The sequence below is a fragment of the Peromyscus leucopus genome, chromosome 3 (assembly GCF_004664715.2).
Source record: "Peromyscus leucopus breed LL Stock chromosome 3, UCI_PerLeu_2.1, whole genome shotgun sequence".
NCBI lineage: Eukaryota > Metazoa > Chordata > Mammalia > Rodentia > Cricetidae > Peromyscus > Peromyscus leucopus.
In genome coordinates this window covers 105,153,488-105,294,238 of record NC_051065.1, presented here as the reverse complement: position 1 = coordinate 105,294,238, position 140,751 = coordinate 105,153,488, and the positions used below count along the sequence as shown (strand labels likewise).

Below are 140,751 nucleotides of genomic sequence, written 5' to 3'. Positions count from 1 at the left end.
ATGTGGTCCTCCCCTGTGCCATGAGATGATACCACCTCTCCCGTTGGGATAAGTGTATCCATACCTTCTGTTCTCAGCCTGAGGAGCATCCCTGGATTCCTTGCTCCTAGAACAAAAATGATCCAGTCAGGGGACAGACAGGCCCAAGGACCAGGTAACAAAGATCAGGAAAGGGGGCCTTTTGGCCACTGTAGGAGGAGGGGGATATTCAGAAAGTCACGGAACATGGTGTCAGGCCCAGAGACTGAGGAGTGTTCAGGGTAAAGGAAGCCTCTATGTGGACAGAAAGCAGGAGCTGAGGCAGGCAAGAGACAGTTCAGGCAGAAGAAGCAGAATGACACTCTAAGGCTGCCTTCCCCCAGAGGGCTGTTTTCCAAAGCTGCCTCCCAGCTCCAGGGATGGGGTCTGGTGATGGGGCTCAGTCACAGAGTGCTTCCATAGCACCTACAAAGGCTGGGGTTCAATCCTTAACACTCCTTAATCAAAGCGTGGTGCACACCTATAATCCTCGGGAGGTGGAGGCAGGAGGATCAAAATGTCAAGATCACCCTCAGCTTCATAGTAAATGTGAGGCAGCCTGAGATATATAAGCCCCTGATTTAAAAAATAAAATTAAAGCCGGGCATTGGTGGCACACGCCTTTAATCCTAAGCACTCAGGAGGCAGAAGTAGGTGGATCTCTGAGTTGGAGACTAGCCTGGTCTACATAGCTAGTTCCAGGACAGCCAAGGCTACACAAAGGAACCTTGTCACAAAAAAACAAACAAAAAACTTTTAAAGTTAAAATTGGAAAAGCCCCTGTGACTGAAGAAGGTTGGGTAGAGGGAAGGGTGCACATGGGTACCTATGACAAGGTCACTGTTGTGGTCCAGGTGAGAAATGGCCAGCACATGACCTCAGCTGGACTGCGGGGGGGGGGGGGGGGGGGCCGAGGGGGGCGGGGGGGGGCAGGTGACATTTAAGTACCTAACAGACCCTCCCAATAGTGTCATTAGGAGAAGGTAGTCTCTCAAGGATAGTGTGACATGATCCAGAGAGGATCAGTCTCCTGGGCCAAACCTCTGCGACCCTCCTGACCTACCCATCCCAACTCCTGGTCCTGCCAAGGCCTCTGCCACAGTGCTGGTGGTCAGCAGTGGGGTGATAGGCTCCAGGGCTCGGACCTCCTTGGCCTCTCTGGCTTCCTCTCCAGCCCATGCTTGTCTCTGCAGCACCTTGAGAAACCTTGTCTCCCAGCAAGGGGACCCCCCAGTGCCACTCTGACTTCAAAGTACTGCTCCTGTCTCACTCAGTGGTCTTTGGAGAGAGTACTGCTGAGACCTGGAAGATCTCCACGTGCCCAAAGCCTCAGCCACTTAAATCTCGTGGATGTCCCAAGCCCTTCCTCTGACCAAGGCCAGTGCAGCAGCTAAGAGGCAATGAGGCCCTTGGTCGGGGGGACCTCATGGAAAGGGGGAAAGACAACTAGTCACTGAGATGGCAATGACGGAGTCCACCATCAAGGTGAGTGAGAGATGATCTATTTGGGAGCTCTGTGACAAGGAAGGCCATGAGGAACCCAGGGTCATGCCCAAGTCTGCAGGAGATACTAATGTCAGAGGACCTAAGTTCAAAGGCAGCCTCACATTTAGCTTATGGCCTTGGACAAGCAACTGTCCCACCCTATGATTTGTTTGCTTTGTCTGTTGGTTTTAGTTTTGAGACAGGCTCTTTACCTAGGTAGCCCTGGTTGGCCTAGAAGTTGATACATAGACCAGGCTAGCCTCAAACTGGGATCTATGACCTCCCAAGGGCTGGGGTCAAAGGGGTGAACCACCCCTCCCATCTCCACCCCATTTTTCAGATAAGGAAACTCAGGTGATTTGTCCTAGTCACACCCAGGCTGAGCAGAGCTTGGACCCAAAGGGCCGGGGTTCAACTCGCATCAAAGTCCACCATAGCAGGAGGGAGCAGAGTCAAAGGTCCACCCCCACCCTTCCAAGCCCCTGTTCTGCCACTGCCTGCTATTGGCTATATCTCCCCAAAGGGTGTGGCCCCAGGGTAGCTAAGGTCAGAGAAGGGAACAGGGCAGACCCAGGGGGACAAATGCAGATTATCCTGCGGGGTTCACGCATGCCTGTCTACTTTGCTGCGTGAGTTTAGACAAGATTCCTAACTTCTCTATGCCTCCATTTCCTCGTCTATAACATGAGAATGGTGAAGGCCCCATCTCCAACAACTGTTTGGAATAAGAACGAGCCAATGTATGTGGCATGCTCTAGAAGGCGCATGGGCACTGCAGATGCCGTGGTGAGAAGTATTCGAGATTCTGAAAGGGACAGAAACTGTAGGAGACATGTGACAGACGCAGGCCCCGAAGGTCCACGCTACACTAGCCCCCTGCTGGCCCTTCAGCTGAGACACCGCTGACTCCACGCCCACTGAGCATGTAGAAGACGGAAGACAGCTACAGTTCTCCTTAACAGCCTCAAGAGTCTACCCTGGCCCAGAGCCAGACAGGACCACTCTCAGCCTCCGTTTTCCTGCCGTGCAGTCGAGAGCAAAGGACTGGCATGTGGTACTTGCCTGTGGGCTGCTCCAAGATGTCACTCTGTCCTCCCAGTACCCCAGAACTGTCTCCTCTGTCCTCAGCCCCAGGAAGTCTATGAGTGGTCTCCAAGGCAACAGGGCATCAGAACAGCAGAGAGCGTGTAGAGGATGCTGGCAGAGCCGGGGGTGGAGGAAGCCCACAGATCCATACCTACCCCATACGGCAAGCAAGGGCCTGCCTGCATCCACCGCCCCCGCCTGCAGCCAGGCAGTCACCGGGCACCCACCCTGACAGAATCCATCTTCTGGGAGCTTCACACCCTCCAGTCAGGTTGCTGGGAGTCAAACCGAGGCACAGAACAAAGCAGCCGCAACCAAGATTATTCAGCTAGTCCTTGCCTTTCATCGGGTGCTGGCCAGAACAGTCAATGGGGCGGCAGCAGACGGCTGGGTTGAGTTTACAGGGTTTTCAGAGCTGCAGATCCCGGGCGGGTAGCTAACCCCAGGCCCAGGGAAATCCTGGGAAGCAAGCCCCAGGTCCCCTCCCAAGACCATAGCAGATATTGCTAATAAGCGGAAGCATCTCAGGCCACAAGTCAATGGCACACAGGAGAAAGGGCTAGAGCCTGAAGGTGACAACTATAATAGCATGGACCTCAGGCTCTTACATGCCACAGGGACCAACTCCTTAACTGTCCACCCTAGACTGATTGTATCCCCTTCAAATTTCACACTGACCCCATATCCTCACCCCACACTATATTTGGAGATATAACCTACCAGGAATAAATTTCAGTTAAAAGAGGTCATGAACTTGAGTGGATCGGACAAAATTAGTGTCTTTATAGGGAGAATCTCCTCTCTTGAAGTGTGCCCGAAGAAGAGATCACAGAACACACAGCAAGAAGTTAGGACACCCTGGCTGCTGGCCTGATCTCAAACTCGTGACCCATAGAGCAGATACGATGAGTCCGTCTCAGGTATTAATTTGTGGCAGCTGGTGCCAGCTAGGACCCTCACATGACAACTCTGCTGAGTCTTCAGTTTACAGATGAGGACACCAGTCCAGGCAAGTGATGCCCATGAGTACAGCTATAAGGGCAGATTGCGGACAGCCGGGTCATCCCTCCACCACCCACACTGCACTTTGCCGGACTGGGCTCCCTGCACGGCAAAGTAGGTAAGCATGGTTGTTCACATCAGGCCTCTTCACATCAGACCTGTTTTTGTTGTTGCTTTGTTTTGTTTTTTGTTTTTCGGGTTTTTGTTTGTTTGTTTGTTTTTGTGGAGTCCAACAGCAATGTGCGGCGTGTTTCAGATACTGCTGCTTGCTTTAGATACTGCTGCAACTTAACAACATGACGCTAAAACTCAGTGTACTGGATAAGCCCCATTAGCTTTCTTTGCACATGGGTTCTTGACTGACCACCCTCAGGAGGGCTCTGCTGAGTCAGTCCCACTTGAGACCTGCACAGTTGCAGACAGGCATTGGGTGAGGCCACAGTCTACTGAAGCTGGACAAGGGCTGGACAGGCCACAAGTGCTCTTGTCCATAGCCCAGCTGGACTTCTCCAGTGGCTCGGAGATCCCAGCAGGGGTATCCTCACAGAAAGGCAGTGGCTGCCTGGATACGTGTCGCAGCACGTCCATTGCCAAAGCCCATGCTGAAGAAGACCCAGGTGTATCCAGATCCAAGGGAGGGGAGGGCACTGGCCAGTTTTCCTCATCACTGTGGTAAAACACCTGAGAGAAGCACCCTGGGAGGGTTCACAGGCTGAGGTGGTATAATTCTTCCTAGTGGGAAAGGCTTGTCAAAGTTCATGGTGGCCAGAGCATGTCACAGGTCAGATCACATCAGGAGATGGAAACTGGAGAGTGCTCAGTCAGGAACTGGGGCCAGGCCTCAAGATTCACCCTCTCCCACCAACCCATTTTTCCCAGAAAAGTCCCACCTTCCATAGGTTTTACAACCTGCAGAAACAGGGCCACTTGCTGGAGACTGAATTCTGAAACATGCTGGAGGGACATCTCTGACTCGAACATCTCAAGAAGTTAAACCATATCTCTCTGAAGCAAAAGTGTTTTAGTCACAGGCCAGAGGGCCCCATAGGAAGGGGTTAAGATTAAGGCGGTCTTGGGAAAGTACAGGCCACACACAGTGCTAAAACCAGATCTGACCTGCTAAGAGAAATGACAAAGAAATTTCACTGGGTCTTGTTTCTCTGCTTGCATCCCCATTAATCACCTGTCTGTTGTCATTAAGCTGTTGTGCCTGAGTTACCGGCAATAAAGGCCTGGTGTTTGATCACATCTCACAAGGTGGCTTACGTGGGCCTCAGCTCCTCCATAGGGGTGAATGAGGAGAGGGTGGACATGGATGATGGAGGGGGCAGAGCTAGGACCTCTCCACTGGCTGCCGGGGGACCTCAAGGAGCTTTGCAAAGACCCCGTGTCTGCCAGAACAACTATATCAGGTCTGAGCACTGAAATGTATATGGCGGGAAAGCTCAGTTGATGTCTCCAAGTCCCCAGAGACATCCAGGGCTAATGCTGGCATGCTGCTCTCTTACGGGCATCCGAACATCATCTCTACCACCTCAGGCTGTGTGCCCGATTTAACTGCACCTTCCTCACCCTAGGGAGATGCACCCTCTGCATCCCCAAAGACGCCACTGAGCCAAGGTGCTATAGTTTGACTCATAAGGTGTGCCCACCCCAGCTTCTGTGGGGAGTTAGTGGGACCTCTAGGAGATGGGTAGGGGGAATCAGGTCATTGGGAGTGTGTCCTTGAGGCCATACTGGCCATTTACTGTCTCTCCTAGCTTCTTGGCCACCAATAGATGACCAGCTCTGCTCCATCCCATGCTCCCACCATGATGTCAGTGACCTCAGACTGAAACCTCTGAAACTGTGAGCCAAATAAACCTTTTCCCCTTTTAAGTCGATTTTTTTTTTTTTTTTTTTTTTTTTTTTTTAGGTATTTTGTCATGGCAATAGAAAGCTGACTGACCCACAAGGGTATTTGCTAGTGAAACAAAGTTCACCGGAAGTTTGGACAGGTAACAAAGGTCATTCTATCACCTCCAACTGAACGTGACTCATTCCCACCACAAGGCATCTTGTGCCTCGTGCTCTTCTCTTCCTCTGGAGTCTACACCAAGGGAGATGTTCTTCTGCATTTCCCTCTACAAGTACATTCAATTCTCACACTGCTGGGGCTGAACAACGGCAAAGTCTTCCCCCACCATAGTCAAAGGGTCTTGCCTCCCACCTCAATGTTTTGTGGCAACATTATCACACAACTGTCTTTTCCAGACAAAAGAATCATTGTTTCTCATGGGAAGGTGTGCTCCATCAACAGAAGAGCTGTTAGGCTTACCCATGGCCCACCACAGAAGGCAAGTTGACAAGACATCACCTGCACTCAGTTCTAGACAATATCAAGCCAGCTCTTTTGCTGATCTCAAACAGCAAAGCATAGCAACAAGGTTGTTCAAATATTCTTAAAGGTATAAAATTGTGCACCAGAGAGTGGAGGCTCCCCAAGGTATGGTTCCCAGGGTGCTGGGAATGGAGCAAACAGTAAAGACACTGGCATGGGTTTCTTCTTCTTGGTAGTGTTTGCAATTCCACCAGAAATGGCAGAAAGGTCCAGACATGGTGATACAATACATTCCTATAGTTCCAGCACTCAGAAGCTAAGACAGGAGGATTGCCATGAGTTCTAGGCCATTCTGGGCTACATAGTGAGTTCCAGGCTAGCCTGAGCTACAGAGCTAGACCCTATCTCAAAAAAACAAGGCCTAACAAAATTTGTGTATGTGCCTAACAAAAGTGACAGCCCCCGGGGCTGGAGAGATGGCTCAGAGGTTAAGAGCAGTGACTGCTCTTCCAGAGGTCCTGAGTTCAATTCCCAGCAACCACATGGTGGCTCACAACCATCTAGAATGAGATCTGGTGCCCTCTTCTGGCCTGCAGGCAGAACACTGTATACATAATAAATAAATAAATTTTAAAAAAAAAAAGGATTTAAAAAAAAAAAGTGACAGCCCACAGTTCTCAGTCCATGAAAGCAAGTGCTTAGGGGTGAGGCAGATATTTTAGATTTTGAAAGGAAATAACACAATTAGCTTGAAGGAGTTTGCACTTCAGCTTTAAATGGCAATGTTCATTTAGACGGCATCGTATCTCTGCAAAGCTGGGGTGTTGGAGATTGCTGTGGTTATTGTGTGAAAATCAATACAAACAAGAAAGGAAAGCAGCCACGTTCAGCATGATCTGAGGCTTGACAGGCTGTGTGGTGTCTGTGGCGATTAAGTTGTTATGGCATAAATACTTATTTTAAAAATAGTAAAGCCACTGGAAATGGTCCTAAGAGAAAACATCAAATAAAGCAACATCTGTTCCTGAAAACTCAAATGTGTAAGAGTGTGATATATAGTGGTCCTTCCTACCTCTGTCCCAAGCATCAATGCAGTCTCCATCCCTGATGGCTGCATCCCAGGACACAGGGCCCCTGCCAGCCAAGCTCACAGAGTGAGCCTTCTTCCCAAGGGAGTAGACCTTCAGTAATTCCCATTTGGTCCCCAGATCCCTGTTGCTGGGCCCAAGCTCCAGATGAGGGCAACCAGGAAGTAGAAGTTACCCTCTACCAAGCAAGTCACAAAAACTAAAAAAAAAAAACAAATTGTAACAATAGGTCCCTTGGGATTATGGGGACCAGAGCCCAGAGTTTCCACAATATATTATCCAAAAGTTGAAGTTTGCAGTAAAAATTATAAGGTTTGTAAAGAAGCATAATCCATATGGCTTTTTAAATCAAGCAATCCAAACTATGAGAGCCAGCAAAAGCTGAAATTAACAGAAAATTACATTAAAGTAACCATCTCTATGCTCACAGAACTGAAGGAATGTGTACCTAAGGAATGTGATGAGAACAGTATAGCAAACAGAGAATATCAATAAAAAAATATAAGAAAATGTTTGGACTGGGTCTCAGGTCTGTCTCAAACTTGTGATCCTCCAGCCTCAGAGAACTGAGATCACAGATGTGTACCATGCCCATTGAGCAGTGGTTCCCTTCACATTCAAGCATTGTTTCCTGGAGAAGGGAAGAGAGGCTCATAAAACTGAGGAAATAGAACTTACAAGGCTCAGGAAGCTCCTAAAACTTACAGGATTCACAAGATTGACAGAGTTTAATTCCCACATAATGGAAAGAGGGAACTGACACCTGCAAGTTGTCTTCTGACCTCTACACATGTTGTTGTATGTGCACATATACACAATAAATAAATAAATGTAATAAAAAATTTTAAAGAGAAATGTATTTTATGTAACATACCTGTTGACAGCATAGAAAGTGTATGTAAACAGGCATTGAGCTGCATGGTCAATGGTGACATTATAGTAATCACAACAACTTTCCCTGGGTTTGTCACAGAAACACATATAATATGGGAAATAAAGTGTCTTAAGCAAAATAGAAATAGAGAGGGAACCATATGGGAGCAATACCCGCTACAACATTGTAGTTAAGCTAGTCCAGGTTTGAAGATGATCTGAACAGTAAGATATGTATGGCAAACTGAACCTGCTGGTGCAAGTCTTTAAACCTAGCTGTGTAAAAGGCTGAGGCAGGAGGATCACAAGTTCAAGACCACCTGGGATACAGAGTGAGTCCAAGGACAGCCTGAGAAAATTAGTAAAACCCTGTCTCAAAGCCGGGCGGTGGTGGTGCACACCTTTAATCCCAGCACTCGGGAGGCACAGCCAGGTGGATCTCTGTGAGTTCGAAGCCAGCCTGGTCTACAGAGCAAAATCCAGGACAGGCACCAAAACTACATAGAGAAACCCTGTCTTGAGGAAAAAAGAAACCCTGTTTCAAAGTCAAATGCAAAAACAGCTAGGAATGTGGCTCAGTGGTGGAACACTTGCTTAGCACATGCTTGGCCTTTGATTCAGTCCCTAGAAAAATATTTATATGGTAAAAACAAACAGTAACTGTAGCATGACTCTTAACAGGTCTGATTAATAAAATCAAACCTGAGGCCAGTTATTGGGATGACTGCTGGAAGATCAGAGAAGCAGAACAAGCCACAGCCACCTCACCTTGCCAATTTCTCAGCTGATTCTGTTTCCTCAGACTGGATGCCTCTCAGCTGAACTGTGCTGCTCAAAAATCTAAAAGCTTAACTAGGCTCTAGTTCTTGGTTTTCATGCCTTATATACCTTCTGCTTTCTGACATCACTTCCTGGAATTAAAGGCTCTTGTTACCATGCCTGGCTGTTTCCAGTGTGGCTTTGAACTCACAGAGATCCGAATGTATCTCTGTCTTTGAAATGCTAGTATTAAAGATGTGTGTGCCATCATTTTCTGGCCTCTGTATCTAGTGGCTGTTCTGTTTCCTGACCCCAGATAAGTTTGTTAGGGTGCACAATATTTTGGGGAACACAATATCACCACAAGTAACTACAAAAAAAAAAAAGAAAGACTTTCACATGACTAAAGATGAACACACAAACCAAGACATACAGGATGCAGCCAAAACAGTAGTGCACAGGAACTGAACATCTGCCGTGCCTGACTGAGGAAGGGAAGACCACAAATGAATGTTGTTTTTGGAGACAGGGTCTCACAATACAGCCCAGGTTCACCTGGTACTTACAGCAATCCTCCTGCCTCTAAGTGCTATAAGCATGTGTATGGTGGTATTTTATTTGTACTGAAATGTGATTTAATTGTATGTTAATAAATAAGGTTGCCCTGAGGTCAGAGCTATTAGAGCCATAGCAAGAGCGTGGTGGCGGCGGCCACGGCGCATGCCTTTAATCCCAGCACTTGGTAGAAGAGCTAGGTAGACTTCTGTGTGTTCAGGGATACAGCCAGCATTGGAGACATACGCCTTTAAGACCTGGAGGGTGGTACTTACAGGCAATGACGAGGCAGTCATGTGTTTGGGTTTACAACCAATGAGAAGGCAGAACAGAAAGACTACTTAAAGACAGACACACAGGAAGTAGCTCTCTTTCGGGGAAGCTAGGAGCACTGCAGGAGGTAAGATTTTAGCTCTGAGCTCTGACCTCTCGGCTTTCTCTTTTACATTGGTTCTGTGTTTCTTATTTAATAAGATGGTTGGTTACATCTACACATGTGTCACCACACCCAGCTCTCAAAGTAATAATCTAACTTTCCTCCTAAGATACTGGAAAGAGAAAAGCAAACTAAGCCTGAGGCCCTCATAAGGAAGAGAACAGTAAAGGCTAGAGTTTATGAAACAAAGAATGCAAAACCCATAGAGAAGCATGAGTGAAGCCCAAAGCTAGTTCTTAGAAAAGGGCAACAAAATTGACAAAATTACCTAAATTGTTTGAGAACAAAAGAGGGGACTTAAACTACTCAAATCAGAAATAAAAGAAGTGACATTATTAATACCCTGAGAAAAATAAAGATTATAAAGAAATACTATGCCCATACTATATGGCAAAAAAAATAGATGAATTATAAGAAATACATACATTTCACAGAATAAAACTACCAGAACTAATTTCCAAGTAAATAAACAAGCAGACTAGATTATTTAATCATCAAAGCAACCTACAAAGCAAAAGCTAGGTCCAAATTGTAGCAGGCTTTCTCAGACCGTCAGCCCCCAAATCATGACATGGAGACTTACTAGTTACGAATACTTGGCCTTATCTTATGCTTGTCCACTAGCTCTTATAATTTAATTCAACCTGTTTCTCTTCATCTAAATTTTGACTCAGGGCTTTTTACCTTTCTTTCATTCTGTATGTCCTACTTTCCTGCTTCCTCCATGTCTAGCTGGCTGGCCCCTGGCTGGCTGGGCCTGGCTTGCTGGCTGGCTCCCCTTTTCTCTCTCTCCACCAGGTCCGTCTATCCCTCTCCTGCTTAGCTATTGGCAGTTCAGCTTTTTATCAGACCAATCAGGTGCCTTAGGCAGGCAAGGTGAAACAGCAACATATCTTTACATAGTTAAACAAATGCAGCAAAAACAAATGTAACACATCTTTACATAGTTAAAACAACTATTCTTCAACACAAACAAATGCAACACATCTTTACATAGTTAAACAAATATTCTATTCCACAATACCAAATAGCTTTATAACTGCCAATAGTTAAAGAGGAAAAGACTTCAAGATGGCAGGAAAGGAGGGAGGACCTCCTACTGTTTATGGGGCCAGCATTACCTGAATGAGATGAAGATGACACAGGGAAGGAGAATTACAAGTCAGGTGTGGGGGCACACACTTCCAATCCCAGAACTCAGAAATTCGAAGTGTGAAGTTCAAGAGCCCAAGGCCAGCCTTGGCTACATGAGACTCTGTCTCAAACAAACAAAAATTTAAAAATTACAGACTTACATCTATAATGACTAAGGATTCAGAAATCCTCAAGAAGACACTAGCAAACCAGATCCAATATGCACAAAATAAATTATATACCATGGCAAAGGTAGATTTGTTCCAAGAATGCAAGGTTGGCTCAGTATCTGAAAATCAATTAAATTAACATAGCAGAGAAATAACAAGTAATTGACATAATATCACACCCACTGGTGTAAGGCTTAAGTGTTTTCCTGCTAAGACTACAGAGATAAGGAGGTTCATTCTCTTATCCAATATGATCCTAATGACTATTCCTGGGGCAATGTGACAGGAAAAGGGACTAGAGATACCCAGATGGGAAAGGAATAGATGGAGCTAATCATTATTGCAGAGAACATGTTCTTACCCTAGAAAATTCTAAGAACTCCACTAAAAATAAATAAACAACACAAAATTATGATAACCAATATATGAGCTAAGGAAGGTTGCAGGATGCAAGATCAATATACAAAACTTAATCATATCATTATATATTTTCAGTGAGCAATTCAAAAATTAAATTAAGAAAACAGTTCTGAAAGCCAGGAGTAATGGCACATGCCTGTTATCCCAGGATTCAAGAGGCCGAGACAGGAGGATTGTTACAAGTTTGAGGCCAGTCTGGGCTACAGTGCAAGCCCCTATCTCAAAAAGGAGCTTTTTTGAAGAAAAAGAAGACAAAGGAGATAATTGTGTTCATAACAGAATCAAAAGGAATAAAATTCTGAGATATAAACTTAGCAGAAGGCTTTAAAATTCTGAAAACTACAAAATATTACTTAAAGAAAATTGGAAAGATCTAAGTGAGAGATCACCCATGCTTGTGGATTGGGGCACATTGCTGTGAGGATGTGACTTCCCTCTAAGGGACCCACATACCCACATACTCTCCAGCAGAGTTCCAGCCAGATTTCTTGTAGGACTGATGAGCTGGTGCCGAAACTCACATGCGATTACAAGACTTGGGACAACCCAATAGGAAAGAAGGAAGTGGAAAGAGCCCAACCTTGGTCTCGGAGTTTATTAAGAAGCAGGAAAATAATGCAGATGAGAGCAGAAAATGACAAGACAGAAAAAAGCAGACAAGAGAGGCTGTTCGAGTAGCTAAGAGGATTTGTATATGGCCTTTGAAAAGTTTGAGAAAATGAAAAAAGAGAAGCAGAGGGGGGCGGACACAGAGGCTGGAAAGGTGGCTCAGTGATCAGAAATTACTAGTCGCTCTTGCAGAGACCTGAGTTTGGTACTCAGCACCCATATAAGGTGGCTTATAACCACCTGTAACTACAGTTATGGGGATCCAATGCCCTCTTCTGTTCTCCAAAGTCACCTTCACACACACATGCACACACACACACACACACACACACACACAATCAATCAATCAATCAATCAACCAATTAAAAATAAAAATAAAATTTTTTAAAGAGAAAGAGGGAAGACAAGTACAATGACACACGTCTGTACTTGAGAGGTGGAGACAAGAAGATCAGGAGATCAAGGGTAGCCTGGGCTACTCATGGCCTTGTGTTAGGACACCAAAGAGAACACCATTACAGATTCTGACTACAGTAAAAACCTGGGATACTGAATACATTTTTATGCCTACATATCTGAAAATTTCTATGAAATGAAAGGACAACTTACCATATCTGGCACAAGAAGAAATATAGACTATTAAAGGTTTCATAACTTTCAAAGAAACTATTACAGAAACTAAAATCATAATTTAACATCTTTTCACAAAGGAAACTTGAGATTCGGGTGGCTTCACCAGCAAATTAGAAATTTGACTTAGAGAAGAGAGAGGGGACGCTTCACAAATTGCTTTATGAGGCTAGACTATACTTGATACCAAAATCCAATAAAGACATTATGAGAAAGGAAATATCACTTGAAAAAAATAAATGGAAAAATCCTGAATTAAATATTACCCAATTGAATCCAATAAATTTAATCCAAATGAATATGATCTGATCATGTTGATTCAGACTTATTCCAAAAAATAAAGGATGTCTCCACATCTGGGAATCATTGCATCAAGAGAATGAGGTAGAAAACATAGTACCTCCCCAGATATGTCCAGTTTAATATTCCTTTAGGTCATATTTTTGGTGTAAATAGTGGAAGGTATATGTGTACATACTCATGGAGGGAAGGAATAGGTGAACATGTGTGTGGAGGCTGGAGGTGAACATGAGGGGTCTTTCTCAATCACTCTCCACCATTTTTTTAGGCAAGGACTCTCCATGTACTTCCAGTTCATGGATTACTCTATATTAGCTGGTTAGAAAGTCCCGTGGATCCCTCTGCCTGGCCACCTCCTCAGCACTGATATTATAGATGTGTCCCACCATACCTGGCTTTTACATGGATGCTAGGGATCTGAACTTAGGTCCTAGTGCATGCACTACAAGCATTTTACCAACTGTGACACATCCCCAGTTCTTCCTATATGTATTTGGCAATTTTTAGTGTTTTGCTTAAGCATTAGGCCCTATCCTCAACCTCTAGATGTAATGTATTCCAGGCTGACCTCAATTCACTATATAGCCGAGGATGACCTTGAACCTTCAATCTTCTTGCCTCCACCTCCCTGGTGCTGAAATTACAGATGTGGACATCACACCCAGTTTATGCAGTGCCAGAGCCTGAATCCAGGACTTCATCATGCAGGACAGGCACTCAGCAAATGAGTACAGCTCTAGACCATTTAGTGGTTTTTGCATCTTATTTTAAACTTTTCCCTAGCCTTGAGATTACATATTCCTTTACTTTAGGATATATTATTTTGTCTTTCCCATTTAGATCTTGATTCTACCTGGGAATGATTTTTTTGTGTATGGAATGAGGCTGGGTTTTTGTTTGAGAGGGTCTTACTATGCTAACCTGGACCAGAGGTCGTTCTTCAGTGACAAGGTCTAAGAGGGAGGATGAGGGATGAAGAAACAGAGAAGACGGGAAAGTTGGGACCAGGAGGTCTTGCACAAGCTGATGAACTATGCCAAGGAAGTTTATTAAGAAATACAGCAGCTTTCAATACAGTTTTTACGAGAGAAATGGGACAAAGTCAACAGAAAACTACAAAGGGATGAAGTCAGCAGGAAGCTAATCAAGCTCTGTTGTACATGGGGCACACAGGGTAGCTCACGTGTGTCAGTGACCAAGCACACAGTGGCCCGGGGACTGAGAACTCCAGTCTCTTTGGTGGGGAAAGTCAAGTTCCTGGAACCAAGGCCTTAACTCCTTTGAGGATCTGGTTCCAGTCCCAGATGCCACCTGCCAAGTCTGGCCCTGAGTAAGGACACAGATTGGGTCCCTTTTGTCCTTTCATCAAGGCCTCTGAGAAGGCCTTGGTCAGCTTGGCTGTGGACACAGTGTAGCCCTGGCTGGCCTGGAACTAGCTCTGTAGACCAGGCTGGCCTTGAACTTCCATAGACCCACTTGCCTCTGCCTTCTCCGAGTGCTAGGCTCAAAGGTGTGTGCTGCCACACCTGGCTCTATTTTAGAATGTTTTTATTCCTAGGTCTCTGACATTTATTTAAACCAGTGTAAAACAGAATCTTTCAAACATTTTGCCTTGTGTTTGTCTTGTTGTTCAGATGTTCACAGGCATTTTGTCCCCTGACCTGGGACTCACATGAACCATCTAACTCACAGGTTCCCTGACTTGATCAGACATTATAACGCATCCCACAGATAAGCCCAGTTTTAGTGGTTTTCCATTCTTTACATCTTTCATTTCTTTTTCTTGCCATAACATTCAGGCCAGAACCTCTCATTAAAGGCCAGGTAGAGATGGCAACCATGAGTAAGCCTGAGATTGGTGAGCAGGCTCACTAGCCAGCCAGCCTAGCCAAACTGGTGATGTCCAGGTCACTACACCACACACAGAGACATATGCAAATAAATAATTTTTAAAATATAGATGGAGCTCACACTCCCTGTAAACTATCCATTATGTAGAATATGCATTGGAGTTTTCAAATAAATTCCTTTTAAGAAAAGTTAAACTAAATTGAAAATGAGAAAGTTTATATATCAAAAGGCAGCATGGGTAGAACATAGCATGGGAAAAAGACACCAGAGGTTGGGGATTTTGCTCAGTGGTAGAGTGCTTGCCTAGCTAGCGCAAGGCCCTGGGTTCTGTCCTCAGCTTCCAGAAAAAAAAAAAAAGACACCAGCAACATATATAACAGATGCCATTGTTAATAGCATAGGATTGTATATGAGATGCCAACATTAACAATTACACAGTAATAATTAATATATGGCAGATAAAAGGCTTGTGTCTAGAGAATGCACAGAACTCCACTAGAACAAAACACAGAAATAGCAAAACTTGAGCAGGAACTCCACCGAAGATGTTACCCAAATGGCTAACAAGCGTAGAAGCTGGGAACACCCTTCAGTAACCATGGGTATTCTAGGACAAGCCACAGTGAAGTATCTTCACACAGCCATGAGAAGGGATAAAATCAAAATATGGGACAGTAGTAGGTGTCAACAATGATGTGGAGAAACCGGAATGATAGTGTGGGAGATCCGTGTGTCCTCACCTAAGAAAGTAAGCCATGTATTAGCAATTCCATTCCTGTTCTGTTCCTCATATGCACGAAAGCTCAGAGCACCATGGGCCCTGCATCCAGGATAGACATGAGAATGGCCCTAGGAGCCACTCAACACAGCAGGCTGTGGGCCCTCCAACAGGGAAGTAGAAATACAAGATCTGAGTAAGTCCTTCAGCAAAGAACCCAAGCAAACTGCAGCAACACACAGCAGCAGGCATTGTCTCACTAATGGAATGCTACTCGTGATGCCAAGCATCAAGGAGACAGACTGAATGCCTGTCTGTTTTTGGTGTTTTTTCTCCCTTTTGTTTGTTTGGTTTTAGACAAGATCTTATGTAGTCCAGGCTGGCCTTGAACTTGCTATGTCTCCAAGGATGACCTTGAACTCTAATCCCTCCTGCCTCCAACTCTCAAAGTGCTGGGATTACAGGTCTGTAGCACAACGTCCACATATGTATATTTTAAGGCAAAATTAGACAGTGATGTCTATCACTTAGCACAATGACAAACAGAGGGAACATCTGACCACCAGAATAAATGCCAGGAGATAAGGGTTAGATCTCAAAGGGGACTGCTGGGGTTCTGTCAGGGCTCAGGCTCAAGCTGTGCTTCAGTGTGTGTGTGTGTGTGTGTGTGTGTGTGTCCGCGCGCGCACGCGCGCAGTTACCCTAGAAACATATACCCTTGTTTCTTTGGATTCTGTTCTTGTTTGTGGAAGTGTCTGCTAAAGGCCATGTGCCAAGTTTGGTCACCAGCCTGTGGCATTATTGAGAACGTTGTTGCCTTTAAGAGATGTCACTGGAAGCATGCCCCTGAAAGGGATGTTGGGACACTGGCCCTCTTTCTCTCTTACTTTCCTCTTTTTTAATTTGTAGGAGAGTTTTTGCCTGCCTGTGTCTGGGCACCACATGCAAGTATGGTACCTGAGGAGTTCAGAAGAGGGCATTGGACCCCTGGAACTAGATGGTTACTGATAGTTGTGAGCCGCCCTGTGGGTGCTGGGAACTGAACCCAGGTCCTTTGCAAGAGCAACAAGTGCTCTTAACCTCTGAGCGTCCCTCCAGCCCCCTTCCTCTTTCTCTGGCCTTCCCAGGAGCTATCACGTGAGCACCTCCCTCCACCACAAGCTCCCACCACGATGCTCTGCCCCATCAGATCCAAAGCAACAAGATCAACCAGCTCTGCACTGGGTCCCCAAATCTGTGAGCCAAAACAAGATTTTCCTTCTTTGAAATTGTTTTTTTTTTAATTAGTTTTTCTTCTGTGTGTTCGTGCACGTACTACAGCACATATGGACAGCTCCATCCTTTCCCGCCACCATGCAGGTTCCAGGAGTCAAATTCGGGCACCAGGCTTGGCAGCAAGTGCCGTTATCCACTAAGCCATCTTACCAGCCCCACCTTTCATGTCTTACAGCTGACTATCTCATGTATTTATCAAAGTGACTCAAAGCTACTTAGGCAGCTTCAGCATTTTCATAGTTACTTTAATTTTTTTCCCCCTTGAGACAAGGTCTTAGGTAGCCCAAGCTGGCCTCAAACTCACTGTGTGGCTGAGGATGACCTGGAGCTCCTGATTTTCCTCTACTCCACCTCCGGAGTTCTGGGATGACGATGTTCGACACCATGCCTGGCCGTCTCCGCCTGACTGTTAACCTTACGTTGCTACTCTTGGCAGCAGCCCTACACTTTTAAAAAGTGCCACTCAAACACCAAAGTGCAGGGACAGCAGGCAATTTGCCCTCTTTCAGTGAAACAAACCCAAGTTTGGGCACAAGACAAAGGGCCAAGGGCCAGGGCGGTGCAGCGAGGGAGCGGGCACTGGGCCTATCCGCCTATCTGGCCTCTGCGTCACACAGCGGCTCAGCACAGGGTGCAAATTGCAGTTTTGTAAATTGATTTCATTCCCAATGCACCAGGGAGCCTGTCACACAAAGAAACCCCAGAGCAAATTCATTTATTAATTGATTCAGCAAATATTTATCGAGTGCCTGTTTTATTCACAGAGCTGTGAACCCCTTTGGAACCTAAGAATTGATGTCACAGAGTGAGTGAATTCCCTCTCACTGGCCATGGAGGCCTGTGCTTCCAGATACTGACACTTTAAATGATTCTTGTTGTTTCATGCTTCCTGTTTCAAAGGTTGTACATGTTCACTATGGAGTATTTAGAGAGGAAAAAAAAAAAAAGCACAGAAAAATGAAATCAATGTATCTAGGAGCCACATTGTTTACAAGTGTATATTCATTTATGTGTGTACATACATGTGTATGTGTTTATGAGCATGTGGAGGCCAGAGGCTGATGGTGACTATCTTCCTCAATTGCTATCCACAGTATTTTTTTTAGTCTTACTCAGTCAATAAAGTGCTTGCTGAGATGATATATTTCAGTACAAGTGAAGTGACAGTGATAACTTGAGTTTGGTCCCCAGCATCCACTGTGTGTGTGTGTGTGTGTGTGTGTGTGTGTGTGTGTGTGTGTGTGTAAACCCGGGCACAGTGCCCAGAACACTGGGGTTGCAGACACAGGAGGAGCCCTGGGCCTTGCTGACCAACCAGTCTTTTAGAAGTATTGGTGGGCTCTGGGTTCAGCAGGCCTTGTCTCGAAAGCTGAGGTGGGAAATGATAGAAGACACCTGATAGCAACCCCTAGCCTCCACATGTGCACACAGACAGACAGACAGACAGACACACACACACACACACACACACACACACACACACACACACACACACACAAAATAGTTTTTAAACCAGCCATGAAAGGACAAGTGCCATGTGACTCCGCATGTATGTGGTCCCTAGAGACTTGGGTTCAAAGAACGTATTGTGGTAAGTACCAGGGCCTGGGAGAGGATGCAGAGTTAGTCCTTAAAGGGGACAGAGCTTCAGTTCGGGAAGATGAGATAGCTATAGGACACTGTGTGCTTCTTGCTGCTGAGCTGTCAGGTTCAAAAGGTTAGCCAGAGCCAGGGAATGGTGGTGCATGCCTTTAATCCCAGCTCTCGGGAAGAGATACACGCTGATCTCTCTGAGTTCAAGGCCAGTCTGGTCTGCAGGCCAACCCAGTCTACAGGCCAGCCTGGTCTACAGATCACCATCTAGGGCAGCCAGGGATACACAGAGAAACCCTGTCTGGAAAAAAATCATATGCCCCCCCCCAACAAAAAAAAGTTAAACAGAAATTGTAATGGGAATGTCAACACAGTTCAAAATTTTTCATTTATTAATTTATTTTACAAACACCTCATGTTGAAATCAGTTTTTTCTTGCAAATAGTGTTGTTTTCAGATCAGGACTTTGTGTGGCCTTGAAAATTGTTTCAATCCTTAACAGCCCATTCTCTGGACTCAGCTGCACTGTTGGCAGCTGATTCTGTCAGCCTTGCCTTGCCCCTCCCCCACAAATGAAGTGGGCAGACAGCAAAGGTTGAAGAGACCATGTCTGCATGATGACGGTTAAGGACCACAGGAGGGTGAAGGCCCAACAGAGAAACAGAAGATATAGCCCTCGGTGGGATATACCACCAGCTGTGTTACAGCTCTGAGTTTAGAAACAGAGGCAGCCAGCCTCAGAGGCTGGCCCACATGGGGAGGTCTCTGGGGAGCAGGAGGAACCGACCTCTGACAGGTGGTCCAGAGAGTCTGACTCCAAGGAGACTATGCATGGGATTTATATAGACCCAGCTGAGCCTTGAATGGCTGGGCGCATACAAATGAGAAAAAATAAGGACCAATCAAGGGAGAGTTTGCTAAAACTGAGGCAGGTTCTCAGTCCCAGGAGCTTTGTTTCCCCTCCCTTCCCCATCAGTTTTCTGCAGAAGAGAGAAAGGCTGGGGCGGGGGGGGGGGGGGGGGGGGCGTTGGAGAGTGTGGGGTTGGGACCAGGGGCTGAATCTAAGGTTGTTGCTGTTTCCAGATGCTGCTCTGATCACAGCTGCAATCCCTCCACAGCCATCAGTGCCTGGTCTGAGGACGGTGGTCTGGAGTGAGCTAACCGTTGTAGAAGTGAATCAACCCAGCCGCAGGCTCCCTGACAAAAGCGGTCCCCAACTCACACGGTTCTCACAGTTGATGGCATGTCAAAACCCAACCTGGATTCCAGCACCCCCTGTGGCCTGTACTGCCTCCATAGAAACTTCAAGCTCCCTCTGGGAATGGTGGATGGTGTTCTGAACCCTGTTATCACTCCTTTGGACACAGAGAATGCTGAAGACTGGAGGCATAGGGAGGGTCCCCTCTGAACTGTTGCACCCTGACCACCTGTCAGGACCTGTTACACTTACAGTACTGAAAATACCACTCAAGGGTCCTCTCCAGCATTCTAATGCTACATAGCCTTCCCTTGCATGAACACAAAGAAAGATGATTTAAGCCCCCCACCTCGTGGTTGTTTTAAACTTTTTGCTTTTATAATTGTCCCTACGGGGAACATACGCACAGCTAAATCTTTACTCTCTTAATTACTACCTTGGAATAAATTACAAGACCTGGAATTGATGGTTCAAAAGACACAAGCGTGTAAAGGCTTTTTGATACATATTGCCAAATTGACCTAGCAAAAATGTACTAAAGCCTGCCCTCAGACCTGCAGCAAGGGCCATGCCTGCTGCCCTGCATACCTCCCAGCACACACACACACACACACACACACACACACACACACACACACACACACACACCTTAGCTTGTGCTTTTCCTCATCTGCCAATCACACAGTTGTTGTTTTTAAGCACCTTATAGTTGTGCTAGGAATGTTCTGGGTTTATTAGCCACTCATGGTTTCAAGTCTTTTGTCAGAGTTCTTTGTCTGTCTCCCTGTGGAAGGGGCCTCCTCTCCTCTCCATAATGGCCTACGGAGCACTGAGAAGTACCTGCCTTCCTGAAGCGGGTCCCAGCTGCAATCCGTACCCTCTCTGGTTGCTATGCAGATGTGCCAGTGGAGGGGACCAGTCACCATGGCCACAGATGCCCGGGTCTCCACGAGGAGCTAGCAGGGAGAGGTTGCCATGGTAATGCTACCCAAGCGGGGCCTGGCTCCCCGCCCACCATGCAAGGCTTTGAGGGCTGTGGGGAGGAAGCAGGGGGTTCCGTAGCCATGTGCCCACAGTGCCCAGCCTGAGGAGCCGGCAGCTTAGACTAGTCCATCCCTGAACATGGAGATGCATGATAAGATGAAAGATGAAACTGCTCATCCCAAAACTTAAAAGTCATGTCCCTCGGCCAGACCGAAGAGTCCTTAAGGCGCTAAATGAACGCTTTGTGAATAAAATTGGGATTATCTTGTGACTGGCACAGTCACAGTACTGTGAAGTGTGTTTAAAGGCCTGGCTTGTTAGCGTGACATTCAAAATACACACCAGTTCTTTAAAGCTGGGCACATGCCTTTGAGTTGTGATCACCAGCCTTCTCAAAAACAATGAGCAGGAAGTCAGGCCTCTTGGAGACAACCTGCCCCTCATTTTACAGACGAGTTGTGTACCCCGAAACCCACATGATGAATTTTTGCCCCTCATAATTACAGGTGGGACAGCACTTAGAGATAGCCTTTAAGGAGACAATTAAGTGAAAATGTGGCTTTAGGGTGGTCCTAAGCCACTGGTTGTTGTCCTTATGAAGAGGAGGTGAGGACATAGACACACACAGACAGATGTCGAGAACCCACATGGGGAGATGGTGTCTACCAAACAAGAAAGTCAGCCTCAGAAGAAACCAACTGTGTGTGACTGCTCCCCCTCCATCCACTTCCCAAAGAACACTCAGAACTGTTCCCAGGATGTGGACCACAGCCCACTGCTTTGCTTATTTCTTTGGGGAAACTGAGGTAGCTCTGCTCCACCAACCATGGGGAAGCTGAAAGGAAGATGTCACCACCCTTCAAATGTCTCCTGCTCTGGCTATCTTTGGCAGGCCTGAGTTCTTTCTGCCTGAGGTTAGGGATATTTATATCATTTTTGACTCATTATATATTCATTCCATGATCTCACTCACATTCTCCGGATGCCTCCCTTGCTTGCACTAGGCACTGGGCAAGGTGCTGAGGTGACCGAGTGTGCAGAGCACACAAGTGCCCACCCTTACCACACGTTGCCTAGTGATAGTCTCTCACATGCTCCACGGACAGCATGGCGTTGGTAGGACAGATCCAAAAGGACAGGGCAGATGTGTGTCGACAGGAAAGACAAGAGGGGAACATTTGAAGCAGAAACCAGAAAGCAAGGAACAGCCAGGGGGAAGGCTGGGGGCAGAAGGAACCATGAGTGGCTATTCCTGGGGCTGGGATGAGTATAGGTGCCCATGAAACGCCATTCCAGCGTTCTGTGCGGAGGAGAAAGGGTCCAGCGGCAAGGAGGATGGTGCCGTGAATTTGTCACCGAATATGCTGTGCTGAGGGCCCCTTGCCAGCACCCTCCTCCTCTGGCGTGCAGCAAGCATTGGTAGAAAGCAAGTAAGTGTTAGAGAGAAAACTAAGTTGTAATTTCAGTTTTGAATCAGCATGATGTGTGACCCCAGAGGTGCTGTGTTGTAGGGGATACTGGGCAGCCCTGATTCCCACTCCTGGGCCAAGAGCCGCTGATCCTGCTGAAGCAGATGGGATTGTTAGTGACTGCCACTGAGTTTTTAGGAAGGGGCTTCAACCAATGACAGCCACCCTGCCACCTCATGTTCCTCTCAGGGAGGAAGGGGCATCAGAAGGAGCCTGGTCCATTCAACAACCGGCCGGGGTGGGGCTCACAGACCTGCAGGAACACCTAGGGAATTCCCTGGGCTTTTGCTACTCTCCTCCACAGCCCAAGTCCCCCCTCTAAATAGCCTCCTGCAGGCAGCTCCTCTCTCTAACCTCGTCCCCCCAGAAACTGGCTCCAGGCATACTTGCTCTAATCAGCTCCCACAGATACACAACAGGTATTCAGCGTTCAGCATCCTAAGGATGGAGAGACTGTGTTTGCAGACTGCTAGGCCAGGACATGGGTAAGTGCTAGATCCATGTCACTCTTCCCCTTGCCTGACCTTGGTCCGGATACATGTTACCACCTTCCACTGAGCCCCGGCCAGGGCCTCGAAGAGTAGGCTCAGCCAGCAGCTCTACTCTGGCTTCTCTGGTGGCTCCTGGTTCTACTTCACTGGCTGCCGCTTCTGCTCAGAATGCTGTCTCTCACTCCCATCACTGGCCTGTCTCCAGGAAGATATCCTAGAAGCCAACACCACTAGGTGCCCATGAAGTATTTAAAAAGCGCCTCCAGGGAAAGCAGTCGTGGGGGCCAGGGGAGAGAGAGAGAGAGAGAGAGAGAGAGAGAGAGAAGAGGAAGGCTGTGTAGGTGCCACCCTGTGTCCCTCATCACAGACCAAGGGCTGAGCCTTCCCATGCCCACCCCCATCCTGCATCATCCAACACCCAGGCTTCCCTCTCTAGGGCAATGTGGCTATCTACACTAGAGAGAAGCTTGCTGAAGAACTAGGAAAGGACACCCTGAGTTGATGGCAAGGTCTGTGGGGATCTGGGCCAGGTTAGAGACATTACCCTGTCAATCGGGACCAAATGAGCATCCTCCTCAAAGCCTCCTGCCCCAGGAAGGCTGCTTGAAGCACAGGGGTCCTCGGTACCACTCTTCCCATCCCCAGTGATCTGTGCACCTCAGAACCAGATGGGGGGTGCTAGGCTCAGCTTCCCCTAGGACCTCTGTGGTTTGGGGCTCATTTAGGGTATCAGGAACTTGTTCCTTTAGAGAAAGGTCCAGCAGGGACATTGGTATTGATTCCATTCCGACACAGCTGAAGTTCACATTCAAAAACAACCATGAGATCAATCCCTCTAGATGTGGCAAACTTTAGACAGACTCCTGAGAGTCCTGGCACAGGATCTGCACTCCCAGTCGGAGGCTGACTAGAACACAGACTTGAATCTGTCTCATTACATGCCACGGCAGTGGGAACGAAAGATCCAGATAGCGGTCATCTGCACACTGATGTCCCTCCTTTCACACCGGCCTGTGGTAACACTGAACTTGGTGCTGGCTCACATTTCTTTGTCCTGACAGACATCAGCATAGAGCTGACCAAAGGGATTGGGGGGAGGCGATCGTTGTCTGTGGGCTCACAAGGGCAGGCCCTCTCCAGGGTGAGACTGCTCACAGAGAGCAAGAATAGAAGCTGTGAGTCTAGAGGGCCTTAAAGTCAACCCTCAGCTGCCACCCTGCCAGCAGGGCAGGATGTTCCACAGGTGGGCTCCCCCAACAAACGCTTCAGCAAGGCTGTGGGCAGGAAGCAGCCAAGCCCTTTCTAGCCAGTAGAGATTTTGTTCCCCTCCATTCTTTCTAGAAAATTTTTTAGGACCACTCTTACATACAAGGCGTCGGGCACCCTCTGGAACCATGGGGCTGGCACTCAGCCCCTCTGTGCCTCCAGTGTCAAATGGAGCCAGCCGCTCATTCCTCCACACTGTGTGCTTGCTCCGGTGTGGAGCGAGCCAAAACACTCCAAGGACTCAGCACGGAGCTTGGTACGCGAGTGCTAAATGAGTCTGGCTATTCTTAGATCCCGGGACTGCTGTTCTGGTGGGTGAGACGGGGAACTAAGACGCCGGCTGGATCACCCCCAGAGAAGCAAGTGCCACCAACCAAACAAGATAGTCATGAGGAGCACGGGACAGGAGGGGTGCTCCTGTGTACCAGCCAGAACAGACCTTGAGTCCGGACTGTTGGCCTGGAACACCATGGAGCAGGCGAGCATCAGAGGGAGGGACTCCAGCCCTAGAAGGGAATGGGCCTTGGAGAACCATGTGGAGACACTTGAGCTGTCTCCTTCCCATTCCCGGGAGCACTGGCCCTCCTCTCCATGGTTCTGACTTCCAGGAAAGTCAATCATAATCCTGGAGGGGAAAATGAGACAAAAACCTGCACCCAGCCCAGCAGGTCTGCCCTCCCCTGAACGGCCTCCAAGGCAGGCCTAGATCTGAGGGTCTAAGGCCTTAGACTCTAAGGCCAACCAGATGGTACCTGTGGCTCACACCCATGCCGTCCTCTTGTGTTCACCCCAGCCAAATAAGGCTCACAGAGGCCCACGGAGGCTCCTCAGCCAGTGGGAGCCGCTTCTGTGGGACGAGTAAGCATGTCTGGGGACTTGGGACCTCAACAACTCCCTGTCCCCCTGGGAAGCTGAGATGAGGAAGGATATACATAGAAAACAGAACAGCAGACAGATGAGGGATGTGCTGGACCGACAGGGGCTCATAGTAGCAATTTCCACAATGCCCCTTCCCATCCTGTCCGTGTTCCCTCCCCCTCCAAGCTTTCCCCTCAAGAAAACTCCCTTTTTTTCCCCCTCTGAGAGGCTACCACTGACTGGAGTCCCTGGTTGCTAGGTGATGAGAACTCAGTCTGGCAGACAGAGTAGGGAGCAGGGCAGGGGCTAGTGGGCTTCAGTGTCCACCCCCCAGCCCTACAGACAGCTGGGCACAAGACCCATAGGCCCAGCGGCAGGCAGAAGCAGACAATGGTAGAGGAAGGCGCTGGGCCCCTACAGCACACTCACCCCATCAGAGAACACCCAAACAATCCCAGGCTTCTGCATATAAACAGCCCCCACCATCAGACAGGCACAGCAGGGAGACAGGAGGCTTGGAGTCACAAACACAGGCACAGGTGCACCCCAGATGCCTGCCACGCTGCAGAGAAGAGAGGGGCCTCTCCAAGCTACACCAGAGCTCAAAAGGACCCCCAGGGCAGAGACAATAGGACACCCAAGGAGAACCACATCCTCTCCCCAAGAATGCTGCCCACCCCACCCTTCTCTCTTCCCATGTCCTCTAGAAGAATAGAGGCCATCTTTAGTCCAGAGCCCAGCCAGGCTTTGTGTACCACCTTCCCTCCCTTGCTGAGGACACTAAAAATGCTCCCTGCTTCTAAGGTTCGTTGACACCTTGACACCTTCAGCAAATAAAGGCTGTGGGACCACACACACACACACACACACACACACACACACACACACACACACACACGCGCGCGCGCGCGCACACAGAGTACCTCTATGTAGTCCTGGCTGGCCTGGAACTCACTCTGTAGACCAGGCTGGCCTCAAACTCACAGAGATCTGCCTACCTATCTCCCAAGTGCTAGGATTAAAGATGTGAGTAACGACCATGTGAGCCTGGGACTTCTGAAGAGGGGACAGGCACACTGACCTGGGGGCAGTGTCCGGAAGAGGGACATTTGAGCAGGGAGGCTGCAATAGCGGTGGAGGTCATCCAAAACACAGATGAAGGCTGCCAAGCCCTTGGGTGCAGGGCTGAGGGAGCAGAGTGAGGCAGGTAGTCTTCTCATTGCTGAGAACAAACATCCGACAGGAAGCAGGCTAAGGAAGGGTTTGTTGTGGCTCAGCTGAGGCTACAGTCCATCCTGGCGGGAAGTCCTGGTACAGGAACACGAGGCAGCTGGTCCCATGGCATCCACCGTCAGGAAGCAGAGAGAGAGGAACGCTGATACTCAGCTCACTTTCTCCTTTCCTCAGCCCAGGACCCCAGCCCGTGGGAATGGTGCCGCCCACCATTCAGGGTGGGTTTTCCCTCCTCAGCTGAACTCAGGGAACACCTCACAGACTGCCCAGCAGTGTGTTCCCGCGGTGATTCTAAATCCAGTCACACTAAATGAAGATTAACCATCACAGGGAGCCACATTGGCTGCCACACAGGGACCCAACGGCCAGCAGGGGAAAGGAGGCTTGTAAGCAGGCAGTGAATTCTGGAGGAGGCAGTTCTAGAAGCGAAGCCTGGGTGCAGAAGGCCACAGCCTTGGGGATGCCTTGGGGACTGAAAAGGAATAGATGTGCAATTTGGCAGATACAGGACCAGGTGCTAGACTTGGTGGGATGTCTTCCATTCCCTGAATAAATCCAAACTCTCGGTCCCTTCCTTCAGTGAGCACACTCGTGTCTGTCAGCACAACAGTGCTAGGCAGCATGAAGCCAAAATCCACCCTCTGAGGCCACTGGTGACAGCTCCTGCCCTTTGACCTACACTCTGGTTGGTGTCGTATCAGAGCTGGAGAGGATGGGGGCCAGGGACCAGCTGGGACCTGACACAGCTGAGCAGTCGGGCCAGACTTCCTGGTAGCCAGCACCCAGGATGTGCGGGACACCTTCACCCGGTCAGAAGTGACACTGGGGAAAACACCCTAGCTCGGGAGTCTCAACGCTCCGTGCAGGCCCAGCCACAGCAATTACACTACAAGAAAGTGCTAGAACCATTACACCTACCACAGGGTAGGAGGACAAACTATCAGAACTCCTATTGAGTATTCCCCCCCCCCCAAAGAAAAACAAATGGGCACGTCAGAGCATACGGAAGTTCAACCCCCTCATCCGGCAGCAGCCCTATCCCTTCCCAGGGAAGTATGACAGAGCCAGCCTCTCCCGGGCTCATCCTCCTTCTCCACGTGGCCTGTTAAGTTGATTTATGGATTATCGTCTCTGTATTTAATTAAACTAACCCTAACAAAATGAGCAAGTGGCTTAAGAAGTGTCCCATTCAGAAAGCAGGACTGAAGATGGGGGGAAACAAAAGCTTAGGGAAGATGTGGTGTCGGGCTCCTTGTTCCCTGTGCTTCATGCACGTCGATGCTGATGGACCCGGGAAATGCCCTCCCCCCCCGGGGGGGGGGGGAGCTCCACTTTATATCCTATGTGTCACAAACAAAATATTGAGAGGAATGCATCCGGGAGGGTGCATGCACGCCTTCCCCAGGGCTGCCCACGCGGCAGGTCTCCGGGAGGTCAAATTATTATAGTGAGTTTGTATAACAGCAGAGATGAAAGCGCAGTAAAAATGTTAAGCATCTTGGGCTTTTAAGCTATTTTGAAAATAGTTGTAGGTTTATTGCTGAAGAATCACACACCACACACACACACACACACACACACACACACACACACACACACAAGTTGGGTTCCTGAAAACCCTCCCTTAGCTCCTCCTAGTGGTAACATGTCAAATAACTAAGGTGCGCTTGAGTAGATATGAAATGGATATTACTATACCATGGGGGAGTAGTTTGATGGTGTCATGGATGCCTAAGGGGACACAAGAGGAGTCTACTTCACCCCTGTGGTTTCTCAAAGCCCACAGCTCCAGTGCAGGAATTAAAAAAGCACCACCAAGACGCCAAACTCAAGGACTGCCCTAAAGAAACCCGCAGTCTTCTTTCAACGTCAAAGACGTGATAGGTAAGAAAAGACTGAAGAGCAGTGCCTGGCAGATCAGCAGAGACCTGGACATGACCACTCCTCCTGAGCTACCCCGCCTTGCTCCTTGTCCCACCCATGGACCCCAAAGGGGACCTCAAAGCCTCAGCTGACTGTGTCATGGCACATGCACTGTAGGACCCAGCTCATTCCCTGGAACACAAAAGAACAAGAGTGAAAAAAAAAGAGCATCTCAGCACCAGTGAACGGGGATTCTATGGCTTGGTTCTAGACTCCAGAACATTGTAGACCTTTGTTTATGTTGAGGTTGTATCTGCCAGGCCAATCAGCTGTCGATCCAGTTGGAGTTTGACTTGTGACTAAGTGAAAGGCAAGCTTGGGTCAAGAGACAAGGCAGAGGCCAGTGTGGATGGCCTTGACCACCAAGTCTGAAAGGTCTGGAGCGGTCAGAGTGAGGCTCTGAGGTGCCCTTACTGTTCATGGGTTGGGCAGGAAGCAAGCTAGGACAGCTAAAGGAATAGTAATGTCCTTCTGATGGGGGAGGGGGGAGCCAGATGAGCATTAGTGAGCAAGCCTGTGAGGAGAGGAGACAGTGAACTATGAGGGGAGGGAGCATCTCTCCCCTGGAGAGCAAAAGCTAGGCCTCAGAGCTGCGTTCCTGGGAGACAACATCTTTTGTGCAGCACAGACCCACCTCACACAGGGCATCACCCCAGCTAACACAGCAGGGGTGGAGAGCCAGGGACCCAGCTTGCCATTGTGTGCCCGTGCCTGAGTCATGAGCATGTTCTGAGCCGCCTGCTTCCTGTTTAATGAATGAAGGAGACAGACTGGGGGAGGTGGGGACATGGGCCGGGTGCAGCCCAAGCCTGAGTCCTTCTCCCGCCGCCATGCAGGCCTCCTGAGTCCCTGGAACAGATAGGTGAGCTGTACTCTGGTCCTGAGCTCCCGGTCAGCCAGCTCCCTGCTGGGTCGCCTCCAGGTTAATCATGTCAGTTGCCTAGGTCAGGTTGGGGTGGCGACCAGCAGGAGGCGGACTCTGCCACAGTTACTGCTGCTGTGTGAGGAGCCACTCCTGACTTCCCAGCATGAAACAGTTGCCATTTCCTCTGTGGTTAACTCTGAGGGACGGTACTTTAGACAGAGCCCAGCAGGGTAGCTCACCTCCACAGGTCTGAAGCCCGGGAAAGCCAAAGGCTGGCGGTGACTGGAGCCACTGAGGGTTAGAGTCACCTGGGCCTTCTTCATCATAAGCCCCACTGGGGGCTGGACTGGGATTCAGGCTGGGTGGCTGACTACATGTGACCTTCCTGCTTGGCAGGGACTTAGGGCCTGCCCTAGGTTCCCACAGGGCTGCTACAAAGAAGGAAGAATCTGACCCTTTCCTCCGAGCAGCATTCTGTCCAAGTCATGGAAATCAGGAAGGTTGGCTCAGACCCAAATCTGAGGGGGGCCCTTGACAGGGGGAAGCAGCCATTGTGATGGATCCTGTGACCTGGAGCATGTTCTGACTCACTTTAGGAAACGGCTCTTCCTTCAGGGTCAGGTTCACACTGTGACCTTCCTTCTGGCCTTGCATCTCCTCTGTAGCCACCACCACGGCAGTGTTGATGCATCCCACAGCTTGATATGCTGGCCTCAGTCTCCCCACCTGACACTTCACTTGGCACAGTAACCCCCAGAAGAGACCGGACTCCCGGCCTGCCACATGCTCCAGAGCAAGCCATCTTGTATGACATTCTGACCTCAGGGACTAATTATGTCATCCGTCAGGGAAGTGACCCCTGTCCCCCTCTGCCCCAGCCCTGCACCCCACTCCTCTACACACCCCCAGTCTTCACCAACTTCGACAGCAGTCCTGCCCTGGATTGACGCTCCACTCTGACATCCTCTGGGCCCCTCTTTTTCACTGAGCCCAGACCTGGGGACTTCAGCCATGCTTCAGTGACTCTCCTGAAGGTCTAGCTTCCCTGAAACTTCTCAGAGATGCAGCCAACACCTACCAGCTGCTCATCTTCCCCTCATGCCATAGGTCCCGGCAAGGATACAACCTTGTCCCTGTGGAGTTCGCGTCCCAGGAGACTCAGTGCGTAGACCACCAAACCAGCAGATGGTGGTCAGGTGTAAAGTGTCAGGAAAAGAAGTGGATGGGCCCTGTAGCAGGCCGGAAGAGGAGTGAGCAAGAGTCCATGGGGATGATGGATAGGGGGTACACCCTAATCAGCTGCCCTCTAGCCCCAGCCACCCAATCAGAGCTTGGGAGATAAATACCCCGAGAGCTGGCCCTGTGCAGGGAGGGGCACACCCCCATCTAGGCAGCTCTCTGCAGTTGGAATGCTGGTCCCACTTATCTGATCCTGGGCAGCTCAGCTTCTCCCGCAGGTGCTATGTAATTAAGACTTCTGTGGTGGTTAACTCTGGGTCAAGTTAGCCGGGTTAAACCAATACTCAAGCTGAGGTCAAAAGCCAGTCTAGATGTTTCTGCAAAGGTGTTATTCTAGACAACGTTCACATGGAAATCAATGGGCTTCGAGGAACTCAGATCACTGTCTGCAGCACAGTGGGTCTCCCTTGATCCATCAAGGCCAGGAGAGAGCAGAGGCTAGCCTCCCTGAAGGAAGGCAGGCTTTGGGATGCTCTCAGACTTGAACAGCAAGGCAGCTCTTTGCAGCTGGCCAGCCAGCTCTAAGATTGCCTGACCTCTGCATACCCGTGGGCCACTTCTGCAATCCCCCTCTCTCCCCTTCCTCTTCTCAGACAGGGCTCTGTTGATTCCCCTCTCAGGAGACCAGCTTCTCTCTCAGGAGCTGCCATTTACACAGACCTGAAGGACATGAAGGACACGGACACACAGGCACCTGAGACATGGGTTCGGTTAAGAACTTGAGGGCAACTGGCAGCTTATTGCCACCCAGCATGGCTGGGACCCAGCCAGGGACCCCAGCGGAGTGGAGAGCTGGGGATGGCTGCGGAACCAACCTTGTGGGCCCTTGTGAGAGAAGATACACTGCTGTTTATCCTGGGGAGTTAAGAGGGAGGCGGCCAGGCAGAGCATGGAGGGCGGAGGGCCACGAGGAGGGAGATGCTGTGGCCTGCGTGAAAGGTGACAACCATGTTAATAAGGCGATGACCGGGAGGCTGGAAGTATGGGTGATTTGACTCCGGATATATTTGGAGGCTGAATCTAAAGGCCAGAGTACTGACTGTGAGCTTTGAAGCAATGAGAGGGATCAGGTGGGGTAAGGACACGGTCAGAGTTTAAAGAGCTCCCGAGAATCCTATCACAGTGGATGGCATGATGGGAACAGTCGCCGCTGTCCCCCTAGGCAGGGTAAAATCTGGTAACACATGAGTAGAGCGACCGCCTTCATCCTCGCCACCCTGTGGCCTGTAGGTGCAGATACCTATGCTCTAGGCAAAGGCCAGAATAGCCCCTGGCCCACTGGACCCTGCAAAGAGTGCAAGGCCAGCCAAGCCAGCACCAGAGCAGAGCCTGAGGAACTCAGGCGAGCTAAAGAGAGAAGACACAAAATAATTAGTGAGCAGAGTGTGTAATTAAGTGCTAAATTGTATGTTTCAGACTGGCTGAGCTGCAGGAGTGGGGGTGGGGGAGGTGCATCCCCCTGGAGTGGCTGGGGAAGGGGGGACACTGGAGAGGGTGCTCCACAGAGAGACAGGGTTCCCAGGTGTGTGAGCAACGGTAAGGGGTGGGGTCAGGTTACAGTGGGGGAGGGGGTGCTAAGGAGAGGACCCCCCAGAGCACTGGAGGAGGAGCACAGTACATGAGCCAGGAGCCGTCGGCACTCTGTGCCACACCGGGCCTCGGGTGCTCTGTCTGTGAAATACGGTTGCTTGCTAGGGACATCAGTGATGCTCAGCTATGTTCAGGCCCAGGGTAGGGTCTGGAACTGGGAACTCCAGCCAGACAAGGGGGTGGGCAGGCAGGCAAGCAAGGGAGACCTGGATGGATGGGTAGACAACTGCATCTGGCCCCCTAGCCTGTCCCTGCCAGACCCCTGGTGCAAATTCTACCCACTTTTATTGTATACCTTATCCCACAGAAGTGTAGGGCTGCACAGTGGCCCTGGATTGGTCAAGACTCTGGGGCCTGCGTGACATGGTGACCTCACTGAGGCTCTGAGAAGTCAGGAGGGCTGAGAGGGGATCCTGTGGAAACTACAGGCCCCAGGAAAGCGAAACTGGGGACCTCAAAGCTCAATGAGACTCAAACAATTGGAGTTCACAGCTGGAGCAGGAGAGGGCCTGGTTGAAAGGCCAGGAGGATCAGGCTCTGACGGGACAGGCGGGCACCGAGGCCAGGGACTGGCAAATGAGTCAGTGAGCAGGAAACCCCCCGCTCTTCAGCTCTGTGTTTGCGATGTGGCTTAGCACACACTGCCTGTTAAACAAATGTTATGACAGGGCTACTTGAGCATCCAGAGACAGCAGTGACACTCGGCTGTCACCAAGGGTAGCCTGCAATGGGGCACTCTTCTCTAGCCAAAGCCTCCAAGGTTCTCACATGGGCAGGAGGAAGCTAGCATTGCAGGATGCTTTCATCCCTCCAGGCACGGCCCTATCCATCAGCCAGTCCTGGGACCTAAGACACAAAAAACAGCAGCCAGAGCTGTCTGGCTGCAAACAATACCCACGAGCGGTGGGCAGGCCGGAGAGGAGTGAGAACCCAGTTTACGCAGGACCCATGTAAAGCCAGAGCATAAAGCCTCAAAGTGAGGAGGTTAGGAGCCAGGCGGATCTCTATGAGTTCCAGACCAGCCTGGTCTACAGAGTGAGATCTAGGACAGGCACCAAAACAACACAGAGAAACCCTGTCTTGAGAAACAAAAAAACAAAAAACAAAACAAAACAAAAAAAAAGGCGTATTAGCAATCCACAACAGACCTGATGGAGACCTGAACAAAGTGAAGGAACCAAGTAGGGATGTGGAGGAAGAATATCTAAGCACTGAACAGCATGATCAAAAGTCCTGAGGCCAAACAATGCCTGGTGGTTTCTGAGGCTGTAAAAGAAACAGGAGTGACGGAAGGAGAATGATCATAGGGAGCCAGCTTCATGAGGGCAGGGAGGCACCTGGGTCTGTGCACAGGCCACAAGGCCACTGGAAGGGATGGAGAAGGAGGGGCAGGGTCTGCGTTCAGAATGAAGAGGACCTCTTTGGGTGCTGGAGGAAAGAGGGGTGACTAAGAGCAGAAACAGGGAGGGTAGATATTGGGAGGTGGTGGCTCTACATAGGAAGTTGCCACGGGATAGAGGTCAGTGTGTGTCTAGGGTAGCCATAAGAGGGCCTCTTGACAGAGGAAATGTGGGGTCTCAGGGGCAAGGAAATACACAGGCTTCCAAAGAATGCCAAGCTGCCTCATCCATCCATCCATCCATCCATCCATCCATTCATTCATTCATTCATTCATTCTTTCTTTCATCCATTCTCCACTCATTTCTCTTTTTGGAGGGGATGAGGAGGAAGTGATGACAGACATGAAGATCTGGTTACAGCATTGCTTGTCAGAGTGAGTTGTTTACCCTTTTATCAATAGGGATAATAAACAAACACACCTCCCAGAGTCATTCGGAATAAAAGCAGGCAGTTCTGAGACTGGAAGAGATTTCTACCCACCAGACCTTTGTTCTCTAGAACAAATACTGTCCAGTCCAGTGCAGGCCTCTGGAGATGCTGGGGACCAACAGCCCCAGTCCAGCCCAGGCTGGCCCTACAGCACCATGGCACAGGAAGACTCTGACCAGCCAGAGTGTCGTGGGAGAGCCAGAGAAGTATGCTGAGGATGGTGACAGGTGAACCCAGCTGACGATGCAGCTGGGTCAGAGATGCTTGTACAATGATCAGGGGAATGAGCAACAAGGAGGCTGTGGGTCCCAAGACACCTCTGACACCCACTGGGGGTGTGACCTTTCCCACTGGGCTAGGCTAGCACAGGAAAAGATCCTGTCACTCCCTCAAGATGACAGAGCTCCCCAAGGCTCCTCCTACCTGGCCCCCACCCAGTGCCTTCCTACTGAGCCTGTACCTGCCCTCTGTCCTCTCAACCCTCATCCCAGGGTTACTATGAGACCTTGGCAAGTCCCCTGCCTGCTCTGGGCCTCCACGGAAGGCCTAGATTCAGTCTGTTCTTTGCAGAGTCGGGGACACAGGGAACGATGAATGAGCCAGTAGCCCTCCGAGGACTGCATCCAAGGCAGTAGCCCAGCTGAGCTGCCGATTTCGCTGTCTTTAAACAAAGCTTCCAGATGGGGCACTGCTCTCTGTGGGTGCGCTAGCCGGCTGCTTCAGTGATCCACTAATTGGGTCTCCAGGGAAGGGGCTGAGGAAGAGCAGCCTCTCCTGCATCCATCGGTCCATCCATCCGTCCATCCATTCACCGAGAGCCTACCATGTGAACGAGGATACTAGGGGCTACTGTAGTTAATGGGAAGACAGCATTGAACAGATGGGCCAGCTGGCCCACCATGCCTACACAGGGAGCAGTCCCCGAAGCCCATAGGGCAGAAAATTAAACAGGATTGAGTGGCAGAGAAGGAGCATCTCCCAGGAGGAGAAACTTAAGCTGAGACCTGGCAGGTGAGATGGGACCAACCGACCACCATGGGGAAGGGACACCTTACAGGGGGGCTGTAAAGCAAGGCTGAGAACCAGTCTATTCTTAGAGGAGATGAACTGCTGCATTTGGGTTAATGGGCATGGCCAGGAGGAGGAAAAGGTAGGATACCAGCAGGTGCCTGTGAAGAGGAAGAAATGGCCCTGAGCCCCAGGCACCAGGCTCAGGAAAGGTGTGTCACAGCTAAATTGCTCCCCCTGCTGGACAGGGCTGGGATGACCATCAGTGTGTTCAGTTGCTGGCCTGGGAACCTAAGGGTTGGACTCAGCCCAGAGAACTGTTTCCTTCTACCTGAAAAACCTGAAAAAAAAAAAAAAAAAATCTGAATCCATTGCCAACTCTCATGAACTGGGAGACTGAAATGGGAAGTCCAACCAGGATGGAAAATTCGAGGCCAGCACGAGCTACAAAATGAGACTGTTGAAGATATTGAAGTCAAATGAGACGACACTTCATACAAAGGAGTCAGTTTCCAGGATCTCTTGCACTGTCTGGCTGAGGTGGTCGGGCATCACACCAGGCCTCATCCCTCTTCTTCATCCAGCCTCTGGGCCACCTCTTTGGGGCTCACCATGGCCAAAAGTCCCTCTCTCTGCTGAAAAGGCACTCAAGGAACTGAGCAGTCTCCCATTCCAAGACTGTCACCTCATCTCCCTGCCTACAGACCTCGGAACAAAGCCCTTTAGGTTACGATTAAATTTGGAAGCCTCCACAGCCAGAGTCCATGGGCTAGGCAAAGGTGAAACTAAGGCTTAGCAGGGCTCAGAACTGTCTGGCCAGGCACCCCGGATGACTAGCAAGACATAAAGAGAAGCATTCTTCATAAGCCTTGGCGCACTTCCATTTAGCTGTGTGATTCTGGGTGAGAAGCTGACCTCTCTGAGGCTCTAAGTCTTCATGCATAAAGACTCGCTCCCAGGGAAGGCCAGGCTCCCGGCAATGGCCCCAATGTCCACCTTCCTGGGTGATGCAGCAACCTGGGATCAGGAAAGGGCAATGGAGTGGTAGCATGGTCTATGTGAAGAGGACAGACAGGCTAAAGAACCATGCAGCAGTGGCTCACAGACCATCCGTCCAGCCCTCGGGGCACAGCAGGAGAGGAGGACCCAGGCTAGGGTGACGACAGGGAGGAGAGGAGCAACCCGGGAGGAAGGGGTACAGCAGTGCTATACAGTGCAGGCTAGACCACAGCTGGACTGAGAGAGTGGGGTGGGGACCCCGGAGGAGACATGATCTGGGGTCCCAGGGAGGTCAGAGGAGGAAGGACAGGGTGGAGTCAAGACTGGAATCTAGGCAGGAAGCTTGGGCAGGACCCAGCTGGGTTCCACAGTGTCTAGGTTACGCAGCTGAGTGTGGCCAGGTCTGAGGAGGTGGTCTGGAGGGTGGGGGTACAGCAAGGGCCTCCCTCTCCCTGCTTCTCTCTCTTCTCCCTGCCCTGCCCTATTCCCTTTCTGGCTTCCTTCGCCGGTCTCCTTGGAGTCTGGTGCCACAGCACCCCCTGCTGTCCCCGTACAGCATTGCGTCCAGCCTGTTCAAACCTGCCTGTATTCTATGACCGCATCGCTGTCTCTGGATCATGCTTCCTGAGGGACACAGCCCCGAGGAGGCCAGACTGGTGCTGTGGTGCTGCCCACCCAGCCAGAGACTGTGGACCACCTGGTTTTGAAGGACAAGACCTGGGGTCCCCACCTGTGCACCAGCCACTGTGGTTGGATAAGCAGGATGCAGGCTCCCCCAAGACGCCAACCATGCTAGATGCTCCGCTAAACCCTCCCTCTTCCTCGGCTTCCCTCCAGCACCTGGAGCAGAGTGACACCGAGAGTCTCTGTATGCAGAGATGGCTTCCGTTCGGTGTCAGAGCTGGAGGAGAGCAGCCATGGTAAAGCTGGGCTTGGGGGAGGACAGCCTAGGAACTGGCTTCACATTTAAAATGCACTTAAAGCAAGGAGAAACCAAGTCACATGTCAAATGGGAAATGCAGCCCTTCCCAAGTCTAATGAGAGAGAGGTCCGCAAAGAAAACAGCCCCCCCCCCGGGGGGGGGGTCCAAGACCCAGTGCAGAAGGACTTCAGCAAAGAAAAGCCCAAATGGCCCTGAGTTGGACAATCCCTGTCTCTGCAAATGAGTGAACCAAAGGATATGCACGCACCATTAGCACCATCAGAACTGGAGAGTGCCCTCAGGTGTGCCTAAAGCACCATGGAAACAGAGCCCTGCTCGGCTGCCAGGAACCACCAAGGATAGACCCAGCATACACCGGCTGACCAGTCCTGCAGACGCAGGCTATCTCCACAGTTGCACCGTGGGAGCTAGGGCACTGTCACCTTGGAAATGCTAACAACACCCCGCCCAGGAGCTGTTACATAAGCTCTGCTAGGTCACAGGGGGAGGGTCTCTGGCTGTTGAGGGCTGTGAGTGCCCAGGGCAGCACAGAGCCCCAGGCTCTGCTCTAGGAATCCTCTCTGATGGCTGCCCAACTTTGGCTGGAAAACCTCCCAGACCGGAGAACCATCCCCTCCCAGGGAGAGTAAGCTACTGCTGATGGCTGGATGGATTCCCTGTCCCACGCCATCCTCAGAGTCCACCTGCTCTACCCTCCAGCAAAAACCACAATGACCCATGGCCAGGGGTCCTGGGCTCTTCACTGCTGTCGTGGCTTCTCCTGAGTGACGCGGGCAGTCCTCTTTCCTCTCTAAATCAATGCAGGTAACCGGTCCTCCCTCCCTCACAGAGGACAGACTCCATGGTTTAGTCATAACGTTTTGGTTTTGCCTAAATTGGGCATTCTAGGCAGACCCCAAGGTCTTTACACTACTGTTCCTTCTCTCTCTGAAAAGCACCTATGTCCGCATCCTCTCTCCTTTATCACCTTGGAGAGGCCTCCGCTTCCTACTCTAGCTAACAATAGCCTCTTTCCATTCCCCTCCCATCTTCTCGTCCAGTCTGTTTCTTTGCCTATTATCTGTGATGTCTAATAGAACACAAACCCAGGGGACAGGGGCCCTGTGTATTCCGTACACCACCAGAGCCTCGTGCCTAGAACCGCATCTGACACGTAATAGTTATGCAGCAAACACATGCATGAGTGAACAACTACAGGTTGGGGGGGGGCAGGTCAGAAGGGGGCTGCTGCACGCAGGACCACAGTCAGGGTCCCGCTGTGAGCTCTGCTCTGAGCTGCATCCATTCAGATCCCACGCACTGATAGCCCCTGCCTTTGTGCCCCTTCTCCTCCCATCAGCCTCCTCAAACAGAGAGGAGGCCAAGAGGTCATGTGTCTCCTAGAGACACACTGGGGGTCTCAGTTCAATAGAAAGCTGTGCGACACCTAATCACTCTGATCCCGGTGCAGGATGGTCACAGGGGTGATCCTCAGTAGTCCTGCTAGCCTAACAGAAAACTAGCATTGCATCGAGACAGAACAAAAGAGGCAGAGCATGGAGGGGGCCCTGCTTGCAGACATCCGACTCCTTCCCACTATCTCAGCCCTTCTGAAGGCCTGGTTACCCACAGGACCTGGACACAAGAGGCCTCGAGAATACGAGCACAGACGCGGGTGCTGTGAGGTATTTGTGGGGGGCATGGGCACGGCTGCTCCTGTGGACGCCTCTGGCTGGTGCCTTCCTGAGCTCGCCTGTGCTGTCTTGTCCTTTGTTTTTAATGTAGACTCTGCAACCAGAGGACACACGCAAAACAAAACTTAGAATAATGGGTCAGCAGGGAAAAGAGTCCCTTCCCCCAGCCCGGATCCCACACTTGGCTCCCATCCCCAAGGATAAGCACACCCACCGGACCCTTGCAAGATGTATTTATGCATACAGAAAGGCACGGCCACACACCGGCAGACGTGGCTGTGCTCGCTAAGCTTGGTTCTGCCTGTTATATTTCTCCACTTGGTGCATCTGGAGACTCTTCTTCATCGGAGCTTATCGTGAACCCCTGTGGTGGTTCTCCTGAAAGCCTGTGTTTCACAGTGAATCCCCTCTTGTTGGACATTAAGAGTACTTCCAGTTTTATGCTTTTACAGATGATATCTTGATATGCCAATCTTTATACATTCCTCATTTTGCAAGCTGCTTTTCTTTTTTGCTCAATAATAAATGATGCTTATCTTCCCGGGTAAACAGCCCTGCCATTCCTTTGAGAGCTGAATAGCATGCCATTGTGCTTTCTAGCCAAAGCAGATGTAACCACTCCCTTACTGGAGTCTAGACTGTTGCCAGCGTTTTGTTATTACAAGCTGCTCTGCAGGGACATTCCTTCAAGCTAAGCCTTGGCACACGTCCTTAATTCTCTCCTCGGCCATGTGCCCAGAGATGGAATTTATAGGTCAAAGGGTGTATACTTTGTGTGTGTGTGTGTGTGTGTGTGTGTGTGTGTGTGCTATATTTTTAAATCCCTTAGAGAGAGAGAGAGTTCTTCATGGGCTAGGGGCTGCCTCTGTAGGTTCCTGTCGGTGTCCTCGAAGCTTGCTGGTGGTTTTGTATAATGGGCTGTGTATGCTTTCTCTCCCTGCCTCTACAACTGCTCAGCATATTCTGCTCCTTCCTTGTGGGTGGGAGCAGACAGGAGTCTCTCCAGTCTAGAAGCCTTTTCCCTGAGCAAAATGTGGGAGGAGCTGCAGATCTTACTGGAGTTCCCGGCTGACCTGGCCAGCTAGGGTGGAAATCCATCCCAAGCAGGGAAATCTATAGCCACAGATGCTCAGAGGCTGAGTTGGCCTGAGACCCATGACAAACAGCTCACCACTAGGAAGCATTACCCAGACTCATGCAGAGGAGTCTGATTCAAAAACCAGAGGGCGGAGTTCCAGGCCAGCCTGGTCTACAGAGGCAACCAGTGCTACACAGTGATACCCTGTTTCAAAACAACAACAAAAATAAACAAACAAACAAAAACAAAAACAAAAAAACTAGAGAACAACATTCAAAGGCACCCAAGTCAGTGAAGAGTGAGGCCATGTTCCAGATTAAAGAGAAGCTGAAGACGGGCCAACTCAGCACCAAAGGGCCCGACTTGACGCCTTAGTCATTAGAAACATCACTGGGGCCACCGGCCGGGCAGGGCCTGAGGGTTGACTTGGGTGTCTCCCACCAGTGTCACTGCCTGCCATGGGGGGTGGTATTGGAGCCCTTAGAGGGAAAGCCCCACCTCTCCCTGCGCTCTCTGGCCTTCTAGCCTGCCTGGGTGTTCTATGTTCAAACACAGCCTCCCTTTGGCCTAAGACAGGATAGGACCAGAGGGACTGGATCAACGACACTGTGGCAACCCCAGGCACCAGGTGGGCAGCTGAAATAGTTCTGAGAATCCTGGGACAGACAAAGGGACCCCACTGACCCTGGGGTGCTGGGCAGGTGTTGGGCACTTTTAAAATCACTATTATTGTTCATTATAAATTCTCTAGGTTCTTACTGTAAGCACATCCTTCTGATGTCCATGTTCCTGCAAATAAACAAAGGCATTGGGGGGGGGGATTTGACTCCCTAATTAGCAGCTATTAGATTCTCCCTGGCTTCTCTTAGCAAAAGGCAAAAGGCCTATCAGATTACCCTTATGCTCTGAGGAAACTACTCAACCATTGCAGCTGTTTGCTGCAGCTCTTGAAAGTATAGCTTCAACCAGAGCTGTTTCAGTATAAGACTTTTGTTATTACAAGTCTTGGTGAAGTCTAGGTGACTCTGAAACCATTTCTTCCTAGGGGCCAGAGGAGGAGGAATACTTTCTCTGGTGGCCTAGAAGAGGGACTGCTGTGATTGGTGTCAAGAGGGAAGGCTGTGAAGGGCCTAGACATAAACCTCCATAGTTGAGACTGGAGCTCAAACCTTCATTTACATGTGAGGTTTGCTGTGATTGGTGCAAACACAAACCATCATTTGCATGTGAGGCTTGCTGTGATTGGTGCAAACACAAACCATCATTTGCATTGAGGCTTGCTGTGATTGGTGCAAATACAAACCATCATTTGCATGTGAGGCTTGCTGTGATTGGTGCAAACACAAACCATCATTTGCATGTGAGGCTTGCTGTGATTGGTGCAAACACAAACTGTCATTTGCATGTGAGGTTTGTGTGATCCATGTATTCAGGACCCTCAATTCAGGTTTTAGAAACAGGTTGCTCAGTGCTAAGGGAACAAAAAGTGTGTCCCAATAAGGTGGTTCCAAGTGCCAACCTGTCCTGAGCTCCCCACTCAGGACTGTTGACAAAGCCGGGGCTTGCTTCTACCTGGCATGTTTTGAAACCCTTTTGTCAACAGCATCCCGAGAAGCTCGCAGGCAGAGGACACACCGCTGCTTCAGCCTAAGGCAGCTACCCTGCAGACTCTCACGCTGCTTGTCATGCTCTGGCCCCATGGGTCTAAATGGCGTCTATCCTTGGCAATCCTGAAAGGTTTTGTTCTCAAGACTCCTTTACATTCCTAGCCATTGAGGACCTCAAATATCTCAGTGTCCATTTTCACTGTCTACATTTATGACACTCATTGTTAAAACACACTTTTCCTTTTGTTTGAGAAAAGGTCTTCTGTAGCCCAGACTGGCCTCAAGCTGGCTGTGTAGCCGAGGATAACCTTGAACTCCTAATCTTCCTGCCTATAGCTCCCAAATGCTGAGATTATAGGCATGGGTCATCATACCTGGCTTAAAGACTTTTTAAAAATAATTTTTAGGCTGGGCAATGGTGGTGCATGCCTTTAATCCCAACACTTGGGAGGCAGAGGCAGGGGGAATCTCTGAGTTCAAGGCCAGCCTGGTCTACAGAGTGAGTTCTAGGACAGTTGGGACTACACAGAGGAAGCCCTGTCTCAAAAAAATCAAAATACTACTGCTAATAATAATAATAATAAAATAATAATTTAAAATACATTAATTAATTAACTTACTGTGAGGGTGAACATGTCATGGGGCATATGCGGAGATCAAAGCACAACTTGAAGGAGTTACTTCTCTCTTTCTACCATGTGGGTCCCAGTGATCCAAATTAGATTGTCTAGCTTGATGGCAAGCACCTTTATCTTCTGATCCATCTCAAATCTCCTAAAATCGACTTTTAAAAAGATTATTCTGGCGACAGTCTTACTTAGATAGTCCAGGCTGGTCTTGATTTGCAATCCTCCTGCCTCAACCTCTCAAGTGCTAGGGTTGCAGGGTGCCGCCCAGCCCAAGAGACTTTTAAGGAACACTCATATACTCCTGCTTGTCTCTTTTGCTGCCAGACCTATGATGTCAACACATAATGTGCCTAGAAAGTTCTCCTGGGTATCTGTGAGAGAATGAGAAGGCAGGGGTTGTTTTAACATTATTTAAAAAAAGTTTTGATCTCCAGAACGCCTTTGAAGGGTCTCAGGACTCCAGTTTGAGAATTCCTGGTCTGTGTCATGCCTCTGCTTCAAAATCTTCAGGGACTATTAAAACCACGGGGAAGGAAATGGCCGAATGGGTGCACTCAGATGTGTACACTGTGACCACAGTGACTTTCTTCCTTAGAACAATACCCAGAAGGGCTTTCAAGAAAGTCAGATGCAGAACTTGTGTCCCAGCGTCCTTCATTATCACAGTTACCAAACAACTCAAATTGACAGGAGAATTGACAAATAAATGATGCCATTTCTGTAACAGTGGCACACAGGCATCTTGAGTGTTAGCACCAGTCCCTAAATCAAAGTGAAATGAGCCAGCAAGTTGTGGGAGGTGATTCAGAACAAACCAGTTTGGTACACTTCAAAGCAGACACGACAGAGATGGCATGTTGTTTGCACACACACACACACACACACACACACACACACACACACCACATGAGAAGGCAAAGTTTCAGTTTCCTGCTGGGAGGTCAGACTGGGAAAGAAGGGACAGACACAGGGGCTTTTCAATGTACCCATGATGCTTCATTCCTAAAATAACTGCTTCAGGACCCAGTGACAATGGGAAAGTGTTGAACTCCAGGTAGGAATGGAGCGAGCCACACCAGCCACTGAGCCCATTTGTTACCATGTTCAGTCCCGACAGCCAGATGCCAGATGCCTGCCTAATAGCCATCTCTTTTCTTTCTTATTCACTTATGTAGAATAGCAGTCCCCCAAAGGAAGTCAGACATGCCCAGCTGCCATCATAGAGAAGTGACTCTTTCAGCCACTTTCAGCCACCAAGGCAAAAGTAAGGTATGAGTCACCCTTCTCGTGCACACAGGGTGATTGTGGTAGCATGTGGACACTCTGTAGGATTAGACCGTTGGAGCCACCATTCTGTGCAAGAAAAGTAGAGCTTGGGACAGCAGGGCAGAACGCAGAGGGGCTTAGGTCATGAATGACATCATGGGGCCCCTATGCCAGCCTGGACCTCAGGCTCTCTTCTTGACTGAAGTCAGTGTGGTCCAGCTGGTGTCTTCTCACAGCCATGCATCCCTCTAGCATCCCTCGCCCAGGCTGGACCATCACCTCCCAAGTATATGTTTGCTCACTGAAGATGCAAACGGCACATGCTCCACCTCACTTCTTCCCCCTTAGCATCTCCATGGAGGAAGCCTTCCCAGGCACAGCAGAGCTGACAGGAACTCAGCACACGAGCCAGTCAGCCTGCAAGCATCTGGCTCCACCTGTGTCCGGACGGGGCACAGCTAGGTTTTTTGGACATCTGCAGGCCTCTGGTTTACCTCAAGCCTGCTCAAATTGGGTTCTTGCTGCTCATACACATAGAAGTCCAGCTGATGGGAGAGCAGGAGCAGGGTGGCCTTTGTCTAGGGCAGTGGCTCTCAACCTTCCTTACGCTGCCACCCCTTAACACAATTCCTCACGTTGTGGTGACCCCAACCATAAAGTTATTCCATTGTTACTTCATAACTGTAATTTTGCTACTGTTATGAATCATATTATAAATATCTGATGTGCAGGATATCTGATATGCCACCCCACGAAAGGGTCGTTTCTACCCCCCAAATGGGTCGTGACCCACAGGTTGAGAACCACTCCTCTATAATGAACCTGTCATTGTGCAGTTTGGCCCCGAGAGCTGCCTCTCACTTCTCCCGTATGTTAAAAGAAATTCGGAAACACAAATTGGTGAGGGAAATTGCTTCATTCACAGTGTGGCCAAATGGTGAGGCCCTAAGTTCTTCCCATCCTGTAGCCTGTGGCTACATTAAAGTTGTTAGTCATGAGTCAAAGGCTGGAGCAGGTGTGAGCTCACCTGACAGACAGAGCAGCGGGTTCTCTCCTGGGGGCGGGGTCCTGGACTGACATCAGGTAGCCTCCCCGCTCTGTTATTTTATTCAAAGCTAGGCTGAGAAAATGGGGGTCTTGAAGATTCCTCATCTAGAAAGAGAAAAAACTTCAGGGTTTTGAAGGAGTCTCCCTACCAGTTCCAGGCCCGGCAGAGGACTTTGGCCAGAAGTCTCCTCTTTCATCCAAGTCCACTCAGTGTGAAAGGTGAGCCTGGAGAAGGGAGGGCCCAAGGGAGGCCCCCCGAGGGCAGCTGTGTCTGAATCTCTCCCTCCCCCAGTGGGGGGTGGGCTGCAGCCCAGAGTCACAGTCCCCATGCTTTGGAGCCTCTTACCCTCGTCTTTAAAAAAAAAAAAATCTTCCTCTTGGTGCCAAATAATGGCATTTCAGCATTTAGCCTTGAAAATTCTGAGCCTTTCTTCTTGTTCCTGAAGAACCCACACCAAGATAAGAAAGAAAAAAGTCCCCACTTCGCTACAGCTGCAAAAGCAGCCACACTCAGAGTCACTAAACGGGTCTGATCAAGCAGGGATATATATATATATATATATATATATATATATATATATATATATATATATATATATATATATATATCTTCCCCTTCAGTGTGGAGAACAATGTGAAGCCTGGAGCCTGTTCTCGTTTCTGCTGGAATAGCTACATCTTGCTGGAAGGGTGATTTGCACAGAACCTTTAAGATGCCTTCAGTCTCGTCCTCCGAAGCGTGTGATTGTTGAGACATCTCGTATGATCATTTCTTGCCCTGCTAATAACATCTAATTTGGCATCTGCTGTTTTCTGAAATCTCTTTGTCAAGTCTTAAGAGGATCACTGCCATTTGCACGGATGGAAATAATTAGCAAATGCTGAGATGTTGTTAGTTGCCTTATCCAAGCTAAGACTCCCAGGGTCTTGCCTCATTTAAATCAGCACTGACCTGGGTTTGCCCTCCTGCCCCGCCCCCACCCCACCCCATTTCCACCCCTTGCTCACCTTCAAAACTGCGTCAGTGTCCATGTCTTGTCAGGTGGAGCCGGCATCCCTCTGCTTCTCCCCCTCTTTCACCTCAGCTGGGCCCTCCAGGTTCAAGTGGTAAGAGCCCGACTCTAACTGGTTTCTGCTAAAAAGCAGCTGCATTGGACCTTGGGCCTAAACATCCCAGCTGCTCCCTACTCAGGCACAGGTGGATCCAGGTGTTCGGAGGCTGATTGGCCCCTGTGCCCCGCCTGTGCCCAGCCCTGGCTGGACTCTGCTGTGCCCCTGGATGGCTTCCTCTTGCAAGAAGCAAAATTATTCAGCAAACACTTTACATTCTGAAGAATTTCCAGAAGCACCGTGGCTGGAGACTTTGATTGGCTGGGCCTGAGGGATGTGTGCCCATCATCCCCTAGGCAGGGATGCAGCTGGTTAAGCTGGTGATGTCTCTACCCAGGTTCCCTGAGTTGATTGCATACACCTCCCTGAGCATGTAGTGACTTCACCTTGCTAGCTGGACGTCAGCAAGGCGAGGTGGAAGCCCTGAGCAGACTCTATCGAGAAAAGGCTTTCTTGGAGCTGGGAATGTAGTTCAGCAGAGAGTTTGCCCAGCAAGCACAAAGCTACCACCACCTCCCACGGGCAGAATTCCTCGGGGGAGTCGGGGCAAGGGTTCCGTTATGGTCAGTCTTCCATAACGGAAGTCAGCTCTGCAGTGCAGGAAAGGCTGGAGTACAGTTTCAGGAGTAAGGAACAAAGACACCGTTGGAGGCTGCTCGGATTATTAGCTGGGTGGCACCTTCCCTGAGCCTTTGCTGGAACCATGCATTGAACGTTTTCGATGAATGGTTAACAACATCAACAGGTCCCCACACCCCCTTTGGCTTCTGCCTTGAGCAGAGGAATGTCAGTCAGCTGCAACTCTTGGGCAGCCTGGGCTTTGAGTCCTCTGCAGAGGCCTGAAGGAGCCACCCTGTGACTGCAGCTACTGACCGTTAAGCACCAAGCCAATCCTTCAAACGGTCTGAACCAGCCTTCCTGGGCACCACCACCCTCGGGTAAACTGAGGAGAACTTGTAGCCATTTCCACCCAGATCAGAGGGGGAGCATTTCCTCTGGTGGCCAGCGTGAAGGACTCTACCCTGATTGGCGCGGGGAGCCCTGCAACCCCCACTTTTGGCTATGGGTTCTCTACCAGCCATGATTGCCCCTCACCTCACAGGAGCAAGTGCTGGCAGAAGCAGAGATACCAGATAGTTGGCAGAAGGCAGAGCACCAAGGCTGATGGAAACAGAGAAGAGAAACTGTTTCTGGTCACTGGAAGACTTCCACACTAGGGCATCCCCCTGCCTCAAGAGCCAAAGGCCTTTAGAATCAAGGCCATTACTAGGGTCTGTGAGTCTGGATGCCCTATGCTTGAGAGCTGTTACAGTAGCAGCTTGGAAGCTGAGGGTCCTGATCCCAGAGGCTCACACAGATGTCATTTGGTATCACCATGAGATGCTGCTTAGAGCTGAGTTCATGAATGCTGGACTTTCAGAACAGAGCAGTGAACCTCCAGCCTAAGTACCTGCAGCTACAGCCCTCTGCCCGCTGAGGCTGAAGCCATAGGTCTTTTCGTTCTTTGAATTTGTGGCCTCTGGGATCTGTGGGCCTATTCCTGAGCCTTCAGCACCAAGGCCCCAAGTCTGCCAAATACCAGAAGCTTCTTTCTTTGTACTCGTGACGTCCTTCTGAGACACTCCATGGCTGGACAGGCTGAGGGCTGTGTCCCTGAAGACTGGGTGGGCAGGTTGAGGTTGCTTGTCCTCTAAGTCACCAAGCAACCTTGTGCACACGGCACCTGTCAGCAGCTGCCTGTGGTGCCCAAGTCACCCCAATGCCACATGTGACATTTAAAGTTTTACACATGTACAAGAGCTGCAGGACTGGCCCTGGACAGGTGCAGAGAGCCTTGAGGATTGGGGTGGGGATAGAGTACCCCAGTCTGGGGTGTCACATTCTGTGAATTTGATTTTGAGGGGATGCAGAAAATCAGAATATGTGGAAAGGGACTGTTGAAATTCTGAAAGCTGATTATTTTTAAAGGCATTGTTCAGGCCTACAACATACCCTATTAATAAGGACCAGGACCAGCCTTTGAAACCAGAGAAGAAGGAATCACAGGAAATTTCCAGAAGGCCCCTTTGCAGTGGTGGCCCATGAGCTACCACCCTGACTATCTGGGAGTCCCGGGTCTGTGGGAGCTATAAAGTGTGAGCTTGCATCCCTGTAGTTGGAGACCCATCTCCTTGGGGTGGCTTTGTGTCTTCCAGCTCTATTCAAGTTGCCCTCTCTGGAAGACCCTCAGGTCCTAGCCAGAGGGAACTGATTCTGTGCTGAGAGGCCACCTAAGGAGATCTGACTGCAGGGGCTCTGCACACGCCTCACAGCAGGCTACAGTATGCAGCTGAGACCTCAGTGTCAAGTGATATGAGAAACCAAACACTAGGCATGCTCTAGCAGCCAGGCCAGGCCCTAGCCTCAGGACACAGCAGCTCCCCCATCACCTGGGACAAAGCTGCTTAGGAATGGACCACAGAGTTCCTGAACAGGGAAGCTACCCTCTGCAGCCACTCCCTTGCGGGGCCCCACCCCCTCCACCCATTCCACCCTACCCCTGGCTCAATCAGTCTGAGAGACGGAGAACAGGGTCCCTGTCAAAGCCACACTGGAGGAAGTAGCAGGTGGGGACTGAGAATCAACCACCTGCTGTCTGCTTAGGTGTGCATATTGGGCCAGGGATACAGTTCAGTTGTTATAGTGCCTGTCTAATGGCCATGAAGCCCTGGCTTCCATTCCAAGCACTGAATAAAATGGGCTTGGTGGTTCATACCTGTAATCCTAGCACTTGGAGAAGTAGAGGTAGGAGGATCAGAAGTTCAAGGTCATCCTCCACTGTATAATGAATCCTAAACCAGTCTGGGCTATAGGAGACCATGTCAATAAACAAGTGATTAAACAAACAAACAAACAAATAAATAAATGGCTGAAGAAATGGTTCAGTGGTTAAGCGCACGGGCTGCTCTTGCAGTGGACAGGGATTCAGCTCCCAGCACCCTCATGGTGACTCACAACAGTCTATAACTTCAGTTCCAGGGGACCCAACACCCTCTTCTGGCCTCCACAGGTACTGCACACTAGTGGCAAACACTCATACGCATATAATAAAAATAAATATATCTTTAAAAATAAGTAGCCGGGCGGTGGTGGCGCATGCCTTTAATTCCAGCACTCGGGAGGCAGAGCCAGGTGGATCTCTGTGAGTTCGAGGCCAGCCTGGTATACTGAGTGAGATCCAGGACAGGCTCCAAAACTACACAGAGAAACCCTGCCTCAGGATATATATACATATATATATGTGTGTGTGTGTGTGTGTGTGTGTGTGTATAAAATAAATAAGGCCAGTCATGATGGCACATGCCTTTAATCCTTCAGTTACTAGTGTTACAGCTCTTATGCTTACAGTGCTGGGACCCTCGGCACACAGTATCAACTAGTGTTCAGCTCCAGGCCTGTGGGATGGGGATCCCCAGTTCTTAAGAATTGTAGAGGGGCTGGAGAGATGGCTCAGAAGAGCACTGCCTGATCTTCCAGAGGCCCTGGTTCAGTTCCTGCAACCACCTGGTGGTGGCTCACAACCATCTGTAATGAGATCTGGTGCCCTCTTGCGGCGCACAGGCATGCACTCAGGCAGAACACTGTAAGCATAATACATACATACATACATACTTACTTACATAAATACATACATACATACATACATACATACATACATACATACATACATAAATCTTTTCTTAAAAAAAGACTGGGAACTCCTCCAATGACATGACTTGTAGTTTCTCACAGCCTCTATCTTCCTTCAGCCTCAGCTCTCCACCACCACCACCCCTCTGCCATCTTGTCTCCTCGGCTCTCCAGAAGTCCTCAGCTACCTTCAGAGCTGATACTGAAGCTCCTCTTGTAATGACACCAGGGGGCAGCATAGGGTGGTCACCACACTGAAAGAGTGGCAGCCTTCAAAGGTGTGTGTGTGTGTGTGTGTGTGTGTGTGTGTGTGTGTGTGTGGCAAGGGTGTCTGCACCAACCACAGCCCAGCCCTTCCCGTTCATAAAGGACTTTATTCACAACATACAAATCAGGGACCACTGTGTCCCCAGTCATCGCAGTCCCTCATGCAAATGAGGAGCATTTTTGCACCAATCACAGGCCTTCTGCTGCCTTCCCTCTGGTCTGGATGAAAATGGCTGCCAGAGTTCCCTGTGATGGTTAAACACTCTCACACAAAGGGCTTCAAACAGTGGCCAAAGCCTTCAGGAGCCTGAGTGCTTTGGCAGCGAGCAGCTGCAGTTGGCCTGGAGATTCCATCCACAGAGAGTTCAAAGCAGTAGGTGCTGGCATACGCCACAGTCAGGCTGCCTGTTTGGCTGACAGTCTTTGCCCAAGGCAGGCTCTTCAGAGAGACAAGGCGAGCACAGCGTGTGACTGGCGGCCTGGTGTGCTGGCTAAGATTAGGTTCAAATGTGAGGGAAGAGCCCAATGTGTTTAAACAAGATAGCCATTTATCTTGCTCCTTCCAAAAGCCATCGGAAAGCTGAATTCCAAGGCCACGGCAGACACGTGGCAGTGTCAGGGATATCAGCCCTCTATCTTGTTGCATGAGAGGCTTCCGGTCCCCAAGTTAACCTATGGTTCAAGATGGCTACTGTTACTACAGTCATTACAAGGACATCTCCATGAGCTGGAAAGAGTCCAGTCCCTCTCTTTCAGAATGTTGTTTGCCCATTCCATCCCACTGACCAAAACTGGGCTGCTGGGCCCCCACATCACTCAGGGGAGGCTAGAAAGCATAGGCTTCAACAGGCTTCAGTTAGGGGCAGTTGTGCATCCTCTACGCCCCCTCCCTACCAAAGAAAGAAAATCAAGGCTTCTATTACAGTAGGGAAGAAAAATAAGACCACATCTGGGAGGATAACATAGTCCCTGCAGAAGACTGATTAAAACTAATTTAACTGTGAATTCTAGCAACTGTTCTTGCGTAAATCCCCACAGGCCAATTTATAAGGATTTGGAGTTGTACTGTTCATTGTGGAAACATCAAGTCTATCCAGAGTGCTTGCTGGTCATGAGTGAGCACTCACCCGCGGGCTCCTAACTCCTTAGGAGGAGCCCTTCTCCCACCTGCCTGGAAAGACCACCAAGACCCACTGTGCCGGGGCATGGGCAGCTGCAAGCTTTTATGGTAAAAAAGGTGAAATGGTAGCAGCTTCCTGGTAAGCACTGTTGGCAGGCTAGCTCCACACCCGATTGGGGGTACCTGGCCCCTGCCCTGTGTGTGGAGATAAACTCAGGGTCAGAGGGGGAAGGTTACCTCCTGCCACACGGCAACCTGCAAGAAGTTTGTGCCTTGCTTTGTTTTGCTTTTCCATGTGTAAATAGTATCTGTACTTATTTATAAAACAAAAGAGCTGGAGAGATGGAGCACAGACTACTCTTACAGAGGGCTGATGTCTTAGTTCTTCTAGTGCTGTGATGGAACACCACGACCAGAAGGAAAGCGTTTGTTTTTCCTATACTTCCATATCCCAGTTCATTATCCAAGGAAGTCAAGGCAGGAACTTAAACAGAGCAGGAAGCTGGAGGCAGGAGCTGATGCAGAAGCCATGGAAGAGTGCTGCTTACTGGCTTGCTCCTCATGGCTTGCTCAGCCTGCTGTTTTATAGAACCCAGCACCATCAGCTCAGGAGCATTTTCACCCACAATGGGCTGGACCCCCTCACATCAACCACTAATTAAGAAAAATGCCCTACAGCGGTGGTTCTCAACCTGTGGGTCATGACCCCCAAAGGGGTCAAATGACCCTTTCCCAGGGGTTGCCTAAGATCACTGGAAAACACAGCTATTTACATTGCGATTCATAACAGTAGTAAAATTACAGTTATGAAGTAGCAACAAAAATGATTTTATGGTTGGGGTCAGAACAGCATGAGGAACTTTATTAAAGAGTCGAAGCGTTAGGAAGGTTGAGAACCACTGACCTACAGCCTGATATTAAGGAGACATTTTCTCAATTGAGGTTCCCTCCTCTCAGATGACTTTAGTTTACATCAAGTTAGCATAAAACCAGCTACCACAACCCGGTACGGTGGTGCGTGCCTTTTATCCCAGTACTTGGGAGGCAGAGGCAGGCAGATCTCTTTGAGTTTGAGGCCAGCTTGGTCTACAGAGCGAGTTCCAGGACAGCCAGGGCGACACAGAGAAACCCTGTCTTGAGAAACAAACAAACAAACAAACCAAAACCAGCCACCCCATCGGAGTTACCCATTTTGAGTTGTGCATAATGCCCTGTAACTCCAGCTCCAAAGAATCCAGGGTTTCCTCTGGTCTCTGTGAACACCCACACCCACACCCCAGACACCCACCCAGCATATACCCACACAGACATACACACAGTCACATAAATAAAAGAAATCTTGTTTTTTAAGTTGGCATGTGCCTCAGCTGTGTGGTGGTTCCCTCTGTACTCTAACAGCTTGCTCAGTGACAGCTGACAAGCAAAGTTTGCTACTGTGATATCACAGCCTACTCCTCCCCACCACACACACACACACACACACACACACACACACACACACACACACAGCAGAGATGTGAACCCACCCACCCAGCTCTGGATCTGACTACCCAATCCTCCTAAGTGGTTCCAAAAGCTATCATTTCAGCAAGAGCAAGCTATTAGTACCCTCAGACCAGGCTCCCATGTAAGCCACTGGGCTCCCATGTAAGCCACTGGGCTCCCATGTAAGCCACTGGGCTCCCATGTAAGCCACTGGGCTCCCATGTAAGCCCTAAGGCACACTTCCAAGTGTATCACTTGGAAGAAGCTCCCAGAGATGCTGGCAGCATTGTGGTCTGTCCCCTCACCACCAGGACTGAAGCTTACTGACCATACCTGGTCGTCTGCAGTGCTCAGGCCAACATTGTCCTTCTGGGCCTGGGTCCCAAGAAGTCTACATGAAAGCGTTATCACATGACAACACGATGTTGGGGGCTGTCCCCTTGGCACCCTCCTGGCCTGAGGGCAAGCCCCTGGGGCAGGTGGGGACCCAGCCGAGCTGAGGTCGCCTCTTGACTCTGACCATTTGGCTTGCCTATGAACTTGGCAGGCTCTTCCTGCTCAGGGACAGTTGGAGGTCACCAACCACATTGAGTCCTCTTTCCACACCATGCCTTGCAGAATATCCTATAGTTCCAGCACTTTCTTGAAATTTTGTTTTTATGTATATGGGTGTTTTTTTGTTTTTTTTTTAACAAGGATTTCTGTGCACCATATGTGTGCCTGGTGCCCGAAGATGTCAGAAGAGGACAGATCCCCAGGGACTGGAGTGATAGATGGTTTTGAGTCACCATAGAGGTACTGGGAATCAAATCCAAATCCTCTGCAGGAGCAAGCAGTGCTCTTAACTGCTGGGCCATCATTCTAGCCCAGCATTTCTTCCACCTGTCCTTGTCAGTTACATTAGACTCTCAGTCACTATCAATCAATGCCCTGTTCCGGAGACTTAGAATCAGTTTCTGTGGCAGGTGACTAGTGGCACACAGGGTCAGATGTGTCTCTCTGTCCCTACTTTACAGACGACATAACTGAGGAGGGGAGGCCCAAGATGACAGCTTGAGGAGCCCAGGGTGGTGGGGACCACAGGCTCCACCTACCGGGCTGAACATGGTAGGGAGACCTCAGCTCCCCAGAACTCTCTTCTTTCCAGAGTGGTCTCCTCCCCTCCAACACGCCACAGTGACCTGCCCCTTACCCTGCCCTGGCAGCCAGTTCTGGGGACATCCCCTGGTAGGGGCCTCCCTGCCACCTATAAAGTCCTGCTGCTAAAAGGCACCAGGCCACATCTACTACTCTTTTTGCTTTTATTAAAAAATAGATCAAGAAAATATACACACTGTAGCCTTATGGCTGAAGAGGCTGAGAGCTATGGGGAGGGGACAGGGGATAGGCAGGCAGGACCCCAGCAGGAATGTAGTGCTGGGAAGGCAGGGGTCCCAAGCTGGAGCACAGGTAACAAGGGGGAACTGGGGGTGGAGGACAGGAGGAAGCCTGTATCCCGGGGTGCAGGTACACCTGCCCAGGGCTACGATCCACATGAGTTCCTCGACTGCACTCTGCTCCACCTGGGAGCCCATCTGTCTTCAGGGCCTCCCTGATGCCTAGGTGCCCACTCAGGCATTGATGGCTTTCCAGCGCTCGCTGTCCGTGCTGTTTATGCTGCCCGTGTGGCAGGGCATGGAGGCGATGTCATCTAAGTAGGCCACTCCAGCAGAGTCGAACTGCGTGCTGGAGTAGCTGGCTGCCGAGACCCCCGCAGGCCCTGCAGACTCTACGCCCTCACGCCGGGCCACTGCGTAGGGGTGTGGCAGGTGCATGTCTGGCTCTTCAGTCTCATCCACTTGGCATTTGTAGGAGAAAAGGATCTTGGGCTCTGAGCTGGTGAGAAAATGCAGAGGGGCCACTGCAGTCAGGAGGAGCAGAGGCCAGACAGAGCCCTAGCTCGTCTGCAGGAACCTGCAGGAACCCTTGAGCCCACCAAGCTTTGAAGCTGGCCCCACCCACGCCTGAGAGATGGGGCAAGAGTTTCTACACCCCTCTACCCATGGGTGTGTCAGCCCCCATGGGTGACAATCAACTAGAACCTAGCCTTCACCAACCCTGGCCAAGTGTGACCCCCCCATGCCTGCAGCACATGACTACCGCTCCTGAACCTGGTCACCATCACTGGGATAGCTAGAAGAGGCTCCAAGAGCAGCAGGCAGCAGCCCAATCCAGCCTCAGCTCTTAGGCGCTGTAGGCCTCCCCAGAGATGGTCCATGTCCACCCCCACCCCCCAGCCTGACAGGAGAGCAAACCCCTGCCTGCACTCGGCCACATCAGGCCTGGGAGGGAGCCAGTCCCTGCCTTTGTATCCTAGCCTCTGATGTTCCCCACATGCACCTGGGCACACAGCACATCCTCCTTCCAACTGGGGCGCATGCTCCCTGAGTGCGCTCACACCTGCTTTACTCTCCTGGTGTCTTTGGGGGGTACAGCAGGATCTAGCTCACTGCAGGTGCTTGTTGACAAAACAGGTAACAGAACAGCACTGCTGAACTGCATCCCTACCTCTTGGGGGAGGGGGGGCTGCACCTGTCTGTGCTTGCTACACAGACACAGAGACAGCCATCTACACAGATGCTGAAGTGTGCCACCCAGTGCCCTCTGTGCACCCACCTCCCTGGCCACGCACACACACAGTAGCTGCAGGCTACAGCCACATGAGAGTGCAGAGGTCTGGCTGTTAACTCACCCAAAGAAGCCGCGGAGGAAGGCCACATAGATGAGCGGTGCAAAGAAGCTGAAGTACAGGAAGGTAGTGGCATCCACACAGCTGTGGTAGGGAGCAGGTCAGCATGGCCAGGGCCTGTGGTCCTGCCCTGACCATCACGATGCCGTGCCCAAGGGAGTGGGGACCCCTTCTGCCACAGTGGCAGCCACCCCACCCCACCCCTAGCCCACTCCCATGGTGGACACCCTCTTACCAGAGCCCCTCAATGATGTCAGCACACAGCAGAGCACTCCCCAACCCCTGCAGCAAGTTGAGTGTGGCCAGGATGCCTGCATACACGTAGAAACTCTTCCGTGCTGTGGGGCAAGGGCCATGAGCTTCTGAACCACCCTACCCGCAGGGCCCAGGTATAAACCTTGGGGTTCTTCCCCTCCCCAGGGATCCCCAACTGCAAGGCTGGGAGCAGGCCAGTGCCCTCCTGCCCCTGCTCCTGCAGGTACTCACAGGGCAGGGATACGCGCTCCTTCAGGGGGGTCTTGGGGAGAATTACCACCAGTGAGTAGACCTGCAGAGACAGGGGTGACAGGGAGGCCGGGCCAGGCCAGGCTCCTTCACCTGCCCCCAGGGAGCACGCCAGACCTCACCAGGAAGAAGAAGCAAGAGCTGACCAGCCAGAACTGGCGGCCACCGTGGCCATAGATGTTGAAATCCTCAGCCGAAAGATGGGAGTCAGGGTACAGGATCTCTAGAGTCCCCTGGAGAAGGCAAGGAGGTCAGGTCAGTTCTACCACTGAAGCCTCTCTTGGTTTTCCCTTGCAGAGCCCAGGGCACTCTGCATGCCAGGCCCTGCCCCAGCCTAAACCCCAGCCATGCCCACGCACCTAACTCCAGGGGCAGTTCAGACCCTGGATGAATCCCTTGTGGACAAAGCCCTTCAAGGTACAGTCTTATACAGCCTAAAAAAGGCCCATAGCATATACTCTCAGGGTGCCTGGCTAGGCACTAGCCCTCACACATTTATTTCTTAGCCTTTCCTAGGCTCACCTACAGTCTGTGTCCAGGGGAAGTTGGCCCTGCCTAGTCCATGTGACTCTTTGGGAACACTTACAGTTCGGAAACATGACCCTTGACACCACCACCACCACCACGTACCTGAGTGACTGAGTAGGCCAGGGACAGAACTGTGGTGATAGCCAGCACCCGCTTGATGCTGGACTTGCTCTCTAGGTGACCTGCAAGGCACAGGGGTGAGTCAGCCCCTCCTCCTAAGAGCCATCTCTGGACAACCGCAGGAAGGGTAGGGAGAGCCAGCCCAGGTTGGAGCACAGCCCTGCAGTATGCTTACCAAAGGCAAGGCCCAGGATGATCACACTCAGCTCAATGGCTAGCAGGAAGAAGCGGGTGATCTCCCATAGGATCTGGGCACAGAAAGGCACAGGGTCAGCTGGAGGTGAGCTCCACCCACCCAGACGTCCCCAAGTCTCTCCAACAGGATCAGGGTAGAGAGGACACATCACAACCTCCACCAGGCTGGCCTCCCCGCCCCCTGCACCTTGTCAGCAACTATCGCAGCATCAGAGGCACTGACAGTCATAGAAACCACAGCCCTGGCAATGCCTACCAGGGCCACCACAAACACCTGCAGAGCAAGAGAAGAGAGTGTGGTGTCAGAATCAACAATGCCTCCCTTCTGCAGGGTCTACTCAAGAAGGACAAGGGAAGGGACAGGGTGGGTCCGAGTGGGACACAAGAAGGCACGTTCCAGCACAGGACTCCACTGCTGCCCATCCAAAGCCCCATCAGCTCCCTGTGATTAGAGAACCAGGCAGTTGGGGCTCAGACCTAGCCCTGCTGCTTCCCTGCTCTATGACCTTAGGCAAGTGACAGCCATGTCTCCTTGCATGCCCACCACCCATCTTTAGTGGGAAACTCAGAGCCTGACCACAGAAGGGTCCAGAGAGCCACAATCGGGCTCCTGTCCATGTGGAGAAAGGAACCCCACACCCTGGAATGGGGGATATTACCCAGGGAGGTCACCCTTAGAGCCTCTGCCTCAGGTACGACCTCGCTCTATATCCCCAAAGCAGCACACAGAGGGCCCACCAAGGGCTGAGACTTCAGACCCTCTCCTTAGGAAAACCTGCTGCAAAGACACTACACAAGTAGAACGCTTGACTGGACAGGGCTGCTGTGGACCTTTTTCCTTACCCAGCGATCATTTATGCCTCTATCAGTTCCCCATTTTCCCAAAGGGATCACCTGCCTCCCTTAACTAGCACAATCTGCTGGCCTGTCTCAACTTTCCCTTTCCTTGCTAGCCTGTTATTGGCTCAGGCATGAATGTGGGCTCCTAGGTGGGCCAATTCAAGGACAGACTAGGTCTCCCCTAGCAGCCAGGGAAGAGGGACTCCCTAGTGCAGCTGGAAAAGCCAGGTGAGTTCCCAGCTGTCCTTGGCATCATCTCTGTGCAGGAGAGAGCAAGAAGCAGAGCCCCTGGATCCAGCCATACCTGAAGCCATTTTCATTATGGAAGCAATTCATTCATTTCCCCTTTGTGCTTAAATCGGAGATGGGCTTTCTGTCACGGAGCGGAGGGAACTCACCAAGATGTAGAAGGTGATAAAAATAGGGCTGGAAGTGACACGGATCTTGGCCCGAGCTAAGGGAAGCTTCCAGAGCAGGAAGATGAAGAAGAGCACATTAGGAATGAGCAGCAGGAGGTCCCAGTACCGGACCCTGGCAAGGGGCACAGAAGGTGGTTCACTGGCGAGGTAGGTACACAGATCCCCCAGCCCATAACATCCCCTGACAACCCACCCACAGCCAACCCTCCGTGGGGCCAGGAACCCCACCTGGAGGAGCCGATGTCCTCATACAGCAGCAGCAGGCATTGGTGGGGCTCGCTGATATTGGATGCTGCGGGCGGTGGCCACGCTGTGCTTCCGTTGGCCTCCTGCAGGCTGGCCATTCCACCGGCAGTGGCCCTGGAGACAAGTCCACGTAGTTAGGGCACAGGGCCCTCCTCCCTCTGTCTAAGGCTCCCAGGGAAAACCAAAGTGGCAGCGTGAAGTGCGGGCCACACGTGGGACTCTCCGGGTAGGAGACCGAAGGCTCAGGGGCCTCTCGCTCTGGACAGGACCTGGTCCCTCTCTTCAGGCTCTGCCCAGATTGTCCCTCCAGCCTGCATCCCGCCCCCGCTGCTTGGCCTCCTGGTGCTTTGGTGTCCTCTCTGGAATGGCACTGAGAACAGTATTCTCTTAGAGAGGCCATGGTGACACAGAATACCTCCAGCAGGACTATACTGGGAAGACTGAATGACTCCCAACTCCACCTTACAAAACCCGCCCACCATCTGATCTCTGAAGCCACACGGTCGCTAAGGTCCTCAGGAGAGGAGATGCAGGTGGAGAGGACACCACGAAACACAAGGAGGTCGCTAGGTACAGGGCCTGGAACAGTGGCCCAAAGAGGGCCAAGGGGGTCGTCTGAGAAGGCCAGGCTACCAGGAGAAGCCAGAGGCCAGAGTAGCCAAGAGGCCAGTGTTTTTGTGGCATTCGGCCTGGAGGACCAGAGAGCTGAGGCTCTGGGGTCCCTAGAATGCCCTGGAGGGAGGGGACTAATGGTGGCCAGAAAACCCTAAACAAGGAATCGTGGTGAGAGGATTGTCTGGGGATAGCAGTAGGGCCTCCTGCAGGACAAGCTGAGCCCCAGGTCTCATGGGTGGCAGTATTAGGGTCAGGGATCTGAAGGGAATCTCCTCTACCCAAAACAGCCAGCAGTCAGGCAGGGGATGTGCACAGGTGAAGCAATGTTAGCATTTGACCACAAGATGGCAGTAAAAAGAATGAGCCTGAACTGCTGGCCAAATGAATAGGCCTCCCAAATGGGATGTGGGGTGGATCCACACTCAATAGTGCCACCGTGACCAACACAGAAACATGACTGGGACTTTGCAGACCAGGGTGGCACACTAAGCCCCAGGCACTCCACCCAGGCGTGGGCGCACAAGCGTGTATACTATCAGAAAAGCTGCTGAAAGCTTTTCACAGGAAGAGGTTGAGGCCTGGTGACCTATCTGTGGCAGGAGCGGCCAGGAGCGGCCAGGAGCGGCCAGGAGCTCCTGTTCAGTGTCCCAGGTACTGCAAAAGGAGCCCTGTGGGTTCACTACAGAATCCCTGAGCAGCAGCAGAAAGAGGCAGGGCTTAGGGGACTCAGGGACAGTCTCAGTTTCAGGGCCATTCCATTCTAGTGCTTCCTCTGCTGAAAAGACAGGAACCCCGTGTGCTCAGGTCCCCCAATCAGGTCGGGCCCTGGCTCTGATTTGTTACACCTCCAGCTTGCTGATGGGGAGAGTAAGGAGGTATGTACCTGGTCCCCAGTAGACACACCCCCAAAAGAAGCTGGCTCCTTCCCAGTCCTGACCACGGCAAAGGTGAACGGAGCAGCGATCCGTCACTCATGTGCCCTTCTGCTTGCCCAGCAGATCTGACCAGGCATGTGTCTGGCATATGCAGCAACTCACTGGGTTGCTCAGATGTGACAAGGACAAGGTCTACCCTCCTGAGGTCATCCCCCCAGGGATGGGAGGAGAGCAGACACAAACCCTTGTACTTAAAAAGCAAACTTCCACCGGAGACAGCGAAGTGGGACAGGATGACAGAAACACAGCACGGACAGGGAAGTCCCCAGCATCCACACTTACCAGCAGAACCCTGGGTTTCAGTCTGCTTCCCCCAGCTTCCCTTGCAGGAAGGACTGGCCGCGTGGACACCAGCAGAGTGTGACTCGCCAGTTTCAGGTCGTGCCTTTCTTCCTTCCTGCTGGCTGGAATACGGATGTGATGGGAGAAACGAGAACAGCCACGTTAGACCATTAGGCAGAAGCATGCACTGTAGTCAAAAACCAGCAAGGAAGATAAACATCTTCCTCCACGCACGCCAAGGCTGCTCCCACAGACTGACTGACAAGACAGAACGGCCTCCTTTCTAGTTATCATGGCCTTGCCTCACAGCTAAGGCTGAATTCCACAGAACATAAGAAGGTTGATTTAGGTTGGTCTTCAGTCAATATTAGATATGCAGCTGAGTAGTTAGCCTTGGAAAACTCTGGATAAAGAGCATTCCTTGGAGAGAACAGCAAACACAAAAGCCCTGAGGTAGAATTGGACTTGGTCTTACGACCAAAAAGAATAGGCTGGGCATCTGGGGCAGCTGGAAAGATGAACACACTTGGCAGGCTGGATCAGATGGAGTAAGTAGGAGTAAGTAGCACACCTACATGCAATGTAATTTCACTCTCGGAGTACTGAAAAGGATCTTTCCAAAGAGGGGACAGGGTCCCGTTCCATGTGGGCAGGCCTACGGGAAGGTGAGACAGGAAGTGGGTACTGTAACAGTCTAGCATGGGAAAGGTCAGAGAACGGGATAGGGGTCAGTCAGCAAGAGGGCCCCACTTTCCCGAGGGAGCTCAGCACCCCTGCTCTGTCCAGGGGTTTAGAGGTGGTGAACTCCACACAGCACAAACGTCAGGAAATGTAAATGTATCCAAGCCTGGCCAACCAGAAAGTCCATGTGCCCTGGCCACTGAGAACCTACCCTGCTGAGATCAGCAGGCCAACTGTGACTCTGGGCCAGAGCTCTGGAGAGAAAGAGACAGCTAATAAAGACAGAGGACATAGAGAGAACCTGTGAATTCCTAGTAACCCCTGAATTCAGCGACACATGACGCCCATCCTTCCCAGCCATAAAACCCCCCAATCCCCTTCACCTCCGGGGTGTTTGAGTTTGGCCTCTCCGTTTCCCAAACATATCAGATGTTTCTTTATTTTGCATTGCCGGAGATAGGACCCATGGTAGACAAGCACTGGACCACTGACCGACATCCCTCATCCTCCTTTCGAGACAGGGTCTCCCTACACTGCCCAGCTTTGGACCTGTGATTCTCCTGCCTCAGCCTAATAGCTAGGGTGACACCAGGCATGTAGGGTATGGAATGGGCAAGTCTAGCGAGAACGGCATTCCTGGCCCTGCCTCCTGCCTGCTGTGTGACCTTGGGTGAGTCACTTCACTCCCGAGTTTCACAGCGACAATCACAACTACCTAGCAGGGTTGTTGTGACAGTCAAAACAAGACAAGCTATGGAAATGTCTACAGTAGCCACAGGCAATAAATGACTTTCCTACAGGCTGAAGGAATGAATGCCGGGTGAGGGTGGGGGGTCTGCCCATGGACCAGGTGCCCCCTTAGCAGGTCTATGACCATGCAGGGAAGGAGGACCAGTGGTGTCAGCTGCCACCTGTGTCACTCCATTGTAGGATTGGGAATCCAGCTCTGGGAGCCGCAGTGCTCAGAGGCCACAGCCACCTGCTGCCCATAGTCCCGCTATTCCCCCCCCACAGCCGGCTAGTTCTACACCTAGTAGTAGCTCAAGGGATGCATCTCGACTTGAGCAAGTGGACACTGCTGAGTGGGCAGAGCCCCAGCAGCTGCCAGGCCAAACTCCCGACCCCAAAGACCCCTGCTCCAGCAGCACTGGGGCTGGGGAGCAGTCAACCGCACCCCACTTCTGTGTTTGCCATGATGACTGTGCTCCTAAAATAACTGCAGTGATGGTGACAAACACATGAGGACACACGTCCAGCGCACAGGCTCGGGGTCCTGCGCTTCCCTCCTAAGAACACTGGGCAAGCGCCATCAGGGTCCCGATCAAAGGACGGAAGGGCAGGCATGACCCACAGACCCCGCCCCCTATCCTAGGACCCAGGGCTTCTCCTCCCCTGGCTTTGGGCACACGCAGTGACAGAGAAGTGAAAGAAGGTGGCCCACCAGGAAAAAGAGGAAGGAGAGAGGGCTGACTGAGACAAAGAAGGGCGGCGACATCTTGAAAGAGTAGCAGAGGATCACGAGGGGAGCCCAGGCCTCTGGGGACCAGGGAACTGAGACACGGTTTCTTCCACCTGTAAACCTGAAAGGGCAGCTCTGACCTCAGAGCATTCCCCAGAGGCCAGGCTCAGGCCTCTCCTTCCTCCCACTCTCTGTGGCTAGCCTGCTGGGCCTTAGGTGGGACCTACTCTGACACACACTGACACACACACACACTGACACACACACACACACACACACACCAAGAGGCTGAGAGAGCTTGTCTTTCCCATCTCGGCAATGGGATTGTACAAACCTTCTGAGTTCTTATATGGGACCCCTACCCAGAGGGAGAGCAGCAGGGCAAGCAACCCCAAACCCTTGCTTCTCTCCCTTATCTCATAGGCTGCTGAGCCTCTAAATCTAGCAGCAAAGCAGCATGGGAAATCTCCAGAGAACAGAGGCTAAGTTCAGTGCCTCTCTGAACCTGTCAGCCTCGGTGATAGAGCAGAGACTCCGTCCTAAGGGGCCACTGTGGCCACCAGGAAGAAGGATGATCCAGGTGACCTACCTCCGGCCAATCCTCCTCCCCCTTCTCTACCCACAACTTCTATCTCACCTACCTCAGGGCCTTGTGCTTGCTTATCTTCCCCCAGTTTGAGCTCATCATTTGACTCTCTGGCTACGCCCCCACCCAAGTGGACTTTAGCATCTCTAGCCCACCTGCGTGTTCTTCCAGTATGATTTTTTTTTAAAGGACAGGGTCTCATGGGGCCCAGGCTAGCCTCCAACTCAGCATGTAGCCAAGGCAGGTCTTGAACTTCTGATCCTCAACTCCCAATTTCTCCCCCGCCACCCAGCTCTTCCGTGTGGTTACAGCACTAGGCCTCCACCGACAGCAGGTGTATTTACTTGCTTTCTGTCTGTCCGTCCTAGGCCTCGTGACCCAACCCCCTAGAACAGAGCCCGCACACAGCTCAACAAAATGCTATGACGCGCACAAATTTCCAGCCCAACGCAACCGAGCCGGACAAGGATTGAGGATCAGGGTCCCATACTCCACAGCCCCCTCCTCCTTACGGAGCTGAGAGGAGTTGCCCCTTCCTCCCGCCAGGCCAGGGAGGCAGAGGCAGAGGCAGAGCCCGGGCTGTCCTTTCCGGATGCCGCTGAGCTCGGGCTGCACCCGGAGCTGCCCGTGTCCAGCTCCATACAGGGTCCGGCCCTGACCGCTAGGGTCCCCGGAAACTTCCCAAAGGCTGTCCTGCGGCTGCAGCCCTAGTGGCACAGGGACAGGAAGGGGCGGTAGGCCCGAGCCCGAGGAAGGAGCGAGGCTGGGCCTCCCCGCTAGCTTGGCGCAGCAGGAGGTGAGGACCGGGCTGCGCTTACCTGAGAGCCCGGCTGCGCAGGCCGCGGGACTCCGACCCCCGGTAGGCAGCGAGAGCGGGGGAGCGTCGCGCAAGAGCCGCGGCTGAGGTTCTACGCGGGTCGGTCGCGGGTGACCGGACACCGGCAGCGCGCGGCACCCACAGGACCCGAGGACTCCCCTGGCCTTCCCCGGCAGCGGCGACGGGCAGGCGCCTAGGCTCGGTGTTTTTCGTCTAGGCAAAGCTGCGAAAACAGTCACGACCCCTGTTGGTGGCACTCGGCCCCGCCCCCGGCCTCCGGCAGCCAATCGTAGCGGACTCCCTCCCAGAGTGGAACAGGCCAATAAAATTCCTCCCGGGGCCAGCTCTTAAAGGGACTGCAGTAAGCTTGCAGTTGCTGCGAACTTCTCCTGGGAAAAGAATGTCTGCACCACTCATCCCTAAAGCATTTCGGGACAGCGCACCGAGCACGCTCCGCCTTTACCCCCGCATCTTCCTGCGGTCAGCTCTGGTTCTCCGACCGGTTCGCCCCACCTCTCCGAAGGTGGAGCCTCGGGGACCGGCGCCCCGCAAAAGTGACCTCTGGTCACCTGGACCAGGGAGGAGAGAAGAGAGGGCGGCCCTTCCTCGGACGCCGTGTACTTGGCCACTTCAAAGGGACCGGCTTTTACAGGGCTTCAGGCCGCCGGTCCCAGTCACCCTGGAGGCTGGATGCTATCAGTCGTGTTTTGCAGAAGGAACTTGACGTTTCTTGAAGGGGTTAAGGAATGTGCCCAAAGCCGTCGGGTTAGGGAGTGGACACACCAGGACTCACGCGTAGGCAGGTGCCTTCCAGAGGGACGCCTTCCCTGACTGTCGCCTCCCCCAGGCGCCTCAGTGGTGTGTGACACCCCCAGGGCAACTTGGAGGCCTGGCCTCATTTCAGGCCACCTCTTGCATATCTTGTGCAACTTAGGCCAGCCGCAGGAGCCTCCCGGTAGACATTCAAGCTTGTGCCCCGCCCACCCCCGTTGGGCTTTTGCGTGCATCCTCAGGCGTGGCTTCTCACATCCTCTCTTCGCCGAGAGCTTCCTGTCTCTCCCTCAAGTGATGACATTGACATGCTTGCCCCTTCTCAGGCATCCGGTGGCCCAGGACCCAGCCCCTAGTGTGTCCGAGCAATACCCTGAGGGGGTGACTCAGTGTAGGCACCTGTTGATTATAGGATCCCAGGATCGCCCAGGACAGCACAATGGGACTGGAATGAGCCTGGACTTCCTTGTGACTGGTGTTAGACATAGCTTCCCTGGGACTTCCAGATTAGGTCCACTCGTCAATTTTGGTCTCAGCCAGTGAAGCTGGCTGTGCCTGCTACAAGATCAGAAGTTGTCACAGCCACAGTGGGCAGAGAAAACCACCATAAGCTCTCAAATTCTTGCCTAGAGAATACAGTGCCCTGCTTAGGAATACATGTCCTAGACCCTCCTTGACCTCTACTGCCCTATACTTACAAGGAGAAAGGCCACAAGACTTGAACTCAGGGCTTCTGCAAAGGCAGTACATGCTCTTCACTGCTGAGGCTTTTCTCCGGCGCCTGTTGCCCCCCTCCCCCCAACCATCAGTCCCATTAGACAAACAGGGTGTGGTGGGTATGGTGGGATTGCATGCCTGAAATCCCAGTGCTCTAGAGGCTGAGACAGGAAAATGGCCTCAAGTTGGAGGCCCACCAGGGCTACATAACAAGACAGTGTCTCAGAAAAAAAAAAATGTATGTATGTTTTTCTACATTTCATACTCTGGAATTTTGGGCTCCACCTGTAGGTGTCTAGGAGGTTTTATGGTATTTGTGGAGTAACTGAGGTCATCACCAAATGCCTCTTTCCCTCTGGCTGCAGAGGCCGTCTCCCCCGCACACAGGATAGTGTGGCATCCAGAAAGTCCCATGAATGGGGATCTACCAGGTAGTGTTCCTGGCTTGCACTGGGGCATTGAGAATCTAAAGCATGTTGGGGCACTGGGACCCTCTACATGCCTATTTCACTATTGTTCTGATCTTTAAAATGACAAACCATGCCTCTTTCCATCCCCATTACAGAAAGGGGATAACCCACCTTCAGGGTCCTTCCAGGCCTATGATGACTCCACTACCCTCTGCTGTCACAGGGTCTGGCAGGGCCTAGGCCATTTGGACTCTTTACAGAATGTGGCTCTGGCTTGTCTTGTCCACGACATCCTGCTGGTAAGGGTGGGTAGGCATGGAGTGAGTGGCAGGCCAGTGGTGACAGATGAGATTGTAAAGGAGGGCAGATAGGTGCTGTGAAGAACAGAGGGCTTATCTTCACTGGAGCTCATAGGGGTCTAGTGGCCTAGAGCAGACTTGATCATCTTTTCAAAAAACATGTCCGGGGGCTGGTGAGGTGGCTCAGAGGTTAAGAGCAGTGACTGCTCTTCCAGAGGTCCTGAGTTCAATTCCCAGCAACCACATGGTGGCTCACAACCATTGATAATGAGACCTGGTGCCCTCTTCTGGCCTGCCGGCAACATGCAGGAGGAATATTGTATACATAATAAATAACCCTTAAAAAAAAAAAAACATATCCTATCATGGTGACATAATACGCCCTTTACTTGTTTTTGGAGTCTCTGTCATCTGGACACAGCACCTTCCACACTGGTGAATGCTGCTGTCACCTGTATGGCACAGTGGTTTCCAGCTTTGGGGGAGGCCTCCAGCAGGAAAGGGGCTGTGGGTTCCTGTTTCAGAGGTCATGCTACTAACCCATCTCCCTAAGACACATCCTGTAGCACCCAGGGTATCTTTTGTACTATGTGGCCTGCAGATCCCACTTCTGAGCTTCCTTCCATACTTCTGCCCTGCTCTGGGTCCTGTACAGAACCAAGAACTGTTGTTCATGATGTACGTACAGCAGAAATCCCATCCTGCTGAGACCCAGCTGTCTAGGACTGTAGGAACAGCAGCAGTCCCCTCACTGGAAGCATCCAGCCTGGCTCTGTCCACCTCGGCAGGTGGCAGCTAGTAGTTCACCCAGCACTTGGCTCCCACAACTCCCTTGGGTGACCTCACGTCAGAACAGAGCTCCAGCTCCTAGACGGACTGCCGATCTGCCAGATGCGCGATCTGAGCTCTCCCACTCTCCTTCCTGGGCTTCACAAGTTGTGAACCAAGGGGTCCCTATACCCTCCAGCCTGCGCGCTACCGCTTCACACACTACATCCTTCCCACCGGGAACGCCCTCCCTGCACCTCTGCCACCGCCGCCAACACGACTCCCCTCTTTGCCAAAGCCCACAGCAGCCTGAGTGCGTGGAGGATTGAACCTCAGGAAGCTTCGGGAAGAAATCAGAAAACTGTCTCAGTTGCATCAAGTGGCCATACTGACACCAAGGGTTCACAGCTAGGAGGCCGGATTGGTCCTCAGAGCCGCCAGCGACCCAAAGTCCAGCTCCACCGTCTCGCTGTGATAAGCCCTGCCAGGGTTAAGCCCAGGTGTACTGGCGGCCTGGATGCAGCCTTTTGAATGCGGTGGGCCGGTCTCCAGGGATTGGGGCGGGGCCTCGCTTGGTGTAGGCGTGACCAAACACTCTAGCCCTCCTCCCGCCCTAGATGGACGCGGACGTCGTGACGTCGGGTTCCTCTCGGAGCTTCCCGGGCAGGGGCGGGTCACATGATCCAGTTTTCGCGCGAAAACCGGTGGCTGCTGGTGTGGAGGAGCTAGCGCGGAGATGGCGGTGAGGAGCTGGGTGATCGCGGGCGGGCGTGTTCAGCGGCTTCGGCCTGCTTTGCCGGGTCTCATCTTCCAATGGCAGGCCTGAGTGCTACTCTAGCCCTGGACGGATCGTCTCTGCACCCCTCGTGTGTCCCTAGGCCCCGGGTCTCCGTGCACTTTGGGTGGTGAGGGTGCAGGAAATGGAGCTCAGAACCTGGCGCTTGTAGGGAAAGCGCGCTACCACGTAGCTGCATGCACTCCGACCCACTTTTGAGAAGGGTCTCACTGCCGGGCGGTGGTGGCGCACGCCTTTAATCCCAGCCCTCGGGAGGCAGAGACAGGCAGATCTCTGAGTTCGAGGGCAGCCTGGTGTACCGTGCAAGTTCCAGGACAGCCAGGGCTGTTACACAGAGAAACCCTGTCTCCAAAAACCAGGAAAAAAGAAAAGAAAGAGTCTTACAAAGGCGCCCAGGCTGATTTTGGACTCAGTCTGTTAGCCTTGAATTTGGCAATCCTCAGGCCTCATCTTCTGGGTATTCGGAATTACATACCTGTGACATCAGGCCCGGCTTCCCTGCTCTTAGTGTTTGTGTTCTCACGACTCTGACTTGTTAAAGGGTAAAGATCTGTTCTTTCCTTCAGTTTAGAATCGTGTTCCTTGATACCTCTTAATCATCACTTCTTGTCCCAGCATATTGTGGAGGCTGGAGTGAGTAGGGTGCTCGCTTAAGGATAAACGACTTAAAAAAATTGTATAGTCCCCATAGTTTCTCTCTTTTTTAAAAGATTTATTTATTTATTATGTGTACAGTGTTCTGTTTGCATGTATCCCTGCAGGCCAGAAGAGGGAGCCAGATCTCATTACAGATGGTTGTGAGCCACCATATGGGTGCTGGGAATTGAACTCAGGACCTCTGGAAGAACAGCCAGTGTTCTTAGCTTCTGAGCCATCCCTCCAGCCCCCCAATAGTTTTTTGTAAGAGAGACATGGGGTGATCTGAGTGACCCAGTATGTGAGAAGATGGCCCTTGATTGGTTCAGCCCAGATCCTCGCAGGCAGAGCGCCCAGCAACTGGAACAGACTCAGGGCTGAAGGGCTTCCATGTCCTTGTGGTGCCTGGTGGACAGGAGACAGGCAGCCAGCGGGGAAGGCCCCATGGTGGGTGTCAGCCTGTGTCCCTCAGGTGTCTGATGGCACCCTCTCTTGCAGGAGTCTTCTGAATCCTTCTCGGCAGCATCTAGCCCTGCCAGGCAGCGTCGACGGGTCAGCGATCCTCTCACGTCCAGCCCGGGCCGAAGCTCCAGACGTGCTGATGCCCTTACCTCCAGCCCTGGCAGAGACCTCCCCCCATTTGAGGATGAGTCTGAGGGGCTCCTGGGCACCGAGGGGCCTGTTGAGGAAGAAGAGGATGGAGAGGAACTCATTGGTGATGGCATGGAGAGGTATTTTCAGTCTATATCATGGTTGGGTGGTTTAGCAGAAACACCCTGTGTCTGGTGGCCTGGTTGGGGACCCATGAGTGTATGAACCTGGTGACTTTGCCTTTGAATGTGGCATGGTTCAGATTGGGGAGAGACAGTTTCACCAGCTTACTACATACAGCTCAGACTAGACCATAAGGCCCAGGCAAACCCCATCTCAGAAGAAGGGGACCCATAGAGTCTGATCCAAAGAGTCATGGGAAGTGGACTGCAAATATTTTGTCTCTGCCTTTTCTAACACATTGCATGGTGCTCCTGAAAATGAAAGTTTAGATTCAGTCAGCAAACTTGGGTCCAGCATGCATCAGGCCCTGGGTCAGAAATGTTCAGGGTTTTGTTTGTTTGTTTTGTTTTGTTTTTTTCTCCAGGATTTTTGAGGCAGGATTTCTCTATGTAGCCTTGGCCTCTGCCTCCCATGTGCTAGGATTAAAGGTGTGCGCCACCACTGCCCAGCTAGAAATGTGCAGGTTTACAAGCAGACTAACCCAAGGTGAAGGCTGACTGCTAGGAAACAGGATGTAAGCTTTGCCAGGAAGTACAATTAGATCCGTACTAAAGCCTTACCAACAACTACAGCTGGGATCGGGTACCAGTTTTATGTGGGCACCTAGGAGCCTCGTGGCACCCTCTTGTGCCTTTTCCTGGGGGATGTCTGGGGTGTGAGCCATCAGAGGGACTGTCAGGAGCCTTCTGCACCATTTAGTTCTTTGCTTTAAGCACTGCCAGGTGAGTTATGTGAGACCTGGTGTGTGGTGTGTATCCAGCTATGGGAGGAATGATCCAGATCATCCTGGGCCCAGAGTCAAGGGCTTCCCTGCAGAGCTGCTCATCCGGCACCCCTCCTGTGCTCCCGCCCTGTCTTCACTCTTGGGTTTATACCTCTTCTTTAAAGTGAGAAGACCTTGGGGAGGGTGCCTAAAGATGTATTCCAAGCCTTACCCTTATAAGAGTACAGCTCAGGGATGTTCAATGCAAGCTTCCTGAGCACCGTTCACCGTTTCTGTTGCCCCACAGAGGTCCCTCCTGCCTATGGATCCCAGTTCCCAACCCCATCACAGCTACCCAGCTATCTACTCTTCATCTCCTTAGCTCTTCCAGTTCTGATCATTTGACCAGAACTGGAATCATACTATATTTGTCCTTTTGTGCCAACATTTCACTTAGCACAGTGTTTTCAAAGTTCAATCTTTTTTAAAAAATGTATGAGTGCTTTACCTGCACGTAGGTCTATGTACCACATTCATGCCTGTGCCCGCAGAGGCCAGAAGATGACATCAGACCCTCTGAAACTGTAGTTAACATATGGTTGTGAGCAGCCAGTACTCTGAACCACTGAGCCATTTCCAGCCCATCATTTTTTGTTGTTTGTTTTTGGAGACAGGGCTTCTCTGTGTAATAGCTCTAGCTGTCCTGCTTGCTCTGTAAACCAGCCTGGCTTCAAACTCAGAGATCTGCCTGCCTCTGCCTCCCAGGTGCTGGGATTAAAGATGTGCACCATCACACCTGGCCACCTGGCTGCCCCTCTTTTTTTTTTTTGGTGTTGTCTTTTTAAAATATTTCATTACATTGTTCTTTAAGTGGCTGTGTATGGGTGCACATGCCATGGCACTCCTGGGAAGGTCAGAGGACAACTTGATGGACTTGATTTTTCTCCTTCCTCTACTGGGTCTCAGGGACTGAACTCCCTTCGGGTTTGGTGGCAGGTTGTTAGCCATTGAGCCATCCCATCAGTCTGCAGATGTTGTCTTTTAAGGCACATAGGTTTTGTAATTCGATGAGATCCAGGTTGTTTGGTTTGTGTGTTTGGCTGTAGACTAATTGGAATGTCACTGTTTCACGTGACTGAAATCCTCTCAGGGTCAGAACATACTTGCCTCAGAAAGCGTTGATATGACTTCTGCATAGCACCAGTCTGGACTGTTACTTGATTTGAGTTTGGTGTTGTGAAATTGTTTGTTTTGAGCGGGTAGTCTGAGAACATTAACCAGAGAAAGGGCAGCCTTACCAGTGACCCTGAAGAAGTGAAAAGAACTCCAGACGTTCGGTCCGTTTCCCTGGGAGATGCTGGCTCCTGGGGGGAGGCCATGTGGCCCTGAGGGAAGAGCTTGCAGCCTATTGGACTGTAGAACCACATCACCCACTCAAAGATGAGACGGCCCTGACTCGATGGGACTTGGGCACCACAGGGAAGAAGCTGCCGGCACTCTGTTGGACAGAGTACCTAACAAGTGCTCACCAGAGAGAGGCTGCTGGGTGAGCTTAGAATAGCTCAGATGGTTGAGCCAGTGGGTGTGAGCTTTTCAGGCAGCCAGTCTGGCTGGGTTTTTATGCTCGGGTGGGGAAAAGCCGCTGGGAGGTATAGCCCCTGGGCCCACAGGGATCTGCTCTCGGAAGCCTTTCTGGTGTCAGTCTTGGCTTCCTCTAATTCTGTTTCCTTTTCCTTTTTATTGCGGTGGTGGCGCACGCCTTTAATCCAAGCTCTTGGGAGGCAGAGACAGGTGGATCTCAGTGAGTTCAAGGTCAGCCTGGGCTACAAAGAGAGTTCCAGGACAGCCAAGACTGTTACACAGAGAAACCCTATCTCAAAAAAAATTTTTTCAAATGACTTTTGAATGTTGTGTGCATTGGTGTTTGGCCTGCATGTATGTCTATGTGAGGGTGTCAGACCCTATAGAACTGGAGTTACAGACATTTGTGAGCTGCCATATGGGCGCTGAGAATTGAACCCAGGTCCTCTAGAAAAACAGCCAGTGCTCTTAACCACTGAGTCATCTCTCTAGCCCATAATAACATTTATGTGTATACTTGAGTGTGTGTCTATGTACTTGAATGTATAGGTGCCTGCAGAGGCCAGAAGAAGGTGTCAGATCCCCTGAAGTTGGAGGTACAGGTTGGGTTATGAGTGCTGGGAAGTCAGGTCCTCTGTTTGCGCCCTCCAGCCCAACTCTCTTTATTGTAAGATATACAACAAAATGTCTTCATTTTAGTGTGTGGCTCAGTGGCATTCATCTGAGTTACCGTGTAGCCATCACCACTGGCCGTCTCCAGAACCTTTCTCAAAACTGAGTCTCTGTCTCCCATAAACACTGACTCCCCATCCACCATTTGGCTGTCTTCCTCTGAGTCTGACCCCTTTGTGGACCACATGGTAAAGGTGCGGCTTAATCCATTGGCGTGAGATCGTCAGTATCATCCATGCTGCAGCACCCATCAGGGCCCCTTTCTGGTTTTTTTTTTTAACATTTTATTTTTTATTTTATGTGCACTGGTGTTTCTGCTTGCATGTGTGTCTGTGGGAAGGTGTCAGAACTCCTGGAGTTGCAATTACAGACAGTGGTGACCTGCCATGTGGGTGCTTGGAATTGAACCCAGGTCCTCTGAAGAGCAGCCAGTGCTCTTAACTGCTGAGCCATCTCTCCAGCCCCCCTTTCTGTTTTAAGGTTGAGTGATGACCTACCGTGTGGATGGGTTTATCTGTTGGCCACCCTGGGGTTTTGTCCATTTATTAGAGTTTCATTCTGTTTTCTTCGCCCTTAAAAGTAGTCATAGACCTGGCCGGGCGGTGGTGGCACACGCCTTTAATCCCAGCACTCGGGAGGCAGAGGCAGGCGGATCTCTGTGAGTTCGAGGCCAGCCTGGTCTCCAAAGCGAGTTCCAGGAAAGGCGCAAAGCTACACAGAGAAACCCTGTCTCGAAAACAAAAAAAAAAAAAAAATAGTCATAGATTTTCTTCAGAATGTGCTTGGTAGTTGTTTTAATTTTAACTCAGGAGATCTTTTCTTCTCACCCACGTGTCCTATCCTGTCTTGTTCTCACACTGGTGTTAATTTTGAAATTTTACTGTATGTCCTTGACTGGCTTCAAATTCTCAGAGATCCTCCTGACTCTGTTTCCTGGGACCCCTAGAAAAAGGTGTGCACCAAGCCAGGCGGCGGCGGTGGTGGCGCACGCCTTTAATCCCAGCATTCAGGAGGCAGAGGCAGGTGGATCTTTGTGAGTTCAAGGCCAGCCTGGTCTACAGAGTGAGATCCAGGAAAGGCGCAAAGCTACACAGAGAAACCCTGTCTGAAAAAACAAAAAAAAAAAAAAAAGGTGCACTACCACAGCTGGTGAAGGTGGTTTCTCCTTTAATTTCCTTAACTTAAAGGTTATTTTTTTATGTCTGTGGGTGTTTTGCCTCTGTGTGTGTATGTGTGTGTGTGTGTGTGTGTGTGTGTGTGTATCACATGATGACTTCAGATCCTCCAGAACTGGAGTTACAGACAACCTTAAGCTGCCTTGTAGGTGCTGGGAATTGAAACCAGGTCCTCTTGAAGAGCAGCCAGTGATCTTAACCTCTGGGCTGTCTTTTCAGCTCCTTAATTTTTATTTTTATGTGTTCAAATATATCTGTGCCTGTGTACACATGTAAGGGCAGGTACCTAGTGGGTGCTGGGAATCCAACTTTGGTCCTCTGCCAGAGCAGTATGTGAGCTGGGTGTAGTGACACACGCCTTTAAACCCAGTGCTTGGGAGGCAGAGGCAGGCGGATCTTAATGAGTTCGAGGCCAGCCTGGTCTACAGAGCGAGATCCAGGAAAGGCACAAAGCTACACAGAGAAACCCTGTCTCGAAAAACAAAAAAAAAAAAAGAGCAGTGTGTGCTCTTAACCACTGAACCATCTCTAGCTCCATATGTGTTCACATTGTTGAGAGCAGACTTGACTAGCTAGTTAGTGCCTTGTATTTCCACTGGGATTGTGGATTTTAGAGTCTCCCAAAGCCCATATTCTACTGTGTTTATTGGGTTTTCCTAGTTTCTGTCCTGTTGTAAGTCCCCAGTTTCTTCCTTGCTGTGACAGTTTCATGCTTTCTAGTTTCTGGTGAAAATGGTGCCAGTTAGAGATTTTTAAATGACCTCATGTGATGCTTTCCTTGGTAATTTTCTCAAGACCAAGCTGGGTAGTGCCTTTGGGGAAGAAATCTGTGTTAGGGAAAGCATTGACCTCATCCATCATATACCACCAGCAGGTGGCGCTGTCGATGTGGGGCTTGTTCTGCCCAGACTCACCTGGCTGAATCCCATGGCTGTGCACCTCATGCATACAGATGGACCACCCTTTGCATCCTGGGAGTTCGTGCCTCCTTGATGGAGTCCCCAAATAATGTTCTTCAAACGTCCAGCTTTCTGTTTGCAGCTGTCCACCTAGGGCCTTGTAAGCCTGTGGAGCAGACTCCATCCCCAGGCGGGCTGATTGGGGACTCACTGTCTGTTGTTGCCCTCTCTCAGAGACTACCGCCCCATTCCCGAGCTCGATGTCTACGAGGCGGAGGGATTGGCCCTGGATGATGAGGATGTGGAGGAGTTGACAGCCAGCCAGAGGGAGGCAGCTGAGCGGGCCATGAAGCAGAGGGACCGCGAGGCTGGCAGAGGCCTGGGCCGCATGCGCCGGGGGCTGCTGTATGGTACGTGTGGTGGGCATCCCCAAGGGGCTCCTTGGATCTCCAGAGCCTCAGGAAGTGGGGAAGGCATGGGTGGCACACACTGTGCAGAGGATGCTGGGAGAAGCTTGCATACAGGGGTGTCTTGCTACCCAAGACAGCGACGAGGAAGATGAGGAGCGGCCTGCCCGTAAGCGCCGCCAGGTAGAGCGCGCCACAGAGGACGGCGAGGAGGACGAGGAGATGATCGAGAGCATTGAGAACCTGGAGGACCTCAAGGGACACTCAGTTCGCGAGTGGGTGAGCATGGCGGGACCCAGGCTGGAGATCCACCACCGCTTCAAGAACTTCCTGCGCACCCATGTGGACAGCCACGGCCACAATGTCTTCAAGGAACGCATCAGTGATATGTGCAAAGGTGTGTTGCTGATAGTCTGGGGTGGAACGCAAAGGTATACTTGTCTTGAGTGAGGTCCTGGGCTCTCTCAGCACTGAGGGGTGAAGGTGGCCTGTCTTCTGTATCCTGCTTTCCACGAGGGCTGCTCCTGCTGGCCTTGTAGCACACTAAACACCTTATGCCCAGGAACATTTGGTGACAAGGACAAAACCAGAGGCGTCCTTTCAGAGGAACCCAGGGTCTCCTATATCTGCACCAGAGCTGGGGTGTTTGGGGACATGCTTAAAAATGTGTTAGTATCCTGTGGGTGTTTTTTGTTTTTTGCAGTGTCAGGTTGGACCCAGGGCCTAGCACATTCTAAGCATGTGCTCTGCCACTGAGCCGCTCCTCGACCTGTGCGTGACAGCTTTGATCCAGAAGTGGTAGCATTTCTGTGTGACGACATTTGCTTGAAAGGGTCTGACGGCTTCAGACTATGGCAGCCCCTCCAGGAATGGCTATCGTTCTTCTGTAGGCTTTTCTCCACAGCCTGTGGCGCTCTTTCTGTCGCCCAAGGGCTCTCTTCCTCCCGGCCAGAGATACGCATGTTTATATATCACTTGGATCTCTGCTGCACAGCCAGCCACGGGTAGCGGGCCTGGTGCTGGCTGGACTTTCTGGCTTACTCGGGTTTGGTTTGGGTAGAGAGGATTTGGCCGGCAAGGTTCTAAGATGTTAGCTACCTTCATGACCCCTGGCTGTGTCGTCAATTCCACCCACCATCCTCCTTAGAGAACCGAGAGAGCCTGGTGGTGAATTATGAAGACCTGGCCGCCCGGGAACACGTGTTGGCGTACTTCCTACCTGAAGCACCGGCCGAGCTTCTGCAGATCTTTGATGAGGCTGCCTTGGAGGTAGTGCTAGCCATGTACCCTAAGTACGACCGCATCACCAACCACATTCACGTGCGCATTTCCCACCTGCCTCTGGTGGAGGAGTTGCGTTCACTGAGGTGAGCAGGGGTGTTGGAGGAGAATTGTCCGTATAGCCAATCCACTGTGCCAACCAGGCAACCTTGAATCAAAAGATGGGAGTCAGAGATTGGCTGACTGGGATTCGCTATAAAGTTCTTCTTGGAGGACTTAGGAAGGCTGCTAGGGAAGACAGGAAGAATTGGGAGGAGTTCCAAGGAATTTCTGGAGTGGTCTGGGAAAAACGTGAAGAGAGGGTCAGTCAGTTGCTCTGCTTTCCTTGGATTTTCCAGGTTTTTGTCTCAATTTCTGACTCCCAGTTTTTATTATACTGGAATAAATTAGGTAACCCTTAACATCTGGTAGCCTTATCTGGCACCCCAAGTTGGGTGCCATACGTAGCAGACTTTCTTGTTGGGACCGCCAGCTCGCAAATAACAACACAGAGACTTAATTATGAGAGCTCAGCCTTAGCGTCGGCTTGTTTCTAACTAGCTCTTATAACTTAAATTAACCCATTTCTATTCATCTGTGTGCTGCCACATGGCTCGTGGCTTTTACCTCTCTTCCTACATGTCCTGCTTCCTCTCTGTCTCCTCTGGCATCTCTTCCCTGCCTAGATTCATCTCCTCTTCTCTGCCTGGAAGTCCCACCTCACCTCTTCCTACCTAGCTATTGGCCATTCAGCTCTTTATTAAATCAATCAGAAGGCACCGTGGCAGCAGCACATCTTCACAGTATACAAAGAGTATTCCACAACATGGGGAGAGTGAGTGGGGCCTAGTCCAGAGAATGGGGTAGGAAGTACCCCACAGCCTCTGATGTACTTGCTACATCTCACACCCAGACAGCTGCACCTGAACCAGCTGATCCGTACCAGCGGCGTAGTGACCAGCTGCACTGGAGTCCTGCCCCAGCTCAGCATGGTCAAGTATAACTGTAGCAAGTGCAACTTTGTACTGGGGCCTTTCTGCCAGTCTCAGAACCAGGAGGTGAAGCCTGGCTCCTGCCCCGAGTGCCAGTCCGCTGGGCCCTTTGAGATCAACATGGAGGAGGTGAGTGACCCAGACCTGTCGTGTTACCCTTGGTGTGTGAGGCCTAACCCATCTCCAGGGCCAAGAGACCTTAAGGCACTTAGACATGCCTTAAGGCAGAATTAACCAGATTGGTCCTGCATCTTCAAGAATTCAATATGTTTGAGACTAGGTGATCCTGTTTGGTGTGTCCACATTTGTGGCCTCTAAAGATGAGGACAAACAGGGCCCACTTTTCTTCCTATCCACCCCAGTAGAGCATCTACTTGCCCATCACATGGGCATCTGGACCACCTCTGAGACTTGTTGGTAGGGCCTGGCTGGCTCCTGATGCTTTCTGTGGGGATCTCTGGGGTTATAGCCACCTTGGGTCCTGCAGAGCCTTGCTTGGGAGACTCCTGTACCTCTAGTACAATGCTGAGCTGTCTTCAGAGCTGCCTGGCCAGGAAGTTGCCAGCGACAGTGTTCAGGTCACCTGGGTGACCCAGCTCCACGGCTGCACTTAGCTGCGCCTCTCTCCATCCTTTACAGCCCCACTTAGCCATGTCGCGGACGCTGCCCCCAGGACACTGAGCTGTACAGTTGGGATGAGCAAGTGGGGTCAAGTGTGGGCTGGCCTTGCTGGCTGCCTGCTGTGTTAATCTTTATTACATTCTGGGAGGGAGGGTCCACAGATCTCATCGTGTGGAATAACGGGTGCTCAGAGACTGGGAGGGCTAAGGTCACCCACTCAGCAGGATCAGGCAAGCATATAGATGTGATTGTGTGCTTGCTTTTTTTTTTTAAAAAGAGACTGGGGCTTACTATGTAGTCCTGGCTGGTCTCTAATTCACAGACGGCCGCCTTGTCTTCGCCTCCTGAGTTGTGGGCTCAAAGGAGTACACTACCATCACCTGTCATGTGTGTGCTTTCAGGCCCTGGGTCCTGTGTATCAATCAGTCAGCTCTGGGTTCCCATAACCAAACACCTGATGTAATTGATTTGAAGGATTAGAGTTGCGCTTGTGGTCAGTTGACCCCCATGGCTTTGGGGCCTGTGTGTGGCAGTGATGTGTGATACAGCAAGCTGCTCACTTCACATCAGCGACACCAAAGAGAACAAGAGACCATCCAGTATCCCCTAGTCCCCTTCAAGGGCATGTCCCTGTGACCTAAGGCCTCCCACAAGGCTCCCTTGTCTTTCACACGTGGACTGAAGAATCAATGCCTTCTATGAATAGGCCATCGGGGACATTTGCAGCCCAGACTCTCTAGCATGTTGTCTCTTTTCTGGACTGTAAGTGAACTAGTGGATGCTACAGCATATGGCGCAGCTCCACCATGTGGTCCTGCTCTGCTCTTGGGTGCTGCTGTAGGCACTCCTACACATGGCCCGGCTTGATCTTTGTAAGGTCATGCTTAGAGCCCAGCTTGCATGAATCACACTACTTATGACTGGGCTGAGGTGTGGACACAGGTGAATCTAGGTTCCGGGGTATAGAGCAGAGGCTAGAGCCCAGGAGGAGGAAAACAGTGCCCAGGGATGGTAGCAGATGAAGAGACTCACCAGGTCACAGTTGACCTGTCCTTGGTCTCTGTGAACTTATGGCTTGCTTATCCATTGGGGGCTGCAGCTGGGTCGGAGCACACAGGAAAGCTGTGCTTTGGGGAGAGCAGGAACCATGATCTTTTCTGTTCCGAGCAGACCATCTATCAGAACTACCAGCGTATCCGCATCCAGGAGAGTCCCGGCAAGGTGGCGGCCGGCCGGCTGCCCCGCTCCAAGGATGCTATTCTCCTTGCTGATCTGGTGGACAGCTGCAAGCCAGGAGACGAGATAGTAAGTGGATGCTGCCAAGAACTGGTGGGATCTGCTGTGACCAGTGGGGGTGGGACCAATGTGTGGGGGGGGGGGCGGGGCGGGACTCAGCCTGGCTCTAGCTCTTGAGTCAGGAGGAGAGCTTTTCTCCCACTGGTCAGAGTGATGGGCATAACTCAGCTTTGCTGTGACAGTACCATACAGGTACGTCAGCTTAGAGGAGGAGAGATTTATCCTGGGTCAGTGCCAGAGCAAGTCCGTGGTCTTGGGGCCTGTGGCTGTGGATGTAGCTGCACAGTGCATTGAGGTGGGGAGGAGGGAGTGTGGTGGCTCACTTCATGGGGAAAGAGAGAGCTGGGAGCAGGGAGTTTGTCAGGGTCTAGGGATCCCCTCCCAAGGGCGCACCCTAAATGACCTCACTAACACGTTGCAATTGTGCCAAGCTGAGGATGAAGACTTTAATGCATATCTCTTCCCCACCCCCCACCCACCCCTACGTAAAACACAGTGGGACAAAGCTCATGCTTCCATACTTCCTGGGTTGCTCATCTTTCTGCAGCACAAGGAGCTTGGAGTGGAGATGGGGGAAAGCAGCATGGGTGTAAGACCCTCCTGTGGGGACACCAGGTTGCACCCTCTGACATGTGACCTCCCCCTCCCAGGAGCTGACTGGCATTTACCACAATAACTATGATGGCTCACTTAATACCGCCAATGGCTTCCCAGTCTTTGCCACTATCATCTTGGCCAACCATGTTGCCAAAAAGGACAACAAAGTGGCCGTTGGGGAGCTAACGGATGAGGATGTGAAGATGATCACCAGCCTTTCCAAGGACCAGCAGATTGGAGAGAAGGCAGGTGGCCGGGCAGGGCTCCACCTGGAATCTCTGGGAACCAGGCACCCTGCCCCCTAGGCTGGGTCTCTGAATATTGGCACTGTTGGGGTAGGAAGGGGGCTGCACCCTGCAGGAGGGACCATAAGCTGACATTTGAGAAAAACAGCCCCAGCTCTGCCTCTGGAGGCTGGAAGTCCAAGGTTGAGGGTCCACTTGGGGCAAGAGCCCTCATGGTATGTCAGAAGATTCCATGTACCAGTAGGGCAGACACTCAGCTCCTTTTGACTGGAGCCCACCGTATATGGTACTGAGCCCTGCTGATCAGTCTAATTACCTCTTCAAAGATCCCCTAATAGGGTTGCACTGGAAACTCGGTTTCCAGTGCGTACTTCCAGGGACTTTCCCAGCACTGTCCTCTGCCCCGCTGCCGTACCTGTCAGTCATGGCCAGCCTTGCTGCGTTGAGCCTCTCGGAAAGGTTTTATTCATGGCTCTATCTATGCATGTCCTGGTTTGCTTTCTGTATCAAGACCATGACCAAAAGCAGCTTGGGGAGGGGAGGAAAGGGTCGGATGGGCTTTTCGCTCACTGATGGTAGTCCATCACTGAGAGGAGCCAAGGCAGGGACTAAGTTACTGGTCTGCCGGCTGGTTCCAGTCTCACGGGTCTCCCTCCGTTCCTCAGATCTTTGCCAGCATTGCGCCCTCCATCTACGGGCATGAAGACATCAAGAGAGGCCTGGCTCTGGCCCTCTTTGGAGGGGAGCCCAAGAACCCAGGTGAGCCCCTCTTGCCAGCTCTCCCTGCAGGGATTATGGGGCCTTTGTTTTGTTTTTAAACATCAGCGTTAACAAGAGTACTGCCTGGGCCCGTGGTAAAAGTCACCGGAGAGGCTGCAGTGAGCGTGAGCTCTGCTCACCCTGGTCCACTCTAGTAGGCTGTGTCTCTGCTGGTTGGCTGTGGTCCAGTCCCGGGCTGTGACTTCACCACCCTCTCGGGTGTGCGAGGCACACTCGGGGTTTCGTGACACATGTGTTCATTTGGTTGTGTCCCAAAGCTCGTTCCTCTGGACTCAGCTTACCCGGGTTCTGGGGCTGGGTACCCCCTGCAGAGACCCACCTTTGCGTTGCTGGGGAGCAGGTCAGGGTTTCTAGCCTGTCCTCTGACCCTCCTTCCCACCTACCCGTAATGCCTTCTATCTCCACCCCTGCCTCCTCCTGCAGGCGGAAAGCACAAGGTTCGAGGTGACATTAACGTGCTCTTGTGTGGGGACCCCGGCACGGCCAAGTCTCAGTTCCTCAAATACATCGAGAAAGTGTCTAGCCGTGCCATCTTCACCACGGGCCAGGGGGCGTCAGCCGTGGGTCTCACTGCGTATGTTCAGCGGCATCCCGTCAGCAGAGAGTGGACCTTAGAGGCTGGAGCCCTGGTGCTGGCCGACCGGGGGGTGTGTCTCATCGACGAGTTTGACAAGGTAGGGCTCTGGGCTGATGGGCTCTGGGACTGATGGGAGGGGCTTTATTAGAGAGTCATGGGAGGGGCCTCCTATGATGCTCTCTGTGGTGTAGATGAATGACCAGGACAGGACCAGCATCCACGAGGCCATGGAGCAGCAGAGCATTTCCATCTCCAAGGCTGGCATCGTCACCTCACTGCAGGCCCGCTGCACCGTCATCGCTGCTGCCAACCCCATAGGTATGTCCGTCACAGGCTGCAGAGTCCAGGCCCGACCATGGCAGCAGACGCAGCCCCGTCCCATAAGTCCTGCCAGACGGGGCCAGAGGAGCAAGGCCTTGGGACCCCAGGCTGATGGTGCAGCTCTTCTTGCATCATCCGTGGGTGCTGTCAGATACTTGGTCCAAATGGGGTTGGGGCTGCACCCAGGCTCAGCCAATAGGCGGCTAGCACCCAGGATCCCCCTGGGGCTTTTCTTTGGAGCAGCTCTGGTTCTAATGGAATCCGGCAGTGTCTCCGAAACCCTCCTTTTCCCCTACATCTCTGCCTGAAAGGCATGCAGGTCCTAAGAAAAGCTTCCACAGCTGGGGGCAGTGGGTGAATGAATGACTGAGCTTGCCTCCTTGTGTTTCTTCAGGGGGCCGCTATGACCCTTCACTGACCTTCTCAGAGAATGTAGACCTCACAGAGCCCATCATTTCCCGCTTTGATGTCCTGTGTGTGGTGAGGGACACTATCGACCCAGTTCAGGTACGCTCCCACATCCCCTGGTGCCACCTGTCGGTTCTGGGCCATTGCCTGAAGCTTGGGCTCTGCTGTGTGCTGGACATGGGGTGGGCACTATTATGGACATTGCCTCATATTCAAGTGTCATCCTGACCTCTATGGCTTCCCCGGTCCCTCCCTGGCTGAACCCCCAGTCTAATCACAGACCATACCCTGTCCTATATCCCTTCCTCCAGCTCTGCCCCTGACCCCAAGGACTGCTCTTGCCTAGGTTGGTTGCTTATTTGCCTGCCAGTTAAAAGAGTAGATGGCATGGCCCCTGTCCTCCCCCACAGAATCTCTGCTTTGTGGCCACCATGCTCCACATGCTCCCTGCACCTGCTGGGGAGGGGATGGCTGGCCAGCTCTGCCCTGGCCAGCTCTGCAGCTGCCGTCTCCATGCTAAATGAACCCATGTGCCTACTCTCCCTCAGAAAGGCAGCCCTGGGCTTTAAATGTGCTCTTTCCCCCGGAGTGCCCCCCCCCCACCAGATGCCTCTCAGTTTGTCCTGTGGTGAGAGGCTTCTTGGGCTCTCCTTGGTTACCCTATTTTTTCTTTTCTTAGCTTGTTGCTTTCCTGTTTTTTTTTTTTTTTGTTTGTTTGTTTTTGTTTTGTTTTCTTTTCTTTTCTTGTATTGTTTTTGATGGTTTGGCTTTGGAGACCGGGTCTCAACTCCCGGGTTCAAGAAGCCTCCTGTTTCAGCTCCTGAGTGGCTGGGATTGTCTTCAGGGCACAGGTGTTGCCTGTCACCGCTCTTCACGCTCACGGGCTCGCCTGGCCTCGCACGTGTGGCTGTCACTCCCCTTGCCGTGTGTAGCTTTTCCCGTCTTCCCGACCCCGCCCTTACGTGGTACCCCACCCCCATCTCCTGTCTAGGACGAGATGCTGGCTCGCTTTGTGGTCGGCAGCCACGTCAGACACCACCCCAGCAACAAGAAGGACGAGGGCCTGACCAATGGCGCCTTGGAGCCAGCCATGCCCAATACGTACGGCGTGGAGCCCCTGCCTCAGGAGGTCCTGAGGAAGTATATCATCTATGCCAAGGAGAGAGTCCACCCGAAGCTTAACCAGATGGACCAGGACAAAGTGGCCAGGATGTACAGTGACCTGAGGAAGGAATCCATGGTGAGCGGGGGGACGCTGCTGGTTTTCTGACCCAGACACGGGGCAGGGGCAGAGCAGGCAATATTACCTAAGAACCTCTGGGGCTTGGCGGTGCTCTGTGGTGAGTGCCTGCCCTGTGTGGACAGGACCCTGGTTCCATCCCCAGCACTGAAAAAAAAAAATGGCCTTCCATATCTCAACCATTTGGTCACAGGTGAACCTTAACTGTGCAAGAGGGCCATGGTCTTTTGATTGCTTCAGTTTCTGTATTAATATAAATTTTACCCAAATCACCATGAGAGCTGAGTTGGTTTGGGTTCTCTGTATTGGTATGGGAGTGCAAGGCCATTGACTATTTTGTTTATTTATTTATTTATTTATTTATTTATTTATTTATTTATTTATTTATTTATTTTTCAAGACAGAGTTTCTCTGTGTAGCTTTGTACCTTTCCTCTGTAGACCAGGCTGTCCTCGAACCAACAAAGATCTGCCTGCCTCTGCCTCCCAAGTGCTGGGATTAAAGGCTTGCGACACCACCGCCCGGCCCATTGACTATTTTAAATCACACCTGACCAAGACACCAGCTGGGTTTTTTGTTTGGGGGTTTTGCTTTTGTTTTTTCCAGTGTGTTACCCACTGTTTTCAGAGCATTCAGCTTAGTTCTTACAGAAACGATGGCTTCTCTCTCGTTGTTCGGATCATGTAATGTTCAGTGTAAGCTAGACGCAGGTGTAACAGACCAGAGGGATGTGAACTAGGTAAGGGCAGACTAGGCCGTGGTGCTAGTGTGACCATAGGCCTGTTTTTGTGCCTGGCATTGGAGCTGAGCCCAGCTGTAGCTGCTCCACTGACCACTCGGCTCTGGCAGCATGGCATTTGCCTCTAGTCCCTTCTGCTGTCTTCCTCCTGAGGAAGGCCCCACACTGTTCTCTGCAGGCCACGGGCAGTATCCCCATCACAGTGCGCCACATTGAGTCCATGATCCGCATGGCAGAGGCCCACGCACGCATGCACCTGCGGGACTACGTGATGGAAGATGATGTCAACATGGCCATCCGAGTGATGCTGGAGAGTTTCATTGACACACAGAAGTTCAGCGTCATGCGTAGCATGCGCAAGGTGGGTGTGAGTGAGACCGGGTTCCCAGCCTGTTTTAGGGATTGGGAGGCTGCGGCCTAAGTGTAGCAGGAGCCCCTGCCCTGGCGGCTCAAGCCATGAAGGTGGCCTGATATGACAGGTGAGTGAGCTGGCTTCTGACCTCCGCCCTCTTCTGCAGACCTTTGCCCGGTACCTCTCCTTCCGGCGAGATAACAATGAACTTCTGCTCTTCATACTGAAGCAACTGGTGGCTGAGCAAGTAACATATCAACGCAACCGCTTTGGGGCCCAGCAGGACACCATTGAAATTCCTGAGAAGGACTTGGTGGACAAGGTATGTAAGAACAGGAGAGGGCCAGGGCTTGTTGCGCTGTGGAGCTTGCGGCCTTCTTTAGTGTGCCACCAGGTGACAGGCAAATGAGGTAGAGGTGGGAACAGGGGAACAGGTTCCCGCGGCCTTGTCCGAGGACGTGTGAGGCTGGTAAAGCCCAGGTTTGGTGCTCTGAACCAGCATAGCCCTTCCAGGCGAGGGCTACCATTCTCCCCTGCTAAATGGCTCTGATGCCTTTTCTCCAGGCCAGGCAGATCAATATCCACAACCTCTCCGCCTTCTACGACAGCGAGCTCTTCAGGATCAACAAGTTCAGCCGGGACCTGAAACGCAAGATGATCCTGCAGCAGTTCTGAGGCCAGCGCCGGACCCCTGTGTCTGGATGTGGCTCAGCCACCACTGCAGACAGACATAAAGCCCACTTCCACCAGGGGCTCAGTGCTCTGTGAGGTTGGGATGATAGCCAGATGCACATCTTTACCCATGACCCCCTGGGCCCAGGCTATGGTGTGAAATAACTGTATTTATTCTTCCGCTCACTTGGCAGGACCCTCTGCCCAAGGCTCGGCAGCCTCACAGAGTACCTCGTAGCTGGTGTTCAGGATGAGGGTTTGTTCAGGTGACGGACTTTACCAGAACTATTGCTGTTTTAGCATGAGTTCTGTTTCTGGGCTATTTCTTCCCCTTTTAGCCAAAGGGCAACGTAGAGGTATTTGCAGATTTTTCAGAACATTTTCCAAGCCTCGGTGTAGCACTCGCTGCTTTCCACTGCTGAACCTGTTTCTTCCCACCTAAACAGTGCCTTCATTCACTTTTTGTACAGTTTTTTGTCTCTGTAGTTTATTTTTTAATAAAGTTGAATATAATCTAAATACTAGTGTTATTTTGATTCTGGTTTAATGTGGCTTTCCTGGGCTTCTTTGAAGCCTTTTCCGCCTGCCCTCAGTTTCAACAAGACATAGATCTGGTTAGATCTGCTTTGTGGATGTGTCTGGCACTTTGGGTTTTAAATGTCTCCTTAAGGGTCATTGCTAATGTAAGCTCATTGTTTTTTAACTCAAGGCCTCACCCTGTAACCCTGGCTGGGCTGGAACTCAACTTGGAGATCTGCCTGCCTCTGCCTCCCAGGATTAAAGGCATGTACCACCAGTCTGGCTCATTGCCAATTCACCAGCTTGGAGCCTGGTGGGAGGAAGTGAGGTTATTGGACCCCGACATACCTTTCTTTGTTTCCAGACCACTACGAGGTCAGCAAGTCCCTGCTACTATGAAGTTCTGTCTCAATATACTTCGAGCCAACAGGCTATAGGCAAATCTTTGCAATGAGCCCCAAACCTTACCTCCTTATAAGTTGATTATCTCCTGGTACTTGTTTGCAGAAACAGAAAGTTGACCAACACAAGACACTGCTGTTACAGCACACAGAACTGACATCTTTATAGTAATGAGTTCTTGTGTCCAGACAAGATACGTTCATCCATTGTTCCTGGTTCTTAGGAAGCTACAGAGTCTCTACATTTAGATTATACTTGTCTGGATTGCCTCGTTCTGGCTTTTAATTGTGCTGTTAAGACTGAATGATTTCTCCTTTTGAGCAGTGCCAGACCAAGAGCCAGAGCCCTGCTCCTGTCCTGCAAGAGCTGCACTGAGCCACACGCGTGCATCCTGTGCTGTGCTTCCCAGTGGTTACCATAACAGGGCAGACTCGGCTTCTAGCCAACCTTGAACTCAGTGGGCTTATGAGTTTTGCAAAGTTTTTTTTTTTTCCATTAATTTCACCTGTGTTCTTTATCCGGTTAGCTCTTACAGGATGCTCAGTCTTTTGGGTTTCAGCGATCCCTTTTTTGCTCCTCACTTGATCTATCAGGGCACACTTGTAATGCACCATGAAGTCTGGTTATTGATTGTAGGTTTCTGGGAGAGCCTCTTTGGGGTCATGAAAGTTTCCTCTTAATTTGTATCCTTGAAAGAGTTTTGCTTCTTTTTTATAGAGATGCCAAATATAATCTCACATAATTGAGTAAGGTGTGTCCTTGTTCTCATACTTTACCCCATGTCCCTGAGCTGAGCCCTGCCTCACTGTGACAATACTACTTGGGATGAATGGCGGCCGCAGGCGGCGTCCTGTGGTTTTAAGTTAGGCTGTGACTGCTGGGTGAGGCAGGTTCAGGCTCTCTGCTGTGTATTTCTCCTGGCTGCTTTGGTGTCAGGTTTTACTAACACAGAGTGAACTGGGACGCTCGTGGGCTTTGCTCTGGAGACACTGTTTTGTGGGTACGTGGCTTCCAAATGGGCTTGAATATTTGATGAGGGGAAGATTTCTCGTCTCCTTTGTCTCCCCGTTGTCCTTGGTCCCTTTAGCTTTACTACTGGGACGAATTTCACTAAACGTAAATTTTACCGAAAAGCATTCATTTAGGGGCCGGGGAGATTGCTCAGTTCTTAAAACACGGAGGACATGAGTTCTATTCTCAGAACCTACAAAAAGTGCCGGGTGTAGTGGTGTGCCTGTCACAGCGCCAGGGAGGCAGGTACAGGCAATCTCTGAGGCTCAGGGGACAGCCAGCTCCAGACCAGGGAAAGGTCCCATCTCAAAAAGAAAAACAGTGAACAGTGCCTGGGGGGGGGGAACGGGACGACTCCAGGTTGTCATCTGGCCGACACACATGAGCACACATGCATTCATTTAGACTTATTTTCCTATTTGTGCACGTGTGTGGAGGCGAAGATGTGCTACGACGTGCTACGACGTGCAGGTGTGTACAGGTACAGGTACAGATCAGAAAACAACATTCAGGAGTTGGTTCTTCATTGGTTCCAGGAATCAGACTCAGGATGTCAAGTTTGGTGGCAGGTGCCTTGCTGAGCCACCCTGCCAGTGTCATTTAGACTGCTAAAATTCCATCCATGAGTCGCGTCGCTTTTCTTCCCATTTTTAAAATCAAGTTTGTACCTTTTATTGTTTTCTTAATGTCTCTGATACTGTAGGCGTTCTCCTTTGTTTACACCCTACCACATTTACACTCATTTGTTTTAAGACAAGGTCTAACTGTAGCCCTGGCTGGCCTGGAAAGATCCTCCTGCCTCTGCTTCCCAAGTTCTGGAATTAAAGGCCTATGCCACCATGCTATTTTTATTTTTGAGACAAGCTCAGCCCTGGCCTGGAACTCAAAGCAATTTTCCTGCCTCAGCACCCTAAGTGCTGGGATTACAAGCATGAGCCACTGTGCCTGGCTTTCCTTTATATTTTTGAATAATAATAGGCTTTTAGCAATTGGTTCTATCAGGTTCTTTTTTTTTTTTTTTTCTTTCAATAATAGACATTTAGTGATTTGTTGTTTTCTGAAGTCTTTTAAAAGTAGCTTCTTAGATGGGACATTTAGTTCATTCACTTTTGACTTTTGTTTGTTTATGGATTTTTGAGACAGTTTCTCTGTAACTGCCTTGGCTGTCCTGGAACTCGCTTTGTAGACCATGCTGGCCTTGACGCCTGCCTTTGCCTCCCAAATGCTGGGATAAAAGTGGGTACCACCATGCCTGGCTTTACTTTTAACCTTTTTTAAAAAAAATGAAATACATATATTTGCAGTTATGATATCTCTGCCAGCTTTGGACTGCATCCCTAGACTTCCACATACAACGTTCTCATGGTATTAATTTTTGAGAAGATTTGAGGTTTACGCTATGATGTGCTCTAACTCGAGCTATTTAGAAGTACATGCATTTGGGCCTGTGGTTTCCTCCATTGATTAAATCTCATTTGCTTCTGTGCTGGCTAGTTTTATGTCAACTTAACATAACCTAGAGTCACTGGAAAGGAGGGGGCCTCAGTTGAGGAAATGCCTCCATAAGATTGGACTGTAGCAAATGGGCACAGTGGGGCACACCTTTAATCCCAGCACTTGGGAGGCAGAGGCAGGCAGATCACTGAGTTCAAGGCCAGCCGGAACTATCTACAGAGTGAGTTCCGGACAGCTTCTTACTAAGTGATAGATGTGGGAGGGCCCAGCCCGCTGTGGGTGGAACACCCCTGGACAGGTGGCTCTGAGTTCTGCAAGAAAGCAGGTTGAGCAAACCATGGGAAGCAAGCCAGTAAGCAGCACTCCTCCATGGCCTCTGCATCAGCTCCTGCCTCCAGGTCCCTGCCCTGTTTGAGTTCCTGTCCTCCAGTGATGAACAGTGATGTGGAAGTGTAAGCTGAATAGACCCTTTTCTCCCCAACTTGCTTTAGTCATGGTGTCTCATCACAGCAATAGAAACCCTCACTAAGACAGCTTTTATACCTTTAAAAAATATTAATTTTTATTTATGTGTGTGTGCATGAGTATATGCCATGTGTGTACACACATGTACAGGGATCAGAAGAGGATGTCAGATCTGGAGCTGGAATTTCAGGCAGTTTTCAATGGATATGGGTGTCAGGAACCAAACCCTGGCTCTCTAGAACAGCAAACACTCTTAACTGCTGAGCCATCTTCCTAGCCCGTCATTTCTGATTACTTTTCAGTATTCCTCACAGTTGTGCTCCTGCCCACCACCAGAACACGAGACAGAATCCTCTCAGAAGAGGAAGCAGGTATCTGCCCAGGGCACCAGCTTGTCTTGTGGGGGGAGGGAGGTTCCAGAGATGGCAGAGGTTAAACTGTGTTTGTACTTAACAAGAATGATCTGGAAGACACAGGTCTGTTGCAGAATGTTATTTTAAGGTGTGTTACTTTTGTTTATGTTGTATTTGTTTAACTCTGTGAAGCTGTGTTACTTTGACTGTCTAAACACCTAATGGTCTAATAAAGAGCTGAACAGCCAATGGTGAGGCAGGAGAAAGGATAGGCGGGGCTGGCAGGCAGAAAGAATTGATAGAAGGAGAAATCTTGGAGAGAAGGGAAGTAGCCAGAGAAGGAGGAGGACACCAGGGGCCAGCCACCAGCTGGTATACAGAAGAAAGAAAAGGAAAAAGCCCAGAGGCAAAAGAGAGATGGGATAATTTTAAGTTAGAAAAGCTGGCTAGAAACAAGCCAAGCTAAGGCTGGGCATTCATAATTAAGAATAAGCCTCCATGTGTGATTTATTTGGGAGCTGGGTAGCAGGCCCCCAAAAGAGCAAAACCAACAACAACACAGGTCCACATTGTCCATAAAAGAGTGGCACAGTGAAGTCTGATAAGGAGCCCAGGTCGGGGGAGATGCTGACTGGCCCCATGTCTCACTCTCCTCTTTCCCAAACTAGATACTTGCTCTAGCAGCTCTTCTCGACACTGTCCCAAATGAGCAATGGTCACTGTAAGAACAATGTCCATGAGGTTCAGACAGTTCAAAGAGCAAGGCCATTAACATTCTGGACATTTCATTTTAGTCCCAGCATCCCATGCCTGTGTCCTCTGGGTGGCCTGGCTTTGCACAGAAACTATGCAAATCGGTTCTTCACTATCTTGAGCTTGCTTTATTCTGTCCTTAGAGTAAAGCACGAAAATACCAGTCAACAAACACTAGCCAGTCCTATCGGCTCCATGTCAGTGTTCTGTTGCAGAGTGTCGCAGCCCAGGTGTGTGGGTTCACGTGGATCTGTGGAAAGAAGACTCAGGGGCATCTTAAGAATGAATTTAGCCTTTTGTGGCTGCAGGGGTCCAGCTTCTAAGGACTGAAGCACTTCCCCTTCGCCCTGGGCATTTTTTATTTTCTCTCTATTTACGGTTTATCCAGTTAATTTCCATATCTTCAAAAGAACCTGAAAGGAGCTCCCAAAGATAAAACGCCAAGTGCAAATTCCTCACGGTTTTCCAGGTTTCCTAAACCAAATTTTGCATAGGCTCTTGATCCTCGGGAGACTCTGAGACAAGAGTCACTAGGACAATAAGAGAAACAAAAGGTGTGGGTTAAACAAAGGATGGATCAGGGCTAGGTGCTGCTCTCTGGAGCCAGGCCAGGTGCAGTTCAGCAGGAATGCAGCCACAGTGTCCCACTGACTTTAACTCAGGTTAGCCCAGGTTAGACTTTCATCACCACCACCCCCAGATACCAGCAACAACCTCCTCTCTGGTCATTGATGTTTTGCTTATTTATTTTGTCTCGAGTGCTTGTCCAATACTGTTTACAAGACCTACTGAGACCATGATTCCTACTTTAGAAATGCGTTTCTTCCAGGACAAAGTCTACACTTACCCTGACACACATAATCCTTTGTTCTCTAGAACCTGACCCCCCTTCACTGCTCATCAAAATGATGCAGGCTGTGCAGTCAGGTTGGCCTCAGGCTAGGGGAAGGAGAAGAGGGTCTGCAGTCCTGGATTCTGGTTGTTGCCACTTTGCCTTTTTGTGTTCAGGGTCCTCACATTGATGGATAAACTACAGAACTCGTAAATGCCACCCATCTGTCTTCTGCACTCTCCCAATGATGATGCTTATTTCTCTGAATGTGACAGACTGACCGTGTCCACTCTGTTCTTTCCCTTGGAGCTCACATTTTGCCCCTGCCTTCTCAAATCCTGTTTCTCTAAATAGACTAGAAGATCCAAGTGCATGTCTATCTAATGACATCCCCTGCAGTGAGAAGTGAATATAGTTTACAAAAACATCCAGCATCGGCCAGACATGATGGTACAAGCCTTTAATCTCAGCACTCAGGAGGTGGAGGCAGATGGATCTTTGTGAGGTCAAGGCCAGTCTGATCTACATTGGGAGTTCCGGGCCAGTCAGGGCTACAAAATATAAATAACATTTTTTAATCTTTTAAAAAAGATTTTTGGGCCGGGCAGTGGTGTCACAAGCTTTTAATCCCAGCACTCAGGAGGCAGAGGCAGGCAGATCTCTGTGAGTTTGAGGCCAGCCTGATCTACAGAGCGAGTTCCAGGACAACTAGAGCTGTTACAAAGAGAAACCCTGTCTCAAAAACCAAACCAAAACAAAACAAAATCTTTAGTTTTTAAATGTATTAGTTTTTATTTTATGTATGAGTGTCTTCCTGAATGTTTGTACATTGCGTGCATGCATGGTGTCCACAGAGGCCAGGAGAGGGTGCCAAATCCCCTGGAACTGGAGTTAACACCAGTTCTAAGTCACCATGTGGGTGCTGGGAACAGAACCCAGGTTCTCGGCAAGAGTCAGCAAATGTTCCTAACCAATAAGCCAATCTCCAGTCTCTTCATTGTGTGTGTGTGTGTGTGTGTGTGTGTGTGTGTGTGTGTGTGTGTGTGTTTCTGTGATTATATGCTATGTGTGTGCAGGTGCCCACAGAGATCAGAAGAGGGCATCAGATTCCCTGGAGCTGAAGTTATAGGCAGCAGCAATGTGGGTGTTAGGAACCAAATTTGGGTCTTCTGGAAGAGTAGAAAACTCTGCTGAGCCATCTCTCCAGTGCTCCTCCCACACCAGACACTCTGAATGTAGCTCAGACAGACCTAGTCTTAACCTGCATCCTTCCTACTGCCGGGATTACATGCATGCACTACCATGTCTGGCTACAATTTGTTATTTTGCACAAGTGTTTTCCTAATTTACTATATATAAAATAAAAATGCCACAAAATTATGGGTACTGGACAGATATGTTCCAATAGATGCAGGGCACATTTCTTTCTGTCTTGGAGATGGCCAGAGCCTCCCTCTGTATCTAGAATGGTTTCTCCCAAACCCAGCTTATCCAACATCCATTCGTCCTGTAAGGGTGTCTCTACAGAAGCGGGCTGAAGGTCTCCTCTGCTGTCTACTGCTCTTTGTACTTAACCAGCCTTCCTACACTTGTGGCTCTGGGACAGCATGTTAAGGAATGTTCCTGCAATGCCTGTCTTATTTGCCTCCATCATGCTTGGCACAGGAGTGAACTTGAAGTCAAGGGGAGGCACACACCAAGAGAAAGGCAGCTCTCACAAGATATCTGGTGACAGGGACGCATCTGCTCAGGCTGAAAGCCAACTGCAAGTTAGGGGCTAAACTACATTGTAGTGGCTCAGAGGTTATGAGCATGAACTGCTGGGATTCAGTTCTCAGCACTCATATGGTGGCTTACAACCATCCGTGGACATTAAACGTGTACTCGGTGCACATACATACACGCAGGCAACACACACACATAAAACGCAAATAAATAACAAATTACACCTGGCACAGAGTTCAGTTCTCTGCTCTTGCCCAGGTTCCCCACCAAAGCCTGGTCCTCCCAGGCCTTCAGAACTCCAGGTCACATGCCCCAGCAGCTCTCTGCTGATCCTGGCCTCTCTCTCCTTTGCTGCAGCTGGCCGGTCTGCTGCACAAAGGGTGCGGGACCCGGTTCCCGGGATGTCCCTCCCGGGTGGCGAAGTGCAAGAAGCTGGAGGTGCAGGTGCGAAGCCAGACTCCGCAGCAGGACCCCGCCCCCGAGTTGTCCACTGCATCGATTGGGCGGCTGGGCGCGTGAGTGACGGGTACGCGGGCCAACGGGGCGCGCGCGCGCCACCGCCTTCGCTTTGCGCGCCCCCGACGCCGGCCCGGGCGCCGCGGCGCTGCGGCTGCGGGCGGCGACGCTGCACCATGGCCCGGCCGGTGCGGGCCGCCCGACTGCCGCCGCCGCTGCTGTTGCTGCTGGCCGCGGGTGAGTGGGGCCGGGCCGCGGCGCGAGGGCGCAAGGCGCACAGGGCCCGTGCTGGCTGCGCCACAGAACAAAGGCTGTGGGGCGCGCAGGGTCGGCCGCGCGCGGGGAGGAGGTGGCGGCGCGGGGCCTGGAGAGAGGGACCCCCCCCCCAGGCGCCGTGTCCGGGGAGCTGAATGCTCCGTGCCACGCGCGCGCTCGGGGACGACGCGATGGGGCCGCTGCACCAAGGTGCCCGTGCCCCACCCCTCGCCAGGTGACAGGTGACAGGTGATCAGTCTACGGCCACCGAGCAGAGGGGCGTGTGCGTGTGTGCGCGAGAGGGTTCAGGGAGGCGCAGCAGGGAGGTGAAAGCCCACGGTGACACCCTTGAAGAAATCGCATCGTAAAGCTCCAGCGGGTCCCCCCGGCGCGTGGGCCGGGGATGCCGGGGGTCTGAGAGCGAGCTGCGTGGCCGAGGTGGATGTTTACATGTGCGTGGAGCTTGCCTGGGAAGGCGTGTGCGTGTCGTTGTGAACGCGTGTCCTCGACTGCGCGGGGCAACTTTATTAGGAGCTGACAAAGGGGTAGGTCTGCGACAGCGACTGCCGCCACACGGGGCTGTGTGTGAGACTTGGTACGTGGTTTTCCATTCAGCAGTCGCACAGGGTACCTCGTTAGTGTGGTTGTGTGACAGATCGGGGCCCGGGGCAGGTAAGAAATGGATATGTCTGCGGGAGAGAAAAAGAGACAGCTTTCCAGGGTAGACATGAGATTCAGGGGTGGGTGTGCGTGAGTGTGTGAGTGTGTGTGTGTGTGTGTAGGGGGCGGGCACAAGAGCTTGACAGGCTCAGAGGCAAGCCACCACCACAGAAGGGGCGGAGGAAGGCTGACTGCAAAGGTGGGTCAGATCGGGACATAGTAGAGCTACTTCTCACAGAAGGGTGGAGCTGGGACCCCATCCTAAGGTGGGCGTGGTGCAGGAGCAGGCTGCTGGGCTAGGTGGGCTACAGGACTCAGTGAATAGCCCTGCGCCACTTCCCCTCCAGTGGAGACAGGCATGGGACTGGCTACCCCAGTGCTCAGGCAGTCACCTCACCAAGACTCAACCCTATGCAATGTATGCAAATTCCAAGGGGGTCTGTGTGAGGGGAGGAGCCAACCTTGCTCGATATGGACATGTGGTGGGCCCTGACTTTGGGACTGTCAATGATAGAACCCCAGGAAGATGTCTGGGGAGTTGGGGAGAGTGATCAAGGCTGTGTGTACCTGTAATTCCAGCGCTTGGGAACCTAAAGAGGCCGGAGAATTGGGAGTTCGAGGCCAGACTGGGCTGCAGAGCAAGACCCTGTCTCTAAAAAAAAAAAAAAAAACAAATACATACAAAATAAAATAAAGCAAAAAGGCTGAGTGTGAGGGGACTGGCCCCTCACAATGCACTGCTGTGCCTGCTGTGAGCAGGCTGCATTAGCAAGGGCACGTGCGTTACCCTTGGAGAGGAATAAAAGACCTAACAACACAGGGGGTGGGGGGTATCCATTGGTGTTGGCATCGGACATCTACACAGACCACCTGCATCCTCTGGGAAGATCTGCGCTCTCTCTCTCTCTCTCTCTCTCTCTCTCTCTCTCTCTCTCTCTCTCTCTCTCTCTCCCTCTCTCCCTCTCTCCCTCTCTCTCCCCCCACCTCCTCTCTGGGTTGGAGCCACACCAGTCCTGCCAGAAGTACCAGTCAGGACCCAGGCCTGGCTCTCGTGGCCTTCATCCTAGTGACCAGGAGGATGCTGCTCAGGCCCTTCCCTCCTCCCTCCTGCCACACTCTCCACGAGCGTGCCCCTGGCTCTGGGCAGGCACGTGTGTGTCTGCTGGCGTGCCGCTTTTTTATACCTTTGTGTGGCAGAATGCTTCACTTAAGCGCTGTGACTCCACAGCGCACATCGGTGGCGTGGTGGTGGGGGATGGGGTGTAGGATGGTGGTGCTGGAGCGTTTCTGTTGTGGCTGCCACTCTGGGCTGTGGGGGCAGAGTGGCAGATGCTGCCCAGCCACCTCCCATGCTGGTGTCTGCGAAGGGCTTAGGGGGATCTGACATGAAAGCTGCTGACTGGGGCCGTGTGCAGCTGGGGGTAGACAGACCAGACTGCCAGGGCTGAGTGGGAGCGGTGTGGGGAGATACACCGGGTTCTGGGGCCTTGGCTTTCTTTGACCCTAAGATGTCTGCCTGTTTCCATCGCCCCCTTTTCTGGGCTTGTTTAGATCTGATTTCCCTTGAGGCCGATCCCCCTCATCCCTTCCTGTATGCCTTTTCCTTTCTGCCTCCCTTTGGGGTGATGAAGTACCAGAAAATGCGGTGAGCTTGAGGAAGAAAATGAATCACATGGGGAGCATAATTCTGGGATGTTAAGTCAGATGGGGTCTCCACTGAGGCAGACTAATTATTAAATGAAAAAATAATTATCTGCAGAATGGACAGGCTCCACCTATTCTGGTGTCTTCTCGTGGTGGGCAGGTCTGAAAAGCAGTACCCCCTACCCCTTTGCCGAAATAATTGCCCACTACCAAAGCCTTTGAAAGCATCCAGGTCTCTATAAAGACAGAGCATGCCTTCCAGAGAATGAAAATTGGCTGGGAAAGAGTGAAAACCAGGGAAATTATCAGACCACCCCCTTTTTTTAAAAGTGAGATTTCAGTCTTTGTTAACGCCTGTAGACCACCAGGAAAGGTGGATCCAGAAGAGATGCTGGTGTGGGGGGCAGGGGGTGCTGGCTGCTGGAGAGCAGATGGAGTCGGGGAGTGGAGGCCCCCACCTGGGGCATGGAGGTGTCAAGGTGCAGATCCAGGGTGCTTCCAGCCACAGTGCTCTGCACACAGACCTGGCTGCTTCCCCCAGCCCCCCCCCCCCCCGCCACCTCACCCCCATGGGAAGTGCACAGCTCCTACTCTATTGTCTGGGACGGGGTGGGGTGGGGGCAGGGAGCTGAAGTGCTGGGCAGTTCCAGGTCCAGCTGACTGTGGCCACTTCTCTAGCACACTTAAGTTAGTTTGGTTTTTGTTTGTTTCTTTGTTTGGTTTTGTTTTTGAAGACCTATGCAGTTCTGACTGTCCTGGAACTCACTATGTAGATCAGGCTGGCCTCGAACTCACAAAGATCCACCTGCCTCTGCCTCCCAGTGCTGGGATTAAAGGCATGTGTCACTGCATCCAGCTAAATCAGATTCTGAGGAGGTAATGCAGAGGCTCTGAGGTGAGCGGGCCACATCTCTTCAGGACCCATGTGGAATAAGTCCTGGGTTCTTGAGGAAGACCAACTTTGCTCTCTCCTGCTATCACTAAAGCAGTGTCTTTCCTAGCATCCCTGCCCAGACACAGCATGTGGGTAAAGCTTTACTCCTCATGGCCTTGAAGTGTGGCTTGCTCAGGCGCCCTGGGAACCTGTACACCATTCGGGGTTTAATTTGCACACACACATCCCTCATCACCTGACATTTTCTTCTTCCTGGGATGCATGAATGAGTTTTTCCAGATTGGTTTCTCTCATTTGGCTCCTTGCCATCCCCGTTCCCAGCCCTGGGGAGGCTTGCTTTTGCAAACGAGGGCTGCTGTAGCAGCTGGTAGCTTGTACACAATTTAGATTCCATTTCTCCCCCAAACTGCTAATTTCCTTGCAGGCAGAGACGGTCCAATGTCCATCTTCGTATCATCAGGGAGGGCCTGGCACACCACTTGGCTCAGACCAAAAGCTCAGGAGTGACCACATGATTCAGTAGCTGACCTTCTTGTATGAATTTTACCTACAATAAGATGGCACATTCCTCGTGAGCAAGTCTCAGTTTTAATTGGCACTGGATTGACAGGATTCTGTGAGTCTGTTCCACTTATTTTAAAATTAGAAAATAAGTGTTAAATAAATAAGGGCAGTTTATAGAAGTGTTTCTAAACAGGGCCCCTGTGGACCTGTGAATAAGAGATTCGTAGTGGATAGCATTCTGGAGGCACTTTGCAGGGAGGCAGAACCCTCCACCTGGACTCCTCTTGGATTTGCTGTGGGAACCCCAGGCAGAGTGTCCAAAGGAAAGGGGTGCCCTCCAGTCCTCAGCGCTGGCTTCCCTCCATGGCACTTACATCCCTTGGGGGTAGCTATGCTATCTTGAATATTGTTTTAAGCAGCTCAGCCCAGCAAATAATTGCTTCCCAAACCTCCTTCACAGAACATCTGCAAGACCTTCCTGTGGGGAGAACAGCTAATTACAGCTCTTTCTATTAACTTAATCCCATGAGTCCTCAGTGATTTCATCTGTAAAACAGGAGGGTCCGACCCGATGATTATTTATTCACTCAAGGGCTTGCTGAGCCCTGCTGTATATCAGGAACAAGACACTATGGTGTCAAGGGTCACACTATGTGCTTACCATGTGAGGAGAGTTATATGATTGTCTGTTGCCAATGGCTGAGCAAACTATAGGGCCACGATCGTGATAACAAAGACTGGCACCCTGCCCAGGCACGGGACCAGGGAAGGCTGCTCAGAAAATATCTGGGGCTGGGAAGTTGGCTAGGTGGACAAGAGTGATTGCCATACAAGTAGGAAGATCTGAGTTAGAATCCTGGCACCCACAGAAAAAGCTGGGCATGGCTGCACATGCCTGTAACCCCAGCTTTGGGGCAGACTGGTGGATCTTAGAGTTTGCTGACCAGGGAGAGACCCTAGCTCAAGGGAATAAAGCAGAGAATGACAGACAAAGTTCATCTGACATTCTTCTCTGGCCTCTGCATGTGCATGCATACTCACACCCTCACATGCGTGCAACATGCACACACACACACATGCACATACCACATATGAGGGAGGGAGGGAGGGAGAGAGAGAGAGAGAGAGAGAGAGAGAGAGAGAGAGAGAGAGAGAGAGAGCGCTGTGTCCAAAGGCAGGAATAAGGAACTAGGCAGGTGAGGAAGCTGGAGAAATGATTTGGCAGTTGCGAGCACTTGCTCTTACAGAGGACCTGGATTCAGTTCCCAGCACCCACATCGAGGTTCATAGTTCCAGGTCCAGGGGATCCAATGCCCTTCAGCTTGATTCCATGGGCAGTATGTGCAGGTAGTACATGCGGGCACACATTCCAGGAAAATAAAAATAAATCTTTGAGAATTAGGCGGAGAAAAGATGGGAATAAATGGATACTTGTGCAGAAGGCATAGCACGTATAAAGAGAGCCAAGGAGATGTAATGTTCTGGAAATCCCTAGAAACTCAGTTTAAAGCATAGGGCATGAGTGGGGAATGATTGTGACTGTGGAGAGTGGAGAAGAGGTACTAGGGTGTGTGAGCCCCTCTGCTGCATTAAAGGATCTGGCTGGGTCATCTTTGGGATGGGGCAGTAGGTACAGATTTGGCTGTCAGAAGGCTGTTCTGAGTTTTGCTATTCAAAATGTGGTCTGTGGACCAACAGCATTACTCATCCATACAGAGCCAGGAACACTGGGTGAGTCATGTGTACACTTAGGCCCTGGTGGCACCCTGCTCCAGAGGATGGTGCAGCGGAGAGATGTACGCAGTGAGCATTGGTAGGAAATCCTGAAATACCTAAAAGATCCACTGGGGACTGTCTCTGGAGAGAGTTGGTAGGAAGGAATCAAGGATATTCATGGGTCAGCATATTAGGAGGGTGGCGCTTAGAGAAGCCCCTCCACCTTCTTAAGATGCTAGCCTTTGAATAGACCCAAGTCCTTCCTACCAAAACTGACTTTTTGGGCTGTGAGCAGTGTGGACCTCATTCCAGTAGTGTGGCCTTGACTGCTTTGTTGAAGTGTAACGTGTGGAGTGTGGGGTGTGTGTGCTCCCTTGGGGGCGCCGTTGTCCACCCAGTGTAAAGTGTGGAGTGTGGTGTGTGTGCTCCCTTGGGGGCGCCGTTGTCCACCCAGTGTAACGTGTGGAGTGTGGGGTGTGTGTGCGCCCTTGCGGGGCGCCGTTGTCCACCCTGCAGAATGAGATGAGGAGTGAGCATTCCCAGGTATTGCCCCAGCTCTGCTCCCCTCCTCCCAGAGCACTCCTTGCCGGGTTCCCTTCCTTCTCTTGTATTCTGCTAACACAGGCACCGTGCTGCCCTTCTGTGTGTGCACCTTTAGGCCTCTTAGGTACCTGTCACACTATGCTTTGATGATTTGGCTCCCCCCTGGGCTCCACAGGAAACTGGTGCTTTGAAGGTCAGGGACTATATCTTTCTGATTTCTGTATCTGCCTGACCTTTGTGTAATGCCTGGTGCAAAGCTAGCATTTATAAAAAGACTTGTCGGGTGAATGAATGAGTGAATGAATGGAGTTCAGTTGCTCACACCCTATTCTGACATGGAAGAACTCCATTTATAACCTTTCTTGGTGTACCAGCAGACTGTGCCAAATTTAGGGCTGTGTAACAAATCACCCCCAAATTTTGTGACTTAGAACTTGTTAGGATGGCAAGATGGCTTAGTAGGTAAGGACATTTGTCACAAAGCCTGATGACCTGAATTCAGCCTCCAGCCGTCATGGTAGAAGGAAAGAGCTGGCTCCCTAAAGTTGTCCTTTGACATCCATGCATGTGTGTACATGCACACACACACACACACACACACACACACACACACACACACACACACACCAGGCAGGGGGAGAATGAATACATGTGAATTTAAAAGAATAACAAAAAAAACTCCAGAAATTCTTTTTGTTATTATTTCATGTGTATGGGTGTTTTGCTTGCACATGTATCTGTGCACCATATACCACGTGGTGCTGGCAAAGGCCAGAAGAGGGCCTTAGATCTCCCAGACCTGGAGATATAGATGGTTGTGGGAAAGGACAGGGCAGACTCATGGCTTCCAGACATCTAGAGGCCAGAGGGAGCTATTCCAACCTTCTTGGTGTCCTCCACCGCCAGAAGAGCATGCCAATGAGTCCTTCTGACTCTCATCCCATCATAAGGAGACCCTAAGACAACTCATGTTGTTTTTCTAGTCCTGATATTATGGGGAAGAGTAATATCTACCCCATGATAGGTAGAGGGTAATGAGCTACCATGTAGGTGCTGGGAATTGAACCCATGTTCTTGGCAAGAACAGTCAGGACCCTTAACTACTGAACCATCTCTCTAGCCCCCAAACCCAGAAATTCTTCATGTGATCCCCAAACTAGAATCATCAACCTGGGAACTTTCTAGAAATGTGGACTCTTGGGGCTCATCGCAGAATAACTGGCCCCAAAGCTTATCTGTGGCTTAGCTTTCTGTTTAACCCACACATCCCGCCACCCTGTGAGTCTGTCTGTCCTGGCTCAGGGTTGAAAGGGACTGGTTTTGAACAAACTCCGTTTCTTTAGCTCATGCCTCTGGGCTGGCAGTGCAGGCTGGAATCTGCTGGCACTTCTGATCTCAGCCAGACTCCTTCAAGTTCCACGTCAGCTTGTCCTGGCTGGCTCTGTCCCACGGGGCTTTGGCTGGGATGCTGCTAACCCCGCTGTTTTCTACATGGGCTCTTTTTCTAGAGCAGGCTGGCCTGGGCAGGTTGGCCAGAAGTCCTAAGAAGAATAAAGCTTGCACAACCCTCGAGGCTTGTCGTGAAGGTAGTGCAGGGGTGCAGATCTGAGGAGTGCGGACTTAGCCTCAAGGGAGGAACCACAGAGTTGAATTTCAGAGGTGTGGCCCCCTGGAGGACACCCTTCCACCTCCAGAGCCTCAGAGAAGAACCTTTCACCTGGGCGGTTTCTGTGTTAGACCCAGCAAATTGTCTCACTACCCTCTACCTATCATGGGGTGGATATTGCTCTTCCCCCATAATATCAGGACTAGAAAAACAACATGAGTTGTCATAGGGTCTCCTTATGATGGGATGAGAGTCAGAAGGACTCATTGGCATGCTCTTCTGGCGGTGGAGGACACCAAGAAGGTTGGAATAGCTCCCTCTGGCCTCTAGATGTCTGGAAGCCATGAGTCTGCCCTGTCCTTTCCCACATGGGAGCTGGTAATGTGAACACAGGGGCACAGCGTGAGCTTCATGAAGCCAGGCCCAGCTGGCGACTTGGGACTGGTATCTGGGACAGCTAGAGATGCTCTGGAGGAGGTGTGATGATTCCCAGCTTCAGAGCCAGAATCTCCCCCAGCCACCAGATGTACCAAAGGTAGAGCACAGCAGTGTCTCTGAGTCCTACCTTCTGGCAGGAACCACCACCCCACCACCACCCTAGGTATAACTTGGCCTCCTGAAGCTCAGAGTTAGGCCTGTGGATGAGCTTGTCAAGAGTGGAACGTCTCTGAGCCACAGAGTGGAAGGGACCAGCATGCCAGCCGTGGCCCTGTGGTTCTGCCTTGGTCTCCTCTGCCTCCACAGTCAGTCCCCAGTTGGCTCTGAGGCCACACGGGATGTGGATGAGCCCTGCTACTAACATCAACCTTTTCTTTCCTCCCCGCCTCCCTTCATTCCTCTCTCCCTTCCTCCCTTCTCATTTGGGTTTTTTGAGACAAGATCTCACCATGTAGCCTAAATTGGCCTCAGACTTACAATCCTCCTGCCTCAGCCTCCAGAGTGCTGCGATTACAGGTGTGAGGTCAGCCTTTTTAATGAAGGTGAAGATGCAGCCCATTGTCCACTCTTAGGGCTCTCTAGGTGGAGGACGTCCTGGGCTTTCTTCAGGTCCCTGTACAGCAGTGCACACAGTACCTGGAGACTCGCTGGGATAAATAGCTCTGCCCACCTGCCGTAAGTGCCTCTGAGACTGGGGGCTTGGAGTGACTGTCCATGCTCTTACAATGGACACTAAGGCTGGACTGAGTTTGGAGACTCTCAGCTCAAGCAGGGAAGACAAGCTGAAGCTTGTTTCCTTGGTACCCTGCGTGCTTTCCCTTCTGGCCCTCTTTCTCCCCACTGACCCCAGCCAGATGCTCCCTATAGGTCAGTGTGCTATTCCTGGTCCTGGGCTGACTGACAGGTGCACAATGTACCTGACATTCTCCCAGTTTCTGCTGGAACTCTGTGGTCTTTTCCTTCAGCAGCCAAGTGCTGTCCTCCTCATCAGGGGGTGAGGCGATTAAAATTCAGATACTGTTTGTAAAGCACTTTTGCACATGGCCCTGAAAATATGAGGTCTTGTTTTTATTATAAACATCACTGAAATTTTCCCTTCATTATCATCACAGCGGGTCACAGTCCACATCCAGTGCAGGGGCAAGGGTCGGGGGGCTTGGCTCTGCCCTCCCCACACCACTGATGTTTTTAGTCTTAGGAAGGACGCAGAGGGCATTTCCATCAACCTCCTGGTCTGCTAGGTGAGGAGGTGACACCCGGGAGCCTTGAGCAACTTCCCAAAGCATGCAACAAGCTAGCTGTGAAATTGGTCAATAGTACAGTTCTGCCGTTCTCAGCGGCAGAGGGAAAGAGATGGAAGATGATCCTTTTTAATTTGTAGTCTGGTCTTTGTTTGTTTTGTCTTGATGAATGGGGGGGGGTCCACAATTCTAAATAAATGTACAGAATCACCAGCCCCGCTGAGCTTGCCCTGCAACCCTTTGTGGGTTATTAAACCGTGCGGAGGAGACCTGCTGTGATGCACATCACAACACAGGCTGGAAGAGGTTCAGGCTGGGATGCAAACTTCGAGAACATTGTCACATGAGGAGCAAAGTCCTTGGCTCAAATTTGTACCTGCAGTGCCTGGCAGAGCTACTGGACTGGGACAGAGGAGCTTTCTGAGCCCCCTGGGGATGAGGGGAGCAGGGTCATCAAGTCCCCACTCCCTGCTGGTCCTCTTGCCACTGTCACAGGGCAGGCTGAACACACCACAAGGGCATCTCAGGTCCCCCTGAAGCCCCAGTGCTGAGAGGTGTCCATCCTTGTGGTATTTCTTGCCAGTCCTTGTCCTTACCATCCTTCCTGATGTCTGGTTTTCCGTTTGCAGGAGCTTCCCTGGGTGCCTGTGCAGCCAGCATGGATGAGCCTGGCCCCGAGGGCCTCACTTCCACCTCCCTGCTCGATCTTCTGTTGCCCACTGACTTTGAGCCGCTGGACTCGGAGGAGCCCAGTGAGGCCATGGGCCTGGGCGCCGGCCTAGCTCCGGGCTCGGGCTTCCCCAGTGAGGACAGTGAGGAGTCCCGCCTCCTGCAGCCACCACAGTACTTCTGGGAAGAGGAGGAACTGAATGGCACCAGCCTGGACCTGGGTCCCACTGCAGGTAGCTCTGCTCACTTATCTCTCTGCAGGATACCAGGAGTGGTCCATGTTGGCAGGGGCCGTGGGGCAGTTCCGCTCCCATCTTTTTCCCTCTGCTGTCTTCCAGGATGCCATCCATCTGCCATCAGGGCCACATCTCTGAGACTAAGTTTCTCCTTAATAGCAGCTACTGGTTACCGAGACCCAGGCACCACACTGGCTACATACAGCCCAGGGGCTGGTAACCAGTGGTGGAGCAAGCTGCCATGCTTCCGGCCCTGACCTCTGCAGTGACATTCTTGGCTTGTGGGGTCCCCCTTTAAAGATTAGGAAAAGAGAGCTGTGGTATCGAAATTCAGCCACAAATCTTCTTCCTAAACTATGACATACTCAAGTAGGTTTATACTTTGTGATTTAAACACAAATTGGTTAAGAGCGCTGACTGCTGTCCCAGAGGACCTGGGTTTGATTCCTAGCACCTACATGGTGGCTCACAGCTGTCGGAAGTTCCAGTTCCAGGGGATCTGATGCCTTCTTCTGAACTGCACCAGGCACCCACATAGTACACAGACAGCCATACATGCAGGTAAAACTCTCATGTGCACTAAAATAAAATATATAAATCTAAAAAAAGTACACAAATATTCGTGCTGTGTGGTGGCCATGTCTTTGATCCCAGACTCAGGAGGCAGACACAGGAGGGTCTCTGTGAGTTCCAGGTTAGCCTATGAGTGAGCCTCTTGTCTCCAGAGGAGGAGGGGGAGATGAACACTGTAGAAAATTAAAAGATGAAACAAAGTTAATTCAAAGGAAATAAAGCCACCCACAATCTGACAACAGAAAACTGAAAAACTAGAACCACAAGGAACATTCTATTTTCATTTGAACTATTTCTCCAGTGTATTTCCATGTTATTCATTATCTTTTTACAACCTGATTTATTTTTATTTTTATTTTTTTACAGATTTCCTTTACTTTCATTTTATGTGTATGGGTGTTTTGCCAACATGTATTTCTGTATACTGCGTTGGTGCTTGTTTCTCAAGGAGGCCAGAAGATGGGGACAGGATAGGTTGCCCCGAGACTGGATTACAGACAGTTATACGTTATCATGTAGGTGCTGGGAATCAAACCTGGTCCTCTGGAAGAGCAGCTGGTGCTCATGACCTCTGAGCCACCTCTCCGGCCCCTCCCACCCGATTTTTAACAGTTGTGTAGTAGCTCACACATGGCTGTCAGATGGCCCGAGGTCCTCCCCTGTTGCATCCAGATTTAGCTGCTGCGGCAATGTTCTCATACTTTTCCCACTCTCCTGGTTATTTCTCTAGGATAAACTCTAGAATGAGATCACTAGGTCAAGAGATGTCTTGGTTAGCATCCCACCCAGGAACAGAAGACAGGAAAGTCAGATAGCCCCCAGAGACAAAGCAGTGGATTTGAAAAAGTCTGGCAGGGTGTGAGAGGACCACTAAGGATCCAGGGCAGGCTGCAGATGCATGCCACCACCCTCAGGTACAAAGGAATGGGAAGGTGACCACCTGTGGCCTTCCTCCTGCTCCACATCCAGCATTCCATCTGCCCGTGCCTCTTTGTCCTTACTCCCTGCCTGTCACTGAGGAGCCTGTCAGAGACAGGGCCATGGGAGCCCAGGGCCGTGACTGGTCAAGTCAGCCTGGGGCAATGGCAGAGGAGAGTTTTAGACAGTTGGAAGGCTCTGCCATCAAGTGTGTGGGTCTTTCAGGGACTCCCCAAAATGACCTCCGGAAATATCACCTTTGCTCAAACATGCACTCACCAGAGGAACTGAGTTCTGGGGCTTGAGATGCTTCCTACCCTGAGTTCAGTTAGCTAGATGTGATGACCCAAGCAGTCCCTGCACTCAGGCAGCTGATGCAGGAGGATCATGAAGTGGAGGCCAGCCTAGATTATATAGCAAGACCCAGTCTCAAAAAAGCCAAGGTCTGGAGATGAGGCTCAAAGGTAGAGTTGCCTCCCTGATCATGCACAAGGGCCTGTCTTCCATCTCTAGAACCCCATGAGGGGAGGGTTTTGCTCAATTTGATAGGAAAAATTGTAGTGATCTTTGTAAATGGCCAAACAATATAAATATATATTCATTAATAATATATACACCATTAAATCTCTCTATGTGTGTGTGTATATATTCTGAACATAGATGATGTAATATATTCTATACAATATATTTTACATACAGAAATATCAAATATCGTTTTCAGGGCTGGAGAGATGACTCAGTGGTTTAGAGCACTGGCTGTTCCCCAAGAGGACCCAGGTTTGATTCCCAGCACTCACAAGGTGGCTCACAACCAATCATCTGTAATTCCAGTTCCAGGGGATCCAACAGACATGAAAATGATGCATATACATGCATGCATACAAAACATTCATACACATATAGTGACAATAAGTGAAATAAAGTTTTCGTTTTGGACTTGAAGCCTGGGGTTGAGAGAAGGCAGGTTCCGCCATTCCAACCCTGCCCACTAACAGCAGCCTGACATCAGTGACGAATGCAAGGCCGAAGCTCCATTTCCTCATCCAGGACATGGGGTCTTCACCTTGAAGGGAAGTGTAGCTTGAATGAAGCGATGTGTTCTCAGTACTCAGCGCATGTTTGGCGGTGGGAAGGCCCTGCTAGTGGTTGCTGCTGTTATTATTTCCACGGTTTTCCCCTACTAAGGCGCTCATTTTTTTTTCTGCCACTGTGCAATCTTCGTATAGAAGAAAGAAAATATGTCTCTGTCATTTACAAACAGAAACATTTTTACAGTTTGTCAATTCCTTTTTTTAAGTTTTAAAGATTTTGTTTATTTACATGCTATGAATATGCCTTTTTTTAAAAATGTGTAACGTGTGTGTGTGTGTGTGTGTGTGTGTGTGTGTGTGTGTGTGTGTGTAGTGCCCAGGGAATCCAGAAGAGGGCATCATATCCCCTGGAACTAGAGTTCCAGGACGTTGTGATCTGTCCATATAAATGCTGGGACTGGAACCCAAATTCTCTGAAAAGCAGCCAGGGCTCCAGCCCCTTGAAAATGGTTTTATATTTAAATGTTTTTGTTGCTTTCTGCTGCTTTGTGTTTAGAGAAGTTTTTCTCTTCCTGAGATATGTGCCGCTCTTCTGTGTTTTTGTACTTTTATATTTAACGATTTTAGTGTATGGTGGGAGATAGAGACCCATGTTAGTTACTTTTCTTGTAACTGTGACCAAATACTCTCCAAGAAGCGACTTACGGGAGGAAGGGTTTGTTTGGGCTCAGAGTTAAAGGGGATACAGCCCACCATGGGGGGAAGATGTGGCAGGCGGCTCCGTGGTGGCAGTAGTGTGCATCCGGGACACCTCGCCTGATCACCTCTTGGAGGAAGAGGCAATAGAGAGTGGAAAGGAAGTGTCCAAGCCCACCCCTAACAGCCTTCTTCCTCCAGCTAGACTCCACCTCCTGAAGGTTTCACAACCTCCCAAAATAGTGCCATTGGGGGGGGGGAGACAACGATGACCAAGTGTTCAGATGGGAGTTAATGGGGACATTCCCATCCACACCGCCAGGGGGCCTCATCCTCTTTCTGGGTTTGTGACTCATCTTTTCAGCAGTCCTGCCCATGTTTTGTACTGGGCAGTCTGATGCCCTGGGCCTCTAAGGCTTTTCCTGCTGTAGAGAGGCAGGCAGGTGGTGGGTAGGAGAGCAGCAGGCATGCTTGGGCCTGACTCCTGGGGTCACAGAAGGGCCTGAGTCCAGGGAAGGTTTGTGTCTCCTTCCTGGGCTTCTCCAGGTCTCTTGACAAGAAGTCTCACCATCATCCACTGAATTCGAGCCATGTCATGCTTTCTAAGTCTCAACATGGCTCACTTGGTGTTCCTATCTTCTCATCTCTGCCGCACCAAGTGACGGTACACAGTCCTTGCATGGCAGGAAGGGAAGACAGAGGCAGGCAGCCACACTGCTGGCCTCTTGACTGTGGCCTTGCTGGTGGCCTTCCCTCTCCCATGGTGTCTGGCCTTTCTACTCCACAGGATCCCAGGGAGCAGCTGCCTTCCTGTGCAAACACTGGATGAACCCTAGTAATAGACAGTGTAGCCTATACGTCAAGCCCACCAGAAACGGGTCTCCACAGTGCGACCTCGCCTCGTCCACTGCCCTCTCCTGCCTGGCAGAGCTGAGCTGAGGGGCTATGCAGGGCTCTCCTGTGACTAGCATCAACCCTAGTATCCTATTCTAACTGGTAGTGGCTCAAGTCTGCTCCTTCAGCAGTTCTGGTTCTTCCCATCCCATTGGCTCCGGAAGATCTTTTGCACCCTGGCTTCCTAGTTGCTAGGTAACCGTCCTTCACTACCCAGCTCAATGAGGGACAGTCACTCTATCCATGAACAGATGCTTGGGGCTGTGATGCTGATAGTGCCCTGTCTTTGGTGTGTAGCCTGGCAGGTAATATGGGGCTAAGTGTCCCATCCCATCCCACTCTCCACTGCTGGGTGAAGGTACCCCACTTTCCAATCCCCCTGCTGGAAAGGTATCTCTACATGCCATTAGCAGCCCCTAAGCAGTTTCCATGCACTGCCTGGCCGGGCATTTCTGTGAGAGGGATGAGGTGGGAAGAGAGGTAGGGTCTAGGCTGGCAGGGGGTAGGCAGGCTGATATTCAGGAGGATCCAAAGGGCAGTGTATCACTCACCACCATTGCCTTGTTCTGCTCTTGCACCTGAGGAGTCAAGAGTCCTACACCCCAGGCTTGAGGAGGTGAGCTGTCTCAGAGCGGCTCTTCCGGCCGCTGTCCTTCCAGAAGAGCAGACAACAAAGTGGGGTGGGGTGGGGGTGTGAACGTATCCACACCCCCAGCGAGCTCGAGGTGGAGTTAAAGCGAGTGATAAACAATTGCTGTTGTTTTGTCCAGCCTTAGCTGCTTTCTGTTGTAGGATTAGAAGGTTCTGGAAGCCGGACCTCCATGGTGGAAGGCCACACCTGGGAGGGCTTTGGGTCTCATGGTCCTGAGCTGCTGTGTGACACTAATGTGTACTAAAATGACACTAAGCCATCCAGAAGGGGGAGCTCCAGCCCTGATCGTTTATTAAAGGCTCATTAGTACTGTCATAACCACAATTAAACCCTCTCCCTCCCCGTAGGTAGCCCACACGGCTAGAACTCACGATCCTCCTGCCTCAGCCTCCTAAATGCTATGGTTACAGGTGTACAATACCCACAGCTGGCTTCTGGACAATAAATGTCAAAGTGAGTTTCAGAGGGGTTATGCAGACCATGGCACATCCCAAGACTGCCCTGGCTGTCACCCTGTGTGCACTTCCTATTCCTGAGACAGGACCTGCTTCTGAGACGGTCCCAGGGAAGAAGTCAGAATCCTGCCAGAGAAGGGATGGATGTCCCCTGGAGGCCAGCAGGTCAGGGAAATCCCATTCACACAGATTCACAGGCTTCTATGGAAAAGGGACTCCATGGGCCTATGGAACAAGAAACAGGCTCGCAGTACCAGCAGGAGACACAATGTGCCAGCCTGGGCTGTCTGGACCACCCTGCTCCATCTTGTTCTGTTGGCTTCACTCTGGGTAGACTGCCCAGAAAAGTCCCTGTCCCTTAGTGACCACCATAGAAAGTGAGCGCTGCATTCCCAGGACCAGAAGAGAATCAGGTTGGTTCAGATTGGGTCCTGAACCTTTGCCTGTCCTGTCCCAAGACCAGAATTCTCTGACTGGCAAGGGCTGGGGTAAGCTACCCCTAAAGCCAGTGGGTGGGGGGGTCCCTTAACTCCAAGAAGAGAGGAGATGTGTCCCCAGAGGAGAAGTGGGATCACACTCACAGAAAGAGGGGCAGCGGAGAGGGCATGAGCAGCAGGGCCTTGGGCAGACCCGTGATTCCTAAGGGCTTTCACTCTGAGCAGCTCATGGATTGTAGAAGCAGGGCAGCTACTATCACTGTTTTATAGCTAAGGAAACTAGGTCAGCGATTTCAAAGTGGCACTACATTACCCCGAGAAGAGGCAGCAGAGCTAAATCTCAAATCAGCCACCCTTCCCTAGATGGAATCGTTCTTACTAGACTTCTTTAATTACGCCTGCCTGGAATGGAGCTTGTAGAAACCAGACGCCAAGGCAGCTGTCTGCTGGGGCCTGGAGGTGGTTTCCTACCACAAATCCTTGCCGAGCCATAGCTGCTGCTGCTGCGAGGTCTGAGCCTGCAGTTACTGTACCCGCATGAGTCCGTTCACTGGGATGGACAGGCCCATAAGGCAGAGCCAGCTGCCGGGCACTGAAGGAACACTTGTACCCCGACCGCAGGAATAAAGCTCTTCATTTTTATGCTTGTAATAAATACCAGCATATAAATTCTTTAAAATGCAAATAAAAGAAGAAAATAGAATTGGCCCACATTCTTATCACCTAAAGTTACTGAACAATATCATGTTGGTGTCCCTTCAGACTTTATTTCCCTTATAGGAAATAGATTTTTTAAAGGCTTTGGCACTAAACAGCTGTGGTACACACACCTCCCGGGTCTAATCATTAGCATCACTGTCCTGGGCCAGCAAGCACTCCTGGAACTTCGCAGTGAGGGCTGATGGTGTCCCGGGGTCCAGCGAGGTGCTTCACTCTTCACCAGCACCCCACCTTCCACTGCAGGGAGCTGGAGGGTACGAGGCTTTGTTTTTGAGTCAGGGTCTCATTCAGTATCCCCGACTGGTCTTGAACTCTAGCAATTCTCCTGCCTCAGTTTCCCAAGAGACCCTATCTGTGGGCTCTAAGCTTTCACTGTGTGAACTGAGCTGTGGTAGATCCTGAAAACATAGGTGTGGCCCCTTGATTGGCTCTAGGGGGCTAGAGTTCCAGGTTTAGATTTCTTTTAAATTGTATTACATATTTTACATATTTATTTTGTGTACACGTGTGTATTTTGCATATTCACATGTATGTGAGCATGTTTCTGTGCATGTGGAGGTCAGAAGACAGTTTTCCGGCATCAGTTCTCTTCCCCTACCTTGTGGTCCTGGGAATAAAACCCAGGCTTGGTGGCCCGTGCCTTCACCCATCGATCCATCTAGTTGCTATAGGCTTTTTTCTTTTCTGTGCTGGGCTTGGAGCCTGGGACCTCCTGCATGTGAGGCCAGCGCACCACTAAGTGAAAACCCAGCCTTGGCTTCTCTTTCCTCAAATACTGTTGAGGCTGGTCATTAGAAAGTCAGTTGAGTCGTAGTGATGGCCTCTCTCCTTTGCACCTATGTTCTCCACACATCTCTTTTGGCTTTTGGGTATTTCCGTGTTAACACTCGCTTGAATGGCTGGCTGGCAGGTGCACTAAGGGGACAATTGTCAGGGATTTGACATTAACCAGAAAGGACATTTAAAGTGAACTTTCAAGGTCTCTGGCCCTGTTGCCTGTTTTAATTCCAGGCCTTGAATAGGGAGGTCAGTCTATTAATATTTCAGCTAACGCTGAATGTGTTTAGTGCAGACACTCTGCCCTAGGGAGAGGGACAGAAGAAGGTCCAGTGGCCATAGTACATTGAAGGCAGGACTTGTGCAAAGCTCGGATGAAGCCGAGGAGAGACATACAGCACGATATATTTAGAAAGCAAACACCAGCTCAGTGGTGAGGTTAAAAGACAGAAATAGAAAGGAGCAGAGGAGCAAGCCGTTTGAGGAGAGCAGAGTTCACAGAGCACGTGCTGGGTGCCAGTGAGCCAGCCCGCAGGATCTCTGGGAGCTGCCCTGTGGAGCCTGCTCTTCTGCTCCAGGGACCCCTCATCTGGTGCCTCACACACGGAGGTCGGAACTCACTGGGCAGGCACTGTTGGGTCTCTGCTCTCAGAAAGAGCTCTTAGATTCAACTGTGTTCATTCGGGTGTGGGGGTGCACACCTTTAACCCCAGCACTCAGGAGGCAGAGACAGGCAGGTCTCTGAGTTCAAGGCCAACCTGGTCTACAGAGTGAGTTCTAGGACAGTCAGGGCTATACAATGAAACCCTGCCTTGAAAGAAAAAAAAAAAAAGCAGAAAACCCCACGGGCTTTCCAAGGACAGGAATATCCACAGGGAAGCTTGAGGATAAGAGTAAGTCTAGTCCCTTGGCCTCAGGATAAGGATGGTAAAATTGGAAGCAACTTGGAGAATATGAACATTCCTCCCCGCAGGACACTTAACGGGAGGTTCTCAGTAAGTAAAAAAGAAATTGGCCTAAGCTGCAAAGCGTCCCAGTTGGGGTAAAGAAGGTAGGAAGAAAGAAAGGCAGCAGGAGAGAAAGACTTTTTAAAGGAGGCCAGGAAAGTTCCAGAAGGTAATTGCAGCCAGTTACCCTGCCAGAAGGTGAGGCTTTCAGTGTTAGTGGCTGGAACCTAGTGGTGACCGTCACAGCTGCCCCTGCAGCCACGGCTCTCTTTCAGTGGGGCACAAGGGGTGTGCAGTGTGACTCCAGGAGATTTCTGGGAAGGCGAAGGCAGGTGTTCACTACTTTTCCTGTTGCGATAAGAAAATGCCTCACAAAGGCAACATGAAGGAAGGGAGGGTTTATTGTGACCCGCATTCAGAGGTTGCAGTCGGTCATGGTGGAGAGGACACGGTGTCGGGAGGCTAGAGCAGCTGGTCACATTGCCGTACACCCAGGAATGCTTCAGCTCAGTTCACTCTTTCCTTTTTATGCAGTCTGGGACTCCTGCCATGGGAGAGTTTGGCCACATTAACGATGGGTCTTCCCACTCATTTAACCCAATCTAGAAACTCCCCCTCCCCAGACACGTGGTTTATTTCCATGGTGGTTCTAAATCCCATCAGGTTGGCATGTAAGATGAGCCGTCCCAGACTCCCTCTCTTTTGTTATGCTATGAGGTCATCTCAGGAACACTATCCCACCATGGAGGGTGGGTGTGGGGTACATAGACCCCAGGTCATTTCCTGAGGTGAGGACTCCTAGAATTATGGCTCCTGCCTGGACCTCTAAAGCAGCCTCTTCGATGACAGCCCCAGCTTTCCACTGTGGCTGTGGTCAGAGATACGGTGGACAGGAAAATGACAGTTGGTCACGCCCCTTCTCGTGTGGGTCCTGAGTCTGGGTGTTGAACAAAATGACTCTGAAGTGTCTTTAACTCCACAGAAGCTGGAGCGCCACAGTGCTGACAAGCTTCTTCACACTCAGGCCATGTTTTCCACTCCTGGGCTCTTCATCTGAGAAGCAAGTCTTCAGTCTGTAGGGTTTGGAAACCACGTTGTCTAGGACCTAGGGAACAGTTAGTTTCAAACTAAAGCCACCAGGTGGCGCTGTAATTATACAGCATTGTTCCCTTGCCATTCCAGAAGAAAGTCGGGTAGCCTCTGTGCCATTTAGGAGGTGTCCGATCGTTCTGGGCCGCTGTGTCTTGTGACCTAGCTTGATCTTGTTGGGGTGGTTCAAGTCTGAGAGATCATTCACCTCTCTTCAGTGGCCCCCACTCTGAGGATGACTTCTTGGGCACAGGCTAGCTGGGGAACGGCCCTTTGTCTCCTGGGCAGTCTCTAGTTGTCAGCTGTGGCTGCATCTGGGTGCCTTGGGTACTCTGATGTGTCTCAACCTCAGGTAGGCTTTTGGATTTTGGTTTCAGCCTGAGGGGCTGCTGCAGGGACTCTAGTAACCTGAGTTCAGGTGCCTGGAGCAGATGGACCAGGACAGTTGGAGCCGGCCTGGAGCTGCTGCAGTTCACAGATGTGGTCCTAGAGGGCGACCGCATGCTGTGTTTGCAGCTCTTCCTCTGGCTAGCCATCACAGTTACTTGTTTTTTTTTTTTTGGCTAGTTCTTTGCCGTGCTGGGATGGAAGAGCCTTGTGCCTCCTAGGCAAGTGTCTGCACCATCTCCACCTCTCCTTTCCACGATCCTTTCATCCTTTGCCATAGGCATCCCCTCTTGAAGCTTTAGCTTTTTTTTTACAAACCCAATTTTCACTCCAGTCTAAGTCTTTCAGCTCTGCCAGAGCCTCCCCTGCCTCATAAGGATCTCGCTCCGCCGTGGGGCTCAGCAAAGCCACTAGAGCGCCACACAAGTTCGTGAGGTCCCAGCTTGTCTTGGTCTACTCTCTCTTGCAGTGATGAACGCCATGGCCACAAGCAAACTGGGGAAGCAAGGGTTTAATTGGCTTACGCTTCTACATCACAGTCCATCCTTGAAGGATGTTAGGGCAGGAACCACGGAGGAAGCTGCTTACTGGCTTGTCCCCCATGGCTGGCTCAGCCTGCTTTCTTACACAGCCCAGGACCACCAGCCTGGGGTGGCACTGCTCACAGTGGGCGGGGCCTTCCCACATCAATCATTAATCAAGAAAATGCCCCACAGACATGACCACAGAACAATCTGGTGGAGGCATTTCCTCAGTTGAGGTTCCCTCTTCCCACGTGACTCTTAATTTGTGTCAAGTTGACAGAGACTGCCCAGCACACTGCTGAATCAGCTTCTTAACTCTCCTGTGACCACGGACCTATTCAGCCCTCTCATGCCATCAATCGCCTTTCAGACCCGATTCCCCCAGTAAAGTCTGTCTTTTCCCTCTTGTCTCTCAGTGTCCGGTATTGACAGAGACCTCAGCTAGTAGTAATACTAAGTGTCTGCCAGGGACTGGTTAACCTTGCATTGCTTCAGGTCATCTTGCTTTTGTCTGGAGGGATGCATAGTGGCTACATTATTCAGGTTCCACAGCACCCGTGCCTCCTCCCGCCACCTCACAAGCCAGGCTGTGAGGAGCTCTTTGACGTAAGAGTCCTTCCTGAATCCTGCAGTCCAGAGGCAGCACACCCCATAAGCCCCAAAGATTCCTGGAAGTCATTAGTAAGGCCCTGTCTGCGTGCTGATTCTTAGATTTTTCCCTTCCTCTGTACTAGAGGTTGGACCTGTGGGCTGTCTTCTCTCCCTTGGCTCTCCCTCTCCTCTTCACTGGTTCTCCCCGACAGTTCTCAGGAAGAGCTCTTAGCACAGATCTAATCCATATTCCCTCTGTGTTGTGTCTCACCATGTGTACAGACTTCTTGGGCACATCCCCTCCTCCCACCCCCCACCCTTTGTGACAAATCAGAGGCTGTCGCAGAGGACAGTATCCGTGTGTCCTTTCCCCGCTGTCCTTCTCTCTGTAGGCAGGACAGTCCTTTCTGGGCAGATGGGTAGCTTCCATGGCCTGGCTGAACATAGCACAGGCATTCCATGGCCGCAGACTGCCCAGGTTCCCATCTCATTCACGCTACTGTCAGGGATCACAGTATTCGCTCTAGTCGTTATCTGTTTGGGGGGCAGACCCCAGCCATCAAGGGGCCACATCACCCCATGCAACATGGAGGGAGACATTCATCCTGGGATTCCTCAGGATGTCCCCCTCTTAGGGAGCAGCCTCAGTTTACCTATCTCGTCACCCATGGCAGAGACAGTGCTACTGCCCTCCCCCACACTCATCTCTGGTTTATTTGTGACCCTGTTCCCGAGTGAGCCAACAGCGCAGAGAAATGTATCCACCCAAGTCCTGCTGAGTTTAATCGGGTAACTTACTGGAAACACCAGGGAAGAAGAGTCTCCCTCCCCCAGCAGTTGTTAACGGCTTATATATTCTCAGGGTGGGGAGGGGACTCGGGTGCCTCATGAGGCCTCCACATCGAGCATGAATGGGCCTGCGAGTGTGAGAGTCGACTGTGGGTAGTCACGGCCACTTTGGGTTCCATGCTGCCCCACCTACCCCATTTGGGGATTACTTTAGTCATGAAGTCCCCTTGAGGACTTCCTCACCTGATGGAACTCTGGTGAGGAGGGCTCCCCCTACCCAGGTTGCTGCCTTGCTACCCACTGGCTGCCTCAAGTATTCCCGGAAGGCTCTTTTGAACCCCGCTCTGGACTCAGCAGCTCTGTTGGGGCCACCGTGCTGATGTCTGTCATCTGCTAAGCTCGCATTCTGCATCAGCTCTGCCTCCCAGGGGCCTGTCCTGAGTCTTCCCTCCCCACACTCACTCTCTCTGCTCTGTGTCTCCTGAGGCACTGCAGTGAGTTCCCTGACCTGCACTTTGATCTGTCAGGCTGGATCATCCCAGTGGGCTCTTGTGAGGACTTGGTGATGTTTCCCTAAGCAGCCATCACACCCTCAGACTACTCCCCAGGATTCCTATGAAGCGGCCCTCCAGCCACTTCAGTTATGGTTTTTACATTGCATTGTAGTTTTCAATAGGCCTAGCAATTGTACATTCTTGCTTGTATCGAAGTTTTGTTTTAAGATAGGGTCTTTCTATATAGCTTAGGCTGGCCTCAAACTAATGGCAATCCTGCCTCAATAGGCATGTTTTGTAACACTTGGCATACAGGTTTTTTTGTTTTGTTTTGCTTTTGTTTTTAAGCTATTTATTTGCTTATTCTCAAGGCCTAGGCTGGCCTTGAACTTGCTGTTTAGCTTGTACTTCGGATCTGCCAGCTTCTAACTCTGGAGTACTGCATTACAAGAGTATCCACTATGCCTGGCTGTAGTAAGGCGCTTTTATTCTTTCATGTTCATGCTTTTGAGGGGTTGCTTCCTCTTGGGTCTCTGGAAACTGAATACGACCTTCTCACTGTCTCCTGTTTGCTATGTTCACGCCGTTCTCCAGGCCGCTGCTTGGCTCGCTCACCGCTGTTTCTCGGGGCTGGTTTCCCCAAATGTCTTGTGAGTCCTCATGGTTCGTTTGTGCTTTACAAAGGCAACACTAGGCTGCTTGGTTTCAGGGGTGCCATGGGTTTCCTCCGTGGGCGTGTGGTCCCTGTCCCCTGGAGGTCATAGATGCCTCCTTGTGTGGGGAGCTGGCTACCTTCTCTCCAGGCTGTGTGCTGTGCAAAGCTGGAGGAGGAGGACCTTGAGGGACCAAGGCTCCACTTCTTAGAACACACACATAAGAAACAGCAGCCAGGATATTCTAATTGCTTGTATGTGTCTCACGGGGCTTCCCATTGTTGCTAAGATGGCTCAGATTCTAAGCCGGACCTTCTTGGTTGCTATTTTGTTTTTTGAAATGGTCTAATTCTGTAGCTTAAGCTGGCCTGGAACTTACTGTGTGGCCTCGGCTGGCCTCAAATTCATGGCGGTCTTCCTGCCTCATGGTAGCATTACAGGAGCGAGCCACCATATAAGTCATGCTTTTTTACTACAAGGAAACAACTTTTTTTTGGCAATTGTTCTTCTCAGCTCTCTCTAGATTCTTGTTCTATTTTTACCAACTGCTTCCTAGACCTACAATGCCACTTCTATTCTGAGATTTATTGTATTGACAGTCTTCTTGTGTTTCTTAATTTCCCATGTCTCTTTTTCCCCCAGAAGACACCCTCGAATAACTCTCTGAGAATTCATGGAGAGTAAAACATTTAAGTCCTTGCATGTATGAAATGCCTTTATTTGGCAACCATAATTGAAAGATAGTTTAGTTGTGCATAAAATTCCTAGTTCAGAACTTCCTGGTCTGGGAACATAGCTTGGTGGTAGAGCTCATGCTGAGCATGTGTGAAGTCTGGGTCCTTCCCCAACCCCATGAGAGAGAGAGAGAGAGAGAGAGAGAGAGAGAGAGAGAGAGAGAGAGAGAGACTATGTTCATATGTGTACATTTGGTACATATGTGCATATGAAGGCCAGATGTTGATATTGGGTGTCTTCCTCAATCATTCTCCACTTTATTATCTCCTTTTCCTCTTTTGAGGTGGGGTTTCTGAATCCAGAGCTCAATTACTTGGCTAGGTTGAATGGCTAGTGTGTATCAGGAATCTTAAAGAGTCTTATTAATAAGAGCGAACCTACTTTCTACCATCACTCCCTGGGATTAAAGGCTCGATTTCTGGGATTAAAGGCATGAGTCACCATGCTTGGCTGTATCCTTGAACAGATGGATTTCTGCCTCTGGAATGCTAGGATTAAAGGCGAGTGCTACCACTGCCTATCCTAAGTATCTAGTGGCTTTTCTGTTCTCTGATCCCAAATAAGTTTATAAGAGTACACAATATTTTGGGGAACACAACACCACCACACTAGTGAGCACCAGGAATCTACCTATCTCTGCCTCCCCAGCCTGGATTTACAGATGAGCATCATCAAACTTGGCCTTTAAAAAAAGATTTATTTTTATAAGTAAGTGTGTGTGTGTGTGTGTGTGTGTGTGTGTGTGCGCTTGAGTGTATGTATGTATGTATACCACATGTGCAGTGCCCACAGGGGCCAGAAGAGGGCGTTGTATCTTCTGGAACTTGACTTCCAGGCAGTTGTAAGCCCCCGATGTGGGGGCTGGGAACTGAACTGCTGTACTCTGGAATAGCTGCCAGTGCTCTTAACTTCCGGGCCATCTCTCCAGCCCCACACCTATCTTTTTATGTGGGTGCTGTACCTTCAAACACAGGTCCCATTACTACAGAGACCCTCACTGCCATGACCCCCTTGCCATGATGGTCTGTACCCCTTCAAATTATGAGTCAGAACAAATCTTCCTTTAAGTTTCTTCTGGTCATGACGAAACTTGTTTTGTTTGGGAGATTTTATTTTTATTTTATATATTTATATATATATATTTATATATTTTTATTTTATTTTATTTTATATATCTGTGTTGTTGTTTTGTTTGGGAGATTTTATTTTTATTTTATATATTTATATATTTTTATTTTATTTTATTTTATTTTATTTTATTTCATTTTATTTTATATATCTGTGTATATCGAGGTGGATTCACTCAAGGTTACAGAAAGGAGTAGACAGAAGTCGTCCTCTGATCTGACCAGGAGCGAATCTGAGTGAATCCACCTCGTAAGCAGGAGCAGGGAGCAGGGCATGTGACCCTTCTCCGACCCCTTATGAGAGCTCATGTATAATGGCGGGAAGCACCGCCTCCTTTGGGCCATATAGCCCAAGGTCATGGACCGAGCAAATACCACTACATGTGTGAGTGTTTTGCCTGCACTTATGTCTGTGCACCACGTGCATGCAGTACCCTTGAAGGGCAGAAGAACATGTCGGATCCTCTGGAACTGGAGTTCTAGATGGTTGGAAGCTGCAGTGTGAGTCTGGGTATTGAACCAGTGCTCTTAACATCAAGCCATTTTCTCTAGCCCCTAAATTTATATTTTTATTACTATAAGGGGAAACGTGAACAGCCAGCTCCCTGTGTCCCGGTGGGCTGGCTTCATTCTCCTCCCCAGCTCACTTCCCATTCTTCTCCAACACTGCCCATCATCTGGCATCCCTGTATCCTTCCATCCCCATGGCAACACCACTCTTCTTTTACTCTGATGAAGTCTGTGAGCTAGCTCTCCATCTTTCCTTAGACTATGTCTTCCCAGACCTGACTGAGAAGGTGGCTTCCATGGAAGATCCAGGCCAGGTTCAAGACCTGCCAAACCTCCCCTCCATCCTGCCCAAGACGGATCTTGCTGAGCCTCCCTGGCATATGCCTCTGGAGGAGGAGGAGGAGGAGGAAGAAGAGGAAGAGGAGGAAGAAGAGGAGGAGGAGGAAAAGGAAGAAGAGGAGAGGGAGAAGGAAGAAGCAGAGGAGGAGGAGGAAGAACTGCTCCCCGTGAGCGGGTCCCCAGAAGGAACCACCATGCAGGCCCACGACTCTTCACCTAGTGTCAGCAGCCCCAGCAGCCAGGGTCCTGGGGCCAACAGACACAGGCAGGAGGATTCTGGGGACCGGGCCACATCAGGCATGGAGGTGGAGAGCAATGTGAAGCCTGCTTTCTCAATGCCGTCAGTTACCCCAAGTACAGTGGCCCTGGGGGATCAGAACTATAGCCAGGAGTTTGGGGGCACGGAGTGGCCAGCTGGGGGGCTGGGGGTACAGTCTGAGGTCACCCAGGGAGCTGGTGAGGAGGCCACCCTGGGAGCAGCTGGCTTAGATGGCCAGCAGGGGGCACTGCCACCCTCCTCATTCCCACAGACAGTGGCTCCAAGTGGGACTGAGGTCCCCAGTGAGGGTCACCTTTACCCCAGCACCCCAGACTCTCTCCCACCTGGACCCCAAGACACAGAATCAACCCCTTCCTCTGCTACCTGGGGACAAGAAGGTCTCAGTGAGAAGCCCCTGGAGGGTCTGGCAGCCGAAGCTCGCTCACTAACACCTTGGGACTCTACTCAGGTAGGCCGGAGGTGCAAGCTACCCTCTGTGTAAGGATATCTACTGTCCCCAGGGTCCTCAGGCTGTCAGCAGCAGAGCGATGTGGTGGGGGCTGACCACACCTTTCCCGCCTCAACTGTTAGCACTCACGTACTCAAGTCATTGTTCATACACACAGGCTGCGGGGGTGGGTGGGGGGTGGGGTGGGGTGGTGGTGGTGGGGTGTTCAGTCCCCAGAAGTTCAAGGGCAAAAGGACATCACAAACAGTCAGGCATCTGGACAGGCCAAGCCTCTCTTTTCATTTATGACCCCCGTTTAGTCTTACGCACTTGGGGTGGGTTCCCTGGCATGGCAGCTCAGGAGGACATCATTGTCTTCAGACCTCAGGCCTGCACCTCCTCCTGCTCTCCAGAGGTCTCTCCAGAGGTCTCTTTTGAGGTCTCTCCTGAGGCCTCCGGGTCTTGCTTTCTGTTTCCTGCACAGGTGATCTGCAAGGATTGGAGCAACCTGGCTGGGAAGAACTACATCATCCTGAACATGACGGAGAACGTAGACTGTGTGAGTGCTGAGCTGGCCACATGGAAGGGCCAGAGGGGCAGAGGGAGGTGCCACAGTGGGGCTGTGAGAGGCCAGCCCAGTCCTGAGCTGAGCCAGCACCTACCACTTAGGGAAAACCAAAAAGAAGTCTTTCCTACTTAAAAATTCTAGGGCTCTTTTCTTCCTTGCTTCCTAGAGTTTTGGGTTTTGTTTTTTCTTTCTAGCCCAGGCTGACCTCAAACATACTTATGTAGCCAAGGGTAAATTTGAACTCTGATCCTCCTGCCTCCACCTCCCCAGTACTGGGATTGCAGGGCCTGGTTTTTTTTTTGTTTGTTTTTGTTGTTGTTTTTTGTTTTTCGAGACAGGGTTTCTCTGTGTAGCTTTGTGCCTTTCCTGGGTCTCGCTCTATAGACCAGGCTGGCCTCGAATTCACAAAGATCCGCCTGCCTCTGCCTCCCGAGGGCCTGGTTTTATTCAGTGTTAGGAATCAGACTCAAGGTCTCCTGCGTGCTAGGTAAACACTTTACCAATTGAGCTGCATCCTTGGCCCCTCCCTCTTCTCAGTTTGAAGGGACTTTTTCTTCCTGTGTACTACATGCCTTATTCTCTAATGAGATCAAGACCTGTTCTTTTGTCTGTAGGGTTTTGTCAAGACAGGATCTTGCTATATCGGCCAGGATAGCTTAGAATCTCTGGGTTCGATCAAACCTCCCACACCCACCTTCCACGTGCTGGGACTGCAGCCAAGTACCACTGTTGTCCAACCATATCTTTTTTAAAGAGTTGTTTTCATGAGGGGTACAGTGCCACATGCCTGCAATACCAGCACTGTGGCCACCGAGACAGGGGAATCAGAGGTTCAAAGCCAGTTTGGGCTACATAGTGAGATGCAGTCTCAGAAAGGATGTTTACCCCACCCCAGTCACTTTATCTCTTCTTAAGCTTTTTTATAAACAACATCTGTTGGCGTTTGTTCATTGCTCTCTAGGGGGGGGGGAGAGAGAGAGAGAGACAGACAGACAGACAGACAGACAGACAGACAGACACAGACAGAAATGCCCTCAAAGCCTTGCATAGCTCATGTGCTAGGCCATCAGTCACTGAGCCAGCCATTTATGGGCTCCCTGATGGGATATGGAACCTCCATGTGATCAAGATGGTGTCCTATCTTAATCTGTTGGGGTGATAAAACATTCAGACAAAAAGCAACAGTTTGTCATTGGGGGAAGTCAGGGCATGAACTAAAGCAGGAACCCAAAGCAGAACCCATGAAGGAACACTGCCTGCTGCATACCTCCCCCCACCCCCCAGGTTCATACTTAACAAGGTTTTTTTATCTAGCCCGGGACCACCTTCCTGGGGAAGGGTGCAGCCCACAGTGGCTGGGCCCTCCTGCATCAATCAATAAGACAATCTCTCACAAATATGCCTACAGACCAACCTGTTCTAGGCAATTCCTCAACTGCGGTTCATCCTCTCATACCCAAGGCTGTATCAGGCTGATAATGCTAGCCAGGACTGTGGCTCCTAGGCTGGTGGGCTGCCTGGGCTATTTCATTTGGAAGTCTCTAATGTCAGTGGTATTAGGTCCTTCCTCCTCAGGTGACTAGACAGGCCTACTAGAAATATGAAGAACATATTCAGTATTCTGGGAGCCAAGGCAGGCCAGAGGTTGGGTGTCTCCATAATTATATGCTTACACGAACATAAAGATATGCTTACATGAACACAAGTGTTCATTAGCTATGGAGTACAGGACAGAAAACTCCCCATACAGTAGTGCTGGACAGCCTCATGGTCAGAGGCACTCTGTTTTACTCTCTTGAAAACATGAACTCCCAGGGCTAGGGTGTGGCTCTGTGGTGCTGCTCAGCACACTCAAGACCTTGGGTTATCTCCAGCATGGGGTAGGGGTTAGAAAACCAAACAGAAAAGAGAAGATGCACTTCCCCAGGCAGTGAGATGGTTTGCTATTGGTGTATCCATCTCCAAGCTCCATGTGTAGACTTCATCTCTCTCTCATCCAGTAATCCAGTATTTCCTTTTGACCTGTGTTTGAAGAGAATGGGGCAGTGTGTGTCAAAAGTGGTGGGCCACACTCAGCCTCTTGTCTCCAGGAAAAGATGGGGAGGAATGTACCTGCTGTCCCTCAGAGACGGTTTTACAAGATGCAGCTACGGTTTCAGAATTTTGCATTTGAGATCTGGAGGAGTGGTGCAGACTATAAAGCCAGTTTCTCTTAGTTTCTACCTAAGACATAGGAGGCAGGAAGGGAGCCAGCAGAGATCAGCAGGCGCAGGCACAGAATGGTGAAGCAGTAAATGCCAAGCTGACCTTGGCGTTCTAGAAGCCAAGAGAATCTTTGCTTTAGAGATGAAGGATCTGATATTTTGCCTGGCACAAGAAGTACCGGAAAAAGAGACATTTGGTAGTTGTCAGGGAGGACCAGAGAGTTCCTGCTTTAGTGCGGAGGGCTGGATTACAAGCAAGGCTGACCCAGAGGGACAGCTATTGTTCCAGAATTTGATTGAGTGACTCCAGGGTGTTAGGTAGCCCATATCTCAGATAGAGAAACTGAGGTTCAGAATGTTGCTGAAGGGCAGAGCTAAGAAACCGCAGGATTTGAACCCTGGTGCATTTAGTTACAAAGCCAGGGCTTTCCCTTTCCTAGCTAACTCTGAATCCGGGAGACTTTGCTACACTGTAAGGGGTGGTACATGTGTGGCAGAGCAACTGAGGGCTTCTGAGTCTCAGAACAGGCAGGGAGAAGCCTGTCCTGCCCTCCCATATCAGTGAAGACACTGACCACTTGATCCTGGGCTTGTCTGACTGTTGTGGGACAGAACTGCGGACCAGGAAGCGAGAGAGTATCTAGACCTGAGCTGCACTGGGCATTCACTATAAAAACAAGGAACAAGCCCAGCATGAAAGTCAACCTGGTGGATTTCAGGTTGGCATGACAACCAAGGGATAGGCCCTTATCCTAGTCAGGAACCCAAGAGTAGCAGTTCATCTCTGCCTCTGGTATCACCCAGGGTGGCTGTTGAGATCTCTTCTGACAGCCCAGCTCCCACAGCACCCTGGAGAACTGAGCATCTGGGAAAGGGGTCTCTTTCCCTTTGGGGGAAAGAAATGGGGCTCTTGGAAGAAATGGAGTCGAGGTTTTCCATATACAAGAGGAAGAAACTGCTGACGAGGACCTGAGGACCCAAGGAGGGGCTCTTTTTACGAACAGTAGGCATGAACCCTGTGGCAGCAGCCTGGCCTCTAGTCCTGCTACACTAAGTTCCTGTGGAGGGCTGGGTTCATCTTCATGTTACATTGTGTAATTATATTTGACACGATCATCTAAACAGTGAGGTAGACAGTCTGAGGGGAAAGAAGCCGCCTCGCCGCGCCCCATACCTCGACCAGTTCCCAGGGTCCTCTTAGCCGTCTCTATTGGCTTTCCAATCCCTGTTGTAAAAGCACCCCTATCACTCTCAAGGCTCAGTGCTGGCACGTGGTGAGATGACCAGAGGAGGAGCCCCATGCACCGTTGCCAGGCTCCCTGCTCTCTGGTGGCTGTGGGGACTTAGTGGTGTGTCCTCCGCAGAACTGCACTTGCCATGGACATCATGGGCAGTGCTTCCAGAGGCCTGGGCACTGCAAACCCCAGTTAAAGGTTTGTCATTGTCTGTGGACAAATCCATGTCCCCTCCACCTGAGTGGCCCTGGGACAGGCTTACACCATGGCACCTGCAGATGGAAGTGAACCAACAGGCTGTCTCTGCCTATCCCCTGCTCTCGGGTGGTCCCAGAGCCGACCAGGCTAGCCAGAGGACCATCTAGGCCTTTGGGAGATGGGTTGAGGGCAGATGGCGTCAGGCTACCACCCTTCCTTGAGCTTGGTCCCTCTGAACCCCTAGGAAGTGTTCCGGCGGCATCGGGGACTCCAGCTCCTATCCTTGGTGGAGGAGGTCCTGCCACGCCACCGCAGTGGCCAGCATGGGGACTGGCACATCTCTCTGAGCAAGCCCAGTGAGAAAGAGCAGCACCTGCTGATGACACTTGTGGGCGAGCAGGGTGAGGAGGAGACGGGAGAGGTGTCCCTCCACAGGCTCAAACTGGGGGCTCAGGAAAGAAGAGATATGGTTGTAAGAGCTAGGAACCCCAGAGGGCGGCATGCTAGTGTGTAGGACTCCGGGTGGAGTGATGCCTGGGTTCTGGTGATGAGGAGACAGGTATGGACACCACACACTGTGAGAGGGGACCCTTGGGGTGCAGATGCTTCCAGCATCACACCTGTCATATGGTGTTCCAGGGAATCAACTCGGTGGGAAGTAGGTCAGCAGGAACATACATGGGCATGATTAGAACCAGAAGCTCAGACAGGCTGCCCTAGGAGGGGGTTGGGTGATATGGAGACACCTCAGAGGTGCTGTGGCGATGATGGCATTTCTCCTGCAGGGGTGGTACCCACGCAAGATGTCCTTTCCATGCTCAGTGGCATCCGCAGGAGTCTGGAGGAGGTAAGCATGCAGGGACTTGACTCGGCAGCCGCTACAGCATCCTCTCCCATCCCTCTCAAAAGTGCTCAAAGAATTCACAGCCTGCTCCAGGACAGAGGTGTGCCTCAGGGCCCTGGCCATCCCCAGATAGGAAGAGCACGTGCAGGCAACCAACTGAGCAGGAGGACCGCACACCTGCAGGCCATAGTGGGAGCGTGGCCATGGGAGAGGGGTTAAGTAGGACAGTGTCTGAAGTATCATGCAGGACCTAATGGAGGGGGAACAAGATAGGCCCTGCCCCTACCAATGCCCCTCCAGGGGGACCTGGGGTGGTGGGGAATGTCTGGAACTGGGAAACATCCCTCCCTTGTTAGAGGTGGCTCTGAGCAGGTGTGGTCTCCTGGCCCCTGCTGACTACAGAACATAGAAACTGGAGGTCCAGATATCCAAATATTCCTGATCCTCACCCCTGCCCCTGCTTTCTCTCCTGACCCATGACCTGTGCAGTCTTTGGAGGGTCTCTGCAGTGTTTGACAATACCCAAGATGTCACACTGCAAAGGTGCTATGTGTTTCTGGGCTATACACCAGGTTTACAAGGTCCAGACTACACTGGATTCTCCCTTGGTCCCCTCTTCCCCTCCGCGAGGTTTAAGGATTAAATGAGAAGGGAGAGCTGAAGCCCAGGGAGGTCAGGTGCCTTGCCTGAGGTCACTCAGGTAGTAAGGACCAAGCCTGCCTGATAGAAAGCTGCTGCACTGTCTGGATGACTCCCAAAGCTCTTGTCAGCCTTGAAAATCTGGGCTTGTGACCAGAGAAGGACAATGGACACTGGCAAGGTTTCCCATAGTGCAGGGAAGAGCCGGAGCCGGGCCTTTGCCCCAGAGATCCCCGATAACCCCCATCTTCCTTGGTCCCCTTTTCACCTGAAGCTGGTCTGTAGGGAGCTTGGCCCAGCCCAGCCAGAGCAGCCTGCAGCAGGAGGCACATGCCACCTGCCATCTTACCACTGGGAAAGGGAAGAAGCTGGGCACCCCTGTTGTGGGCTGCAGTTGGCATCCCCACATGGCCCCCAATGATGCTAGGCTGCCTGAATGACACCACCTACCCCTAAAGTGGAAGCTGTGCTTGGGGCACCGACTGAAGGGTGGACTTGAGTGTCCCCCAGAGACCTTTTTGCTTTGTGTAATTGATGGGGACAGGTGTGGGGCCTCATCTATTTGGGCTACAACTCTCATCAGAACAGTCTGTGGTGAACAGTCTCAGTGCTGGGCACGGCAGAAATCCGTGAGGATATGAGGGGACTGAGATGTGGTCACTGGGAGAGCTTGGGGCTATTCTTAGATGAACCAATAGGGACAGAATAGAATGCCCGTCAGCACAGGTCCAGGTCCCAGGCCTCAGGCCTGCCAGGGGTTCCAACTCCACACCTGTAATGTTAGTAGCTCTCAGGACTTTTGCTGAGGCCCTATCCCGTCCCCCCACCCCCAGATTGGCATCCAGAACTACTCCACCACCAGCAGCTGCCAGGCGCGGGCCACCCAGGTGCGCAGTGACTACGGGACACTTTTTGTGGTGCTGGTGATCATTGGTGTCATCTGCTTCATCATCATTGTGCTTGGCCTACTCTACAACTGCTGGCAGCGTCGGCTGCCCAAGCTGAAACACGTGGTGAGTAGGCCAGGTAGGGCTTGGAAAGGGTGGGGCGCTGCCAGGAATCAGCCAGTGCTACTCAGCAGCCTCACCTGGTGACCTGTACCAACTCAGTTGTGATTACTGCCAGGCTGGGGCCTGCGTCTACCTCTCACTGAGGCTGGCTGGTACTGTGGCTTTCTTTGTGAGAAGGTACACAGTGAACGGGTGCCGGTCTCACCAGGGGTCCCCTCCTCTTCTCCAGCTCTTCCTACCCCCAGTGTCCCTCGCTTCAGGGTTTGAGAGCAGGTGCACATTTTGAGTCAGTGTCCTGGAGCCAAGAGCTCCTGCGATAGGGAAAGGGGACAGGCCCTGGTCATCCCCCCCCCCCCCCCCGCCCAACTCATGTGCTCTGAGTTTCAGGGAGTCTCTTATCTACAGTGGGCTGTTGGGAGGGATCAGGTGACACCAGGGAGGTCACAGTTCTAACAGTGCAGAGAATTAAGGCTAGAGCTGCAGAAACTTGTCTACTGGGCCCCAGAGAGCACCCTGGGGGCGTGGCCAGCCGCCGCTTGAGCCCAGCTCGCTCTCCCGCTGCCGCAGTCGCACGGCGAGGAGCTGCGCTTTGTGGAGAACGGCTGCCACGACAACCCCACGCTGGACGTGGCCAGCGACAGCCAGTCGGAGATGCAGGAGAAGCCGCCCAGCCTGAACGGCGGTGGGGCCATCAATGGCCCGAGCAGCTGGAGCGCGCTCATGGGCAGCAAGCGCGACCCTGAGGACTCGGACATGTTCGAAGAGGACACACACCTGTGAGCGCCCGGCCACGCGCCCACTGCGCGGGACTACCCGACGCCGCGGCCCCGTGCCCCTCCCGGCCCTCCGCGCAGGGCCACTTTGCTTCCCCACCGCAGCAGGCGACCGCGGGCGCAGCTCCCACCCCGTCCCGCCCGGCCCCGAGCGCTGCCCGAGGGCGGCCCGCTCCCCGCGCCCGGACTCCATTAAAGCCGCCAAGACGCGCGGGCCGCTCCGCCTCCACGCCTGTTTCTTGCTTCCGGGGGGTGGGCAGGGGAGAAAATAGGCGGGGCACGCGAGGTCATCCGGGTGGGTGGGTGGGGTCAAGAGCGGGTGGGCTGGCACTTCTTGGAGCTTGTGGGCGTGGCTAGGGTCGTGGGTAGCGTCTAGAGAGTGTATTGTCTTCTGGGTGGAACCCAAGCGGGCTGAGCTGAGCCTGGAGCAGTCACGGAAAGGTCCTAGTGGGCGAGGCCCCGGCCTTGTGGGCGGGGCCTGAGCAGCGCAGGTCTCAGGATGGATGGGCGTGGTTAAGGGTCAGCGTGCTAGGGCGGGGGGAGGTGTTGTCCTCAGGGCTGAACCCCTGCAAGGTGGGCGGGGCCTGGAGCGGACTTCCCTTCGGGGGAGGCTCTTCTGTCGAAGTGGGGTTTTGGTAGGGAGCTTTCTCCCGGACGAATGGGCGGAACCTGAAGGTTTGAGCTGTCCTCTAGACGAGTGGGTGGAGTCCAAGCTAGAGGTCCCCTTAAGGCTAAGTGGGCGTGGTTAAGGTTAGTGGGTGGGGCCTTGGTGAGAAGCGTTCTGGACGCGGAAGCGGGGTTCAGGCCGAGCGGTCCTCCGGACGCCAGGCGCCGCTGCGGAGCCGCAGTCGGGCATTGAGAGGCGGAGCCGCGAGGGGCGGGGCGGTGAGTGTTTACATCCGGCCCGGCACAGAGGTCTCCCCGACATCGCTCGGCCGGGGGTCCATCCTCCCTCGCCATGGACACCAGCGACCTGTTTGCCAGCTGCAGAAAGGGAGACGTGGGCCGTGTGCGGTGAGGACCTGCAGTGCAGGAGGCGGGCGGGTGTCCGCAGGGTGCGTCGGGCATGGGCGTGCGGGGCAGGCGCCGTGGGGCTCCCGAAGCTGACCGAGCCCTTTTTTCCAAATTCTCCTGGCTCTCATCAGAGGAGGCCAGGCTGCAGCTCTGTCCCAAAGCCTCCTTAGGCCTGTCCCCAACACCAGATGCCACCTCAGAGCTAATGACCCCTCCCTCAATGTAACTGCAACTCTGAGAACCCAGGTCCTGCCTTGATATCCTCCTTGGGCTGCCGCGTCCCAGTGATGGCTTCCTAGTTCTTGACCTCTTCTTCTCAGCATCTTAACAATTGTTCTTTCCACTTCTTCTCTAGATCTGCCCCTGTCTCCTGCTCTCCACTCCCAGAGTGCCTGCACCAGCTTTTCTCTGGCTTCTCTGCCTTCACCTCCCCAGGCTGAAGTAGGGGCCCCATCACCTTCTCTCTCCCAAATATTACAAGACCAAATTCTCAGCCTTCTTAACTTGGGCTTGGCCTCTGTCCCTGAAGCTACCACCCAACTCGCAGTTGCTGATCCTTGCAGGCCTGTGCACTCCCAGGTCTCACCCTTCTCAGAGGGGTCCCTAGCCCAGAGAAATGTGCCTCCTTCCCCTGCCTGGTCTCCTCTCCCAGATCAGAAGCAGTTCTGACTCAGGCTCTGAACTTCCTGCCCAGGTACCTGCTGGAGCAACGAGACGTGGAGGTGAACGTGCGGGACAAATGGGACAGCACCCCTTTGTGAGTGTGAGCTGCGGGGTAGCTGGGTGGGATAGGGTGGGTCTGCCCTGCTGACAGCTGCCCCCTTTTAAACCTAGGTACTATGCCTGCCTCTGTGGGCATGAGGAGTTGGTGCGCTACCTGTTGGCTAACGGTGAGAGAGGGTCAGGGCCTGACTGTAAGCTCTGAGACCTTGGTACACATTTGCATGCACCCTTGATTTCCTATTAACACCCCAAAGTCAACAAATGGTACCCCCTAACCCTCTGTCCACTCTCCCATGTCACCTTTGACACCCAGAGCCATCCCAGGGCTGTGTCTGGTCCATACCACCGTTGGTCTGCTAAACTGATCTCTTGCCCCACCTACAGTCTGATCCTCATATTGCAGGCAGGAGGATCTTTTCCACAGTAGAGCTGAACGGAGTTCAGGAGTGTTTGGGGAAAAAGCAATTGGGCATGGTTGCTCACACTTGTAGTTCAATCACTGGGAGAGAGGAGAGTTGAGTCAGGAGGATTATCTCTCAAGTTCAGAGCTAACCAGGGCTACATTGTGTGACCTTGTTTAAAAGAACAAAACAAAAGGATAAAACTGGACTTGCCTGTGAAACTCCACAGGACCCACTCCTTAGGTCTCCCACCTACTGGCTGCCCGTCAACAACCGGTCCCTGAGTGCCCCACTGGACTGAGCCATCTCCTACCTCAGGTCTTTACAGTTACAGTACCTCCTGCTTAGACTGGAGCTCCTACCGAGATCTGTGCACCTCTCACTTAATTCAAGTCCCTGTGCTTAGCCACCGTACTGGCCTGCACAGCCTCCCCATGTGGCAGCCACCACCATTGTCACCCTTGGTTCTGTTTTGTAATAATGGCAGCTGTCGCAGACTAAGGTGCTCATGTGCCCCGCTAGTGTTCAGTTGGGGCAGAGATCTGCTAGTCATCGAAATGGATGTATACCGGACCAGCCATCCAGTCTGTACTTAGGCTGCGAATCGTCTGATATGTACTCGTGAATATGCCTACATCTAAGTGTGCCCTTGGCCTTCACAAGGACTCAAGGGTTGCCTGGGACACCTTGGGAAGGAAGGAGGGCCTCAAGGGCTTCCGGACTCTACCCGTGGGAGCTGGGGAGGAGGGGAGGCCAGAGATCAGTGTCCCTTCACTTTGACTGGTGAGCATTGCATCATAGGTGCCCGCTGTGAGGCCAACACTTTCGACGGAGAGCGCTGTCTCTATGGGGCGCTGAGTGACCCCATTCGCCGTGCACTGCGCGACTACAAACAGGTCACCGCATCCTGCAGGAGGCGGGATTACTACGACGATTTCCTGCAGCGGTGAGCTGGGGGCGGAGCTTGCATCGTTGGTGGGGTTGCTGCGCACTCTTCAGTGGGTTCGGGTGGGCGGGGTGTGTTGAGTGGTCTTGATGCACCCGCATTTGCCTGAGTGATGCATCCCTTCCTGGCTTTCCCCAGGCTCCTGGAACAGGGCATCCACAGTGATGTGGTCTTCGTGGTGCACGGAAAGCCGTTCCGAGCGCATCGCTGTGTCCTAGGTGCGCGCAGCACTTACTTCGCCAACATGCTGGACACCAAGTGGAAGGGCAAGAGCGTTGTGGTTCTCAGGCACCCGCTGGTGCGTCTGTCCGCCCTGAGGGAGAGTGCTAACTTCTGGGCGAGCAGTTAGCTCGTGCTGGGTGGTGGCCTCTGATCTCTAATTTCTGCTCTGCCCACAGATCAACCCGGTGGCCTTTGGGGCTCTGCTGCAGTACCTGTACACAGGTGACTGACCCCCTGGGCTGGGACCGCAATACACCCAAGGTGGCCCTGAGCTGACGTGCCCCTTCTAAGCTACTCACCGTCGGGGAGGAGGGGTGTGCCCGGCACGCAAGCATCCTGACTCCGGCAGGGTGCCAGCCTGACTTGCTTGCTTGGAAAGAACACATCCCATCCACAAACTGAACAGGTCTTAGGTCCTTCTGGATGAAGAAACCCGGGCATTGAGTAGGAATCACTCTCGGGTTCTGACCCAGCCCCCTGTACCCCCAGGCCGCCTAGACATCGGTGTGGAGCATGTTAGTGATTGTGAACGCCTGGCCAAGCAGTGCCAGCTGTGGGACCTGCTCGAGGACCTGGAGGCTAAATGTGAGAAGGTGTCGGAATTCGGTGTGTACAGGGTCTCAGGCCGTGGTCTTGGGTTGCAGCCAGTAGTGCTGGTGGAGCCCTCTAAACCCCTGCTGTCCTCTCCCTCAGTGGCTTCCAAGCCTGGCACATGTGTGAAGGTGCTGACTATTGAGCCCCCTCCAGCAGATCCCCGGTTGCGGGAGGATATGGCACTGCTGGCTGGCTGTGCCCTGCCACCTGAGTTGCGGGTACTGAAGGGCATGCTGGCCTGATGGGCAGGAAGGGTGTCTAGGGGTGGGGCTGTGGAGGGTAAGCCCCACAGAGTTGGGTTCCCCTCCTAGGCCAGCCCGGGAAGCTGCTTCCCTTTCACGAACAGCTTTGCTCTGATGGGTGCCTTTCCTCTGCCAGGGTGACCTAGGAGAGCTGCCCTTCCCATGTCCCGATGGCTTCAGCAGCTGCCCTGATATCTGCTTCCGAGTGGCCGGCTCCAGCTTCCTCTGCCACAAGGTGCCTGTCCCCCTCCTATCCCTACTCGGGTTAGCTCCCTGGGGACAGATGCCAGCCCTGGTACTTTCTGAACTCTTCTCCCTCAGGCTTTCTTCTGTGGCCGCAGCGACTACTTCCGGGCCCTGCTGGATGACCACTTTCGAGAGAGCGAGGAACCTGCAGCCTCTGGGGAGCCCCCAGTTGTCACCCTGCATGGCATCTCCCCAGAGATCTTCACTCATGTGCTGTACTATGTATACAGTGACCATACTGAGGTGCGGCACCCAGTGGGAGGGCAGTGGGGAACGGAGCCCTGGGCTGTCAAGGTCCGTGGGGTTCTGGGCTCTTGGGTCATTCCTGCCCTTAGCTGCCCTAGAGTTCTTGACTCAGGCCCTATGAGTGCCAGTGGACAGTGCCAAGGTCCCCTGTGTTGGTGTATATGTGCACAGCATGGTAGCAGGGCAGCATGCAGGAGGGAAGTATACTTTCCGTTGGTCTTGAGAGACCAGGTGGCTTGTTGGGGACCCAGGTGTCCCTCTGTCTGGCTTCTCCAGGAAAGGTTCCTGCAGACCTTTCCTCAGAAGGTAAGGTTTTGGGCCTGGTGGGCCATGTCGTATCTACAGGGCTACTCAGCTGGGCATGCTGTGCTCCAGGAAAGTTCTTTGTAGGAATGGTGGCCCTGACTCTCAGGCTTTGGCTCCCATCCTGTCCTGTTTTGTCCTCTACAACTGAGATAGAGCCACAGGAATGTGTATACCTGCATCACTTCCTGTTGACCCCTGTCCTGGCCCTCCAGCTCCCGTCAGCCTGCCCCTCTGTTAGGTTCTGCCTTCGGCCTCCCTTCGGCCTGCTCCCTCACTTCCTTTCTCATCATCTGCCACTCACTCTGTGGTTGACTCTGTCATCCTGAGTCACAAGCTCCCCCGTGAAGAAGCTTTGTTCCCCAAGAACATTCGTACTAGCTCAGAGTGGGGATTGGCTTCTGGACACAGTCCAACAGGAGATTAGTCTCTGGGAGCTCTGGGATCTTAGTTACATACCTGCTCAGTGCTTTGGTGTATCCCCTAAGAAGATGGAAGAGAAATGCGTTTCCTTGAAGCTTGTGCACGTGACCATATGACCGCAGGTCAATTAGATGGCAGGGTGGCATTCTGAAGGCTCGATCCCTGAGTTACCCGAGGTTAGGCTGAAGCTGGACCCTTGATCTTTCTCAGCCAAGGCCTTAGCTGTCCCCTGCTCACATCGGTGTGGTCTTTCAAGTGGAAGGAGCCATGCCCATGCTTGTGGACTAGAAACCGGAATCTCCAGCTCACTTTACTAACAGTTTTTTAAGGCAGACATGGGTATCTCTGCTCCGCAGATGAGGAGGCAGGCACAGAGGTGGAGGGACTCACCTAGAACCCCACAGCTGGGTATGAAGAGCTCAAGTCTAGGACTGAACCCACACTGCTTCACCTGGAAGGGCTCCGGCCCTAAGCACTGGTCTGCCTTAGGCATGGGGCCCTCTCCCCCCAATCTCTTCCACGCATTGCACCCTCAAAGACCTGGGCTAGGCTCCAGAGCTCTGCCACTTGTATTCCCACTGGGGCCTCCCTCCACCCTGGGCCCTTGGAGCCCTTGGTGATCACTGGTATCCCTATGTCTTCTTGTTCCACAGCTGCCCCCTGAGTTGGTCTATGACGTGCTCAGTGTGGCTGACATGTACCTTCTACCTGGCCTGAAGCGGCTTTGTGGCCGCAGCCTGGCCCAGCTGCTGGAGGAGGACAACGTGGTGGGTATCTGGCGCATAGCCAAGCTGTTTCGCCTGGCTCGGCTGGAGGACCAGTGTACTGAGTACATGGCCAAGGTCATTGAGAAGGTGGGCAGGGGTGCAGAGAGGGGAGGCTGTGAGGGGCAGGACACAGCCTGTGCTGGGAGGCAGCCTGCCTTGAGCCTTGTTCTTCTGTAGCTGGTGGAGCGAGAGGACTTTGCGGAGGCGGTGCGGGAAGAGGCGGCCGCTGTGGCCGCCCGGCAAGAAACAGACTCCATTCCACTTGTTGATGACATCCGCTTCCATGTGGCCAGCACAGTCCAGACCTACAGTGCCATTGAAGAGGCGCAGCAGCGGCTGCGGGCCCTTGAGGACCTGCTCGTGTCCATTGGCTTAGACTGCTGAGCCCTGGCCGTCTGGCAGCCCTGCAGCCGGGGCTCCCTCGGTGACGTGCAGTGTGTGCATGCAGCAGCTGCTGCTCTCGCATGCTTGGTGGCATTACAGTGGACAGAGGGCACTCACTGGGCTCCTGGGAACCTCACAAGGTGTTCCTGGGACGAGCCTCCTCCCCTAGTGCACAAATAAGCCCCGAGACTTGGGGCTGGCACCACTCAGGGAAAGCTGGGGTATGGTAGGCTTTGAACTCAGTCCCCTCTCGCCCAGCACCCCACCTACTCCCTCCTGGCCCTCACCCAGCCCTGGCTGGCTTTGACTGTTTCCATGTACAGGGTTGGTTAGGAAGCAGGAAGTGTGTATGGCAATAAAGCTTGAATTCGCTGTGGAGACCTGTTCCTGTCTTGGGGTACCGCTTGGGAGGACAGCTTTGGGGAGTGGAGCTGGTAAGGAGGAGAAGCTGGGGACTGTAGGTTGGGGGTTTGGGCAGTCTCGGCAGGACACTCCACCAAGGGTGACCCAGAGGCTTCGAGAACAGGTTCTGAGCCAGTAGGCCTTTGCCCCTGCCACGTAACCACAGCAGGTCTGACTCCACGACCTAACGACACAGACCAAGATATTAGACAAATACCAATTCCCTGGATGCCCTCAGGTCTACGGACCATGACCCCCCTCACACACATAGACCCCTGCTTTGGCTCCAGTCCTGAACAACCAGTCGTGCATGTTACCCTAAAATGTTAAAGATCGCCCTGTCTTTGTGTCTCCAGAACTTTCTAGATTTTCCCCCCTTTCCTTCACCAATGTCTTTTCATATGTTTTGCTCTTGTATGTTGGTCATACGGAGGAAGATCTGAAGCCGCAAGCTGGGCCAAGTTGCCTTCAGTCAGGTTTTCAAGCAGAGTGTCGCAAAGATGGAAGGCAGGTGCTCCAGAACCCACCACAGGCAAGGGTCTGGGGGGACGGGGCAGGGAGAAGATGGATGGCGGGGTCTCGCTGGCTCTGCCTTTGTCCCTGTCCCTACCAGCAGGGCCTGGGTTGCTACTGAGCTCCAAGCTGGGGAGATGAGTTCAGTGTGTGCTTATCTGAGAAGGCTGGGGCCACCCCTGGACTGTGGCAGGCCTGGGTGTTTGTGAAGCATATGCAGGAGCCGTCTGCCGGGAGGTCCCAGTCAAGCAGGGGTGTGGCAGTGACTTGCATCTTTCAGCGTATACTTTGAAACCACAGGGACAGGGAGGACGGGGACTCAGGCCACACCAGGTCAGGATGTTGCATAAGGTAAAGGGAAGCTTTAAAACAACATGCATTTCTTCCCGTGTGTGATTATTTTTCAATCAAGTCCGTCTTTTGAACAGATGTTATTTGAAATCAGAAAGTTTCCATTTTCCATCAGATATTAATAACACAGGCGAAGGAATTCCAAGTGCCCTGGAATCCATATTCTCCAGGTTTATTGACGCTGCAGTCAGGTTACCAAGAGCCAGGCTGTGGGTTAGAGTGGAAATGAGTTCCCCAAACACAGCACACGTGCCCACTCAGAAACCTGAGTGTTGCAAGTAGGAGATGTGCCCTCATTGCGAGACCTCCAAGCAAGACCACCACAGAGCCAATATCTGATGCAAAACACACAGGGGTTTATAGATAATAAGCAAGCTCTGGCTTGGTCCACGTCCAACACTCAAATGCAACAGTGGAGGAGGATGGCCCTGAGCTCTCAGAGTGAGGGGTTTTTAAAGGGAAAAACCGAAAGCAGGGTGGTACAAGCCTTTGCATCGTATGATTGGGTGAGGGTGTGTAGCCTTTGAATTTACTGGTTGGGGGTTAACAGTTATTTTTGGAAAGGCCTGGTCAAGTCCCAGGCTCTGTCCTTGAGCTGCCATGGGGTCTGGCTGGCCTTGCACGTTCACATTGACCCATGCACATAGCTCTAAGCTGGTGAGGGGTCCCAGACAGTAAACAACTGGCTGAACCTTGAACAGTCAGAGTACATGCAGAAAGGGAGCTACTGCAAGGACTATGTCTTTTGTTCATGGCCCTCCCAGAAACTGCTTGCTCAAGTCTCAGGAAACTGAAACTGAGGCCTGATCTCTGAGAGAAGACTGAGCAGCTTGTTATGGCATCTGCTTGTCCTCTCATCCCCCAATCTTGGAGATGTTTCTTTTTTGGTAAAAAACTTTATCATCAGGGCAGTAGATTATTTTGGGGACTAATTGGACCAGGATGTAAGTGATTTCCCATTATCATCGTCAAAGTGAGCCTTCCCTTAGTCAGTTGTTGCCATCTGAAAGTGTGTCATGGGTTTGGTTCAAGGGCTGATACTGGGATTCTAGCATTGTCAGTTTAGTGGTACCCAGACAGGAATCATCATTCAGTTAAGGCATCAGTGACATAAGAGCCAACAGTGATTAGCAGAAGCAGAAGGGCCAAAAGCCCTGTGATGGCTGACAGAGTTTTTTGTTTTGTTTTTGTTTTTGTTTTTCTGCATGTAAAAGCAAAGAGCCGTTATTTCAAGCTCCAGAGCTTGGTCCCTCTGTCTGTCCAACATAGCGGTGAGAGCAGAGAGCCCTGAACTCAGGTGGGGCAGAATTTTTATCATAGCAGAGCTTGGGGTGAGGGGATTTCCAGGGTCCAGGACCCTGATTGGCTGACAGTTGTCTAGGGGTATCTGTAAAACAAAAAAAATAGGTGTGTGTTAGACTCAAGGACATCTGGCTACCTTATCTAATGGTTGGACTGTTTGGGATATCAGGTACTTCCTCACCCCTGGGTGGATCCCTGGGTGGTATCTGCTTAAGGCTTTTCTTGGATCTGTGTGTTGCCTGCCAGTAAGCCTGTCACAGAAACTGTGTCTAGGCTCCTAAGCCTGTCATGGCTGCTGTGTGGTCAAGCTATTTTGGGCCCCTTCACATTCCCCCCTTCACAAGTACCAGTGAGTCCTACCTGTCCAGGGATGCAAGGGTATTGGAACCTACCCTTAGCTAACAGGTTTTTCTAGGGTAGTGACACCTGTATCTATTACCATTTTCCCCCCTTAGGCATGTGCTGGACAGGCCTGGCCTCTCTTTTATCTTTTTGTTCTCTCTCTCTCTCATTTTATTTATTTATTTATTTATTTATTTAAATTTCTATTATCAGCTTGATACAGTGCAAATTCTTATCCTAATAGTGAAATGTTTTATTGAGGCTTGCCCAGTAATTGAGTAAACACAAAACTTATTATAAGCCACAGTCATCCTAGGGTCCCCCTTGCTATATAACCTCCCTGGTTCTGTGGGTTGCAGTCTGATTGTTCTTTGCTTTATATCTAGTATCTACTTATGAGTGAGTACATACCATGTTTGTCCTTCTAGGTTTGGGTTACCTCACTCAGGATGATATTTTCTACTTCCATCCATTTGCCTGCAAATTTCACGCTGTCATTGTTTTTCTCTGCTGAGTAGTACTCCATTGTGTATATGTACCACATTTTCTTTATCCATTCTTCAGTTGACAGGTATCTAGGTTGTTTCTAGGTTCTGGCTATTACAAATAGTGCTGCTATGAACATAGTTGAGCATGTATCTTTGTGGTATGATAGAGCATTCCTTGGGTATATGCCCAAGAGTGTATGGCTGGGTCTTGAGGTAGATTGATTTTCAATTTTCTGAGAAACCACCATACTGATTTCCACAGTGGTTGTACAAGTTTGCATTCCCCTTGCTCCACATCCTCTCCAACATAGACTGTCATTAGTGTTTTTTTTTTAAACATTTTTTTTTAAGATTTTATTTATTTATTATGTATACAGTGTTCTGCCTGCACACCAGCAGAGGGCACCAGATCTCATTACAGATGGTTGTGAGCCACCATGTGGTTGCTGGGAATTGAACTCAGGACCTCGGGAAGAGCAGTCAGTGCTCTTAACCTCTGAGCCATCTCTCCAGCCCTGTCATTAGTGTTTTTGATCATAGCCATTCTGACAGGTGTAAGGTGGTATCTCAGAGTCGTTTTGATTTGCATTTCTCTGATGATTAAGGATGTTGAGCCTTTCTTTAAATGTCTTTTAGCCATTTGAGATTCTTCTTTTGAGAATTCTCTGTTTAGCTCTTTAGCCCATTTTTTAATTGGATTGTTCAGTATTTTGATGTCTAGTTTCTTGAGTTCTTTATATACTTTGGAGATCAGTCCTCTGTCAGATGTGGGGTTGGTGAAGGTCTTTTCCCATTCTGTAGGCTGTCTTTTTGTCTTATTGACTGTGTCTTTTGCCCTACAAAAGCTTCTCAGTTTCAAGAGGTCCCATTTATTAATTGTTGTGTTCAGGGTCTGTGCTGTTGGTGTTTTATTTAGGAAATGGTCTCCTGTGCCAATGCGTTCAAGAGTACTTCCTACTTTGTCTTCTATCAAGTTTAGTGTAACTGGATTTATGGCTGACAGAGTTCTTTATCCTGAAGGAACTTGGAAGTAAGAATGAGGACCAATTATTATTTTATTTCAGGTTCCCTATGACAAGAAGTTTCCTTTTGATCTAACATTCTGGGGGGAAGGGTGACATTTTCTCTTCTGTAATCACTTTCCTGCTGACCTTGAGACATTGTTGTCAGGGACCTGGTGTAAGGATTATGTCCTTATTATGTCAGCAGCCTGCGACGTCTTCCCAGCCTAAAAAGCAGACATGCCCTCTCACAGGCCTCTTTCCGTACTCCCCCCCCCCATTCCCTCTGTCCTCTGTGCGGTCTCTCCCTCCTCCTCCCTCCTCCTCCCTCCCTCCCTCCTCTCTCTCTCTCTCTTCTCCCTCTCTCCCTCTCTCCCTCTCTCCCTCTCTCCCCCCCCTCTCCTAATAAAGCTCTAGAAAGGCAAACATGGCTCGTGATTCTTCTACCACCACAGCATCCAGTGCTCTCTTCTGTTGACATGGTTGCCGCAGGCGGTGGCCAGCCACAAGCGCTACCGCTTAACCAACACCTAGAAAGCCAGAATGTTAGTCAAAGACGAGGAGGGAACATAGAAGCATCTGTCTAAGAGATAGCATTTATATCAGCTGGATTGGTCCACATCAGCTTTCAGCAAGTTCAGGGCTCGTCAGCAAATGATGCTTGGATGTGTCTGTCAGCCAAGTGGAAACCTGTTGAGACAGATGTAAACTAGGAACAGAAGTTAAAATTGATGAACTTATTCAGGCAGTAGTGGCGCACACCTTTAATCCCAGCACTCGGGAGACAGAGGCAGGCGGATCTCTGTGAGTTCAAGGCCAGCCTCGTCTCCAAAGCGAGTTCCAGGAAAGGCGCAAAGCTACACAGAGAAACCCTGTCTCGAAAAACCAAAAAAAAAAAAAAAAAAAAAGATTGATGAACTTATTTGGAACCTTCAGACCCACAATCTCAGTAATTGAGGAAGGGGAGGAGCAGAACTTGTTTCTCTCTCTCTCTTTTTTAAAGAGACCTAGTAGCTTTGATTAATGCCTTGATCAATGAATAAGGTGGCTGCAACCTTGTGGAAGACTCTGGTTGTCTGATGTTGCTAAGTTGACAAAGCTACAGGGAGCCCAGTCATCAACGCCATCAGAGATCTGAGAAGGATACATTTTACCTGAGTGCAGACTTCCAAGTCTATTAAAAACTGGCAGAGACTCTCCATTGCCCTGACCACCATCACCCCAGGCTCCTCTAGTCTTCATAGCGTTGGCAGGACAGGTGTCAGGACAACATCAGTCCTGGCTGCCGGGCCTATAACGTCCATTCTGGGCCTGATCCCTGGCAGCAGGTGTTGAGTCTGGGCATCTTGCCCAGTGGTCGGTGGTGTCAGCAATTCAGGTGGCATCCTCATGTTGTTCCATATCTTCTTTGGAGACCTTGGGAGTCATTGCTAGGAGCTGGGAGTCTCTGTTTGTTATAGTAAGCTTTTTATCAAATAATTTAAATGCCATAGTCATCAGATCTTTGATGGGTTTGAGGACCATTATCTATTAAATATATCTGAGCCAAAGAAATCTAGGCCTAATCTTGAAAATATCTCTAAGTTTGGTAACAATAACCAGGCCAATTTGTTATCCTGTAGATATATTAGTCAAATGGACCTCTCAGGTTCTGTTTTATTTCTTCTTTAAATAGATTATAATTAAATAAGAGTTAACAGTTTATGCTCTAAACTAGTATCTGGATAGCCAGATGACTAGTATTAACTTGTATTCCTTAACACAGAGGACATGCAAACTCAGACATTCAAAACCAAACATACATATGGTCACATTTGCATCCATACTTACAGAGTAGACAGACATTTTTAAAACTATGAACCTTTGGAGTCTCAACGTAACAGCAGAATAGCAAGAGAAAGAAATCTGAAACATGTTTCATTCTTTTATATATCTCAAATCATTTTCTTTTATCATTATTTAAGCCTTTTCATTCTCAGACCTTCATAACTTGCTTTTACATATCCCAATAACTTGCATTTCACACATCTTAAGTTACTTTCCTTCTTCCCAAAACTTTCATTTTATATTCCCATTCCTAAAACCTTTACATCTTAGATATAAACCCCCACATAAACTTTACTTATACTCAAACCTCACAACTTACTTAAACTTTAAAGTTCCATATTTTTATACCTTAAACTAATTCCTCAGATCCAAAATATCATACTCAAACACTCATGACACACTTAAGATTTCAAATTTTTACATCTTAAGCTAATTCCTCAAACCAAAAAATCATTTATCCAAGGGTACATGAAAAAACTTTGCCCCAACAAGACAACCAACAAAGCTCCAGAACAATGACAGCCTGATGTGCTCTGGAGGGAGTGACCCTCCAGGCTCACACTAAAAATTGTCCAGACGGGGGCTTCCACATCCCCATCAATTAAACAGACCTCAGGAGCTTCCATATCCCTGTCTCCAGGGTCCGGAACATCTTCAAGGATCCTATGATCCTGGCCCTCCAGCACATCCTCTGGCTGCATGCCATAGGCACTGACCATGACTGGACCACACCACAGGTCTAGCGCACCTTAGAAAGTGAAAATACAGAGTCACACAGAGACGAGACCAGACAGACGCAGGAACTTACCCGCCTGTTAGGAACCCTACAGATCGGGGTCTGGGCGTCGTGGGGGATCCTGGACAAGCCCCCAAATGTTGTGCCTGCATCACAAGACCCCCAAGTAAGACCACCACAGAGCCAATATCCGATGCAAAACACACAGGGGTTTATTGATAACAAGCCTGGGCTTGATCTGTGTCCAACACTCTGATGCAGCAGGTGCAGGAGGACGGCCCTGAGTTCTCAGAGTGAGGGGTTTTTAAAGGGAAAAACTGTAAGCAGGATTGGTACAAGGCTTTGCATCATATGATTGGGTGAGGGTGTGTAGTCTTTGAATTTACTGGTTGAGGGTTATAGTTATCATTTTTGGGCAGGCCTGGAAAGTCCCAGCCTTTGTCCTTGAGTTGCCATGGAGGCTAACTGTGGGGGCTGACTCAGTGGCCCAGGCTCTGTCGTTGACTCGTGCACATAGCTCTAAGTTGGTGAGGGGTCCCAGACAGTAAACAACTGACTGAACCTTGAGCAGTCAGAGTACATGCAGAAATAGAGCCCTCCCAGAAACTGCTTGCTTAGGTCTCAGGAAACTGAAATTGAGGACCGATCTCCGAGAGGAGACTGAGAAGCCTATTATGGCATCTGCTTGGTCCTTTCAAGGGAAAGGAAGCCTGTGAGCTGGAAAGAGTATAGAGAATTTGAGAAGGTGAAAAAGGCTAGGAGGATGCATGGACTTTGAAATGTGTAATAGGTACTCATGATACTAGGGGACCCTGAAGGCCAGCATGCACTTGGGTATACTAATAGGCACTACAGATAGCCATTTGTCTCTTCTGGAATTTGGGGAAATGGAGTTTCCTTGGACCTGACAACTCGCAAACATAAAATAAAAATATTTAAAATAATATTTTAAATTAATAATAACTCCCAGTGCTAGCCCCCATCACTCCTGCACATGTGGAGAAAGGGTTAGTAGAGTCAGGTTGGCAACACTAGAGTGCAGGGATATGCTTGTTTTAGGAGGTTTATGGCCTGTGTCAGTCTCTGGGGATCCAGCTAATGGTTCATCCTCAGGTTCCTTCAAGGCCTTACATAGGAATTTAGCTACCATGCTAAGATGGGAAATCCAGATTCCAGAAGTTCCTCCATGACCAAGAATTCCCTCAGTTGTTTCATGGCTGGGTTTTCAAGATAAGGAACATCCTTGCAGTGACTAGAAAGGCTCCTTATGCTTGGGGTTAGCATTAAGACACAGGAATTGGCCAGGGAATGGTGGCGCACACCTTTAATCCTAGCACTTGGGAGGCAGAGGCAGGCAGATCTTTGTGAGTTCGAGGCCAGCCTGGTCTACAGAGCGAGATCCAGGAAAGGCGCAAAGCTACACAGAGAAAAACTCTGTCTCGAAAAAACGAGAGAGAGAGAGAGAGAGAGAGAGAGAGAGAGAGAGAGGGAGGGAGGGAGGGAGGGAGGGAGGGAGGGAGGGAGGGAGGGAGGGAGGGAGGGAGGGAGGGAGGGAGGGAGGGAGGAATTGACCTTTTGAGACAGATTTGGGCCTTAGGGGGGAAACATTACATTCACATGAGGCTAGTTTTTGAAGAGTTAGAATATGCAGTCTTTTAAAATATATTGAAGGACTGAATTCAATTCCTCTCTCAACCATGTGGGAAAATACAACACAGAACCACGGTAGAAGGAGAAAGCGGCCCTCACTCCACCCACAATCTGCTGGTGCCTTAATCTTGACTTGCCAACCTCCAAAAGCACAAGTAATCAATTTCTATTTTTTTATAACTTACCAAAACTCAGGAATTTTTGGAGATCAGGAAGAAACCAGAATGCCTGGATATGGCTCCATCACCCACAGATATGGAAAGGATGATTTACTGTATAGACAACTCTGGTTGACTTGTTTGTTTGTTTGGTTTGTTTTTCAACAGGTTCTCTCTATGTAGCCCTGGCTGTCCTTGAACTTGAAGATCCTCCAGCCTCTGCCTCCCAAGTGCTAGAATTAAATGGGGGGGGCACCACCACTCAGCAAGTTTTTTTTCTTGCTCATTTTCAATATATCAACCATCAACTCACTGGGATACTAAGAATGATTATCTGGATGAGAGCACAGGTGCCCATCAGGGACTCATATATTTAAGTTTTTGTATTTGGTTCTAAGATATTGTTTAGTAAGGATTAGGAGGTGTGGCATTGTTGGAGGAGGTTTGTCACTGGGGATGTGTTTTGAGGTTTCAAAAGTGCAGGCCAGGCTCAATCTCTCTCTCTCTCTCTCTCTCTCTCTCTCTCTCTCTCTCTCTCTCTCTCTCTCTCCCACCCTGTCCTGCAGATCAGAATGTAAGCTCTTAACTGCTGCCTCAGCCCATGCTTGCCTGTGCCATATTCCCTGCCATGACAGTCATGGGCCAACCCTCTGAAACTGTAAGCAAGTCCCCAGTTAAACGCTTTTCTTTTACAAACTGCCTTGGTCATAGTGTCTCTTCACAGCAATAGAACAATAACCAAGA

At 51.1% G+C, this 140,751-nt stretch overlaps 4 protein-coding genes across 7 annotated transcripts; 3 read left to right on the top strand and 1 right to left on the bottom strand.

Moving 5' to 3' along the window:
* Positions 1-52,453: 52,453 nt before the first annotated feature.
* Tpra1 (transmembrane protein adipocyte associated 1) lies at positions 52,454-62,375 on the bottom strand. The gene is made up of 12 exons (XM_028854365.2): positions 62,126-62,375; positions 58,582-58,703; positions 56,732-56,863; positions 56,483-56,615; positions 55,432-55,518; positions 55,225-55,297; positions 55,032-55,111; positions 54,524-54,634; positions 54,384-54,444; positions 54,133-54,235; positions 53,901-53,981; positions 52,454-53,044 (listed from the first exon to the last, which is right to left on the bottom strand). Exons 3-12 carry the CDS (start codon positions 56,845-56,847, stop codon positions 52,780-52,782), a joined length of 1,110 nt encoding a protein of 369 aa, XP_028710198.1. The 5' UTR covers positions 56,848-56,863; positions 58,582-58,703; positions 62,126-62,375; the 3' UTR covers positions 52,454-52,779.
* Positions 62,376-65,697: 3,322 nt separating this feature from the next.
* Mcm2 (minichromosome maintenance complex component 2) lies at positions 65,698-83,356 on the top strand. The gene is made up of 16 exons (XM_028854353.2): positions 65,698-65,831; positions 67,020-67,252; positions 72,560-72,735; positions 72,869-73,129; positions 73,880-74,099; positions 74,906-75,113; positions 76,776-76,910; positions 77,552-77,743; positions 78,409-78,502; positions 78,947-79,197; positions 79,292-79,418; positions 79,816-79,928; positions 80,821-81,069; positions 81,987-82,169; positions 82,327-82,482; positions 82,725-83,356. The coding sequence occupies exons 1-16, from the start codon at positions 65,826-65,828 to the stop codon at positions 82,833-82,835; spliced, it is 2,715 nt and encodes a 904-aa protein (XP_028710186.1). The 5' UTR covers positions 65,698-65,825; the 3' UTR covers positions 82,836-83,356.
* Positions 83,357-90,918: 7,562 nt separating this feature from the next.
* On the top strand, positions 90,919-124,946 carry Podxl2 (podocalyxin like 2). The gene is made up of 8 exons (XM_028854339.2): positions 90,919-91,040; positions 100,935-101,207; positions 116,468-117,276; positions 117,740-117,814; positions 121,705-121,861; positions 122,246-122,307; positions 123,777-123,956; positions 124,521-124,946. The coding sequence occupies exons 1-8, from the start codon at positions 90,980-90,982 to the stop codon at positions 124,731-124,733; spliced, it is 1,830 nt and encodes a 609-aa protein (XP_028710172.1). The 5' UTR covers positions 90,919-90,979; the 3' UTR covers positions 124,734-124,946.
* Positions 124,947-125,546: 600 nt separating this feature from the next.
* Abtb1 (ankyrin repeat and BTB domain containing 1) lies at positions 125,547-131,615 on the top strand. Of its 4 annotated transcripts, none has more exons than XM_028854313.2 (12): positions 125,547-125,781; positions 126,435-126,497; positions 126,575-126,630; positions 127,666-127,810; positions 127,949-128,108; positions 128,209-128,254; positions 128,522-128,638; positions 128,726-128,844; positions 129,005-129,103; positions 129,190-129,357; positions 130,740-130,940; positions 131,031-131,615. In XM_028854313.2, the coding sequence occupies exons 5-12, from the start codon at positions 128,055-128,057 to the stop codon at positions 131,235-131,237; spliced, it is 1,011 nt and encodes a 336-aa protein (XP_028710146.1). In that variant the 5' UTR covers positions 125,547-125,781; positions 126,435-126,497; positions 126,575-126,630; positions 127,666-127,810; positions 127,949-128,054; the 3' UTR covers positions 131,238-131,615. The 4 variants fall into 4 exon arrangements, with proteins under 4 accessions (XP_028710146.1, XP_028710129.1, XP_037059805.1 ...); XM_028854296.1 differs by having other exon boundaries at positions 125,573-125,740; XM_037203909.1 differs by having other exon boundaries at positions 125,589-125,740; positions 128,522-128,617.
* Positions 131,616-140,751: the final 9,136 nt, after the last annotated feature.

Excerpts from the sequence above, each read along its gene's own strand:
- Podxl2 (XM_028854339.2), top strand. The coding sequence starts at position 90,980 with ATGGCCCGGCCGGTGCGGGCCGCCCGACTGCCGCCGCCGCTGCTGTTG. Across the intron at positions 101,208-116,467 it reads GGACCTGGGTCCCACTGCAG|ACTATGTCTTCCCAGACCTG; the intron begins GTAGCTCTGCTC and ends ATCTTTCCTTAG. Across the intron at positions 117,277-117,739 it reads CACCTTGGGACTCTACTCAG|GTGATCTGCAAGGATTGGAG; the intron begins GTAGGCCGGAGG and ends TTTCCTGCACAG.
- Mcm2 (XM_028854353.2), top strand. Across the intron at positions 79,198-79,291 it reads TCATCGACGAGTTTGACAAG|ATGAATGACCAGGACAGGAC; the intron begins GTAGGGCTCTGG and ends TCTGTGGTGTAG. Across the intron at positions 82,170-82,326 it reads TCATGCGTAGCATGCGCAAG|ACCTTTGCCCGGTACCTCTC; the intron begins GTGGGTGTGAGT and ends CCTCTTCTGCAG.
- Tpra1 (XM_028854365.2), bottom strand. The coding sequence starts at position 56,847 with ATGGCCAGCCTGCAGGAGGCCAACGGAAGCACAGCGTGGCCACCGCCC. Across the intron at positions 54,236-54,383 it reads GGAGCGCGTATCCCTGCCCT|CACGGAAGAGTTTCTACGTG; the intron begins GTGAGTACCTGC and ends CTTGCCCCACAG. Across the intron at positions 53,982-54,132 it reads GACATCATTGAGGGGCTCTG|CTGTGTGGATGCCACTACCT; the intron begins GTAAGAGGGTGT and ends TCCCTACCACAG.
- Abtb1 (XM_028854296.1), top strand. The coding sequence starts at position 125,685 with ATGGACACCAGCGACCTGTTTGCCAGCTGCAGAAAGGGAGACGTGGGC. Across the intron at positions 125,741-126,434 it reads GGAGACGTGGGCCGTGTGCG|GTACCTGCTGGAGCAACGAG; the intron begins GTGAGGACCTGC and ends CTTCCTGCCCAG. Across the intron at positions 126,631-127,665 it reads GCGCTACCTGTTGGCTAACG|GTGCCCGCTGTGAGGCCAAC; the intron begins GTGAGAGAGGGT and ends ATTGCATCATAG.